The sequence below is a fragment of the Drosophila teissieri genome, chromosome X (assembly GCF_016746235.2).
Source record: "Drosophila teissieri strain GT53w chromosome X, Prin_Dtei_1.1, whole genome shotgun sequence".
Taxonomy (NCBI): domain Eukaryota; kingdom Metazoa; phylum Arthropoda; class Insecta; order Diptera; family Drosophilidae; genus Drosophila; species Drosophila teissieri.
The window spans coordinates 17,130,752-17,248,056 of NC_053034.1; the positions used below are offsets into that span (position 1 = coordinate 17,130,752).

The following is a 117,305-nucleotide window of genomic DNA, read 5'->3' on the forward strand; positions in this document are numbered from 1 at the left end:
GTAGCTAAGCAATCATCGCTCGAAGTTGTGAAATCTGCATATTAAAAGCCGATAGCAGGATATAGATACTTTACACTGCACAGTGGTTTCTGACTTTAAAAATGTGGTAAAAGCATTATTGTTACGATTTGAATTTGCATACCTTACAAGTTTCTATTGACCAAATGCTTTAATTCTTTTTAATCTTCAATCTTTAATTTTTCCAAAATTATGTTTAATGCGCATTTCGAACCACTGTTCGTTGGTTGGGCAACGGGGGTTGAGGGTGTTGTTGTGCACACTCATTAGAAAAAGGTCAGAAGTGGGTTCGGAAAAAATGAAACATTTGTGCCGTTGATGTTCCCGCAGGAATCGCCGCTATCTATAATGCGTTATGTCTATCTGCGATTGCCAATTGTGTGTATTGTATGTATTGTATGTATAATATATACTTGTGTTGCTCAAATACTTTAATGCTGCCAATCGACGGCATATGCAGGAGTCATAAATCTGCTGCGAAGTGCTGATGATGAGCTATGCGTTTTCCATGCAAATCGCAATCGCAATCGCAACGAGGCATCGCAGTTTAATTGAAATGCAAATGCAGGAGATTGGCAACTGGCGGCCATTGTGGTCAGAAGATCACGCTTTCAACAACAATTCCACAAAACCAAAAGCCAAAACCGAAAACCAAAAACCGAAAACCAAAAACCGAAAGCCAAAAGCCCAAAACAAATTTAAAACACGATCAAATGCTAACGAAATCCGAGATCGCTGACGTTGGTTCTATGTTCACTTTGTATCTACAATATATATCGCTCAGTAGCTGTATCTCTATCTCTGTATCTATCTGTATCTGTATCTGTATCTACAACTTGGAGCGCAGGCCTTCGCTTTTGTCTGTTTGCACAGCAATCCGCAATCCACAAGTCAGAAGTCACCAGTTTAGGTATATCGGTGTCCATTGGACGTAATTAGAACGAAAAGCTCGAAAAAGATGCAACGGAAATTTGGTGTGCGACTGAAATGCATCTGTCGGATTCTAATTCCAATTAAAGAGGCGCTTACCCAGGCGTTGAAGGATGTTTAGCAAAGCGTAATGCGATCTCATCTATCAGCGGCACTCGAAGAAAACAAATCTGAACAGTTTCGCATTAAATATATTAGAAATATACATGCAGGAAGTCAGGAAATTGAATTTTCTTTAAGTACTGCTTAAAGAAGTTGTTTGAAATAGATTGATTTGAAAGTAAATAACCTTTGAATGCATTAACACAATTTAACAGCTGGCATTAGATTAGCAATTTCCCAATTTATTAATGCAATTTTTGCTGCATTTTTTGATGCAACTTTTGATGCAGTGCAGCCGCGTGATCATTTCGATCGGCAGCAACGTTGCCGCTCTTCACGGCAATCGAAACTTGAGGCAGCTGGCATCTTCGCGGCACCCTGACACCCTAGACTCTAAACTCGCCACCCTCCCCCCTCCTGCCTCCTGCCCCCTGCCCCGCTTGATTATAATAATTTAAGCCGCATAAGAAGGAAACCGAACCGAAGAAGAAAGCGCCTTCAACAAAGGACAAGAAAGAAAAATTACTGCCTAGGAAGTGGAAGTGGAAGTGGGATGGTTTTAAAGGAGCTCCGAACTGCGCCTGCAATATGCAAATTAGCACGAGCCGTATCCAGATATATATACATATGTATATAAAAAAAATATCTATATATATTTGTAGGGAAATACAGCCGGCTGTAGGGCGGGCACCCTTTCGATTTTTATGAAAAGCGGACAAACCCTTGAATCGAAGCGAAGGTGAGTCCAAAGTTCCGAGTTCCGAGTTCCGAATTTCGAATTCCAAGTGAGGCGAGTAATGAGCAAAGGTGTTTAATTGTCGGTCCTGCCAGGACGAGGTAATTCATTTCTTCTCCTCTCTTCTCACTTCTTTTTTTGTATTTATTTTTGAATTTATTTTTGAAAAGCAGCTGGATAGCTGGATGGCAAAAGCTGCAGCAATTGCCCGGCGATGGCCAACTTTTCGCGTCGCAGTTTTCATTCCCATTGTTCGGCAATCATATCAATCGCAAGGGGTTAGATTGAATAAGGTGTTGAACGCTCTTCGATGGGCGCACTTTGATTGAAAGACAAGCATATGTTGCTTATATAATATATATGATATGATATGATTTTATATATGTTATATATGATAATATGATATGTAGAACAATATATGATATATATTATACGTATGAAAATATGTTATATAGATTAATATGATATATATGATAATATGATATATATGATAATATGTTATTTATGATAATATGTTATATATGATAAAATGTTATATATGTTATATATGATTATATATGATAATATGTTATACATGATAATATGATATATAGAATAATATATAATAATATGATATATATGATACATATGAAAATATGTTATATAGATTCATATGATATACATATATGATAATATGTTATGTATAATAATATGTTATATATGATAATATGTTATATATGATAATATGATTATATATGATATGAATATGTTACATATGCTAACTTCAGCAGACATTGCAATGCATTTCTTTTGCAAATGCCCCAAAATTACTCCATTAAAAGCGCGCTTTTCATGTATTTAGTAGCGCTCAATTGCGATTGATGCCCATCTTTCAACCTACCTCCCCCCATTAACCCTTTGAAATACCATTGAGTCCTGCATTAAATTTCACTCACATCGCTTTTCGCTTTTGGCCTGCGGCCGTGTAAACAGCAATTCGCGAATCATTTATCTATTACGCAATTACGGAGGGCGCAACAATTGCCGCCTGTTGCTCCTTTTACCCCCTTCGGTGAAATTGCCCAAACCCCCACCCCCCTACCTCTACCCCTTCTCCTGCCCCTTCTCCAGCTCCTTCGATCCTTGTGCTGCAAATTCGCATTGCTAAATTTGGTGTAATTTTTTTTTGTTTTTTTTTGCGCGCTGCTTTTCTTTTTTTGTTGTGTTTCGCAAACCACCAACAATGTGCAGGCGCGCAACAATGGCACGCACTGTGTTATTACCCCCCCGTCTTGAAGCCACCCCCCTCCAGCCCTGCAGCCCCTCAACCCATTTTGCCCATTTTCAGGTTCACCCCTTTTCAACCCCTTGCAGTTGCAACACCTTTGCGTACTCGCCACGCCGCACCACCCCCTTTCCATTTCCCATTTCCCTACCCCCCTCTCTCTCCTCTCGAACTCCTTTCTCCTCGTGTGTGCAATTATCGCGCATTTATTGCGAAACAATGCAAAATACACGGCCATCAACTGTTGCTCTTCAGCTCCGCATCTTCCATATGTTGCTCAAGCACATGGAAAATTTATTTGAGTGTATACAGAATAGTACAGAATAGCTAACTTATATTTAACAAATGCGGCAGCAGAGCAACTAAAGGTTTATTATTATTAAAGATAAATAAATAAAGTTGAAGGATTATAAAATAAAGTAACATAAATAAAATTAAAGGTTAATAAAGTAAAGATAGATAAAAAAAGTAAAGGTTAATAAAATAAAGATAAATAAATAAAGTTAAAGATTAATAAAATAAAGATTAATAAATAGAGTTAAAGATTAATAAAATAAAGATAGATAAATAAAGTTAAAGGTTAATAAAATAAAGATAAATAAATATAATTAAAGGTTAATAAAGTAAAGATAGATAAATAAAGTTAAAGGTTAATAAAATAAAGATAAATAAAATAATAAAATAAAGTTAAAGGTCAATAAAGTAAAGATAAATAAATAATTGCTGAGGCAAATCAATGGCAACATATTAAAAGATAAATACTAAAATAGGTGTATTTACATTTATGGTATTCGATAACTGCCCTTCTTTTCTCTCACTGCACATGTGTGTTATGCAATTTGCTATTCTTTTTTCTTCTCTGCTGTTTTTTTTTGTTTTTTGGCAAAAAGGTCAAAAGGCAGCCGATGTCCTGTGGCGCTGCTGACGCCGGCAGAGCTACTTCTGTAATTGCTGTCAATCTGTAGTTGTTGTTGCTGCTGCTGCTGTTGTTGTTGCTGCTGCTTTTTGGCAGCGAAAGGGAAAGCATTTTTTGTGAGATTTTCCATGTTTACGCCTAATTAACAGTAATTAACGCATTAAATGGGCGTGTGTGTGGGTTTTTCGACTATATGTTTGTGTGTGTGCAAGTGAAAGTGTTTAGCAGGCCCTTGAAAATGATGGAAATTGTAGAAAAGTGTGTGAAACTCAGCTGGCTGAAGTGCAAGTAAAAGAATTTTAAAGATCCTACCAAATTAAATTATGAAACAATTTCCGTGTCTAAAAATATATAAACAAAAGGTTATTAATCGTATATCGTATGATTTTAAAATGATAATAACAATCTAGCTACATAAAGTTGTATCTTTAATTGAATCGCCTAGCGTACACTGCTCAAAAACGAATTGATTCGTTTGTTGCCCAAGAAACCCGAAAAAAGTCAAAACAAATCAAATCAATTTGCGCCGCGCACACACACACATGCAAGCACATGTCGAATCAGCCAACCAAAAACAACGCTAATATGACACTTTAACAGTTAGGCCAACACACACGCACACACACACACACGCACACACACACGCACACACACACGCGCACAACTAATAATAAAAAATCATAATTTCAATCAGCGACAACAGCAACAGCAACAACGATGAACGCCAGCGAGCGAGAGGGAGTGCGAGATAGAGAGCAAGAGCATCATCGGCACCTGCATATCGCTCACTCCCTTGCACTCGTGCACTCACACACCGACGCAGTCGGCAGCGCAGTCGACGCAAAAAGAAATAAAACAAAAATAATAAAACTAAAGCAAGAGCCACAAAAAAATATCACTCAAAATCCAAAGGCGGCGAGAGAGCGCCTGCGCGCACCGACAGAGAATGAGTGCGAAAATGAGTGCGAGAGAGAGAGTGTGTGGAGGGAGAGTGAGTTTCTAGAGCGCGCGCGAGAGTGAGAGGGCGCGAGCGAGTGTGCGAGCGAGAGGCCAGAAAGTAAACTTGAAAGCCGAAGAAAAATCAAAGCCAAAAGCTGTTCGAAAAAAAGTAAAAAAAAAACACAAAAAAAAGAAAACAGAAATATAAAGAAGAGACATTCAATGGCGTTTGGTGCGAGCGAGACACAACGAGGCAATTGTTGTTTCTCTCTCCCTTTTCATCCTCGCTCCTCTTTGATTTCTTACCATTAGTATTACCTGAACTTTTACCTCAAAAGGTTGCATGTAATGTCATAAAAAATATATTAAAACTTGCTAAGCTCTGGCTTAAATATTTTTTGAGCTGATTTCTGTATTAAATGTTTAATCACATTCGTATTCTTATTAAATTTTTCAATTACAATGAATTTATGTTTACTCACTTTTTAATGCGAAGAAATAAATTGAAAACAATCTGAATTTTGTTCCCTAAATCTTTATATTAATGTAAATGAATTACTTATCATAGTTATTTGATTTATTTAACATTTAGCTTTCCAGTATATAAACTATTTCTTTTAGTTAAAGGTAACGTAATATATAAATATTTATTTATTAAATATCGATATTAAATTGATCGTTAAATACAATTTGTGAATTTATTATAATAATCATTAATCTAGACTTTTTAATATTTACAATTTGAAGTATGAAACATTATTTGCAGTTCCTTTGGTTTTTTAATAAAAAAGTGTTTTAAATTTGATAATTTTTTGGTATTATTGATTTTTGCAAGCAAAGTCCACTTTAATTCTATAAATTGAATTATAAATATATATATATCGCTATTTTTTGTTGATTTGTAAACAAACAAATATCAATAGAGTTATTCTTATATTTTTCTTAATATTATATTTAATATTTCCTTAAAAATGTCATCATTTCTTATTGATGTTTTTAAGTTTTGGCGAGAGCAACAGATATTGGATGTCCCGCTGCTGCTGCGCAGGTGGCAGTGACGTCGACGTCGGCAGAGCCGCACACAGTCGCACACGTGTGACATACATGAGTGTGTGTCCGTGTGTGTGTGTTGTCCATTGACGTTGTCGTCGTCTGCTTTTCTGTTTTTTGCTTTTCTTTTTGCTCGCCAATCAAATGGGGCGGGGCTTAAATCGTTTGCTTCGCTTTTTTCTTCTTTTTTTGTCAGTCTCTTGCCCTCTGCCACTGCCGCTGCCGCAGTCGGCCGCGCTGCCGCTGCGTTTCTTCTTCGACTTTTTATGTGACACTTGGCAATGTGTGTGCCCGCGTGTGTGTGTGTGTGCGATTTGGTTTTTATTATGCGAATTATCGAAAATTGAGAGCGGCTGTCTTTATGAGCGCTTTTTGCGGCTTGAGTGAGATAGTTTTAGTTTATTTTTTTAATAGATGGGACTAGTTGTACTTAATTGTTTTAATTAAATTTATGTTTAATAAGCGGTCTTCGCAGTCTTTTTCTTGTACTAAATTTGAAAATTTTAAACAAAAATAGTTCCTTTTTAGATAAATAACCAAAAAACACTATAACTTTTAGGCTCAAAAAATATAATAAAAAATATGCATAAAATACAAAAACTATTATTCTTATTAATAATAATCTAGCAGCCTTTTTTATAATAATCAAACTGATTGCTTTGCAGCAGCGCTTACTTAAATCAATTTTGTTTAATTCTAAAAAAGTACAGTATTTGTAGAAATTCTAATCAATAAAATAAAAAAGCAATAAGAATTTAAGCAACTTAATAAATAGAGATAGAACAGGTAAGGGAATCCACTTTTATTAAAATGCATGTCTTCAAGCAAGTTCGAAAATGTTTCGAAAACGAGTTCGAACCCCTTGCACTTTTGGCTCAAAGACAAGTGAGCGAGTGAGTGAGTAAGTGAGTGAGTGAGTTAGTGAGTGAGTGTCTTGCGAGCATTCGGATTGAGTGGTTTCTTGAATTCCGGCGATTTTAATCCAGTTGGAATTCTGCTGGTTGGCGGAGACACTTGTTTTTTTATGCGCGATTTGCAGTGTATTTCGAATGCACTTACTTAATTTGTAATAGAAAATAGTGGTGCATTTTTAAATGTTGCTAACTTTAAGCATTCTCACAACTTTACTAACAACTTAATAATTTTGATAAAATTGAACGCTGATTTTGTGCTTGATTTTTGAACAAGTAATGATCATTTTTTTTAAATAAGTTAGTACTTTTTATGGTTTTATATTATATTATATTATATTGCACTTTATTTAAGAAATCATATGAAAACATCCCATTGGTTTGCCCAATAATATGTGGCTAAATGCGCTTACCTTTGTGGGTGGTGGGGGGTATGTTAGGGAGGGGGTAGTGGGTGGTGGGGGTGAAACTAGGAGCAATAAAATGAAATGAGTACTTTTTTTGCGGGGTGAGTACATTTTTCGACGCCGACGGCGGAAGCAAGCATCGTTTTTTGTCTTCGTGTAGTTGGCGCTGCCCTTTCTCTCGGCTCTCCCGTTATTTTCGTTATTTTTCGTTATTTCGCCAGCCGACGACGAAGTCCCCGAGCAGCTCCAACCCCACCCCCTTTACCCCCCCTCCTCACCATTTACCGACCCCCATTTTCCCACCCAAATCCCTGCCGCCTTTCAAGCGCTTTTCCTCTCAGACTGCAGCCAACGCATCTGCGACTGCGACTTGGATTCTCGGTCTCAGTCTCAGTCTCAGTTTAGGTGTAAGCCATAACCCCTTGGAAAATGCCCCCCTCCCTCTCCCCTCCCCCCTACAAATGATGGGGTGAGAAAAAACCAGAGGGGGCGGGGGCTGTCTGCATTGCACTTGCCGCTTCGATACAATTTGAACTTTTCTTTATGCGAAAATCCCGCAATGGGACGCCGAATTCCAGGGGCATGCTGCAAAAGCAAAAAAAAAACATAAAAACCAAAAAAAAACAACAAAATACCAGAAGGCTGAGATGGAGATGGGGATTACTCGCCAATTTAATATTCCATGGATTTTTGAAGAGCCGAAACACAGACAGGCAGCCAAGGGAATCCAGTTGGGATTGCACTTTAAGGTGCAACATAAAGTTGCATTTATGTACTTACCTCTAAAAACAACACGAAAAACTTTAATTAAAACATTACTGTTGGTAGTATTAACTTTTGTCTTTTTTAATCTTCCTATTTACTCTTTTAATTAATATTTTTATTTCATAGTTTACTCTTTTGATTAATATTATTAAGCCGTAGTTTACTCTTTCTATTAATATTATTAAAACATAGTTTACTGTTTTGATTAATATTATTAAGCCATAGTTTACTCTTTTTATTAATATTATTATTCCTAGTTTATTCTCTTTATAAATATTATTAAACATCATAACATCATCATATTCATCATACACTCGATGAATCTAAGCAGCTGCTTTTTAGTAAAATTAGTAAAATAATCCTCTATTTTCTATAACTTACATCACCCTGCAACTTAAGTTCCTAAAAAAAATTCATTTCAATTTCAAAATAATACTTGTTACGAATTTCAGGTAAATTCCAAAGCCAAAAAAAAATTACAAGTTCCGAAATATCAATCTCAATCTCCATCCCTCCGCCGGCGTCGCAGTCGGCGTTGCACTCAATCCTGCGCTCAATAGGCAACAACAACAAGAAGAGGAAGGCGCAGTGGAGAGAGGCGAGCGCCTGGCTCTTTCGTTTCCAATAAGAACGGCGATGTACGAGCGGGAGGGCACTAGCCAAAGTGTCTGTGAATGAATGAATTTCAATACATGCAACTGACATGCGACGGCGCAGAAAAATGCTCAAAACATAAGAGTAAAAACAGAAAAAAAGAAGCGCACAAGGAAAGCACGACAAAAACAAAAAACAAAAACGAAATATGTGAGAAAATCAAAAAGCTATTGAAAGAAATCAAAAGCAGTGCACGCAAATTGAGTGAGATTCTCTCGCGCGCGTGAGAGAGCGAGCGAGTGAGCGAGAGAGCGCGCTCAAGTCGTAGAACGGAGCGCAAGCGAGAGCGTTGCGCTGCATGAGTGTGCTTGTGGCGCCTCTGTCGCTGGCGACGTCGCTGTCGGCGCTCTCTGCGGCAGAGGGTTGTCGGCGCTTCGTTAACGTTCGATTTGTTCAGTCATCAACAGCATTCGTGACTGGCAACGTCGTTTCGTTCGTCCGTCGCCGAAAGAAATCGAGAATTTCAGAAGATTTTTGGATTCTACTGCCCCACAAGGCAGTGCAGCTTCTTCTCTTCTTCTTCTTAGCCGCGGCGCGGGTGTGCGGTGTGTGCGTGTGTGCCCCCATCTCTCTCTGTCACTGTGTGTGTACGTCGTGTGTGTGTGAGTGCGTGTGTGCCGAAGAATCCCCTCCCCCTCCACCCACTTCATACAACAAGAAGAAATTCATCAACAAAAATCAAAGAAATTCAATGCAAAAGAATGAATCTCGCTTGCCAAGAAGAAGAAACGTATTGATCATATTTATAAACAAAACAGCACACAGCCAAATCACAAGTCACAAGTCACAGATCACAAAACAACAAGGACTAAACGAACGTTGAATATAATATAACTGTTTATTATTTTTTTCAAGTGCATTTTGGTTCGCTAAAATACAATGTGCGCGCGTATGAGTGTCAAGTGTAAACAACAACAACAACAGCAACAACAACGACAGCAAACATGTGCAAAATAAGTCACAGCCAGAAAGCAACAACAGCAACAACAACTACGAATACAACTACTGCAACAACGGCAACATAATTATAATGGCTTGAAAGAAATCACACACACAACAACAACAACATCAACAACTCAACAACAGGCAACAACCAAAACAACAACATCATACCCTCACCATTCAACAACGACAACAATTACAACTACAACAACAAAATCCCCCACACAACAACAACAGCAGCAAGAAGAAGAACCAACCGCCTTCCAAAAAATCCAAAAGATTCTTTTTCCGGAAACTAAAGTGAACAAATTAAGAAACACATAACACATAACCAACAATCAATCAACCATAAGCATAATAATAATAATAATAACACACCGAAATTGGCTTATTTATGCATTTTTTTGAGCACGTAACAAGAAACATAATACTTAAGGTGTAAATGTGATGACTAAAAACGACAAACAACCAATTTATAACAACAACCAACTAACAAACTAAATCGAAACGACAAACAGAAAAGCTGAACTGCAAACAGCATAGAACATAACTATAATGCCAGGCCTTATAGCCTTATTAGCCCCAAAATTGGTAGAATCCAAAAACTGAAAAAGCAACAAACAACAAACAAACAAACAAACAAAACAAAAAAGCATAAGCACAAAAGAACTGACTGAGAATTATTGAATTAACCCAAGAAAGCCCACGAATGCAGCCAACATTGCCACAAGCCGCTGGGACAGCCGATATGGATCTGACGGCTGTTCAATCAATCAACGATTGGTTTTTCAAAAAGGAGCAAATTTATTTATTGGCACAGTTTTGGCAACAGGTAAGTTTTCCCACTTTCCACCAACAAATTGTTGTTAAACATTAAACAGCAAAAGCTGAAAGTTTCGTGTTTCAATTAGAGACTCTAATGAATATAAATCAGTTTTTAGTTGGTGGTTTTCAAAGATGTTTGCTGCAAAAGTGTTTGCTTTTATTTCCTTTTTTTTTGTTTTTTTTATTATCTCATGCAAAGTGTATCTTATTTTTGTCAACAAAAAGCTGAAATTACACCTGTGTTTTTGTCTTAGCTGGCTTACAATTTGATACTCTTACTTTGTATGAATGAAATAAATGAAATGAACGCGAGTCATGCCAAATTGTGAATGCAAAGTGAAAAGTGGGCTCAACTTTAAACAAACAAAAAACATAGAGTATTATAGTGAGAGTATTAGAATTAAAGCAAAAAATGCCAGACATCGATTAAACTCAAACTAGGGAGTCACATACAAATGTGCAATTATCAACGTGAATAAACAGTGAATAGTTTTCGAGTTCTGTGTTATTCTGTGTTGTTGTTCGTTGCATTTCACTGCAAACTCCCACAACTGACAACAATAACCCTACAGTGCCCAGCCGCCCAACCGCCCAACCGGCCACCTTAACCCCACACAGCCCCCATATGGCATATTTTTAGGCCCCGCCAACTGCTTAACTTAACTTAAGTTAACTAATTGAGTTTGCGTGTCTAAGGCAAATGTGTTTTTATTGTTGCTGCGCCCCCTCCCCCGCCCCCGTCTGTCTAATTTCTTGCTGTAAATTTATTTATTTTTTGCCGCTATTATTGATTTCCGAACAACATTTGTTTGCACAAAACAAAGGCAATAATGCAAAGTGCAACAAGCAAGTAATAAGCGAACAGTTTGCTGCTTGAATAACTTTATTCCATAGTTTTTCTGATTTCTACTCTACCAGTGAACCGAAAAAGATAAAGCCCCAAGCCAGACAAGATCGGCCAGACGGCAGGGACTATATGGGGTACTGGGGGGGAGGGTTTGGTGTATAAGGGGGCGTGGAAAATCGGGAGGCGGGGGCCAGACGACGCTGAGAATTACGCTGGCCAAATGCCAGACTCCGAAACAAATAAGGCGGCAAAATAACATTAGAGGCCAAAAATGGGGGGAAAAAGAGGAAAATCTGCCAGACCGGCCAGACATGGAAATATCAACTGCTCTCCATACATATATAGTATGTATGTGCATATGTATTTATGTATATTTTTGCATATTTCTATATTTGAAAACACTCTCTATATGGCTTTGGCAAGTTAATTAGGTTGCGTCGACAGTCGGGAACAGTTTTTAATTGGAGTTTTTTCTTCGATTGATCGTGAAATGCCAGCGAATTTCACAGACTGAATTTTCACGTCTGAAATTCGCGGAAAGGGGAAAATGTAGAAATCTAGAAATCTAGAAATTTGCCGTCGGTGAATGGCGTTTTTTCCACCGCTCAACAAATATTTTGCTTCACGTTCTGGCAACGCAAACTGCAATCAATAAAACTTAAATAAGCAAAACCAAAGGCATTACTATCCTTAGTCTATTGACTTTTCTCCCGAGAACCGCAACAAAGACAAAAAGTTGAGAAGCCGCAGAACTCGTTGGGATTATACTTCAAGTCAGTGGTGTACGCAGGATTTTATGAATGGGGCTTTGGCAACCGGTTTTTGGTTTTAATTAAATGCAGTTGCTTGTTATATTATAAAAATTAGATGTAGACATGTAAAAAAATGGCTAAAAAACCCCATTTGAGAAACGCCCCTGTTTTGGATTCTTTGCTTTGCTAACGATCATTTGATGGCTTTCAAAAGCTGCGAGTCTCGCAGAACTTGGAAGAACCCTCTCGGCCAATGATCGATTGTAATCAATGAATCAATATTTGAAAGGTTCCGTCATGCCCTCGCCTGCTGATCAACCGAACAGAAAACCAAATTAGAACTTGATCCATAAATAAAATACCATTTCTCTCGGCGAAAAAAAAGGGGGGAGGAAAAAAAAGGTTATTCAAACATAATTAAATTTGTCGACCAAAAATAGAAGTTTATTAAATAAATTCAACCAGCCGCAGACAGACGTCTACAGCTGTCCAAATGAGTTGCTGCAAAACTTTTTATAGTATTTCACTTATTTATTTATTTATTATTTATTTACATTTCAAGAACAGAGCGCGCGCGAAAAAATTGACACAAATCGAATCGAAATTCGAAAAGGCAACAATAAAATTGTGCTTGATTAACACAAAGTTTTGTCATTAAATATATAGAACGGTGGCGATCACAAAAAAGTTATTAACCAAAAAAAACCAAAACAAGAGCAAGAACAAAAACAAAAGGCAAATAAGGCAAAGAAGCCAACGAAGAAGCAAAAGTTAAAAAGAGCAAAATTAATTTCCGTAATGCAATCTATAAACTTGACCCATTAACATCGAACAGAGTTTTTTTTTGTGATAGCTTCTACAATTACCGAAATCCGTAAAACCAAAAACTGAAAACCGAAAACCGAAAACTAGACGAAAGATGAGGTTTTTGTCATTGATTTGTGCTGATTCAAACTAGAAAAAAAATAATAATAATGCAAATGGAAATGGAAATGGAAATGAAAAGACAACAAAACCGAACTAATTGCCAAATGCATTTGCTGACTTAAAAAATATTAAAAAAAAAAAAAAGGGCAAAATTAAATTGAAAAGATGAGAGAAAATCGAGTTTGGGTGCCGTTTTAATCGAATTGAAACCGGTTTACAGGGTAGTCACCACCACCAACAACCAACATCAGCGACATCAGCAACATCACAGATGCAGATACGGATATGAAATACGAAATGGAATACGGAATACGGAATACTGGGGACGAGCATTGATAGTTTATAATGTTTAATTTTCAAAGATGGCGTCCCGGCATTTGCATATGCCGAAAATGAGCAGCCAAGGGTTGTCCCTTAAGCCCTTTGCCCAGCTATCCACACCAATCCATGCCATACCATACCATGCCATATACCATACCATACCATAGATAGCATATTACCAGATACTGTATACAGATAGAGATCACACGGCGGCGTGTGTCGTATAATTTTTAGCGTTTTAAGTGCAATTTACTCGCTCTCCGCCAGAGAAGCCAGCTAATGAGTCACAGAAACCGAAAAACCGAAAAAAGGGGTTAAGCACAAGAATCACAGACCGAATTCAACCACCCACACAGCACACAGCTGCATACATATACATATAAATACATATATACGTATAAAAATATATGAAAATATTTGAGTCAATTCAATCGTTCGATCGCTGGAAAGATATGTTAATATAATTAAATTAATTTGTCAGCACGGAAATTAAAACAGCAGCGGCAAAAACAGAAACCGAAATGCTCATCACATCGCTGTATCTATAGTATCTATAACCAACTGCGACGAGCGAACGAATCGAATCGAAACGATACTATATTATACTATACCATACCATACCATACCATACCATACCATACCATACCATACCATACCATACTATACTATACCATACCATGCGATACGAAACGAAACGAGACGAATCGAAATGAAAATCGAACAATTAAAAGCTTGTGGTGGGTGGATGGATGGATATGTCGATTTGAACCCGAGAACTCGAACTCGAACTCGATCTGAATTACCACGCAACTAATAATGTGAAATAAAAAATCATTTGGAAATTATTATTAAAAATTGAGTTCATGAACTATGTGTGTCCATCTATACTCGTGCATATGTATCTGTGTGTGTGTGCTCGATCAATTTTTATTATGATTATTTGCTGTTTGCCTCTCTTTCCGGTTTATGGCATTAATTATGAATAGCCATTGAAGCTAATTGAAGCCGGCCGAGTGGCGTAGCGTGGAGTGTCCTCAAGTAACTTGGGAACTAACTAACCATCAAACGCACTTCAAACTTGTGCTTTCCCATATGAAACTACTGTAATTAGCTGATTTTCAATCAAGTAACTCAGCTGGCAGTCATCTCAATCAATTGAAATTTGTTCTATTCTTCTTTTTTAAGTATGTGGGCATTGTGTATTTGTGCATTGTGGTTATCAAATCTTATAGTTGCCACTAAAATCAGAAGTCTTTTTGCAACCAAACTCATGCAACTTTGTCGGCTGCCATCAAATCAAACCCAAACTTCACACTCTCATATAAGTGGGAAAATGGAAAAATGGGAAAACTGGAGATTGGGGAATGGATCTCGGGCTAAATGGCCACACGGCAAACAGCGACACTAATTGAGCATAAATATCATAAATTTCATAAATGCTAAATGCTAAATGCGCCTTGCGTGGCGTGCATCAATTGTCATTGCATCATTAATTCCGCATCAAACCGAACTGAATCCCCTTACAAAAGCTGGCGATGCCAAAAATGAAGAAGCGGCAGTGGCAAAGAAAAGATTCGACGGCTTTTGTGTACAACTTAATAACAACTAATTGTCTTTTTATATGCATATATACATCTATGTATGTACATACATATGCACATTGGAGGGACATAGGAAAACAAAAGCCAAGCCAAACCAAAAACCTGGATTGTGGAGCGGAAAAAGAGGGGAAAGGATGGCAAACCTGTCTTGAAAATCTTTGCTTTTGTGGTACTTTTTTTTTTTACTTTACTTTTTTGTGTGTGCGCTGATGCTTCTTTCATCTTTCAGTTGTCAGTAATTTGTGCAGCTCAATATATCAGTCGATATCTTATGAGTTTTTAATTTCAGGTTTCTCATGTGTGTGTCTCTCCATCAATTTGATTTCCTACATGGCGAGTTTTTCTTTTTCTCTCTTGCTTGAAAAGGACAAATCGTTAAAACGAAGAAATAGCCTACTGATGTTGAGGATATTGAATAAAATATCATTTCGTGCACGCCCACTTTTCGAGAGGAAAACGAAGAGGAGAACTCCTCGCCGCAGAACCAAAACCAAAGCGAACTGATGATGATGAGTTTCTTGTGAGCTTCGCCACTCGCGAGAAAAATACCCTTTTGGTATTGGCAACATTTTGTGTGATCGATACGTTCACGTTCCCCGAATGCAAAAAACCAAGTAAAATAAGACTCACAGTCAGAGTCAGTTGAATATAAAATATAAATATAAATATAGAAGGAAATGTAGCAGTTTAGTGGAATAGTAGTAAGTCGACTGACGACGAGTCCCCTTTGCGAAAAGTTCGTTTCTTGAGTAATGACCAACGCCCGAGGAGTGCACATTAAAAAGGAATCATCATTATTGGCAGGGGGGATCAAGGATTTTATTGGCGGGTTCGCTTCATTAAGACAAAAAAAAACAAGGAAAAAAAAAATCACAATAAACGCACATCTCTTGATCTTTTTGCATTTTTCTTCTTTTATTTTTTGCATTTTTTGGTTTTTAGTGAACCGAATTTTTGCACACAAATTTACAACGCTGTCCTCGTGGCGTTTTTCAGATGTTTTTACAATTTTTTATTGATGCTTTAATTAAGTTGTTGGTTTTTGCACGCCTAACACGCCCACGCCAGACGACCCCCCTCACCGCCCCCCTTGCCAACGCCCCTGCAATATATACATACATATGTACATATGCATTTCGTCGTCTGCGCGGCACTCTTTTTATTATTTTTGGCACGACATGAAAATTAGTTTAGAATTTAATTCGCTTTGACTTTTGAGTGCTTGTTACCATTTGCAATCCATTGGCTCTTCCACGGCTCTCTGCCGTATGCACAAAGCAGTTTTATGTTTAATTTCATGTTATTGTAAATAACTTTAGCTGTTTACCTTATGTATGTATTTCATATTGCTTTTTCATCAGAATCGACACGACGCACGATTGAGCTTTATAGTTGCACAAATGTAACGGCAGCTTGGCGAAATGTTTATATAATTAATTATGTGAAATTTTCCCCCAAGATTCCATATCGCATCGTATCGTATCGTATCGTTCTTGTGGTTTTGCATTATGATTCGCAGCCAGTTGTGTGTGCTGTTTGCTGATTATTTTTATAGGAAATTTGGAATTTCCTCCTGAGGGAGCTCGTCGGAATTTTCGGTTGCTTTTTGCTTTGCGATAAGAGTGGAAGTTTGGAGTAACGTTTACTTGAAACTGAAGGGTTTCACTTTAAAAATGATGCACACACCAAATATTGGAATCCAGCCTTGGATTTCTTACCAAATCTTTGGGATGCAAAAATTGATTTGGATTTCTTACAAAATCTTTAGGATACCAAACTTGTTTTGGATTTCTTACAAAATCTTTGGGATACAAAACTTGATATACTTATGTTTTCCTTTCTTTACTATCAATTACTATTAACTGACTGTACTGCCTTCGTTTTTTATGAGGATTCCGTGTGATATTCGCTTTTCCGGACATAATCCCACGGGAAGAACTCGTTTGCAGTTGGGATCTTGTCATCGTTCGATTAATTCCATTCCATTCCCGCCGAGAAGTTGGACCTTGGCAAAGGGGTTTCCCCCTGCTCTTCTGCTGTTTGACCCTTTCACATGGGTGGTTGCTCTTTTCCGCCCAGAAGGGTTGGCCATTGGGGTTGGGATTGGCTTCGGTTTTCCGTTTTCCATTCCTCGTTTTTCGACCAGACCTGGGCCAGTTTGTCAATTGTCGGGCCTGTTTCGCTATAATTTATCAGTTGGTATGCAAATGAGTTTGATTTATTCAATGAGCTGCGCACAATTCCAAATTTTTTAATTCGTGCGCTTCTCCTGCGGCACCAAAAAAAATAAAATAAAATCAAACGAAAATAATATATTCCTATGTTTTTTTTTATGGACAGCTGGGATAAAATTCTCGATTTTTTTTGTGATATTTTTCGGTGTTTTTTTTGTTTTTTGCATTTTTTCTAGCTATGCTGCTGCAGCTTGCCACAAAATGTTGCGCCTCATTGCAAGGCAACAGACGTAAAAAAAGAGCAAGGGAGTTGAAGGGGCGAAGAAATAAGAAAAACACATATATATATATACACATATATCTGTGGCATATGCGGCATGAATAGCGGGGTTGCCGCTTGAGGAGGGGATTCCGATGCCGCGTAAAATAAAAACACATTTATGCATTTTATCTGAGAGTAGTGAGTAGTGAGTATGTGTGCCCCACTCAATCATAAAGCATTGGCAGGCGTAAATCAAATCAAGAAGTAGCAACGGTTGCAGTTGCAGTTGCAGATGGATGTGCATGTGGATGTGGATGTGGAGTGGAAGATGCTGCATGTTGCACGCACACCAGCAGCAGCAGCAGCAGCAGCACAAAGACAATGATTAAGTAGGCAAAATACACTTACTTCTTCAGATTCTCCGCATCTCCAGATCCACAGATCTCCAGATCTTCGGTTTTTAGTTTTTGGGGGCTACCCTTTGCCGGTTTTCCCGCTCCACTCGTTTCCTTTTATTTTGTTCTTTTTTATGTTTTTAATTATTGCCGCACGGTGGCTGACAAAAGTCTGCGACCAAACAACAGTGACAAACAATGCGCACATGTTGGCCTCCCTTCCCCTTCCTATATTTAGATTTGTCTTTTTCCCGCTTAGCTTGATTTCCCTATTGATCACACGGTTTTGTTTTTTTGTTTTTTCATTTTTTTTACTCTATATGTACATATGTATGTATGTTTGTATGTTTGTGCGCTTTGGCCACATATCGTTTTCATCGTTCGCCTGAAATGCAACTTCAACGATTGATAGAACTCAAGAACTTCATAACACGAGAACTCAAGAGTTCGATTTTCAGATCTATGAATCTCGATACGCCTACGTGCAAGTGGCAAGTTGGGAAAAATTCTCACACTAATGCCCCATGTAGCTACTGTAGTTGTGGAAGAAGCTTCTGCTGCTCAAAAACATACTCTGCATTCAATTGAAGACCGAAGACCGAAGACCGAAGACCGAAGACCGAAGACCGAAGACCGAAGACCCCTCATCATTCAGATAGATTTCTACTTCTGCTGACGACGCGGCTTTTTCAAGTTTCCTTCCATTGTGTGGATCATCATCATCATCATCCGTTGCTGTTGTTGTGCCCAAATAATGCTTAAACATATGAATTACTATATAGATCAACTGCAAATGTACAGCGACAACGAGCAGACAGATCAGCAGGACACTGCGAGAAAAACTCTGCACTACAGAACACTATATAGATGAAGAATGTATTTGGTTTGTGAGTTGCCTTTGGAACTCTGGCAGATGGTGGAATATAATTGAAATTTGCAGGCATGTCATTTGGGTATGCCAAGTATGTGGTAGTTTTCATCAGTGTTTCAGCAGCGACAGCTACTCGAGATATTTGTTGGTGCTCGTGTTTTACTAAATACTTTGTCTGTTTATCTGTTTAGATATACAGACGGCACACACAACTGCCAGCCACTGCCAGCGATCAATGTGATCAATCGCGCTTCAATTTTTCTTCTTTTCAAAGAGCCAAGAGATTTTGTTCCATTTTTTGTCAGCGGAAATCTTTTGTGCCACTCTATATACTACTATGCTGTGAGCTCTGATGTGGTGGCCTCAAGTGGCCGCTTGTTGTTGTATTATTAGCTAGTTTCGGTTTTTTTTCTTTTTTTTTATATTTCGGTTTTCCTTTTTTTTGTTGTTTGTTTGATGGAAATGGGGGTGTCGGTCTCCAACAAGTGGCAGTTGAACGGTTGCTAAGTAGCTCAGATAATGGCATAGCGTAATGCTCCACTCCACTCCCCATTCCATATGAAGCAACATGGGGAAAATAAAACATATAGTAGACACAACAACACAACACCCCCACTCTCGAATAATTGAGTGTCAATTATACACACACACACACATGGGCCATGAGCCTCTTGAGTTTTGGGTGTTGCTCGATGTCAGCTGTTGAAAATATTAGAGAAAATTATGGACGTAAATATTGTGCATTTCATTGATGGTCTGCTGTTTTCCTTTTTCCGCTTGCGGGGGTAAATATACACAAAATGGGGGGGAAAACAGTTTTTTAATGTGCGGCGGAAAATATCTTTATTTATTAATTTATGGATCTGGATAATGTGTGTGTGTGGAAACTGGGAAATTCGGGGAAATTCGGGGAAAGCATTAAAGTAGTCTACATAGGGCGTTCTTCTTTTGGCAAATTGATGATCTCAGTTGATTTTTGTGGTGCATCTGCAACTGCAACTGCAACTGCCACTGCAGCAAAGCAGCACAACTTTACCGACTCTCGAAATTCTCGAAAGAACAAGGAAACACAATTTCCATACATATATACATACATATATATATATAAACATATATACATATGTACATATATAGAGATGCATAAAATCAAATTGCACTTGTTGGCAGCCATCGTCACTGGGGAAGAGGCTAATAAAAAATTTTCGCTGCTGCCATATCGAACGACATAAAAACTGATCGACAACGACAAATATAACTCGTTGCGGCGTTGGCTTCGTTTTGTTTTTCGGCTTTCGAGTACCCTGTAAAATGCGCTGGGTATATTCAATTCGATTTGTAATAGAGTGGCAACTTTACAAGCTAAGCGATTCGCGTTCATGGAACAGTAAAGTTAACTTCTCCTTTGGGTATGCAACATGTCTAGTTACGTAGGTACGGGGTATCTGCTAGTCGTTTGCTAATGTTACTTGTTGTTTTGTTCGCAAGGCATGAACAAATAATGCCTATGGCAGAACCGATGGTTGCCTTTTCTGGGATCGGAATCAGAATCGGGACTGCGACTGGTACTGGGACTATGGTCTCTGGTCTCTGGTCGCTGGTGTTGTTGTAAATTTTAATGATCTGTCATTTCGATTTATTTTATTTTCAACCGAAAACGCTTCGAAAGAGATAGCAACAGATACAGATACAGCCATACAGATACAGATACAGATACAGATACGACGAATGGCCAACAGAGAGACAAAAGCGAACTGACTGACTGATCGCACGGCGATCGTAGAGCGCACGTCAGCTGCATATTAAATTAAAAGGTATTATATTGTACTAAATATATATATATATACAGATATACACTCGTGCGAAAGAAGGAGGGGGGAAAGGGGGGGCTGTGTGGCGCTCTTCCTCTTTGTTGTTCATGTGACATGACGAAGTGATCAGCTCCGGTCTCGACTCGACTTCGATAAAAATATCCACACATCGATAGAATTTGAATTTGAATTTGAATTTGACTTTTCTCTTGTTCAATTCAGTTGAGTTTCGGTTTCAGGGCCCATACCCCCCAGCTCCCCCCTTGCCACACGACCTCCTCCCTGCCCCTTCCCCTTGCCCCAATTTGGCATAGTTTTCGTGGCCCATTGTTGGGGCACTAATTCTTGCCGCCGTATATTTGATGCGATGGGAACTAGAGCGCATTGTACGCTTTGTTCTGCTGCCTCTTCTAGTTCACATGTCGCTACGTTATAATTTTTCCTTTTTGTTTCTATTTTTTTTTTGATTTTTTTTATTTGCTCGCTGTATTTTTCTTTTAATTTATTTGTTTTTTGATTTCACAATATTTCGATCGAGCCAGGCAAATAAATTTTCAACCAGAATATACGCATAATACTTTTCGACCAAAAAACAACAAAAAAAAAGCAGAAAATTTATTGAAAATCCAAGAGGCGCAGACAAAGAAACCGAAGGCACAACAAAGGAAAGCAAAGTTTGTCATAAAATTTTATAACTTTTCCCGCCGCGCCACATCTGCAGATATAGTATATCTATATGCTATAGTATAACCTATAGTATGGGCTATAGTATTATAGTATATATGTATAGTTATAGTATGGGCTATGGTCTAGGATATCAGTTGTGACAATTTATGGTGATTGCCAATACTTTTGCGTGTGTGGGCGATGGACCATTGTTATGTTGCGGGGATTAGTTTGCCACTGTTAATTTGTTAAAATTTATTTCAAATGGGCTCTGTTTCTTCTGTGGTGTTTTCTTTCCCCAATTTTTTTGTTGCAGGGGGAGGGGAAGGGGGGTTTTTATGGTGTGTGTGTGTCCATGATAGTTGCTCATTTGGCTGGCTCATTTGGTATCGGGGCATCATAAATATTTAAGAGGTCATAAAAGCGAGGGCGGGACCATGCCCCCCTCCCTCATAATTGGCAAGCACTGATAAGCACACATACATATATGTATATGTATATGTATATGCCCTTTAATTATGATATAATGTTTGGGCCAAAGTTTTCCCTTCGCATAATTGCCAAACATTTTTCGGGGGGGTTTTCGAGGGTTTTCTGCTAAATTTCTATTGAATTCTCTGCTGCTCTCTCTGTGTGTGTGTTTTTGGTAGTTCGAGTAAACCGTTTATGAAGTCATAATTTCTGTCATATCATGCTCTTGGCCCAGATCGGTGGCTTATGATAAGCCCTGCTTCAATAAAACTAACGAAAACAACAAGGGTCAACTGATGAATCTTAAGTGGCCTGTGCCGAAGGGTCTCGAGTGTTTAATTTGATTTCAAGCGAATCAATGTCGGCACTGTGTTTGCTGTTTGCATAGCTTGACTTACATATGCTAGTGTGGCCAACACACACACACACGCACACGCACTCACTTTAAAGCCAGTGTGGCCAGCCTGCAGTGTCATTAACCCACCCACACACACGCACACACACGCACAGGAGCATGGGAGTTTAGAGAGCATTAACTGCTTTGCCTTGTGTTGCGCTGCCAGCCAAAAACTATGCCAAAAACTTTCAAGGACACATGCAATGCACGCAGCAGCAGCAATTGGGCGGTGGGTGGTGTTTGGTTTAGGTGTGGGGTGGCATCATGCGTTTGCCGCACTTTCCGAGACGCGCACATGCAACCAAATAGCACCCATCTCACTCCCTCTCCCCCAAACTGTCTGTCTGTCCCTCTCTCGCCTGTCGCCACCGCAAAACGTGCGTAATTAAAAGTGAGCCAGTGTGCGTGAGTGTTTACACTTAAAACGTGGCAAGTCTTTAAAGTCCCATTTTTAACTCATTCTTTTGAGTTTTGCCAACTGAATACAGCAAGTTTCAAGTTTTTGCAGTTATTAGTGTGACCGCGTCAACGAATTTCCATACTAAAGTGAACAGCTTCATTCAAGAATTCGCCTGCAATGCCATAAACTCAAATACACACAGTTAATGAGCCTTAAAGAAGTCGAAATTATGAAGTGGCTTACAACTTTGCCTCGCTTTAAACTGTTGCACGCTTTAAAGTTTAGACGTAGGCTCAACAGCTCCTGCACACACACACACACACACACATAGCCTGGCATATTGAAGCTCAAGGACGTGGTCTAAGTTTAAGACAGCACAAAAACAACAACAGCTAGAGCAACAACAAAAAACACACTCACAAACAAGCAGCAACACTAACACAAAGCCAAAAGTGCCTTGTCTTTCTCCGGCTGCGAAGCCCCATTCTCCATAAACACACACACACACACAGAGACACAGACACACACATACGTATGTAGTGCTCCCTATTTGCTACCCCCTTTTTTAGACCACGTCTTCGTCCTTTCGCTCGGCTCCTTTTGATACTAATTTTGCTACTTTGCCTGCCAGCCAGCCGACGAAAGAGACGGCGCTAGACGGTGGAGTGAACGAGTGAAAGAGTGAGAGAGAGCGGGCTAGCGTTTAATTTACTTGAGGGCGCCTTACACTAGGCAAGCTTTTCCTGCCTTTTTTCGGAAGTATGTTGTAGTAGTATTAGTGGTAGTAGTAGTAGTACTCCCCCCCTCTCCCCGCCGCCCTTGGGTTTTCCTTTAAATTTAATTTCTTTTGCTAGTTTTTTGCGGGGCCAGCTGACGACGTCGTTGTCGGCTTGCTTAGAATTTTCGTTATTGTTTTGTTGTCTGAGGTTAGTTTTCACTGCCGACGTAGTCGTCGTCGTCATCAACATCATCATCAGCAACATCATCATCATCGTCATCATCATCATCGTTGCCTCTTGGCACATTTTCCGTCTTTTCCCGTCTGCCACTGTGTGTGTGTGTGTGTGTGTGTGTGTGAATGTTTGTGCCTTTTACTGTTGGCTTTAATTAGAACATTTCACTCTTTTTCGGGGTGGCAACAGTTGGGCGACTTTAAGCCAAAAACTCCGTTCAAGGCCCCCATTTAATCGCACTGAAACAACACAGTAGATACTTCTGCTTTATAAAGATATAAATGTATCTGCATACTTGTTATTTAAGATACATTTCAAACTTGTCTAAATGCCATGTCTTTCTATTTCTTCTTTTTGCAGGTATGTGTACCACTGAACAGTTCGTAGTGTTAAAAACCATATTATGTATGTAAGTATGTAGAAATATATTTTTTGTGCAACGGCGGCAGGAAGTGAATCAGTGATAAGGGAATTTACTGCTTAACATTTCTTTTTTTTTTTTCTGGTTGGTAATCCTAAGAATTTGATTTTTGTGCCACGGAAATTTTTATGAGAAATATCATGAAAGCAGGAAGCTGACTAAAAGATTAAATAATTACTGTGTTTGCAATCGTGGTTGTTTTTGTTTATAATTTATATGGATATATGGATATGCTAAATAGTTTTTTCCCAAAAAGTCGACACTATTTTCTTTATTACACCCCAATAATAGCCCCCTAGTTATGGTTTTTGTTGCACTTATCGCACATCTGTTGGACATAACACTTCATAGCTCCTTGGTTCCCATCTCCATATCCCATATCCCACATCCCATATCTCCATATCTTCATATTCCCCTCCTTGATCCCGAGCGCATCTCATTGAATTCGTCGCACATCCCATACTATACCATCCTATACTATACCATACCATACTATACTATACCACACATATATGATATATGGGCAGCTTCTGAGGAGCACACCTTTTACAGCTAGAGGGAGACTCGACGCGACTCGAGGTCTGTAATTCCTTGAGGAAGCCAAAAATAGACAGCCAAGCGCAGCCTTTAATTGGGAGGAAGTCATTGAATCACATATTTCATTGTTGGAGAAACATAAGTCCGCATTTTGATTTATATGCACGCCCGCGCATTTAATGCTCATCTTATATAAGTATTTTTCCTCTGTTCTTTTTTTTTGATCTTTTGTTTTGTGATCTGCTGTTGCAAGTTGATGTTCGATTGCCACGACTTCATCTGAGGAGCTGAATAGAGGTTGCGTTCTGTTCTTATGCAAATCGCACACATTTCGAACCAAAAACTGAAATGCAACTGAAACTGAAACTGGTACTGGTACTGAAACTGGTAATGGTAGTGGTAATGGTACTGGTAGTGGTAGTGGAAGTGGAGAAATCAAATTAAAGGCGGGCGAAACGCATCATTGTCAGATGCACTCACGCTCCCTTGTGGCATTCAATTTTTAATTTGAATTTCCGTTGAGCATAAAAAGTTGGGAACTCTGTGAGCTCGAGTCTCGAATCTCTGGAAATAAGGAGAGCAGAGGGTCTGCCGCCTAATAAATCTATAAAGTGGCAAACGCAAGTACACGCATTATTACTTTGATTTTTTATGATGAACACAGGAAGCAGCCTACAAACACACACACAAACACACACATGGCTGTGGCTATGGATATGGATATGGATGTGGATATGGATGTGGAACAATAAAATGTTGGCCCCGCTTCTGTTTCGACTTTTGTTTCAACTGAACTGCTGATTGCCTTTGATTTTCGGGCTATTTATGCTGTGAGCTCAGCTTTGCTTTTGCTTTTGCTTTTGCTTTTGCTGCTGCTTCTGCTTCTGCTTTTGCTGCTGCTTCAGCTTTGCTTTCAATTTATTTTGGAGCGACTTCCGTTTGTTCTACATTGACATGCCAAAGTCGGACCCGCTCACTTACTACTGGTAGTCGGTAGTCCGTCCATTTGTCCATCCATCCATCCATCCATCCATCCATCCAGTCAGTCGTCAAATCGAATTCAATTAAGTGTCTTTCCGCCGCCAACGTCCGGCGCTGGCACTCATACATATCTGAGATACGAACTCGGCCGGTAGTCGAACTGATTTACCAGTTAAACGCAACACTTTTTCTGCCCGCTGCCCGGCCAATTGATCATACTAATGATTATTATCTGGCCGCCGGACGAGACAATCCCAAACCCCAACCCAAACCCCAAATAAAATGAAGAAGAAAACACATACAACCAAAACCGAATCCGAATCCGAATCCAAACTGAGTCTGATAATTGAAGTCAACTTAGCCGAGCTTAGGCTCATTGTAAGATTGTTTAACTACCGGATGTTTTAAGCTGCGCGATCGCCATAAATGCGGCTTCGCTTTTGTTTATATTTTTTTGTTTTGTGGCATTTCTTTGATTTTTATACATTTTCGGGTTTCCAATCAATGTGGAAATCGTGCACAGTCTTTGATCATTAAAGTCGAGCTACTTGCGTTGCTTACGCCTAAGGGCAAAACATGTAGGTGGATTTTTAGTTTGTTTTACTCCGAATTAGGTTGAATCAGGTGAAACGGATCAATGAGCTCTGATCATTAGCATTTAATTAAATGTATACATATTAATACAGCAATTTGTGTATGCCAACTTTGTTGCTATCACGTGTTTGCATGTTGGCATTTAATTAACCAACATACTCACATATGTGTTGGTTCATTCTCCAGCAAGTTACTTGCTACCAATTCAATAGAGTTCTTGAAATCGCTTGCAGCCGGAAACTACTTGCTACTTGCTACTTCCTGCTGTCCAAAAAGCGTCGAAATCTGAAAAGATTTTCAGCTATTATTGATGGAGCTGGCGGGGGGTCTTAAGCCCAAGTCAAGAGCAAGAGTGCCAGCTTCATAGCCACTCAAGTAAGCGAGTTACGTGAGTTTGCCTCCAAAGGGGGGGCAGCAAAAAAAAAAGGGAAGGAAAGGGGGCCAGGATATGGGGAAGTGAGGATGGGGAGCATAAAAATCATCAAATAGCGCTGGCAGAGGGCAATTTATTGCCATGTACACGGCCAAAGCTATTCAGAAAAGTGCTCCAGCCATTCTAGATTGTATATATAGCATGCACACAAATATCTATAGCCATATCTGTACATATATATCTATATATATATATGTGCATTGCTATGTATGGATTGCTGGCCATGTATATACATGTATATGTATAGAAAATGGCAAAAATCCTGCGCGCGCTCGAAAAGAAATAAATTCCCTTATTTTCCTTCATTTTTTTCTTCTTTTTTTTATTTCTTATATGCCGCGATTGCTTTTTCTTCTTCTCCAACTTCGTTTTTCTTTCATTTTTCCTCGTATTTTTTTGTTGTATTTTTTTTTGTATATATATTTTTCCTCCCGATTTTCATTTCTGCTAACGCGCGCAATCAAGAACAGGAGCCGCACACACACACAGGCACACACACACACATAGAACGAGAAAGAGAGCGAGTCGAACTCCTAGGACCTCCCAAGGACCCCATAGCCCCTACCCAATTTCCTCCCATTTTTCCTGTCTTTTCTTTCGCTTCGAGCTTCGAGCTTCTCTTTATTTTATTTTATTTCATTTCATTTCAGTTTTTTTTTTTGTATGCTTTTTGCTTTTTGCTCCTCTGGCGGCAGCTCGTTGCTCCCTGCTCTTCTTCTTATGCCACATATCGGGAAATATCCTTGAATCGGAATGTACGGCTCCTCCTCCTGTCAACCCCCAATATCCAGCACATCCACATCCACATCCAGCACATCCAGCGTATCCTGCATATCCATCGTATCCATCGTATCCATCCACCCCCCGAAAGCTGGCAATCATCCCTACCGAACAAAAATCTATACACGTCAGAAAGAAAGAAAGAAAACGAAACCCGAAAGTGAAGATGAAATGAAATAAAGCAGCAGCCAAAAGGGGAGGCGGTAGGGGGTGTAGGGTAGGGTAGGGGGGTGTAGGGTGGCAGTGGGTGGTGCTGGGTGGATATAAAAAAAAAAAGATGTAGGGAGCGCATAAAAATTGGCAGCAGTTTGGGGCAGACAGCATCGCAGACAAGTAAACTTTTTATGCCACCGCCACCACCTCACAAACACACACACACACACACACACACACACACACACTTACAGAGTCAGTCCCTCCGCACACAGACGCAGGCACACCAATACACAGACAGCGAAAGAGACAGCAGCGAACTGTGGGGCTAAAGCTGAAGCCATCGTCTCGGCCAAAACGACAAATGTGAAAGGACATTGTCGTCGTCGTCGTCGTCGTCGTCGTCCTCGTCGTCATCATCATCGTTTGTGTAGTCCTCGGCAGGACCCAGTGCTTCCTCTTCTCATCCTTTTCACTTCCTCTTCCCCCCTCTTTGGTGTCCTCCTACTTCGCCCTCCCCCCGTTTCCCCACAACTCGTTATTACGACGAGTACGAAGGACGACGCCTGCACTGGGTATCCTCTTTTCTCTGCTCCGGCTGTCCATGTCCGTTCTGTTCCGTTCCGTTCAGTTCAGTTCAGTTCAGTTCTGAGTGCGTCGACACTGACTCCCCGAAGGACCCTACCCCCCCGCCACCCCATCCGCTTGGTCCTTCAGCATACCCATCTCCTCGCAATCGGAATCCCTCCTTCCAAGGACCTTGCGGGTCTGTGCCTCTGCAGTCTGTGGATGGGTCTCTCAGTACAACGCCTTCTTTTTGTATTGGCAGACTTCGTTTATGGCCATGGGGATAAAAGAGGGATTTGTCCTTCTTATGTGTGTGTGAATATGTGTATGTGTGGGTAAGGGAACTCTTGGGTAATCGGAAACCAATCGGAATCGGTAATCGGAAATCTTAGGAGGAAGCGAAAATCCCTGGCAAACTGAAGCAAAGTGCAAGCCGTGAAAATGCATAAAATTCAACCATGTTAAAGCCAGAATTTACAGCTTTGGCCAAACTTCTTTTAAAGATTGGTAATAGCAAATAACTAGAAGCATTAAACTTAGGGCTAAATTTTCAGGGAATGACTACTTCAAGTGGCACTTCAAAAAGTCCAGTGTATTTGCAGCAACCAAATCGACACCCAACTAACAACAACAAGTGGTGAACACATATGTACTTACATGCATGTATGTACAACTATAAAGGACAAACGAAGCGAGTCCTTTCTCATTTTTTACTTGTCCCCTCAACTGTATGTGTGTGTGTGTGTGTGTGTGTGTGTGTGAGCTGGGAGGGATCTATGTACGAGGCCAGCCCCTTTGAGCCCTCTTCCCGCTTACTAGCCATTTTCGTAGGTTTCGTTTCGAATCGTTTTACTCGGTATTTATCGACCAATGATATTGGAAATATGTCAGAGATGCGCACAAGGAGCCGGCATTTGCTGCGCTTGGACCTTCTGTTGGATTTTTCTGTGGCACTCTCAAGTGTGTGTGGCACTCACTGGCAGTGTGGGGAATGGGCGTGATTACTGCAGTAGGTGAAGGTACTTTCCACTGTCCCCCAGTGTCCATCCATGCATATAGCTGACAAGTGCTAGCCCAAAAAAGAGTGGCTTTAGTGAGGCTGCACTTCATTTGAAGTGTGGCTGCACCTTTGCATTTCCATTTCCGCCGCAGTCGCTGACAGTTTGTGTGTTCATTGTGTGCCATTTTGATTGGAAAATCGTACGCAATCGGAAATTTTTGCCATTGGCCAAGAGTTCAATACACACCAACACACAGGCGTGCACACACAGACACACACACACACGTGAGCGAGGGCAGCGCTGCCGCTGCCGCTGCCGCCGTCGACGTCACTGCCTGGGGTTGGATATTATGGAAAATCAATCAGTGAAAAACAGAAATAAACAAAAAATCCACGAGAGAGCGGAGGAGCAGAAGAGCCGAGAAAATGTAACGAAGAGAGTGCTCTCACGCTCTCTCTCGATTGCAACCAAGAAACTGCAATTACTTATTTTGTGTTTTTATTTGATTTTAGCTTGGTTTTTTTCGTTTGCCGAGACCGAGTGAGTGAGAGAGAGCACTCAAAATAAGGCTCAATACGCAGCGAATCATTGAGTGAAACTGCCACACTGTGTGTGAGTGTGAGAGAGAGAGGGAGGAAGAGAGAGAGAGAGAGAGAGATGGGGCGAAAAGGCCCGCTCGTACGAGTGAGGCAGATGGCGATAAGCAGAGCGAAAGAGAGAGGGTGCGAGGGACAGAGAGCGCGAGAGCGAGAGGAGGCGAGCAGTTGCAGCTGATAAGACACACACACACGCACACACACACACACCGGCACTCGGTTCAATGTGTGTTCGATAACCCAGAGCAAATGAATGAAAGAGCAGAGAAGAGGCAGCGGGGTGGCGGGTGAAGGGTGGTGGGTGGTGGGTTGGCGGGTTGAAGGGTGGCGGGTGTTTGCCTGCAGTTGAGTCCGTTTTCGTCGAGCGGGGTCTCTCTCGCTTTCTCGCTCTTCCTCACCCACTCTCTCTCTCTCTCGCTCGCTCTCGCTGCTCAACGTGTGTGTGTGCGGACATCGACTGCGTCGCCGTCATCATGAACATCATATATAGATAGATTTTTAACAAACCTGATTGGACGTTATTGACTGGCGCACACACACACAAGCACACGGCCGATGATTCGTTCGCTTTGCCTGACTGGTTTCAAAATCCACACATGCCTGTCCGTGTTTCTGTGTGTCTGTGCATCTGTGTGTTTGTATCAGCTATCGACAGGCGAACCGAAAACCGAAAACCGAAAAAGGTGGAGGGGCCAATGGACGAGCGGTTCGAACCACATACGATATATATCCACACATATGCACTTACATACATACCTACATACATATGTATATCTTTCCGATTCCGAACCGAATCCCATGCCGTACGATTGCCCCAAGATCTCTTACGTGCCTGGCCTGTGATTCACGATCGATAACTGGTTCATTCGCAGCTCGAACGCGATAAGCACTAATCCCCTGTGATTCATTAATTTGGCGCATTTCTCGTACTTACTATGGACCAAAGTGCTTTGGGGTTTGCCTTAATAGCTCACAGTTCACAGCTCATGGGTTTTAGGGCCCTTGCGGTCCTATCTTAACTTTGACTAATGCAATTTCGCTGGTTTTCCCAAAACAAATAAAAAACGAAAAACAAATCAAAATGTACTATACTAAATATAATTATTATAATCAAAAATCTTTGAAATGATTAGTTACTTTGGTTGCCAGTCATAACCATTTTCTCAAATATGTGAGTGCTGAGTAGTAAAGTGACTAATTAAATATACCATTTTTTTCAGAGATTTATACATTTGATTAGAACGAAAATCAGCGATAGATTAATGCATAAAATGATTACATTTTGGTCTTGGTGAAATGTACAATATATTACTGAAATCTCATAAGAAAGCTTCCAATCAGAGGTCCAGTTCCTTGGACTTGGCCAGGACTGACATCGTTTTAATCGCCGCCCAATGGGCGCAGCTGCTTGCATTGTTCAGATTCAGCACTGAATGGCTAAAGTCAGGCACTGCCAAAGTTTCATCTGGTTAGCTCGAGCAGAAGCCAAGTTACTTGGGGTCAACTACTGTGGGCATACATCAGCTACCCCTGCCGCCCTATATACACCTCACGTATATGTGTGTCTGTGTGCCTGTGTGTGTGCCTGTGCCTCTGCCTGTGCGGTGAAAACCAATCACAAGTGGGGCCCGAAAGGCGTTGCCGATATGTATTGAAAGCAATCCATATATACATATATACGGTGGGTATCTCACTCTGTGCCTCTGTGTGTGTGTGTGTTTATGTGCGAAAGGTTAACAGCTTTTCGTTGTCGCTGACTGCGCTGCCAGCAGCGCTGCCCTTTTTTCCGTTCTTTCTTTCGCTCCCTACACACACACACACACACACACAATCACACACACACGCACACAAATCCACTCGTGCGTTTCTGGATTCGTCCAATCGAATTCAATTGACGCACAAATTTTTATGTGGAGAAAAAAAGGAAAGCGAGGGAGCAAACCAAAAAAAAACGAAGAGGAGAGAAGAGGAAAATGTTGTGCTCCTTCTCAGTCATCCATCCAGTCATCCAGCCATCCAGTCACCCAGTCACCCTCCCCTAGATGCCAATACACGACATCCATCCAATCGCCCAACAACCAACCCCCCTCGCCAAAGTTCCACACCCACACCCACTTTTTGCCCCCATAAACCGAACCGAACCGAAACTGAAACCAATCCAATTTGGTATTGCCCGTATGGGTTCCTTTTTTTCAAGCACAACCCCCACCCCCCCCCCCCGCCCCCCCCCCCTAGTTCCTTGCTGTGGGCAAGGACCTCCTCTCTGGCTCAGCACTTGCTGTCCCTTTCTATCTTGGCACCCGAACTCGAAAACCGAAGCTTTAGCGCCATAAAAAAAGGAAAAGAAAGAAAAAGAAGGAATAATAATATAACAAGAACGTAAAAATGAGTGGAAAAAAATGAAGCACACAAAAAACCAATGAACGGGGTGGTGGGGGAAGGGGGGGGATTCCAGGGGAATCTTACTACCAGACATCCATAAAACACAAGGAAAAACCAGCAATGGGTGCTGCGGAGGGGGGTGAAGAAAAAAGGAAAAATTTACAAGGCGCCACTTTCACTCGACTCAATGCCGAACATCGTTGAAGCCTTAAAGCTGCCACCCAAGGAATATTGTCAACCAGGACTCAGCCAAAAAAAAAAAAAAGGGGGAGAGAGAGAAAGACAGAGAGCGAGAGAGGGAGCGAGAGAGAGAGACAGAGAGAGATAGCGAGTGAAACGAGTGAAATTTCTATTTTAGGGTGGTTAGGTTAACAAAAAACAACAAAAAAAAGAAGTAAAAATGCAAAAAGTAACCGAGAAAAAGGAGCGAAATACATACGAACATCGATTTCGATTGGGAAGCCATCAACAGCCAAGGCCCTCAAATGTGAGGCTGCCACCCAGCACCACCCAGCAGCAGCACCCAGAGTTTTCCACCCAGAGTTTTCCACCCAGTTTTCCACCGCCGCAGCGCCTTCCCTCTTTGGGGAGCTACGATTTTTCGAGAGGAGCTCTTCGCACGCTTCGTTTTTCGGCTCGTGTTCGTTTTTCCTGTCGATGGCGATGTCGCTCTCTCTCAGCGCCCTTTAAGCTTCGGTTTTGGTTTCTGCTTTTTTTTGCTTTCTTTATTATTATTATTTTTTCCAACCCCCCCATGCAACCCCTACTATCGGGGGGCTTCTCTTCTTCTCCTTTTTTTTTTTTCTTTTTTCTCGTGCGTTTTGGGGCATTGAATTGGGGTGGGGATTGGCTTTTCGGGGGTTTGGGTTGACAAGTTCCCAAGTTTCAAAGGCGCCCAACCAGCGTTGAGGGGTGGGGGTTTAACGTCAATACATATACACACACACACACACACACACACATATAATATACATGTGTAGGGAGCCAAAGGAAAAGAAAAAAAATAAATAAAACGAACGAGGGGGGGATAAAGAGAAGAAGAGCAGAAGAGCAGAAATGTAATCAAGTGCACACACACAGATACAGCTGGGCATGCATGGGTGTTGGTGGGAATCCTTGTTGTTCTTGCTGTTGGTGTTCTTGCTGTGGTTGTAGTTGTTGCTGTTGTTGAGTGGCGAGTGAAAAAATAGTAGCATGCTTTTAGGTGCTAAGAAGCGTACTCAACGAGCGGCAAGGAAGAAAAGCAGGTGTAAAGCAGGAGGTTGTCCTTTGCCTGAGTGTGTGTGTGAGTGTGCGTGTGAGTGTGTGTGGGAGTGTGCGTGTGGCTGTGTGTTATTTATGTCATTATTGAATATGCGTTCGAGGCGCAGCCAACCCAAATCCAGCCCGCTTAGACATGGAGTGTATGGAGTGTATCTTATGGATACAGCATCGCATCGCATCGCATCGCATCGCATCGGCTTATGTACTCAGGACACACGCACACATGCTCGTCTCTGTATCCTTATGGCATGCGTTTTTATGCTTATTCGATTTTATTCGAGTGCTGGCAACTACAGAAACAGCTACGTATAGGTGTACACACACATATAAATATATATATATACATATATAGTCGTACGTGCACACAGCGACAGAGACAGATACAAATACAGACACAGATACAGATACAGCTACAGATACAGATGGAGCATCAGGATTTGCTGGCTGCTGAGGCTTCCTTCCACCTCCATTTTCCAACCTCCCCCCACCCCCTCCCATTTCACCATTTCCATTCGCATTTCCACTGCCATTCGAGCTTCAGCTGGCTCCGATTTCTTTTCACTTGGCAGATTTTTCTTCTTTTGCTTTACCATTTCCCATTTCCCATTCCTCGTTTCCTTCATTTCTTTTCGTTTCGATATTTTTTTGCCACTTGTGCTCCGCCCCGTTTTATTGTAGGGATTTCGCTTGATACATATAGATAGATATATAGATGGGCAACGCACATACATACATATATCAGTTCGCTCGTTTATATATTCGCCGATTGTGTGCACAGATAGAAGCGATATATACCCCCTACCCCCTCCCCCCGCTCGTATATCATTGCATGTCATTTGGGTTTGCTTTTTCATTAATTTCGTATACTTTCAAACATATATAGAGCTGCAGAAAAGCCATTACAATAGTTTTTTATATCATAATACCGAAATCAAATGAAATTATAGTATATGGATATGGATTAGTTGTTGAGATCAGTTTCGGTCTAGCGGTGTTGTATCCAAAAAACCTCCAGACGTCAAGAGCAAATACTCCAAGTAGCTCAAGGTTTCCAGTTTTTCACACTTAACTAACCAACTGACGGCATTGCCTAATCACAGTGCCACATAGTCACATCGCTTAATATATATATATATGTATATATACATGTGTATGTATATATCTGGCCGATTTCTTACAAATCACTATATGATGGCCGTATAGCCCTACCATAAATCTTTCAACATGTTTAGCCAACAACTAAACAATTTATGACGATTGTCTCCGCCATGCGGGCGAATCTTTCTGCGAGTGTGTGCATGTGTGTTTATGAGTGTGTATGTGTGTGTGTGTGTGTGCGAGTATATGGCCCACCGATTAACTGATATCTCGGCTATATCTATGGCCATATTTCGTACTGTATGACTGCCACTTCTTGACTTCTTATCTCTGCTGGCACCCTCGTCTCGTCTCGTCTCGTCTCGCTTTTTGTTGTAATTCGCTTTTATTTATACGCGTATTTGTTTGTCCACTAAGCAGGCGAGGATATATACTATACTATATCTACTATATATATACTATACTATATATATGTGTTTTTTATATAGGCGCATACATCAGGGGCAGATAAGGCGCGCAGATCTTATCGCTATAGCGGTATATGGGGCGGTACAGAGTATCACTCTGTAGCTGTATCTTTAAATGTAGCTGTATCTGTATCCGTAACTGTATCTGTATCTCTATCCGTATCTGTACCTTTGGCCAATAGACGAAGCTCCACTTCTGACTGACTTGATTACGTCTCCATATAAATATGGCAGCTATTTTGTCTAGATATCTTAAGCACACATTCGACTTGAATTTTATCTGTTGCCCACATACTTGTACATACATACATATATCTCTGACTCTCGGTATCTTTAGCAATACTTAAACATTGCTACACAAAATGTATGGCCTTTATAACACCTGATCCCCTCCTGATCCCCCCCTGATCCCCCCCCGATCCCCGGCTCCTCGGCGCGGCCACAAATAAAATTGATAAAAAACAAGCGGCAGCAGGAGTTTCATTTTATAATTATGATGATGATGATGTATTTGTTTAGAAATTGTTGCTCTTCTTTAGCTTTATCCAACTAATGCCACACACACACACACACACACACACACGCACACACACAAAGGCAGTTTCAGTAGCTGTGCCTTGTGATTATTTTATTTCATTCTGGTATTCACTTTATTTTTTTCTGCTGCTTTTTCTCTTTTTTTTTTGTTGTTTTTTTGGGAGCTTTAGATTTGATTTTATTTTGTCGTTTATCACAAAATGCTGCGGCCATTTCCACACACAGTCACATGTGTATTTATATGGATTTGATATACATATGTATGTGTGTGGATATTTGTGTGTATTTGTCGGTATGTCTCGGTGGGTTCAAGTTTTTTCGCGCTCAGAATATTTTGTCCAGCAAATTATCTACATCAGTTGTTAATTGCTATTTGACGCGTTATATCGGCTACCGACGTATTCCCACCGACTTCTTGGCCGTAACTTTGCGCCATACTTTCCACCAAGTTTTGCGGTTTTTTCCAATTGATTGGTGGGTATACAGTGTTAGATATTAAATCGGTTTGGTTAACGTATGCCAAAGGTGATCTAAGCGGAAATTGCTTTTTCCTACGGTTCTCGCAGCGGAAACTCAAAGTGATTCACTAGCACATGAGAAGATGTCTTTGTAGATTTTACTTTTGTTAAGTGAGCTTACCCAACCTTGATCGCAGTTTGATACAAATATGTGTATAACAGCGATTTTAACGTGATTCACCACTAGTTATTCACTGTTCACGGTTTTCAGCAAACCGATAAAGTCGGAAGCCAAAGAAGTGATTAATCGAACAAAGAATGAGTTTCAGGCATAATTCAACATTAGTGGTATACTTAAAATAGGTTTCTTTTGTAAACCATAAACTTTACTAAACTATAAAGTATGCTAAATTATGATAAACTATTCTATATACTATGCTATAAACTGTACTATAAACTATAGCATGAATTATACTATAAACTATACTATGAACTATGCTATGAACTATACTATGAACTATACTCTGAACTATACCATGAACTATACTATGAACTATACCATGAACTATACTATAAAATAGACAATAAAATATACTATTAACTCTACTATAATCTATACTTATCAAATGAATAACTATTTTCCCCTTCTCATTGCAGGTAATACACCCATTTCATTGCTCTCATTCGGAACTCGTAAGTTTTTCACCAGACACTGTGCTCCACTTAAGGTGCTGAGCAACTAATGATGTTTGTCGCGACTGGCATTATAATGATAACTACACACACACACACACGTGTGATTGGGGGTCCTGTTTGCAGATTTCTCTTTCCCTCGTGTTTTTTTTTTTTTGTTCTGCATACATATTTTTCACTTTTTTGCGTTTTTTGTTTGTGTGCCTGTGTTTGCTGCCTTCGAGCCGCATTTCATTCATTTGCGTTTCATTCATGTCGCTGCTGTTGTTGTTGTTGCTGTCCTCTCCATCCTCCTGCAACAAAATATGTCAAAACTTGTCTCGTCTGTCTGCCATTAGCAGCAGCAGCAGCAGCAGCATCAGCAGCAGCAGCAACAACTTGGCAACAACAGACACACAACAGCAACATCTCGCCCACACAAAGTGGGCGCAACGGCAACGGCAACAGCAACATCATCATGCTCATTACCAGATGATCATCAATTTGCGGACCAGTTTTTGGGCTTTAGGGTTTCCCTCTTTTTTATTCATATTTTTCAAGGTAAAGAGGGGCGGCGGGAGGGGGTGGTTACTTCACCTTAAATGTAATTTATGTTTGCAGTTTACAATAGACTGATCCTGGGACCGCAAAGAGTTGGCACACGACTTGATTGCAGCTACTGTGCATGAAACGCTTCATTCATGAAAAAGACTAAATTAAGAAAAAAAAAAAAAAAAGACCCCCCCCTACATTTCCCCCCCCCCCCCTGTTTCCCCCTGCATTGAACGCCCCCAGTGTGTGTCGCCTTCATTATATGCAAATTTCAATTATTTGCACAAATCAGACGCTCAAGATCTGCCAGATCCAGCCACGACCAGGCATTATTATCAATCCCTCGCAAAAAAAAAATATAAAAAAATTATAAAAAAAAGAAAAAAGAAAAGAAAAAAAGGCTAAAGCCAAAGCTACAGCTAAAGCGCAAAGAAGAGAGCGAAAAATATTGTTCAATTTCGTTCTTCGCTCGCTGGTTGTTTTCTTTTTCTCATTTTATTATTTATCGGAGCAAACAGGAAGAGCCATAATATAATTTATTGTATTAATGCTGTCCCGCATAACGTCAGCATCATCATCACCATCATCATCATCACCATCATCATCATCATCATTATCAGCAGCAGCAGCAGCGACATCATTATCGCCATCAGAGTTCGTTCAATGGGCAGCATTTCATTGATACCCTTCTTGTATTATAAATACTTATTTACACATATATATATATATATACATATATGTAGATATATATTTGTAGTTGTATGTGCCCTGCTCTCTTGTATTATTATTAATTTAAACATAAACATGGATTTCCTGTTTGCCCTTGTCGATATGCAAAACCCCACGACAAAAAACCAAAAAAACGAAAAATTACTTCAGCTTTTGAGCGATTCTTTGTTGGGCTTTTTGTTTTTTCGCCACACAAAATGCCTTCGATCGAATTTCACATTTTTGTCTGGAGGAAATTAAATTAAGCGTTCGTCGTCTTTCTTTCTTTTTTTTTCTTTTTTTTTTTCATTGTTGGATACGATCATCATTAAGCATTCATCCATTGAATGCGTGGGAGCATTCGATTTTAATTTTGATTTTGATTTCGCATTGAAGGTCACGCCACTCAGCGTCGTCGGCGCAAAGAAAACGAAGGAAATACATAAATGATTGCAATTCGCAGAATGCCAACTTCAGGCGAAACTAGATATGCAAGTTGGGTGGAATTTATTGAGGGGCTGCTAATCTTATCTACTTGAAACTTGAACCAAATTAGCAGTGCGAAACAAAGTTGATACAGTTACAGATACAGATGCAAAGAAATAAATCAACGCTCCCGTTTATTGTGCCGATTAAACTCAGTTTGAGTTTGACATTGAAATGTCATAGGCCTCTTGTGTTTCCCTCACCCCAAAAAAACTGCGAGTTGGGAAATTGCACCCGCCCCACTTTTTGTGAAAATTCGCGCAACCTGCGCATGCTGTTGACATTGCGTTGAGTGTGGACAATGTGTGTGTGTGTGTTGGGTGTGTGAAAAGTGGGTGGCTGGCGACATCTCGCACAGTGGCCACTGCAATTGACACAATTTCGCAGGGAGACAAGGCCGGCAGTCAGTCGGCTGGCAGTTGGCTGCCATTGACCAAAAGGCACTCGCAATCGCCATCGGAATCGCAGTCCAGCACAGCACACAGCACGTGGCCAGTTTGTCAGCGTATGGGTGTAGTATCTGTGTGCAGACTGCAGACAGTGTGTGTGTGTGTGATGTGCAAATGATACACTCACTCACACACACACACGGAGGCAGAGACGCACAGTCACCGCAGCATACACATGCAATTGATTTGTACTTTGGGGTCAGAAGCATACCAAACATGCCAACGCAAAATGCCGAGCAACAGTTTGTCTCAGCCCCTCTCTTTCGCTCGCACGCAAAATACCCAGTCAATGTTGTGCGTAAAAACCGCAACATTTGCAGACTCTGGAAACCAGCCAACCACCCAACCACCCACTCATATCCATTTCCATTTCCATGTCCCCCATTTCACTGCAGCCTCTCACTCTCACGCGTTGAAGCTCTATGCTCTTCTCCTTTGTTTATCCGCGAATTTTTTCGAGGGGTTTTCATTTCATTTTTTTTTGTGTTTTTGTGCGTTTTTGTGCTTTTGCCTTAAGTGGCTTAAAGTCGGCTAAACAGGCTCGAAATCAGGTCAAAAGTAAGCCCAGGATTGGGAGCATTTGGAAAGAAAAATTTGGTGGCAAGAGTAGAAGATGCGTAGAATGCAAGCAAATCGCACTAATTCACCAGTAGTATACAAATTAAAATTCTATTAAGAAACCGTATTGATGGCATCTACGTAATCACGCCCAATGACAGCCACAATTCTCAAACTGCCACAATTCTCAAACTGCCACAATTCTCATACTGCCACAATTCTCAAACTGCCACAATTCTCAGTCAGCCGCAATTCTCGAATTCAGTTGCGTTTCAATTCTTCGCGCTTTGTCTCTGCGCCGTCTGCTCTTGTTCTTCTTGTCAATTAGTGGAAATCGAATTAATATTGTAATACTTTAATGAAATAATGCCGTGCATCGAGCCAGACAGAGCAGGCAAGCAGATAGCGATAGAGATGGAGATAGAAATATAGATAGAGATGGAGATGGAGATAGAGATGGAGATAGAAGTAGAGAGAAGGCGACAGTTATTTATGCGGAACAACAAGATGAATCTGCATCTGCAGCTGAATCTGAATCTGAATTTGAATCTGAAACTGTGAGATGTCTCTCCATTTCTATATTCCCCCCTTCGCTCCCACTCTTCCCCCTCTCCCTCTCTCTCCTGCACACCTCGCCTTCTCTTTCTGTGTCTGCCACACATAATAAGCGCAAAAAAGCCCAAAAACTAAAGTTGATAAAAATAAACGAGAGCCGCACATCACAGACGTGAACATATGAACATGAACGCCGCAGTAGAAAGGGGCATTAGTGGCAAGGGGCAGCGAGGGAAGGGGGGGGCATCAAAAGGAGTGCGATGTCTCGTCTCTTTTTCCCCCCCAATATCCCCGTCTCTCTCGCTCTCTGCCTTTGTGCAACTTTGTCAATTGTTAGGGCGGTGACACTTGAATTTCTGCGGGGGTTGGGGCAACGTGGCGGGGTAAGTGGTAAGGGGTGAAGGGGTGAGTTGTAAGGGGAGGTGTACTAAATGGCAAGGTGTGGAATGCGTGTATGACAAGAATTGATATAAAATATGCTAATTGCCTTCCAGAGCGAAGGATGAACTGTCGCCGCAGTGAATGAAATCCACGAACTAACTTATCGGCTGGATATATATATATATACGCATATATATTGTATGTATATATTTATGTACTTTAAATGCACAAATTTGGGTCACTTGGCAACTTCAATTTGTTATGCGCAAAAGAAAAACGATTAAAATGCCACCGGGTTAATTAGAAGCAAGTGTTAGATGCATAATTAGCATGCCATTGACTTCATTAATTGGCTAGCCAGCGAAATCATTAACTCACCTGTGCATATCTATTGTGAACTGCACACATTGCCTGGCATTAACCCATCATATCATATCATATCATATCATATGATATCAAGTGAATGGCATTGCAATGCAAATACTCCATTCCCTGCTGCATTCCTGCTTATCCAATTAAAATCGCCCATTAAAATAGCAATGCCCCTTTTTTTTTGTTGTTGCATGCTGCATTTCATGTTGCAACTAAGTTGCAGTGTGTCCGTCTTTCGTCTCCTTGAAAAACATGTAGCAAACAATTGCAAATGTCTTTTGTGGGACGGACGGCAGATTTCGTTCGCCATTTATGTGAATTATTGGCAAAAATGCATAACGGCAAACAATTGAGAATGCAATCAAGTGTTGGCCAAAATGCCTCATCAGTCTGCTTCTATCTCGCTCTCGCTCTCTATCTCTCTCACTCACGACGGCGGCAGCATTTGCATGCCCCAACAACTACAACAACAGCAACAACTACAACAACAGCAATAGCAGCAACAACAACGTTGCCAATTAATCAAGAAATTCTTAAATAATTATTTGCCTATTTTTATAGAAGAGTCGAGGGATATGAAGACAGACACATGCGAGTACATATACATACACACATAGGTACATATAAATGAGCGCGTATATATCAACCGATATGGGGAATATGGCACAAGGGGGTGCAGGGGGTGTGGCGGAGGGGGGGCGGTACTGCATTATAGACAGCCGCTGTGGCTGACTGAGTGACTGGCACGACGACATCGTCTGTTGGAGTGTAAATTTGTTGTTGCCCCAACTCTCGGCTACAAAGTATATACTATAGTGTGTTGATATACATATACAGACGCAGCTATAGCGATGCACCGTGCAAAAATATGGAACATTTCCGAATAAATCTGCAAATAATAGTCGCAATTGAAAGTGATCTTTAGTAGCTGCGCTTTAGATTGCAAATGTATGAATATATATACATATGTATGATATATATATGAATATGATTGTTACCTGTCGATGACCTACATATTTTCTTTATCTGTATTAAAAGAAATATATGCAAATATATTTGTGTCTGTTCACTTGCCTGATATTACACACATATATGGGCGAAGCATGCACTTTTCGATTTTCATTTCTGTGATTTGTGCTCCCCCTCTCCCTCTCTCTCCATCCATCTCACTTGCTCATTGTTGTTGTAAAAATAAGTTGCCCGCCAGCCAGACCCGCCCCTCTCCCCCCGTTAACCCCCACCAGCCCCCTTAACCCCATAATGCTCCCTTTTCCGATACGTTCCTCCGGCCATACAAACAAATTTCTATGAAGCATTGCAGTTAGATGAGCCGTTTAGTGACAGTCAAGTCGTTGAGGGGGGTAAAAAACACAACAACAAAAATCACAGACAGCAGAGGGGTGTTTAGGGGGGTGGTGGTGAGGGGGAGGGGGGCAGTGCAGGCAGTGCGAATCAGTGGCATGCATTTTTATGCAGATATAAAAGCACATTCATATATATAAATCGAGTGTTGGCTGGCCGAGTGCATTGCCATCGCCATTTGCGGGTCGACTAATAATAATAAATATTTGTGCAGAAATTAATTAACAACAACAATGGCCAACAAAGTGTTAAAAGAAGCCAGAATTATATATTACTATATATATGAAAAGAATAGATTTCTCTGATTTCCGAAACTTTAAATTGTTGCCCCAAAATAAAACCACTGAAAACCGGGTGAACAAAGCTTTTGCCTGCGAATTCTCCTCCTTGGGCAATTACTCAAATTCAAATTAAGTGGCGGGGCACGCACACTCACACACACACAGGCATACCTACACTTAAACACGAGTATGTATGTATGTATGTATACTCCAGCTCCTTTTGGAAAATTCCGAAATGCCGCAACTTGTCTCGTTTTGTAAATAACAAATCAGGCATTTATAAATGATGTGAGCATAAAATTTTGGCGCCACCACCCCCAGAAGTTCACCCTAAACACCCCAAAAGTACACCCACCTACCCCCGCCTACCCCCCCCCCCGCCTCCCCCCGCCACAAGCCATCGAAATTTAACCCACTAAGCTCCGCTGGCAGCACTTGAAACAAAAGCAACTCTTTGGCAGCTGACACGCGCTGTTGTTCCATTTTGCCGGCAACAAAACTGTCGTCCTTTTCCCGATTCCCCCCCTTGATTTTCCCCCCTTCCCCCAGCCCTTCATTTGCCAAAGGACAACGTCTTGGTTCGTCGTCGTCGTCGTCGTCGTCTTCTTCATACGTCTCTAATAAGACATGATTGTAATTAATTAAATTAATTCGTTTCGGTTTTAATACACGAAATGTTTTTCGATTTTGCCCAGGACACAAGCAACCCCAAAATTTCCCCCCAACTTCACCCCACTCCACTTCACTCGTAGATTTTCCCCACTCACAAAAGGATTGCCAAATGAAAGCGAAAGATTTCTGATTTACGTTCTCAAATATTTGTTTGTCACACACTCTGCGGGCTGAGCCATCGCCCCAAAGGTAAGAGGACCTCATCGCTATAGAGAAACAGAGAAACAGGGGGCGCTTCTCTTGAGAAAGACCACTCCCCCTCCCCCCCCCCCCCCCCAACCCCCGCAAACTATAAAATGTTGTCGATTTTGATTAGGCAAAACTTGACAGGCAACTTTTGGGCTTCGCTCCCATCGTTGTTGGCGTGGCTTTTCATTAAAAATGCCAACTGAGTTTTGTCTTCGGGGTTGCTTTAGTAGCACAATTTTACAATTTTACAATTTTAACCAACCAACCCATCAACCCACCAACCCCAACCATCGCATTTTGGTTGCCTTGGTTTTTGAAGAGATGGAGCAAGTCGGCATAATGAATTGACATTGATTGGAAATTTTGATTGAAAAAGGGTCTCGTCTCGACTTTGCTCTAAAGCGCAAATAATAAATTGCTTCATTTTCGGTTTAATTAAGAGATATTTCGACATCGCCAGCTTTGCTTAGCTAGCAAAGAAAATAGAATTATTGATTCTCTAGTCTGCGGCGGCTTAGTATTAAGCATTAATACGTTCGTTTATATTAATGCTTTGGTCTAAATGAGGGCCAGAAAGGATTCACAACTCGTACTACTATTTAATTAGGCATTCACACATACACTCACATGCACATGCTTATGCTTATGCTTATGCTTTTGTGCACAACTGTACCCAGCAGCAATGGGGAGGAGAAGGAGGAAAGTGAAATCATTAATTTCGTTTAGATTTTAAAATGTCAAATTTAAGGTAATGGACAACCCTTCGGCTTTGCTTTCCTTTCCTTTTTTATCCCCACTGAAAGCATTTTGAGGCCCGCATAAAAATGTCAAAAATTACAAGGGTTTCGGGGGCGGGGCTTTCTAATCATTATTTGTATGGCCACACACACCCACACACACGCACACCCTTTAACCCACACAATGCCCACATATGAGTTATATTTATTTGTATTTGTCTGGGCCTGTTTTCTGCCTTGACTTGACCATTCCCCCCCCTTTGCTTTGTGCTATTTGGTCAGTGTAATGCTTAATTATTTACTTTTCACAAAAAAAAAGAAGAGAAAAATCCTGGCCGAAAAAGGCCTACCGGAAAACTGTGGGTGGGGTGCGGGGGCAGACAGAACAATGGGCTCACACACCCAGCCACCCATCCACCACCCACTGGATCACAAAAAAGGGTCATCTAATACACACACACACACACACACACACACACCCATGTACAATGTCCAGCGTTCATTTTTGATGTACGATTGGTCCCGTTATTTTGGGCCGCACACAAAAAAAGGTATGCATACGTTATGTAATAATAAGGATAAGCCAAAAAATTATTATTACTTTTGGTCACTGAAAAGCGGGGGGGAGGGGAAGTGGTCACTCCGAAAAGGGTTGTTTAGAAACCGAAGGGGGATTTGCAATGCCTCTCGTTAATCACGAATGGCAATGGCACTTGCCTTCGTGGTATTTGTACAAGGGAATTAACATATTTAGTTATTATTCAATGCAGGTTGGGTGCTGGAAAATAAAAGTATACACGATCTTCGAGCTAATTTGAAACTTGCTTCAGTTTACTTCTATATCCCCTTTCTACGCCCATGGCAATTACAAATCCTCTAATTTGATGCCCACGCACACACACTCGCAAGCCTTTGGTATTATGAATACACACACACACACACTCTTTGAGACTGAAAATCAGAAAAAACAAAACCCGTTGGAACTTGAGTTTCCTCTTTCCGTGGAAAACTCTCCTTCGCTGTCATGTGACGCATTGAAAATCGAAAAAAGCCCACACTGTGAATTTTGGCCAAGTGTCGTCTTCTTCTTCTCGCTTTGGCGCACGCATTAATCCTTTTTTCCAGCATCTTTTCACACGCAACAGACACATATGCAGGGCACGCGTGTATATAATCCTTTTTTACAGGACCCCATCCTTTCCCCCCCACCCCCATCCATTCTCATCTTCGTCAGCAGCTTCGCATATCAAAGCTAATTTATATTTTGTATAGCATACATTTGGGCGTGCACGCAGTTTTCAGTTACCAACAACCCCCCTCCCCTTCTCCACCCACCCCCTCTACCTTCGGAACAGAAAAAAGCATAAAACAAAGTAAAATAAAAACAGCAACCCCTTCTCAATGCCTTTTGCCTGATTTTTGATAAGTAAATAGAAAATGTTATAAATTTACATACGTATGTATGTCTCTGTGTGTATGTGTGTGTGTGTGTGTGTGTGGAGTGGGTTTCTGTGTGTGCGGCAATAAAAAAGAAACAGAATTTTAAATTAGAAAATATTAGTTAGCCAAACGAAGGGGGGGGGCGCTCCAATCTCCAACGGTATCTCAACGAATGTACAGTTATGTATTTGCACACACAGCCATATCGTACGCTATCTCTCTCTCTCTCTCTCTCGCTGTCTCTGTCTCTTTTTCTGTGTGTCTCTCTCTTTCTTTTCTTGTTCTTCTTCTCCTGCTTGTCTTGTGTGTGCGAGTGTTTTTTATTTGTGTGTGCAGACAGGATCCCCATCGCAGGATATCATCGCCCCCTCTCTTTCAGCATCAATACATCATTTTCGTCTTTTCTCTTCCTCTGCATGTGTGTGTGTTTCCTCTGTGTGTGTGTGTGTTCGTGTGTGTGTTGTTTCCTCTGTGTGTGTTGATTTTATGCCACTCTTTCCATTTTGCTTCTTTTTTTCGGTTTTTGTTGCAGTTTTATTTTTTGTATTTCCTTTTTTGCGAGGTGGGGCTTCAACTCGTTCCTTCTGCGTGTGTGTGTGTGTGTTTTGGGGATTTTTTGTTTAATATTTAAATAAATAATTAGCAAAAAGGGATCTATATATGTTGCTTGGTGCACATGTGTGTGTGCGTGTGTGTGTGTACTTCCCACAACCCCTTTCACAGCCTCCGCTCTGTGTGCGTTGCTAATGATGTTTGAAATTGTAAAGCAAATGCAAAGGCATGCCCCCAAATCTGAAGAATACTTTTTAAGGGGGCGTGGCGGGGGGCAACAAAATGTGGGGGAAGGGGGGGGGGGCTTCATGCGGGAGTTCCTGAAGTATTAAGTTGAAAAGCAGACCGAGCAATTAATGGATAAGAGTTGAGCTACTTAAATGCGCTTTGGACTATGAAGAGGGATTATTAAGTCGCGTTTGCAGGGAAAGGGTTCTATTTTCAAAGGCGCAGCAAGAGTTTAATCGCTAGTTGTGTTTTATGCTTCTTATTTTATACAACTTCTTCGATTTCTCAAAAATTGGTTAAACATATAGTAGTATATGATCCAATTTTCAAGTTTATACATATATGTACTTATTCTGGCATTTGTGGCTGTCAAAGCGAAAGCTTAATCTACATTTTCCTGTTTTTCTTTGTCTGCTACAATAATTTTTCGCTCTCATTAGACAGGCACACACATACACATGCATATCTATGCTTAACCCCTTGCAGCCATCTTCTGCTTTATCTTTAGCTTGTGCTTAATGTGTGTGTAATTGTAAGAAAAAAAAAACGCTTCTCGTTTTTTATGGGCGATTGGGGGCACAGCTTCTTCGCCTTGCTTCTTATGTCATGCCTGTCATGTCATGTAGGCGTTCAAGTGGCAGTCATGGGTTAAGGGAGGGACTTTCACGAGTCCTTCGACTTTGCGCGGCTAACTAGGCAGCTACTGGCATCAAAGAGTCACAGCAGTAACGGCGTGTGCCACCTTAACCCCCTGAAGACCCCATTCCTGCACTCGCCGTCCGTTGCTGTTGCATTGATTTGCTTTGATTTATTGTCCACAAAACCGCACAATGCAGCCTCGCGTGTTAACCCATCCCATACCATTTCCCCATCGATGTTGCTAACCCTTGCGGGCAACAGGGGGTTGAATGTGCCCCCTTTTTGTATGTGGAAAAGCAGGAGATGAAGATGAAGGCACTCGAGCTTAAGTTGAAGCACAATTCATAACATTGCCTTCGTACTAATTACAAAAAGTGCTCTCGCCCAACCTCCCTGCTGCAAAAAAATCGAGAAAAGTGCGGGAATCGTGAAATCCAGAAATTCTGAAATTCAGGAATTCAGAAACGCAGAAACTCAGAAGCTCAGAAGCTCAGAAATCCTGAGGTCCTGACAGCAGCTGCTTGCTCCTTGCTGCTTGGCGAAGAGAGAGAGAATTCCCCGTTCGCGGGTCTTGAGGCAAGCTCACTTCAGACAAACAGCTTGAGACAATGCCGCATGCTGCAACTTCAGAGGGTGTGCAAAATGGGCGGGGTGGCAGTGGCACGGGGCAAGGGGCAGCAAGAAGGGGCACGGGGCTTTTGGCGAATGAGTTGACATGTGCCAAGCACACGACAATTGCGAGCAAACAACTCAAACACACACACGGCCACGGGGACACACACAAAACATTATAAAGAAAAGAAAAAATCAAATAAAATAAAATACAGCATCTGAATCTGAATCAGAAACAGAAACAGAAACCGAAACAGGCGTTCAAAATGGGATAAGCACTTTCAAGTTGCGCTTGCCGATAGTTGATACAATTGCAGTCTGCGAGCGAAACAAATGAGCCATAGAAATGCCAGTTGAACTTAATCCACTCAAAACCAGTAATAATATATATATATATAATTAATTTAGCCATCCCAATTGCAATTCAATTTGTAGTATGACTGGAATTTTAAGAGACCCTCAGACGAGCGGCTAACATTTCACTTAACATTTTTGCTTCGCGCGCGAGACTTTTTACCCGTTTTTCCATGCGATATATATATATATCATTTCTTTTTTTTGGAAAGCTCCTTTGAAGTGGCAACCGGCAAAATATTAAATGAAACCCAAAAATAAACGCGGCAGCTGGGGGCAGCTGCTAAAAGGGTGCTCAATACGAAAAGCCTCGCCTCGCCATAAGCTGACCACACACACGGGCCAAAAGGACGGCGAACGCGAGCCCTTGAAGTGGGCAGAGTTACGAAAAAAAACCCAAAAAAAAGAAATAAAATAAATACAACATAGGAAAACCCGCTCCAAACGGAAAACAGAAAAAAAAAACAGAAAATGCCGAGCAAAGCCACCCGCATTTTAGTTAATTAACTCATTTGGTTGCCAACTGCTGCTAAGCCCTACTCAAAGTGGGCCAGAATCCAGAATCTTTGGACTGACTGGCATTAATTGATTTGCCCAGCAGACTGCGTTTCAAAGAATTATTTCGAATTTCGAAGAAACTATTTCTGCGAGGTGGCAAAAAGCTGGACGGCGCACAAGTGCTGCCTTTCCCACGTGGATTGCTTCTCAGTTTGATCGATTTTGGTGGTTCTGCTTTCTGTTGGTCCAGCAAAAAGTCAGCGAAAGAAATGGAAACCGGGCATCAGCATCAGCCACATCAACATCGAAATGAAAATGAAAACGGAAAAGTATCCTTCGGCAAGCCGCTCGCTTTTGGCCATTATGAAAACAATTTTCAAGCTTAAGCAGCTCACGGGCAACGACAAGCGGCAACAACAAGACTGTGGCAGCAACAGCAGCCGCCAAGCGAGGTCTTAAAACAGAGCAACCACTGAGCCACCAGGCTGGAGAGAAAGAGAAAGAGATAGAGAGAAAGAGAGTGGGGTAAACCACCCAAGCCCACCCACTTTCCAGCTGTCTGCCAGTGTGTCTGGCATTCGAAAGGACGTCGGCCGAAGGACGAAGGACACAACTGCACCCAACCACTTGTCTGTTGTTTGTACTTAAGAGCTTTTAAATATCATAAATATATATCTATGCGAGACTCCCCACTCCCCTTCCCCTCGATTTGCTCGTAATGAGGATGATGATGTTGACAAATATGCCTGGCAGCAGGGCAAGGGACTTTCCATTTGCCATTCGCTTTTCCCAGGGATATTGTCATTAAGCGCACTCCAAATCCATCGAATGTCGAACGATTTGTGGCTTGGGTTTTTCAGGAGAAGAAGTTCAATAAGGGAAAATGTATATTTGCTGCTTTTTAAAGCCGCACAACTGACCATTTTTCTTAAGTAAGTTTTAAGTTTTAGCGCTGAAATATCAGAAGTCACAGCACACGAAAACCCAACTATCTAACAGCCTTTGCCCATTTCTGCAGTCGGTGTAACGACTTCCTGCTTAACTTTATTCGGCAAATCGGAGGGCAGCAGGACCTTCATCGATATCAAGTGGAACAATTTGGCCAAGAACCAACAGCAAAGGCAACAGCAACAGCAAAGGCTTAAAACTCACACCAAATAGTTTTGGCAGCAGCAGCAACAGCAATTGCCCACCGACTAATTTCCAAAGTTCTTTATTGCCTGCAACGCCCACCGAAGTCCTGGTTTTTTGCAAGCTTCCGGTATTTATACAAATAAAATTGCACAAAAAACCCCAAACCATATCAAAACCCAACCAAACTGAGCAAATCAACGGAAAATCGAAGCAAAAGTCATTGCCATTTGCTGCTTGGGCTTTGGCTTTGGCTTTGGACTTTGCAGCTTGGAACTTGGAGCTTAGGCGAAATGGCATGGAAATGGAATTGGAAGCCTTAAAACTTCGGGGGCAGATCCTGATTCTGGTATCCTGGTCTGGGTTCTGGGTTCTGGGTTCTGGGTTCTGGGTTTCGGGTTCTGGGTTCCAGACTAATTTGCCAAAAAAGTTTGCACCGCATATTTTTGTAACCTTCTTTGGCAGTTTCTCTTCTCCTTTCTTTATTTCTTTTTTTGGTTTTTTGGTGTTTTGCAATGCTTTCTATTTTGTTGTTTTAATTTCACATTTTGGCATTTGAATTTGGAGCAGGAGAGGGAGAATGAGAAACATCGAAGGTCAGGTCACTAATAGCAGGGAGTAGCATTTTCAAGTTGGGCTTATCGATACCGACGATAAACTATAAATTTGTTCTTCGTCCTGGCTCTATATCCTTTTTGCTGTTGCTGTTGTTGTTGCTGTTGCTTTGGTTGCTAATGCAGACGGAAATAGCCCGGAATGTTTTTTAAGCCTTCCGTCTGACTCCTTTTGGCCTATTTGGCGTGTGACTGTGTGTGTGTGTGTGTGTTTGGTGCTGGCAAAAGTTTTTGCAACGTATTAATTTGGCTAAATTTAACCCGTAATGACTTTAAAAGTAAAATTAATGAGGGTCGATAGTTGGCAAAGTCTGAATGAGGCAGCAGTGTTATAGTGCGAGGGGTGGTGTTGTAAACTTTTAGCTTTTGGTTCGTGTGCAAAGCAACATATGCGCCTAATGTCCGTCGTTTTTTGCATAAATATTTATAATATATTATATATAATATATATTAATCAAATCCTTATTTTTTATTATTTGTTTTGCAGCGCGCAACCCTTGCCGAAAAGGAAGTGAACACACTCAAAGAGCAGCTATCCACCGGCAATCCCGACAGCAATCTCAACAGCGAGAATAGCGATACAGCAGCAGCGGCAGCAACAGCAGCAGCAGCAGTTGCAGCAGTTGTTGCAGGCGCAACAGCGACCACCAACGAGCACATCGAGGACGAGCAACAGTTGCAACAACAGTTGCAGCAAACGGACAGCGAGAAGCTGCTGAACAGCTCCATTGTTGCAGCGGCCATAACGCTGCAACAGCAGAACGGCAGCAATCTGCTGGCAAACACAAACACGCCGTCGCCCTCGCCGCCGTTGCTCAGCGCCGAGCAGCAGCAGCAGTTGCATAGCACATTGCAACAGAGCGGCGGTGTTGGCGGTGTTGGCGGCGCTTGCCTCAATCCCAAACTCTTCTTCAATCACGCCCAGCAGATGATGATGATGGAGGCGGCAGCCGCGGCAGCAGCGGCGGCCTTGCAACAGCAGCAGCAGCAGCAACAGCAATCGCCCCTCCACTCGCCGGCGAACGAAGTTGCCATTCCCACAGAACAGCCAGCGGCAACAGTTGCAACTGGAGCAGCAGCAGCAGCAGCAGCAGCAGCAACCACGCTTGCCACTGGCAACATGAAGAGCGGCAACACCGGCAGCAACGTCAATCACAACAACAGTCACCAGGACGAGGAGGAGCTGGACGACGAAGCGGAGGAGGAGGACGAGGACGAGGAGGAGGCGGAGGCGGAGGCGGAGCCGGAAGAGGCGGAAGAGGAGGATGAGGAAGAGGATGATGAGGAGGAGAATGCCTCGATGCAATCGAATGCTGATGACATGGAGCTGGATGCACAGCAAGAAACCAGAACTGAGCCAAGTGCAACAACGACACAACAGCAGCAGGATGCAGATGCAGATGCAGAGGATCTTGCGGCGAAGAAGGAGGATGCGGGGGAGGCTAGTTTAAATGTTAGCAATAATCACAATACAAGCGATAGCAATAATAGTTGTAGTCGAAAGAACAACACTGGCAGTGGCGGCAATGGCAGTGGCAACGAGAGTAACATGCAACATGTGGCCAGTTCGGCGGAGGACGATGATTGCGCCAACAACAATACGAATACCAGCAATAACAACAATACCAGCAACACGGCCACCAGCAACACCAACGCGAACAACAACAACAATAATAATAATAATAACAACAACAGCACCAACAACAACAATAACAACAACAACAATCACAGCAGCAGCGGCAACAGCGAGAAGCGCAAGAAGAAGAACAATAACAACAACAATGGCCAGCCTGCTGTGCTACTAGCTGCCAAAGACAAAGAGGTAAGTCCCAGCTAACTAACTAACCGGAGGTTAAGTGGCTATAACCGCTACACTAGAGTTATTAGTTTACACGATAGTTTACAAATAGTTTACACGAACCAACAAAAAGATATGCCAAAAGTAAAGCATTAGTTAAATTTATTCAAGCATATGCTGTTAAGCAGAGGGATTAAATGAATATATTGATATATATTGTGTTAAGCAGAAGTTATATGAATATATTGAAGGATATACTGTTAACCAGAAGTTAAATGAATATATTGAAGTATATACTGTTAACCAGAAGTTAAATGAATATATTGAAGTATATACTGTTAACCAGAGGTTAAATCTCTTGGCCAAGCTAACTGCTTCTAAGGGAAAGTCCATCTCTTAAGCCCTCGTTACCAGGTAGTCCCAGTACTAGGGATTAAACGCAACCCTATGAACATAAAAAAGCAGCAACTTTAAGTGACTTTTTAATTTAATAAACTGTAAACTGTAGCGGACTAAGGTCGAATATCCTTGAAATAGCCACCCAAACCAGCGGCGGACAATTACCCGGCGCAATGAAATGTAAAACCGTTAAGATTAGACAAACGTCGCCGCCCACACCGGAATTTCGGAATGTGCAAGTGTGTTTTTTAACAGGGGGGAAAAGTGGGGGAAAAGCGGGGGAAAAGCGGGGGAAAAGCGGGCGAAAAGCGGTTGGGAAAAGCGGCTGGGCAAAGCGTTGGGGAAAGGATGCCGTGGGCTGGCAAAAGGAGTGAAGGAAGCGTAAAAAAGTTAACCAGAGCACCAAGGATAGGAATTTCAACCGCAGACGACGACGCACGACTGACCGACCCCCTCCCACCCCTCCCAACCCCTCCGACCCCTCAAACCAGTACGCACAATTGAGAAAACACTTGCACAAATAAACAAAACACCCCCCTCTCAACCGCCACCCACCCGCACACTTTTCCAACCACTCGGCCACTTTTCTTGTAATTTTCTAGCCAAACAGAAAAAATGTTGCCCGAGTACGACGAAACCGAAACCGGGAAAAATAGAAAACAACAAAAAAATGTATATTTATATATATGTATGTATATACAAGGCAAACAAATGAGCGGCGGGACTTTTGACTTCTTCTTTACACGCCCAAGAACAAGAAGAAGCGGCCAAAAGGGACAAACTGGCTAAAATACAAAAAAAAAACAGAAAGAAAGTCAAAAAAATAGGCGAATAAAAAAAGCGAACATACAGTCAGGGATTTTGAGCCTTTTTCCCTGGGAAAGCCCTGGATGAAGCCAAGGGAAAAAGTTAGAAGGAAACTTTTGCGACAGGCAAATAAGGACGACGTTTGGGGCCCAAGCGACAAGGACGACGACGAGGACGAGGACAGGGACAAGGACCCTGCAAAAACCAGGGGGTGTAAAGTGATATCATTAAAATATTGACAAGACAATTTTTACGCCTACAAATTTGTTGAATGCCTTTGTTTGTTTACCCAATGGGTACTGAAAGGAAGATGTAGCTTGTGGCAATGGGTGTGAGATGGATAAAACACCAATGACTACTTGACATTACGGGCTTGAGCTGCCAAGTATGGCAGATATTAATGTCAATATTCGCAAATCAAACAGGGATCTCAATATTCGCAAATCAAACAGTGACTTCGTTCTATAAAGAATCTCAATATTCGCAAATCAAACAGCGACTTCGTTCTATAAGCAATCTCAATACTCGCAAATCAAACAGCGACTTCTTTCTGTAAAGCATCTCAATATTCATAAATTAAACAGTAATTCGTTCTATAAAGAATCTCCATATTCGTAATTCAAACAGCGACTTCTTTCTATATAGAATCTCAATATTCGCAAATCAAACAGCGACTTCGTTCTATAAAGTATCTCAATATTCACAAATCAAACAGCGACTTCTTTCTGTAAAGCATCTCAGTATTCATAAATGAAACAGCGACTTCCTTCTATAAAAACTCTCAATATTCCCAAATCAAAAAGCGACTTCGTTCTATAAGAAATCTCAATATTCACAAATCAAACAGCGACTTCGTTCTATAAAAAATCTCAATATACCCATTAGAAGTCCCCAGAAAGCGACCAATTTGCCTAATGCAAAAATAAGACACAATCCATACCCTTTCCCTTACAGTCGTTTTCCCTTTGCATTGTCTTTTTGCAATGAATGCACCGCATTGAATGATTGCTTATCCAGAAAAACCACCCGTGAAAGTGAAAAGCTTGGAGTTGAAGTGTTTCGTGCGGCTTTTTGTGGCGATTCGAAGATGTGCACTCGGCGGGAGTGCTGCACATTGCATTTTAGCATCAATCATTATCATTTGCCATTAAGTGCAACAGCAACAACAGCAACGACTTCGCTTCCATTAGCAACCCCTAGGTGTTGCTGGATAAGAAGAGGAGCAAAAAAATACAAGGAGCAGCGCATTTCTTTAATGTTTTATCACTTCACTTGGCCAGACACCCCACCACCCACACAGTGGCGCGCAGGGGGACTTAAAAAACTCAGTGTTACAAAAAAAAAAATTTTAATAAATTCTTTGAGCATATATTGATTTCGAAATGGTAGAAATCCCCACTTTACCTTTTAATTTCAATCGAAATGTATAAATAAACCCCTCTGCGCGCCACTGACATGCTGCGCGGCTTTGGCTTTTAGCCTGCGTTTTCCGCGCGTTTTGTGCGCGTTTTCTTATTTGAAATCCATTTAAAGCTATTTTTGCCGCCTGGTGGTGGGCCCAAGCTCATTAGTTTGATTACTGGCGCCCGGACGACACCTCTCCAAGCCCCCCCCTAACCCCCTGAAACCTCCCCCCTTTAATCCCCAGTGAAACCGCCGTCCATGCACAGCTGTGATAAATGCACTCGACTGACAACTAAATCACTTATGAGCGCCGCTGTGTGCGTAGATTCAGATTTATCTGTTACACATGTTCATAAATATGCGACAATATTTTTGTGTCCTCGAAACGGCGGCAGCCAAAGATGATCGACAGGCATATGAGCGCAGAGGCCCTGGGATATACGATCCACAGTTGCGGGCAAAATACTAGTTCTATTGCATGCAAAATGGCAAAATTACACAGGGTAATTATACAAGAAAAGAACTAGCTAGTTTATTGCATTTTAGACTTCATTCCATTGTTTATATTCAGTTCATTTTGGAAATGCATTTAGTTAGCTTCGACCACTATTATTTTGCACACATTTGTATGGGGCGAGTTTTTGCGCGTTTTTGTGCGTTTTTGTGCGTTTTTGCCCAGAAACGATGTTAAATGGAATTGCAACAGTTGTTTGTTGTTAGAGTCGAAGTGCAGCAGCTCCGCAGCTTGCAGCGCGTTTGTTTTGGCTATGAGGCATGTGTTTATTTTTTCGCAGAAGTGCATTTTCGCATTTTTATAGACAAAGTGCTTTTGGGCCCCGCGACTCGCTTCCAAAAATAAAACGCATCGAAAAAATGAGAAAATATTATCAAAAAACAAAAAAGCTAGCCAACAAAAAAAGTAGAAAAAAAGAGAAGAAAAATGAAATGAAATGAAATGCTTCTTGACAGAGCAAACAAATAATGAACAACAAATTAGCAGCCAACGCAGCAGCTTCCGCTTCGATTTTTGTTCTCTTATTTTTTTTTAACAATACTAAGCACATAATAATTTCAAACAAAAACGACACGTACGGTGGCAGTTTGTTATAAATTTTTATCACACGCCGCAAACAAAAACAAACAGCATATGCGGAAAAAACCAGCGGAATACAAGAAATGTATATTTACTAAATAACGTTCACGATTTCGGTTTTTTGTTGGTTTTTATCTGCCCTACAAATACATACATATATATATGTATATGATTTTTAGAAGTTTTTTATCAACAATTTTCGACATCCACTTGTTTTTATGCACAATAAAAACAGCGAGTGAAAAAACCGAAATCAATGTTGTATCTACTGTGTTTTGCGGCTAGATTTAGTTGTTTATCCTAACACCAGAAATGAAAATAAAACGAAAATATATCTGATTAGCAACCAAATATGTTGAAAACCACAGGCATTTCTGAACAATGGTTGGGTTATTTTCATACGAATTCATTGATAAGGTTTGAGGTTTTTCAATGCGGTTATGCGAAGAGCTACCAAGCAGCAAGTAACGAGTATATTTCAAATCAAAGCATTTAAGCGGCTATTTTGGGAAATATTTCAAACATATTTGACTGATAACCAACGCGATTATTGAGCACATATAGTATAAGTAGTTTTGTGTCCCGCATCTCGTTGACCAGCATAATGCGGACATCTGCGACGTGATAGATAATCGGTTTGGAAATAATAATAGAAATAATCATAATTTTTCATGCACAAATTCGATTTGTGCTTATCATCATCATCATCGTCATCAGCATCGCGTGACTGCGACGATGCCCATTTAATTCGATCCCACGATGGGCGCTCAAAAATAATATAATTCTAATTCTAATTCTCGCATTGACGGATGGCTTTTTTCCACGCCTAATTGGAATTGGAGTATACAGATATACATAGATGTATGTATATATGTATATGGAATAGTTATTTGCCCAGACCGCCCACGTCAGAGGCAAAACCCCGAAAGGGTTGTCTCAAATATATGTATGTATGTATATGTACATATATGATATATTTGTGCCACAGAGCCAAATATTTGGGTACACGCTCCAGGCGAAAGACAATGCCGTTGTGTTATTTTTAAATGCAAATCGAGCGGAAAATCCATCAAATGTCTAACGCAAATGGTCTAAAATTAAACTCAGCCGGCGAAGGCAAACCAGATCAACTGTTTAAACAACTCATCGGAATCGATGCGATGATCTGCCTGAGAAATGCTGTTTTTTATTATTTTTATTTTGTCACACTCGCAGTCTCTCTTTTTCTAATCAAACAACAAATAATTCAAAATTCGTAATCTTTGATTCCAAGGCAAGTGCTCAATTATTTTAGATTTTGTTTGTTTTGTTTTTGTTTATTAATTTGATTCTCATTATATTAGAGCTTGTTGTTGCTGCGTTTTGCACATGTCAAATGCTCAAGAATCGAAACGAAGCAAACCAAATTATTGGCGACTATTCGAATTTAGTATGAATTATTATGCCAATCGAAGCAAAAGTTTAACTACAATATATACATAAATTATATATATTTTTGGTGCGCTGCTCACGAGGGGAAATTATGAAACGGGTGAGGAGGGCAGCATTGGATTAGTGGTTTAGTTATTGAAATTGAAATTGAAATGGTCGTCTCCATCCATCTCGACATGTCATTAGTCTCAATTCGAGCACAAAAACGAACTGAAAATGTACAAAAAGACATACATAATAATAATAATGCAAATACAAATACAAATACAAATACAAGTCGCACAATTGCAATTATTCAATTCAAATCAATCAGCACACAAATACCAAAGCACATGGATTACTGGAGACATTGAGCTTAGTTTAGGACTATGTACTACTACTGCCTGCAATCATTGCTGTATGTTGATGTTGCTGTTGTGTGTTGTGTGTTGCTGCTGTTGTGTGTTGTTGCTGTTGTGTGTTGCTGCTGTTGCTGTTGTGTGTTGCTGTTGTTGTGTGTTGCTGCTGTTGCTGTTGTGTGTTGTTGCTGTTGTGTGTTGCTGTTGCGTTTATCGTGGCTGTGGTTGCTGTTTGTATTTGCTGATTAAAGTGAAAAACAGTCATTATCGTACTATATGTGCAGTGGCGTAGGCAAAAGTACGCAGTTTCGATAGCTAAAAGCTTCTTGCCACATTTAGTGGCATCTTTGAGGTTCGGCGTTATTTGATCCCCTTTGCAGTGCGCCCCTGATGGCAAACGACTCACAGACATATCGCACTTGGTAGCCTATGGACAGCAACCCCCTGGCACTTTCGACCAATTGCGGATAAATTCAATTTATTTATCGCATATGGATTCTGATCAGTGAGTGTGTCTGAGCAGTCCGGCCATATGGATAGTTCCCTCTCTCCCTCTCTCCCTCTCTCCCCCTCTCTCTCTCACTCTCTCGCCCTCTCTTTCGCCCGCTGTGTGTCGCTCTCTGTCGCACATTGACTGATTGCAATGAATGTATGGTGGCATAGTAGTAGTACTTAGTATAGTTTTGTGGCGGGCAAATGTGTGATTTTGATTTTTTTAAATTGATTATTTCCTTATTTTCGTTCGCTTGGGCTTTTGTTGTTGCGTGAGCTAGTTCAGTTCAATTTGGAATTTAAAAAAATTATTCTTGCTGCTGCTGCGGCAATTCAGCATTTTAGCATTTCAGCATTATTGTTGGATTTTCAACTTTCCCGCGCACACACCTCATTAAAGGGAAAATCTTTTCAATTTTTTATGGTTTTTTATTTGTTTGTTTATCGCTTTTTTTCTTGCCACTTTATAAATTTAGAAACATGCACACACGGCTCTGCCTCTGCCTCTAATTGGAGGCCATTAAAACGGTGACAAGTCGCAAATGCAATTGGCCAAAAGGAAAAGCCGAATTCGCTGCACGTGATTTATGGCCAACAAATAATCGAGTGAAGAAGGTGGCGGTGGGTGGCTGGGTTTTGCTCAAATGAAAAATCTGCCAAGTCTTGGCCCAAAGTCTTGTAGCCATTAATATTTGTTGGTATGTATGTATGTATGTATGTATGTATGCATCACTGGCACACTGGCAAATTTCTGGGCAATCTGTAAAATTGTCAATTTCGATTGCACATCGCACCTCTGGGCCACCAAGTCAATTACAGGCATGAACGGAAATTTAGCATTTCAATTAGCAAAAGACGACGACACTTCTGCATCTCCAACTCCAACTCCATCTTCATGTTGCCCTGTCGATAAATCAAATTTCATTTCTTTTTATTAATTTACCATTAAATTGAGTTTGCTAGGCAGTCGTCGTCGTTGGTGAAATACATAGGTAGCTAGGTAGATAGGTAGCAGCAACATGTTGCTCTTTTGCTGATCCCACGGCAAATAGCAAACTCGGCAATTAATTAACTTTGCATTTGAATTTATTATCTTGAAGATACATGGTGGCAAAAAGCATGCAGATATATTCAAGCAGTCATGGTTAAAGTTGCTGTTGCTTTTGCTGTTTCTGTTGCTCTTGCTTTTGCTTTGCTGCCTGATGTTGCTTTTGCTTTTGCTGCCTGATGTTGCTTTTGCTTTGCTGCCTGATGTTGCTTTTGCTTTTGCTTTGCTGCATGATGTTGCTTTTGCTTTTGCTTTGCTGCCTGATGTTGCTGATGTGTTTGATTAGCCTCCGTTGGCGTTTTTGTTTGCCAACCTTCGGCGCTGTGTGTACGTGTGACAGTCCAAAACGATTATTATGATAGATAGCCAAGTGCAAAAAACAAGACCAAGAATTCATACAATTGCCAAGTGGTAGTGGTAAGTAGCACGCGATTAAATGTGGCACAAAGAAAACAAATTTATATAAAGACCAGACACATATGATTATCACATATTTCTGCTTGATGTGCGGAAAAGAAAATAGACGAAGCTTAGCCATTAACTACACAATTGATTTCCAAATGAAAAAATGTATAAAAACACCCAGATGAAAGCCATTTCATTTCATTTCATTACATAGAACGTGAAATATGTCATTATAGCGCCTTATGCCTGCTGCTCTGCATTTTAGTTCCTTTTTTTTTTGGGTTGTTGGAGGTGGAAGGCCATCAAACGCAGTGCCCAGAGCAATTCAACGAAATTCGAACAATTAAAAAAGGCTAAGCATAAAAATCATTCAATTTGGGGCGGTAAATGCCCGGTCTTTAATTAGTTTGCTATGCTGTCGCTTCAATTTTGATGCAAGTTAACCGCGACATCGTCGCCGTCCCCATTCCCATTCCCATCCTCAATTCCCCATCTTCAATTCCCAATCTTCATCGCCAGTCTTCAACTCAGCTGAACTCATCGCATCGCATGGCATCTAAACTCATCTCATCTCATCTCGTCTTGCTCGTCATCAGCCGCATCCGAGAAATCTCCAACTCAACGCAAATTAAGCGTCGTCAAAATAATTGCCGTGGCTCGGTCAAAATGCGACCGCAGACCCAGACGGCGCACAGTGGGCGTTGTGGGGTTAATTTAAAAATAGTAACACTTGATTTTATTCTTGTTCTCTCGCTTGCTCGATTTCTCGCTCTCTTGTTTGTTTTGTTTCGGTTTTTTGGAAAGGAAACCTAGTGTTGCAGTTGCATATGTATATCCTGCTAACCAAAATGAGTAACCATCATTTTAACCCACCGTTGCTTAGCCAAAAACTCAACCAATTTCACTGCCATTTCCGCTTTAACCCCAGTTCTCTTGGTCGAAACAAGGCGGGCAATTAAAATAAGCTGGCCATATCTATTTTTCTTCTTTTTCGACTTCTTTTCCCGCTGCTTTTTATGCATTTCCACTGGCATTTAGCCCTCCAACTGCCGGCCGTCTAATAGGAATGAAATTGTCATCAAACGAAGATTGAGTTTAGCAGGAGACGCAGGCGAGTTAATCGATGCACAGACAGCGACGAGGGGCTGGAATTCAATTAGAACTTGACGCTGCTGCTCAAATCAAATTAGTGTCCCGTCATAGTGCCGCCCCTCGGCCTGCCACGCCCCCAAAACGGGGGGGGGGGAAACCGTGACTTTCTTTGCATCGATATACATTTTGTATTTGCTTAGCGGCTATTTCGATTTCATCGATATCTTACTTGCATTTTTTGTCGCCTTTATTGCGGCTGTCGTTTGGCTTGTGACTTTAACCTCTCGATGGGCCAGCGTGCTGCCTTTGACCCCTTAAGTAGCTTTGTGTGTTGCAGCTGCAGACACCTGCTTAACCTCCAGTTTTTCACGAATTTCACTTGAAACACACACACACACACACACACACACGTGAAAAGCTGGCAAAAAGGACAACTGCAAGCGGAAGGAAGTTGAAACCATTAGAAACTGACAAACCCCCCATTTGGAATTTTATACCCATCCGTCCGCTGCTCATATTTTCATATATCCATTGAGGGCTAACACACGACAAAAAAAATAACCAAAAAATCAAAAAAAAAAAAAGTGGAAAAAATGTAAAAGCACACACAGAAAACAATGACTGCGACCAGGAGCAGCAGGATCATCAGCAGACAGGATGAAGAGGACTTGCGGCTCGAGCCTTACGACTGTTTGCTCGAGAGATGTTGATTGGCATTCGAGGGTTAAGTGGGAGAAGGGGTTAGGAGGCTTTCCTCTATGCGGGCAAAGGACCAAAAACAGGACCAAACAAAAACCGAGGACCGAGAGATGAGCAATGTGCCGTGCTCATAAATTATTGTCTAGACTATGATTTTAACGTTTTTTGATTATGAAAGACCTCTCAAACCCCCAACCAAAAACCAGAAACAGCAACAGCAACAGCAACAGAAACAGAAACAACAAAAGTGGAAAAAACCTATATAATAAAATTTCGCTGGCATACACAACCTTTTTCGGATTTCCCCTTTTTTCGTTTTTTTTTTGTTTTTTTGTTTTTTTTGGTTTTGCGTGTGCAGATATCATATCAATAAGCAAAAGGATTAGACATCTGACTGGGCCCCGAAAACCGAATAACCCATGGAACACCCAAGCCACCCACCACCACCCACCACCCATCTCACTTCGAGTGCTTATCGACACAAAAAATATATAAAAACCTGATTCTACATTTTTTTGGCAAATATGAATAAAAGTCAAGAGGCTTTTCTATTTTTTTTGTATGTGCCAGCCAGACAATTATTAAGCAAAAGTTTAACGAATTAGAAACAAAAGTTGGCGCCCAGTTTGGGTTAAAGGTGGGCAGCTTTGATTAAAAATATACATATGTAAGCACGTTGGGCGAGGGGGGGTTAAGGCGCCCACTCAAGGGTTAAACATGGGCAAGGGCAATGGCACAAATCCTTGTCTTCCCATTCTCACGCACAAAATGGCAGACAATAAAATCGAAACATAAATCGAAAATTGTAAAATTGTGAAATTGTGAAATTCTAATAAGTAAATGCGCGGCAAGGAAGAAGATTTTCAGAATGATAAGGGGGGGCAAAAAGGGGGGGTGGGGGGTGCCTGGGAATTGTAAAGCTGTCAAATTTTAATTACAAAACTTTATAATCCAAAAAATACAACAACAACATCAAGGGAAGAAAGGCGAAAGACGAACGAGTTGCGAATTGCGTGTGCCCCCAAGGGGGAGCTTCACTTGCCACCCCAACCCCCCTGGAAAATCAACCCCCCACCCGCACTCGGGAAAACCCCCTTCAAATCAATTCAATAACTGCGAAACTGTGTGCGTGTACGCGCAAATAAGCGAGTGAACGAGTGAACGAATGAACGAATGACTGACTGACTGAATGACTATTTGACTGACTAACTGACAATCCCCCCTCTTTAGCCACCAAAACGCACGTTTTCGTGCCAACTTCAACTTGCAAAATGTTTGATTTATGCCTTTGAATTGTTGTAAATTGCCAGAGCTGCCCCCCCCACTCCACCCCCCTTTGAATTCGTAAACCCCCCACCGCCCCTGGAATTTTGAAAACCCCCCGGGGCAATTGACAAATAATGCAAAAATTCTGGCAAAATTACCTGCGATTTGAGGTCTTTAAGCTGATGAATTGTCTGTCAGTGGGAATGAATGAATAAGTGAATGAATTAGGCGATTGAATCGAATCAGTGAATCAAAATCAAAAGCAATCAAAGGCACGTTCCAAATATTCAATTGAATATCTGTTGTTTAATGGGGTTTAATGGGTGATGATGCCCACCTTGGATTTTTTCCAATAATATGCACATTTTGCCACAGAATTTCGAAGTGGAAGTGGAGGTAAACAGAAAGTACCCTCATGAATAGCATAAATACAGAAATCTTCCAGATGAATCATTTTCGATAGGATAAAAGTTGAAGCTGCATGGGAGGCTGGGTGAAAGGGGGTGAAAGGGGGTTAGGGGGGTGGTGTTTTACTTACTATAGGGACTCCTCCATATGTGACCTCTTTCGGGGTCTTTGTTTCTGCTCTGTATTTATATGTTTGCTTTTCTCCGCTTTTATTTTCTTCGCTTTTCACTCGCTTCTTTTCTTTTATTATTTTTCCTTCTTTTTTTTCTGCTTTTTTTTCTCTTTTTGGTTTCTGTTTGCGCTCTCGGTCGTCATATTCTTTGTTATCTTTTGTTGCAAATTGCCAACTTGGGCATTGCCAGTTGCAAAAATGCAACATCCACAGTCACAGCCACAGCGATACAAGCAGGCAAACAAACAAAAGCCTTGGCGTCAAAGCTCTGGGGTGCACTTGGCAGACTTTTAAGCTTCCTCCTCATCGGCCCCCCTCCCCCTGGAAAATTTCCTCTTTTTTCTCTTATTTTTCTCTCGATTTTTTATCACTCGAAGGCCCCGCACAGTACGTCCATTCCCCATGCTCCATGCTACATACTTCATACTCCTTTGGCAACACTTGAAACAATCAAAAATCAATGACAAGCTGCACGGCAAAGAACGCTCACTGCGAGAAATGCGTGCGCCTTTTATTCGCTTTTTAAGTGCCTGTTAGCTGTCTTTTCTCTCTGTGTGGCACATCAAATTCAGCAAGGAGCAAAAAAAACAGTTGACGACATTGAGACGCAGCTTCTTCCCCGGCTGTTGCCTTTTACTCATTTGTCTTTTGGCTTTTTGGAAATTAACAACAGAGTCAACCCCCAAGCACCACCCCCCTAACCACCCCCCAACCCCCCTCCCCCGGCCACCTGATGTTGATGCCACTGGCAAAAGTTACCCCTTTTTTATACATGCGCTATCTCTATCCATCACTCCACTTTCGCTGCCACTGCCGCTGCCAGTCATATATATATTTTAAAATTTTTATGCCCGAATGAATTTTAATTCCTTTGACGGTTTTTGCCTTTGCCATTGGCAGCTGACGGCCTAAAAGTTAAAAAAAATATATATATATATATACAAACATACATATATATGTGGAACAAAAGTACAGAGGAGAATTATTTTATAAGCAAGCCCTGAAGAGCTTCCTTCGTATGTGTGTGTGTGTGTGTCTTTGATTGCTTATTGTTAATTTGTATTTGTAGATTGGTGTCTTTGTGTGCAAGTGTGTCTGTGTGTCTGTGTGTCTGTGTGTGTGTGTGTGAGATGCTGCTGCTCGCTGATTAAACCCTTTTTTTACACCCCCACCACCGCCCACTCTACTTGCTGCAAAACCCTTGCCTCATGTGGCATAAATACATATATATGTGTGTGTGTGTGTGCAGAGACAGCAGACTGAGGCATAACCTTAATTCCTTTTGGCATTTTATGCTTCCTTCCGTCGCACTGAGCAAAAATTGGTGTTCATTTGAAAACGCAACCTATAACTTACTCCACTTATAACTTCTCACCATCGATCGCTGCGATCGAAAATCATTTGAATGAACTTTGAATTCGTAGTGGCTCATTGCTATACGCACTTGAAGATTTTTCCCTGTGTAGGCGCAACTCCTGCTGCCAATTGTGCGACGTTTCTCGTCTTTTGCCTTCGAGTGTTTGTTATTGTTGTTTCCAACAGCCCAACCTCCGCCCCCGCAAAAAAAACCTCGTATGTATATTGACTGCTTTGTCAATTGTTATGCAAAAGGGTAAAATGCGAAATGCTTTTCGGCTTTTCGGCTGCTTGGCAATTTTGTTAATTACAAATCGTTTGCTTTGCGCTCGCTGCTAATGTTCCACCTACCCGTTCCCATCAATTTCCCACATTTGTAGCCAGAAATTATGGCCCAAACTAAGGGAAATCCAGCAACAGCAACAGCAACTCCAGTCCTGTCCAGTTCTTTTGTCCAGCTTTTGCTTGGTGGGTCGGGAAAAATGTAAATTTTCATAATTTTCACAGTCAATACAGGAGGCAAAAACCAACACAGGCGTCCTTCAATAGCCCACCTACTCCTGCCCCCCCAAAAAGTATTTGTTATAGTTTGTTTGATTGCTGTTGGATGTTACAAATATATACACATATATATATATATATATTCATATATATATATAGCAGTTTGCAGCCTCATCAACCACAGAAGGAGTTGCAGAAAGTTTGTGCTCAAGGGTTGAAAATGATTTCTGCTGTCTGTGCTGTGTGCTGAAAATCCAAAAAGTTGATTTATCGTTTTCATATTTTTCATTTGCCCGCTCGCTTTTCGAACATTTCTGGTTGCTACTCGTAATGCCAAAAATCGAAATGACAGTTTCGCCCCCCACAGAAATTTCTGGCTTATACAATTTGCATGCAAATGACAAACTTCGTTGTCATTTATGTGCACTAATTAAGTTTTTCACTTAGTGTAGCAGTGTGCATTAAAGGTGCCCTCAAGAATCGCACCATTGAATATGCACACATGATCCTCATACAGTGAGTACAGTTGGTACAGTGAGTACAGTGGGTACAGTGGGTACAGTGGTTACAGTTGGTACAGTTGGTATAGTGGGTACAGTGGTTACAGTGTGTACAGTTGGTACAGTTGCTACAGTTGGTACAGTTGCCTCATGTGTGACTACTACTCATTCGCAGGCTGCCAAGTTAAATGAGTAAGATGAAGAAAATCCACGCGACTTTCGCTAATTACGTTTATTTAAGAAAGCTGCAAAATTTCCTTCTCCCCGAAAACCAAAAAAAAAAAGAAAAGAAGGGGCTGTGAGCTTCGCTTGTCTGCCAAGCAGTTGGCAATTAGAAGAGCCACCCCCTCAGGAGCTGGGGAAAGCAACCTCCTGGCTTACCGCACCCATAGGATTTTTATGCAATTAATTTGAGTCGTTTGTCGTCTTGTCATGTCTCCTCTGTTCGAAAGGGTGGCTCGTTCGGCAAGTTCGCTGTATTCGCTGTATTCCACGTATCCCGTATGCTAATGAAAAATCGAACACGCATGCCAACATTTTCATACAACCCAACCCAAATACACACACATACAAAGAACCCATACTCATACCCATATCCTTACCCATTCCCATACCCATAGCCATAGCCAAACTCCTTCACATGTCCTGGATCCTTTGATTGATAATAGAATTAACCGGCTGGCGGCTGTTTTGCATTTTTCGGCATGCCACATGCCACATGGCAATACACGCATGTTCTTGATGCTTTTTTAATGCCAATTATGTGCTATGCTCCTGGCCCATTGTTTATGGCCAATAATCGCCCATCCACAAATATTGATAAAATAGACACATGAAGTGGTAGCTTGGTGTTCCCATGTTGATGAAATTATTGTTTATGCCCATGTTCGACACAAATCACGCAGTGACACGCAAGTTCGCAGTTGGAGTTATGTTGATGCCACAACTTATTTATTTGCATATGGGGTAAAGTTCCCTCATTCCTTTTTCCTTAGCCAAGTTATAGTTTCCGCAAAGCATTAGGCCAAATATGCTGCGATTAATTTGCTAATCAATTTCAATAAAGTCACCTGGTTACAAAGTTCAGACACACGAGATCGATACTCGTACATTCCAATTTCAGCGTAGATTCTAGCGGGCAAAGTTTGGCTTCGGGCCCCGTGGCAGATGCGTCAATTAAAAACCGCGCAGTAAAATTAATTTTAATCACATAATAACAAATACACACACACACACTCACACACACGCCCACCTGGCTGACATTAAAAATTTCGTTGCATACCACACGGCGCTGTCGAAAAACTTTATCTTGTCAACTTTCGGCAAGAAAAGGGGCGTTTTTAAGAGTGTGTGTGTGAGGCACGAAAATCAAGAAGGGATGAGAGTGTGTGTGTGTATGTTGTCGACGCACTTAAGAAAAATTCCCTTGTCAAATTTGCCAATTATCATATTTTCATCAAACAAACAAAGTTCCAAACAAAGCCCACATCGGCAAAGCTGGGGGCGGAATCCCCGTCTGCTGGGCTGGGGCTTCACTGTACCTGGCGGCATTTGGCGGTTGGGTGGTTGGGTGGTTGGGCGGTTTGTGCCACCACCACCACCATCTTCACCAGCACCACCACCCTGGCAATCACCGACGAGCGACATTGACGTCGTTGTTAATTTTATTAAAAATTATTTTATAACTCTCGAGAACTTTTCACGCACACACACACGTTCGTACATACATACATATGCTCATGTGAGGAAAATGTGTGTATTTCCCCGAAGGTAAACGCTGAAAACACAAGACACAACAGCCATCGATGGGAAATGGCAATAGCATAGGAGATAAGGACTTTAGCTTAGCTGCAAGAGCTTAAGCTGTCATATATAATATATATATATTGTTTAAATAAAAATAACTAAACTGAATCTCTACTTCTTGATTTTTTTGCAGATTAAAGCACTGCTGGACGAGCTGCAACGCTTGAGGGCCCAGGAGCAGACGCACCTGGTGCAGATCCAGCGACTGGAGGAGCACCTGGAGGTCAAGCGCCAGCACATCATCCGCCTGGAGGCGCGTCTGGACAAGCAGCAGATCAACGAGGCGCTGGCCGAGGCCACCGCCCTGGCAGCTGCCGCCGCCACCAACAACAACAACAATAGCCAGAGCAGCGACAACAACAAGAAGCTGAATGCCGCCGAAAGAGCACTGGATGCCGATCTGCCGGAGTCCACAAAGGCGCCACTGGCAACGGCGAACGAGGATGAGGATGAGGATCAGGCCATGCTGGTGGACACCGAGGAAGCGGAGGAGAAGCCAGAGGAGTCGCATCATCACGATGAGGACGACGAGGAGGAGGAGGGCGAGGATCGGGAGGCGGTCAATGCCAACACCACCACCAACACCAACTCCATCGACAGCAACGAGCTCAAAATCAAAAAGGAACAGCAGTACGTATGCAAAAGGGTTACACTGGGGGAAAAAACATTTAAAAACCATTTAAAAACAATTTAAACATTGCAATTTAACACTACTAATGCACTTTACACTTGCACTTGCAGCAGTCCGCTGGATCTGAATGTGCTCAGTCCGAACTCGGCGATCGCCGCTGCCGCCGCGGCCGCCGCTGCCGCCGCCTGCGCCAACGACCCCAACAAATTCCAGGCACTGCTCATCGAGCGGACCAAGGCCCTGGCCGCCGAGGCGCTCAAGAACGGCGCCAGCGACGCCCTCAGCGAAGGTAAGTGCTCCACTCCCGCGAGGTGGACTCAGTGCTCAGGGTGGAGTCGGGGAGCAGGATGAAATCTGGGAGTAGTGTGGGATTAAGGAGCAGGTGGGAGTCAAGGAGCAGGGTGGAATCAATTCTCTGCGGGGATTTAAGAAGCAGGTTGGGTTCTAGGAGTGGTGAGGAGTCAAGGAGCAGTTTAGATTCCAGGAGTAATTTGAATTCTAGGAGCAGTTTTGATACCAGGAGCAGTTTAGATTCAAGCAGCAGTTTGTATTCAAGGAGTAGTGTGGATTCAAGGAGCAGTTTGGTTTCTAGGAGCAGTTTGGATTCAAGGAGCAGTTTGGCTTCTAGGAGCAGTTTAGATACAAGGAGTAGCTGTTTAGCTTCAAGGAGCAGTTTAGATTCAAGCAGCAGTTTAGATACCGGAAGCAGGCTGTATCGAAAGGAAAAATTCCAAAAATTCCCAAAAAAAATATAAAATTTCAAATAGTTTGACAGCGAGTTAGCATAGCTACTTGCTGCAGAAACATCATTCCTTGATCTTGATTCTTAATTCGCATTGCAAGTCGTCTTGCAATCACTTAACCACCGCAGTGCGTACTGTACTTCCGGTTTGTGTGTGTGGCCTGCACCGCTTGCTTCCTGCCACCATTCCATGCTTGTCCATGCTCCGCTTGTCCGATATTGCTTGGTTTTATCAATCGCTTTGATTTCGAACCGACGACTCTACGTCTGTAGGCTGTATTGCTTGATTTATTTTATTTTTTTTTTTTATGGTTTATTTGAGCGCTTATCGCCGGCGGAGGATAAACCGTCCGCAGAAGAATTATATGATGGGAAAGGGAGGGGTGCGCTGGAAGGGGGGAAGTGGGGGTTGAGGAAGGGACTTCCATAAAGCCAGAGACGGCGCCAGATTTTATGGGCCAAAAAGGCAAACAGCAAACAGCTTTTTCTCCTTCTCACTTGAGAAACTCGCCTTTCATTTCCACCTCTGGCAAAATATTTGCATCGGGCGATTGTTGCTCTTCTTGTTCTTTTGCTCATATCAATTGTTATCATTGTTGTTGTTGTTGATGTTGATATTGATATTGTTGTTGTTGATCTTATTGTTGTTGTTAATCAAGTCGATGTTGTTGCTGTTGAGTTCTGCATGCTTATCGATAGCAGAACGACACACACACACCATCTCTCTTAATCGCTAATTTCAATCATAAATCGTTTTAATATGCCACATTCATCATATACGATTATATACAAGTATATTTATACACAAATACTGCAACACGGCGAAGATTCTTTGTTATTTTGTTGCACTCTGGCAATTTGGCAATTGGCAAGCGAAAGAAAAAAAACCGAGAAAATAACATTGGTAAATGGAATGACAAAATTGTGGCTGTGAAACAAAACAAAGAACTGGCTGGCAAACAAGAATTTTGATTCATTTTTGGCGTTATGTTCCATGGATGTTGTTGACCAAAACAAAAACAAAAACCAAAACAAAAAACAAAAAACCCAAAAACCAAAAATATACAATAAGAACACATATGCTCTTGCTTTCCGAAAGCGGCAACAACAAATAGCCCAATTTGTTTGTTGTCATCCCCAGAAACCAACCGAAATCGTGCAGCAGAAGAAGAAGACGCAGTGTCGCCAGCAGCAAGTGCAACTGCAAGTGCCACACTAGCAACACTTGCAGCACTTGCAACACCTGCAACACTAGCCACAACTGCAACACTGGCCACAACTGCAGCACTTGCAACAACTGCAGCACTTGCAACAACTGCAGCACTTACCAAAACTGCAACACTAGCCACCACTGCAACTCTGGCCACCACTGCAGCACTGGCCACAACTGCAACACTTGCAACAACTGCAGCACTTGCAACACGTGCCACACCTGCAGCACCTGCAACAGTGGCAAGCTCCATTGAAACCCTCGGCCAGTGCGAGTCGCAGGCAAAAGCCGTGCATGACATGGCGGCGCCCAAGCAGGAAATCGAAGAAGTGGACGACGACGACGATGAGGAGGTGGAGGAGGAGGATGCCACCGATGAGCAGCAACTGGTCAACGACTATTGGCGCCGCGGCTTTGTCGCCGATTCGGCAATGCCACGGAGCAAAACGCCAACAATTTATCAAAATTTTAAGCTCGAGCAGCAGCAGCAGCAGCAGCAGGCACAGTTGCTGCCACCGCCGCCGCCGCCGCCGCCACCAGCAACAACAGCACCACCCCTTTCGCAGCAACAACATCTACACTTTTCACAGCAACAACAGCAACAGCAACAACAACAACATTTACAACACCAGCAGCAGCAGCAGCAACATGGACCATCGTCCACCGCGCTGCTTAGTCAACTGGTTAACTCAACATTTTCCAACTCTTCAAACTCTTCCCGCCTAGATGCCCACCACCACCACCAGCAGCAGCAGCACCACCACCAGCACCACCAGCAGCAGCAGCAGCACCACCACCAGCAGCAGCAGCACCACCAGCAGCAGCAACACCTCCACCAGCAACACCACCATCACCTGCAACAGCAGCAGCCGAACAGCGGCAGCAGCAACAGCAATGCGGCAAGCAACGACCATCATCATGGTCACCACTTGCATGGCCATGGTCATGGCGGTCTGCTGCATCCGTCGGCGGCGCACCATCTGCACCACCAGGCGAACGAATCGAACTCCAATTCGAGCACACCCACCGCGGTGGGTGGCAATGCCAGCGGTAGCGGTGGCAACAGTGCGAGTGGCAACAGCAGCAACGCCAACAGCAATGCCGCCCAATTGGCGGCCAGTTTGGCCAGCACGCTGAATGGCGGCAAGTCGCTGTTGCAGGATGCCGATGCCAGCAATGGCCTGGCCACCGCTGCCGCCATGGCCGCACATGCCCAGCATGCGGCGGCTACCCTGGGACCGGGCTTTCTGCCCGGCCTGCCGCCGGCGTTTCAATTTGCCGCCGCCGCCCAAGTGGCCGCCGGTGGCGATGGGCGTGGCCATTACCGTTTCGCCGACTCGGAACTGCAATTGCCACCGGGCGCCTCGATGGCCGGCCGTCTGGGCGAATCGCTAATACCCAAAGGTGATCCCATGGAGGCCAAGCTGCAGGAGATGCTGCGCTACAACATGGACAAGTACGCCAATCAGGCGCTGGATACCCTGCACATCTCGCGACGCGTACGCGAACTGCTCTCGGTGCACAACATTGGCCAGCGACTCTTCGCCAAGTACATACTGGGCCTGTCGCAGGGCACCGTCTCCGAGCTGCTGAGCAAACCCAAGCCCTGGGACAAGCTGACGGAGAAGGGACGCGACAGCTACCGCAAGATGCACGCCTGGGCCTGTGACGACAACGCCGTCATGCTGCTCAAGTCGCTGATACCCAAGAAAGGTGAGTGGCCTAGCCTGTAAGCGGGGTGGCATGCTATCTGTTATGGGTTACAGGTTGCAACCAAAAGTTGCATTCCCCTTTAGCTCAGTTTATCGCAGTTCACTGCACTAGTTGGCAAACCTTGGGTATCCTTCAACTCGCTTCAAACTTCAAACGATGTCCTCGATGTCCTCACTCCTTTTTAGCAGCTTTCTGATTTCTGATTTCAGCTCTCTGATTCCTTCGTTTTTTCCTGCGGCTTTTGGCGTTTCTCATTTCGTTTGGCCGCCGGCCAAAACATTAAATTGTGAAATTTTAATTATTTTTGATTTTTGCGTATAATCAACGTGCCAACAGCAGCCACGCCACACAGCACCAAAAGCAGCAGCAGCAGCAGCAGCGACAACAAACTTGACGACGCCATTTTTGGCGAGAGGGGGGGAGTGGCGGCCAAAAAGGGGGTGGGGGGGCGTGGCATGGCGTGGCGGACCAAAAAGAGAGACATTTGCGGTGCAGTTGGAGCGGCCATTTGGCTGTCGCCATAAATTTCGGCAAATTCGCACATTAGGCGTGAAAATGAACAGGAATTCGTTTCAGTTTGTTGTCTCGTTTTTCGATCTAATATGTTTTCTTATTTAGCTTTTTCTTCTTTTTTTTTAATTTTTCTTTTTGTTGTGAATTTTTGTTGAATTTTGTTGTAGTTTTCGTTTTTCATTCACGCCAATTTGCGCGACAGACACACGCACAACATTTTGGCTGAAAGTAACCGCATTTCCTCGACTATTTTCCACAATTTTCGTAGCCTATTGACTTCGACTATTTTCCACAATTTTCGTAGCCTATTTTCCACAATTTTTCGTACTCTTAGTTGGTATCAGTTGGCCCAATAGTTGCTCTTGTTAGCTAGTTGTCTTGGTTTCCCGCTCCCTTATTGATTAGTCATCAGTTTGTCATCAGTGCGCGAAAGTTGCTGGCGGCGCAAAAAGCGAAAATATGTCAATGCAAAAGTATGTGCATATGTATGTTGCAAGTGCTAGCACGCATTCAAAACCCCCCCCTTGCCCCACTCCTCACCTGCCGCAAAGTTAATCAAATGTGCGTGTGTATGAGTGAGTGTGTGTGTGTTGGTCTAAGTGCATGCAAATGTTGACAATTAATTTATGACGATTACTCATGGCAGCTAAACTAACTGCGACTGTTTATAGAGAAGCGTCGCTGATGGCCGATGCGGCGGCGGCGGGGGGTTAAAGTTGGCGAGCAGAGGGTTAAGAGTGCGCTGGGTGCGGTGGGGGGTGAGGGGTGCAAAGTGCAACCGAGGTTATGCCACTTCTTTCTTTTCTGGAATAACCATTGCTAATTATAGGCAAACATATACAATCATTCGTTTGCTAACTACAATTTATTAATGAGCATTAACTGGCTTTCAACTTTGATCGACGCTTTTTTTTCTGAGTGCATTCTCTACCCAACTGGGCGGGCTTCTAAGCACCCCCCTTGCAACAGGGGCGCCCCTGTCAACTCTGCTGGCTAACAATACTTTGAATACTTTGAAGTCATTGTGGCAAAAGTTAACCCAGGATGCGCGTCAATGAATTTTGAATTGTAATTGTTTAAAGCGCGTTATGAACGAAACCGCTGAAATGGGCGGGGTTTTTGGGGGAGTGGTTGGTAAAAGGGGGGCTATAAAAATAAGGGGGGGGTTCGACGCGACGACTGTCGTGACAATTGGTCTGTGAAAGGCTTAAAACAAAAAGCAACAGAAAAAAATGCTAAAAAAATGTATACATATAGCGAACAACGTGAAGTTGAATTAAATGTAAACAACAACCAGCGATGACGACAACAACAACCATAACAGCAACAGCCACAACAACAATAGTAATAATAACAACAACTGCAACAACAACAAATACCAACTGCAACAACAACAGCAACAGCAACAAATAGCAACTGCAACTGACTTCAACGAGGCATGCAAAACGTTGACGTGCCGAGCGTTTGAAGTCGTCTTTGTGGCTGGCCAAAAAGAGGGTGGTGCTGGGTGGTTTAGGGTGGTCTAGGGTGGTCTAGGGTGGTTGTAGGTGGTTATAGGTGGTCTAGGGTGGTGCTGGGTGCTCGTGGGTGGTTTAGGGTGGTGCTTGTTCTGGGTGGCATGCCACTGCAGGGTATGCATAGCACCACTAGCTGCAAGCAAAAGTTTTTGCGTTTTCGGTTTGTTTTCCACTCTGTTTTCCTTCTTTTTACTGGCTTCTATTTGTTGTTGCCACTGCTTTTCCACATTTAACGACAATTGTTGCATATTAAACTGCCAGCGAAGGGTTAACGTTTTGGGGCGCACGAGTTCAACTATCGATGAAGGGTTAAAGTTTAGCAAATCGAATATACATATGAATCTTGGGCTGCTTTTATTTAAAATTTCACATCGATAAGTGCCAAACTGTTTGATTTATGGCGCTGCTGCCAGGTCAATTCCCCTTTATTTTCCACTTCCTAAACTTTGCTTAAACCACAAAAAAAAGGAAAAACTAAACTGTGGACAGGACTTTTGATAGGGAAGCGAAAAGTGGGAAAATAGGAAAGAGCAGGGGCAGATTTAAGTGCTCAATTGAAACTCGTTTAGCATGGCGCTCAAAGCCAAGGCAAATACAGCGCCATAAACAAAGTAAAAAAAAGGAAAAAAATAAAAGAAATTACGCGGCGTATACGTAATGTCAAAAGTGGAGAGAGAGAGTGGAGTTGAGGGGAGTTGAGGGGTGGCAGGCGGCAAACGGAGCCATTATAGCAGCTAATAATACGAGCATATTAACACATAATTTTCAGCAGGCACCGCCGTTGTCATTTATTTGCTTTTAGCCAGGCCAACTCGGGCCAAGACAAGATACAAAAAAAACAAAAAAAAGAGAAGAAAACTAGAAAAAAAAACTAGAAAAAAAGTAGAAAAAAACTAGAAAAAAGAGTGCGAGTGCGAGTGCGAGTGCCTAAGAATAGAAGCAAAAAACACAACGCACACGGCAGTCGACAAAACAAAAGCATTCCAAACGCCCAAAGATGCGGCTGAGTAAAAGCAAAAAGGAAATATACAAAATACAAAATAACAAATAAAAAGAAAAATAGAAAAAAATGAAAAAAATTGAAAAAAGAAAAAAGCTAGGCAGACTGCCACACATTTATTTGCGGCCGCTTCACAAATTATTTGTCACAAGCCATAAAGCGGGCTAAAAGTGTGTGTGTGCGAGTGTGTGTGTGTGTGTTGCTGCCACACGAAGAAATTAAAGAAAATATATGCTGACTAAGTGACCAACGGGGCGTATCAATTCCTGTTGCCCCACTCGATTGTTTCCATTTCTATTTCATTTGATTTTATTTATACACATTAAAGACATTCGCGTAAAGACAGGTACAGTGCGGCATATGTGTATAATGTGATATAGGGATAGCATATAGAGATGCAGCAACACTTGGCCAACACTTTGTCACTTTGGCCATTAAAATATGCTTCATTGAGTGGCATCGCCGCTTAAGTGTGGCGACTCATTGCGGTAACAAAGGCAGACAGATGAGGTGGTTTTCTCTTTTTTCTTGTTTTTTCATTTAGGGGAGGGGGGTGAAAGATTTTTGAGTGCGTGGGCCGGCCAAACAATATGCATAAATTAGCATAAAGCTCGCTCAACAATTTTCATAAATCTGACGATCGCCAGCAACACAAAAAAAAAGCAAACAACCAAGAAAGCGTAGCTAAAATTTATTTCATTTTGAATTTCTTTGATATGTTCTGTGATGAACGAAATGAGGCAATCAGCAATGAAAGAATGAAGGAATGAAAGTGCCACCACACGGCCACAAGAGTAATGGCCTCCGATCAGGGAGTGCTAATAATTTGATGAGGACTAACCGAAAAATACTGTAATAAAAAGATAAATAAAACCAACAGAAATAAGCAGACAAAATGGGAAACTTTTTAAGCCACACAGAGGCACACACACACACACAGATAAATGAATGTTGCACATGTCGTGTTCGTGCTGGATTTTTGTGCTTTTTATTTTGCATATAAGGCAGCTAATTACTTTGTAATGAACTTTGACAACAGCAGCGAAGGATGGTGGCCAGAGGAGTGGGGGGGGGGTGGGAAATGGGTGGTTGGGGGTTGGGGGGTTTGAAAGGTGGAAGAACAAAGCGAAATCATGACGAAAACAAATTAAAATGCAAGACAAAGTTGCTGCACGTTACCCATTCCAATTTGCAGCCATACCATACCATACTTATACCATCTATACATCGAATTCTCCTGGCTGCTGTCTCCGTCTCCGTCTCTTTCCCCTGTTGCCCTCTCTCTCGCACCGCCCTTAGTGCCATCTCTTTCTCGCATATTCTCTGCCTAATTGCAAGACAAACAATGAGTGCGAAGGTGCCATTCGTTCTTTATTTATTATTATTATTATTTCCTTTTCTTTTCTGATAACAGCTGATGAGTCGCTGCAGTGCAGAATATGAGCCCATTTTCCCCTTTTCCCTTTGGCTTTTTCCCATGCTGTCGAAACTCTTCAATTCGCCATGCTACGTTTGCTTTCTGCTCAGCTAGAAGAAGAAGCCTCCAGTTTGGCTTCCAATTCCATTTGAAGGCAGCCCACCCACCCACTTGCAACCACCCACTTGGCCTTGTCTTTCGTTTCTTTTTTTTTTTAATTGACACTTCTGCTAATACACAGAAACAACTGACAAAATGGGAGGGGGGGTATACAAAAAAAGGGGGGAGCCCAAAGGAGTCGGTGAGCCAGTGAGTCGCGGGAAAAGGAAAAGGAAAAACAAATGACTGGCATTTTAATTAGAAAATTTTTCTTGCAATTAATGCAAATTGCGTGCGTGTGCCAATTTCAATGTGCCGTTCAATTCCGTCCTCCCATATTTTTACCCCTCACAAACATATACTCATATATACAAACATACATATATACATATGTTTATATATATATAGATACATAACCCTTTCAGATCGACGCGACATGTTGAAGTATGATTACATATTTGTGCGCTGGCAAATATTTATTGTATTAGAATAAAAAAGAGAAACACAAACGAATCGAGCAACCCCAAGGCTCCAATACCCCTGAACCCCAAGACCTTCGGCAGCTGAAGCAGCCACTTCACTCCACTCCACTCCACTGTCTGGGCTCCTCCTTCTCCTTCCTGGGCTTCTTGGTCCTCTGATTTGTTATAAAAGGCAAATATTCATCAAGCAAATTGCGAGCAAAGGGAAAGATGGGCTAGATTGTCATATAAAAATATGCGATATATATATGTAGGTATATCTATATATTTGGTATTTGCCAGACAAATATGATAGCTCATATCTGGTCCGAAATCCCTTTGAATGACAATTTGGTCAACATGTTCCTCTCTAATAAATTACAAAACAAAAAATCCAAACGCGGATGCTCCGCGCGGTGTGGGTTACACAACAAACAACAAGCAACACACAACGGGAAAAAATAATGCAAATCGCAGACAAAAAAGTGGCCAACGGTAACGACAAATATATTTGTATGTATCCAACTACCAAAAAAAACCACGCTATCTATATCTCTCTCTCTATATATATATATATAAATATATATATATATATATATATATGTGTGTGTAGTAAAAAGTTGAATGATGGCCATAAAGGATGGCAGCGAAAGTTGGGCCAAAAAACTGCGGGCAACTGCGGGGGAAAGTCCTTTTGGAACATGGTACATGGTACCATGGCTGCTTTGGCTGCTTTGTCTGCCCAGCAAACGAAATGCGCCACGTGAGACTCTTAAATTTGTGGCCAAATTTATAGAAATGAACGCTACAAATTACAAATTGAAATGGAAATTGCGTAGCAAATGCTTCGGCATTTGAATGTTTGCTTTGGCTAAAAGAACTCGCTTAAGTTCAGCTAAAAGAAGCAAATAGTTCAACTAAAAGAACTCGCTTAAGTTCGCGGATTGAAGCAAATAGTTCAGCTTAAAGCCAACTGGATGCCACACATCCTCTAACTCTAAACTCATCCAGCTGGCCACAATCATCCACTAAGACCGCTTAAGCTGTCTGTGTCTGTGTCTGACCAAACCCAACCCAACCAAACCCAACCAAACCCAACGCCATAGCTATTGACCAAATTGCCAGCCATGGGGCTGTGGGGTCATATTCCAGGTCCAGGTGTCATCAATGTCATCTTCGACTTTATAACACAAAAACACTTTGTAATCCCCAAATGAAGCGACGACAAGGATGTCTCCCGCATATAAAAAACCAACAAAAATTCCCACAAAATCGTTTTTCCAATTTTTATGCCAAAGCCAAAAAAAAACAAAATGCGAGTGGAGTAGCTATTGTACTATAGTTGGCCATTTGATCGCCTTTATCCATCTACTCTCGTATCTGGGGAGTTCAGCAGTTCGAGCTCATACTATGCACCCTATCATCCCAACATCCTATCATCCTATCACCCTAGATTTTTCAAATCTCTCGCTTCAATGGCTGTCAGCCAGGATGTTGAGAGATGGAAAGAGGAAACGTTGCCCGGTGCCTGGACATTTGTCATTCATGTGTTGATTTCCGTTTCCGCTTGCGTCCGCTTCTTGCACTTTTATTTGCGGCCAAGTGTTTGCTGCCTGCTCCTTTGGGCATCGATTATGCTTGGCAATTGTAAAGCGATTTTCAGTTATTTCATTTCGCAACCCATTCCCATTCCCATTAGCTGCAGATTCATAGATTCAGATTCATAGATTCACATTCATGGCGTTCCATTCCGCTGAACGTGTGCGGCTGATTGATGTTTTTTGGCTGTGGCAGCCACAAAAACATGCCGCAGGACATCACACAGGAAATTCAATGGTCCCTGTTCGGGCGCCACGCCACGCCAAGTGTATGTGTATGAGTGTATGTGTATGTGTGTGGGTGGATGGGTGGGTGGCTCGGAACCACTTGTGTGATTATTTTGCAATTTACCACTCGATTCGCTGTCACGAGAAGCAAAAAGTCAAAAAGCAAAACGCTTCTCCAGTTCGTTTTTCAATTGAATTTCAGCCAAACAATTTTCAGTTTTACATTTTTTCAAAGACCCCCGCTCTCTCACTCTTGCATTTTTTTGTACTTTCTGCATTTCCTCCAACCGCTCTCAATTGCAATTGAATTCATTCATTTATTCATTTCGTCTCGTTTCGTTTCGTTTCGTTTATTCAACTCCTGGACGCGCGCTTCGATGAGCATTTCCATGGGTTTGGGTTTGGGAAGCGAGGCGCGTGCCAAATTAGCGCAACGCTTTTGCATCGAACAACTATTTGAGGTCCGGCGAAAACTCAGGTTTGGGGATGTACGAAAAAATGCAAAAAAAATAAAAAAAAAATAAAAAAAAACCAAATAAACAACAAACAAAAATAACACGAATTTACACAAACATTTTTTTGCGCACACCATTCATGAGCTGCGTTTGTGTTCGTTGGGTTTGCTGTTTTGTGTTTATAATTGAGCTGCCCCCTTGGGGCATAGGGAATTTCTGCCAGTGCATTGGATGGATAGGCGGCCGGGCAGGAGGCGTGGCATTTGGTGGACACTTGGCGGGACCCTTTCAACTGCAGCGCCGCTTTATGGCCGCAAATTCGCTTTGGCTTTTTGAACGCTTTATGGCTTAATTGGTTTCGGTCTGGTTTGGGTTTCAGGTTCCCACATCCACTGCCACTTCCACTTCCCCGTCGATATCCATGGCCAGGTCCATGTCCATGTCCATGACCATGTCCATGTCCTGCCAATCGAGCGCGCATAGCCCATATAAATGATCCGGCTGGGCATAAATTTTTACAGCATTTAATGGGCTTTACGATCAGCTTCGCTGCAGCAAACCAGCAACTAATCGGGAATATATCTTGTCATCGTCTTGCAGATTCTGGACTGCCGCAGTATGCGGGTCGCGGTGCCGGCGGCGCTGGCGGCGATGATTCCATGTCCGAGGACCGCATTGCCCACATCCTCAGCGAGGCCTCCTCGCTGATGAAGCAGAGCAGCGTGGCCCAGCATCGCAGCCACGGCGGCGAGGACTCGCACAGCAACGAGGACAGCAAGTCGCCGCCGCAGAGCTGCACCTCGCCCTTCTTCAAGGTGGAGCAGCAGCTGAAGCAGCAGCACCAGCACCTCAATCCCGAGCAGGCCGCCGCCGCCCAGCAGCGGGAGCGGGAGCGCGAGCAGCGGGAGCGGGAGCGGGAGCAGCAGCAGCGACTGCGGCACGAGGATCTGGCCCAGGACAAGATGGCGCGTCTCTACCAGGAGCTGATTGCACGCACGCCACGCGAGACGGCTTTTCCAAGGTAAGTTTACTCATGATTGCATTGATTGCATTGGAGCAAAACGTTTAACTGACCCATCATCATCATCATCTGCTGTCTCGTCTCGTCCGCAGCTTTCTCTTCTCACCCTCGCTGTTTGGAGGAGCCGCCGGCATGCCGGGCGCAGCCAGCAACGCCTTTCCCGCCATGGCCGACGAGAACATGCGCCACGTCTTCGAGCGCGAGATTGCCAAGCTGCAGCAGCACCAGCAGCAGCAGCAGGCGGCACAGGCTCAGGCCCAGGCCCAGTTCCCGAACTTCTCCAGCCTGATGGCGCTGCAGCAGCAGGTGCTGAACGGCGCCCAGGATCTCTCGCTGGCCGCCGCCGCCGCCAAGGACATCAAGCTGAACGGCCAGCGCTCCTCGCTGGAGCACAGCGCCGGCAGCAGCAGCTGCTCCAAGGATGGCGAACGCGATGACGCCTACCCCAGCTCGCTGCATGGTCGCAAGTCCGAGGGTGGCGGCACACCCGCACCACCTGCCCCACCATCGGGCGGGCCAGGAGCCGTTGCCGGAGCCGGTGTGCCCAGCGGTGCAGCCGCACCAGCAGCCGGCGGTGCGAGCAGCAATTCGGCTGCGCCCAGTCCGCTGAGCAACTCCATCCTGCCGCCGGCACTGAGCAGCCAGGGCGAGGAGTTCGCGGCGACGGCCAGTCCGCTGCAGCGCATGGCCTCGATCACCAACTCGCTGATCACCCAGCCGCCGGTGACGCCGCACCACAGCACACCGCAGCGACCCACCAAGGCGGTGCTGCCGCCCATCACCCAGCAGCAGTTCGACATGTTCAACAACCTCAACACCGAGGACATCGTGCGGCGCGTGAAGGAGGCGCTGTCGCAGTACTCCATCTCGCAGCGCTTGTTTGGCGAATCCGTGCTGGGTTTGTCGCAGGGATCGGTGTCCGATCTGCTGGCCAGGCCCAAGCCGTGGCACATGCTCACGCAGAAGGGACGGGAGCCGTTCATACGCATGAAGATGTTCCTGGAGGACGAGAATGCGGTGCACAAGCTGGTGGCCAGCCAGTACAAGATCGCGCCCGAGAAGCTGATGCGCACGGGCAGCTACAGCGGCAGTCCGCAGATGCCGCAGGGACTGGCCAGCAAGATGCAGGCCGCCTCGCTGCCCATGCAGAAGATGATGAGCGAACTGAAGCTGCAGGAGCCGGCACAGGCGCAGCACCTCATGCAGCAAATGCAGGCGGCGGCCATGTCCGCAGCCATGCAGCAGCAGCAGCAGCAGGTGGCACAGGCGCAGCAGCAGGCGCAGCAGCAAGCGCAACAGCAGGCCCAGCAGCATCTGCAGCAGCAGGCGCAACAGCACCTGCAACAGCAGCAGCATCTCGCCCAGCAGCAACACCCCCATCAGCAGCACCACCAAGCGGCCGCCGCCGCCGCCGCCTTGCACCACCAGAGCATGTTGCTCACCTCGCCGGGCCTGCCACCCCAGCACGCCATCAGTCTGCCCCCCTCGGCGGTGGGTGGCGCCCAGCCAGGCGGTCCCGGTGGCAACCAGGGCGGCTCCAGTCAAGCGAACAGCGACAAGAAGCCGATGCTGATGCCGGTGCACGGCACCAATGCCATGCGCAGCCTGCACCAGCACATGTCGCCCACCGTGTACGAGATGGCCGCCTTGACCCAGGACCTGGACACGCACGACATCACCACCAAGATCAAGGAGGCGCTGCTGGCCAACAATATTGGCCAGAAGATATTCGGCGAAGCCGTTCTGGGACTCTCTCAGGGATCCGTGTCCGAGCTGCTGAGCAAACCCAAGCCCTGGCACATGCTCTCCATCAAGGGCAGGGAACCATTCATCCGGATGCAGTTGTGGCTCAGCGATGCCAACAACGTGGAGCGATTGCAGCTGCTGAAGAACGAGCGACGGGAGGCCAGCAAGCGGCGCAGGAGCACGGGCCCCAATCAGCAGGACAACAGCAGCGACACCTCCAGCAACGACACCAATGACTTCTACACCAGCAGTCCGGGCCCGGGATCCGTGGGCTCCGGCGTCGGCGGTGCTCCGCCGAGCAAAAAGCAGCGCGTCCTCTTCTCCGAGGAGCAGAAGGAGGCACTGCGCCTGGCATTCGCCCTGGATCCGTATCCCAATGTGGGCACCATCGAGTTCCTGGCCAACGAGCTGGGCCTGGCCACGCGCACCATCACCAACTGGTTCCACAATCATCGCATGCGCTTGAAGCAACAGGTGCCGCACGGCCCGGCCGGCCAGGATAATCCGATACCGAGTCGCGAGAGCACCAGTGCCACGCCCTTCGATCCCGTCCAATTCCGCATCCTGCTGCAGCAGCGCCTGCTGGAGCTGCACAAGGAGCGCATGGGCATGAGCGGTGCCCCCATTCCCTATCCGCCCTACTTCGCTGCCGCCGCCATCTTGGGCCGCAGTCTGGCGGGGATTCCCGGTGCCGCAGCGGCCGCTGGCGCAGCTGCAGCAGCCGCCGCCGTTGGCGCCTCCGGCGGCGATGAGTTGCAGGCATTGAATCAGGCATTCAAGGAGCAGATGAGCGGCCTGGATCTGTCGATGCCCACACTGAAGCGGGAGCGCAGCGACGACTATCAGGATGACCTGGAGCTGGAGGGCGGCGGTCACAATCTGAGTGACAACGAGTCGCTGGAGGGCCAGGACCAGGAGCAGGACAAGACCACCGACTACGAGAAGGTGCTGCACAAATCCGCACTGGCCGCCGCCGCCGCCTACATGTCCAATGCCGTGCGCAGTTCGCGACGCAAGCCCGCTGCCCCCCAGTGGGTCAATCCCGCCGGTGCGGTGACCAATCCCAGTGCCGTGGTGGCAGCCGTTGCTGCCGCCGCCGCTGCAGCGGCGGACAATGAGCGCATCATCAACGGTGTGTGCGTGATGCAGGCATCCGAGTACGGACGTGATACGGATGCGGATGGCCAGAAGACCACGGATGGCGGCAACGATTCCGATCACGAGCACGCCCAGCTGGAGATCGATCAGCGTTTCATGGAGCCGGAGGTGCACATCAAGCAGGAAGAGGACGACGACGATGAGCCATCGGCAGCGATGCCACTCGACGGCGAGGACACGGCGAGCAGTGAGCAGCAGAAGCTGAAGGTGATCAACGAGGAGAAGCTGCGCATGGTGCGAGTTCGCCGACTGAGCAGCACTGGCGCCGCCTCCTCCGACGAGATGCCAGCTCCCCTGGCGCCACCACCACCACCTCCATCAGCGGCAGCCACCGCCTCCTCCGCCACCAGCGGGGACAGCTCCACCACCAGCAGCAGCACCACCAGCAGCAGCAGCAGCAGCAGCAACAGCGGCAGCAGCAGCACAGCAGCGGTGACCACTGCGGCAGCCGCTTGGAATTACTAAAGTAATTAACAGAATTAACAGAATTAACCGAATTAATCGAACTAAATATGAATTCAGTGCAATGTGTAGAGAGCGGAGAGCGAAGAGCGGAGATGGAAACGCGTTTACTTGTGATTAAGTTTGAATGTTTAAACGATGTGAGGACCCAGGAGACATACATACATACATACATACATACATGCATACATACATACATATAAATAGCACTTAGGCACTAGAAAACTATATACTTTTTTTTGTTTTTTTTTTATTAAACATTAACTACTAAATATAGGCGTTAGTTGTAGCCGTTAAGGTAGCCTTAGGTTGAGGAGTTGTAATAGTTGTAGCTAAAAGTTTAGAGACGCTATGCGAAGATGATGAAAATGATCATAAATATGTTCATAATAATGAATGATGATGATAAGGATGATTAGGATGAGCAGCGCAAAAGTATTAATGAGAAAATAAACCCCATTTAAGAACCCCGACTTGCCGAAGAACTTTAACCAAAATGTCGAGATGCGATTGATAGTGAAAGATTTGATCTTGCAAAGATGTTCGATTTCGATTTCGATTTTTCGATTTGTTTCTACTTGAAGACTGCAAGCAAAGGCGGTAGGATTGATAACTACACACGTAATTCTATTCTATACATACATAGATATCTTTTTTTTTGACAAACTATTATATGATTATTAGCAGTTTAGCTGGTTAAGTGTAAATAAATAATTAAATGAATGACGATGATTGACGATTGACAATTGACGATTGACAATTGACGATTGACGGTGTACATAGATTTCTCGCGAGGCATGATCTTGCTGTCGTTCTTCCTAAACAAAAATCCTACCTTCTACCACCACCCTCAGCAACCGACTTGTTTAACTATCTTTTGATCTCAAGCAAAAAAAAACAAAACAAAACAAAACAAAAACGAAAACGATAACGAAAAGGAAACAAAGCAAAGTAAAGCAGAAATTGATAGGGGAAATGTGGAAGGAAGGGAATGAAAATCCAAAGTAAAAGATAGTTAAAAGCAGAAAAGTTTTCCCTCATTTTGTTGCCCAAAACTAAAAATATAAATAATATTAACATGTCGATGAGGAACGGAAAGGCAAATCGAGAACAAAAAATATATAACAATAAACTTTGTAAATTCTGAATTTACATAAAAAATCCCACACACACACACATATATAATACGCCTACACACACACAAAACACAAACACAAATTGAGTAATTCATAATTATAGCAAAAATAAACATGCAAAATGCACTAAATTATTTATAATCTAATTATTCTATACATAATTATATATAATTATACATATTGCATATAAAGTGCGAAAAGTGAAAAGTTTATCAACGTAGCCTAACGGTAATTTAAATTTGCATTAAACCCTAGCATAAATAACAACAATTTTTTTCTGTGAATCTAAAATATTTAATGATAAAAATAAAAAAAAAACACAAACCGCATATCGTACTAAAGAAATTACACAAAAGAAAAATATAAAAAAAATTCAAAACAAAAACAGTAATCTAAGACAGCCAATTTTTTTTTTGCCTAGCTCTTAAGTTTACAACGTAATCGTAATCTTAAATAAATTATAAAATAAACAAACAAAAAAATAAAAAAAAAAACACAAAAAAGAATCTGTTTTCCTATATGAACAAGAGACAACATAGAAAACCAAGAAGAGCAAAAAAACAAATTTTAAGAAATATTTAAACCTTTTTTTTCCTAGGCTAAATGTTTAAGCTAAACAAAAAACAGATTTCTCAAACCAAAAAAAAAAGCTAAATAAATTAAAATTACACGAAACCATTTTTGCATAGGCCCAAAATTTGCCGCGTTATTATTATTATTATTACATACATATATATGAGACGAGTAATAAAGAGAAACAAATTACCAACATATACCAAACACATTTCAAAAACCTTTAAAAAACAAAAAAACGAAATACAATTTGCGAAATTTATACAAGAAACAAAACACGAAAGAACTAAGAAAAATATTTTTAAAAAATATGCAAACAATTTTTGCCCGCTGTCAGCGAAATTTGTTACGAAACTTCTTGAAAATTATAATTTGTTTCTTTTCCTCCTGTTTGCGTTTAAGTTATCGAGTTAAATACTTTGCATTTTCATACGCTTTAGCTAATGAATAAATTACATCTATATGGATATGAGATAAACGAGTAATAAATAAAATATATATAAAATATATACAAAATATGGATAAAGAAAGTTGAGCTGAGGCAAGAAAAACCGACACGACACGTTGAAATGGTTCGCAACTTTTAGTTTTAATTATTTCTTAAATCCAATTTTTTTGTCTTCGTATTTTTATTATTACTATTATTATTATTATTATTATTATTATTATTGTAATTATAATATAAATATTATATATATATATATATATATACATTAAAAGAAGGAAAAAAGCGAATACACAAGCGACAACATACCAATAATACATGAACATGATCGAAACTTTATCAAATAAAAATGTTTTCTTAAACGAAAAAAAACCCATCGATATCCTTTTTTATTTTCCTACAACAAAAAACCACCAAAATCGAAGAAATCGAAGAAATCGCAGAAAATGCCGCTGAGGAACGAAAGTACTCGCAATCTCTTGTAATCCCCTCAATCCATGACCTATAACCCTTGACCCCGGAAGCCCAAAACTCCCTCCCAAGCAAGAAAAAGTAAAAAGATCAGACACAGAAACACTCTGCAAATGTATAGCATACTTTTGGGAGTTTCCCTCGCCACCCAGCCGATAGCCGATTTAAGCCTATATAGGACGTAGTTATATATATATATATATGCATGATCAGCATTTTTATACACACCATTTAATAGTTATATTTACTAACAATATGCGGTGCTAGCCAAGTAAAGTAACACGTACAGATATTAATGATGATGATGATCCACATAACAAACATACATACATACATATATATGTATATGTATATGCATATGTATATGTAATGTAGGCAGTGGACATTTTTTGCATAGATCCGTGCTGCTGCAATAAGAAAAAGACATACGTAATTAATTTTAAACAAAGCAATTGAAACGGAAACGTTTATTGATTCAAATCAAAAGAGTTGAGCTGTAAATACGATATATATGAAATTATCCTTCCAATTCGAAACACACACACTCACACATTTTTATACCGACTAAGAAATGATTTGTTTTTTTTTTAGACAGAGATATCTGAATAAACGTGAATATAAGTGAATTTAAGCCCATGGTGATATGCGCACACACTCCACTCACTTTGCCAATTGTCCTACATTTTCCCCTTTTTCCTCTTTTTCCTCTTTTTTTTACCCACTACACATTAGCTGTACATAAGAAGTTGAGAGACCGAATCTTAGAGGAAACCACCCAAATTTATGGATCAGAAAGAAAACATGAAAACATGAGAAAACAAAAACCAGACCATATCAATATTATGTTAAAAGCATACAAGCATAAGGAGTAAGAAGTCGATGGGATATAGCAAGTTATTTTAGCAGATCCAAAAAGTATATCCAAAGTAAAGAGTAAAGAGTAAACACAAAACAGACTTGAAATAACCATATAGTGTTAACCAGCAGATATGCATATATACAAAAGTCTCTATATAACATAATAGCGTTTATGCAAAATGATTATGAATGACGATGATGAGATACAGAGCAAGAAAAACCAGATAAAGATAAAGATAATGATTAAAATAACGATAAAGAGCCGTAGTTAACACATAGAACAGATCTATATTGAACCGATACCAAACCGATTCCCTTAGTTTTCAACCGACAATGATCTTGAGATGAGGACAGCCAGCTCCGTTTTTCAGTTTCAAATCCGCCCAAAAATGCAATGAACATAACAGATAACAAAAAAAACAAAATAAAACCAGAACAAAATAATAATGCAAAATGCAGCGAGGAGAGTAACAAAAACGAAGGAGACTCTTAAGCAAATTAGCAAAATGTGCCCAAAGAAACAATTGAAAAAGAAAAAGCAGCAAAAATATCAAAAATATACATATAAACAAAAGTAAATAGAAAAACCAAAACAAAAACAAAAACAAAAACCATATATAGTTATATATATATATTATACATAGATATTAAACTTAAGCACATACAATTTTTGGCAACCTCGAAATCATTTTCTAAGACCTAAGCGAAAGCAAAAACTTACAAAAATTAACCAAAATAAACTTAAAACAAAAAACCAAAACAAAAACCAAAACCAAAACAAAAGCAAACATTTTTTTGTAGCATTTCTTGTATAAATGCACACGAGCATAAAATTAACAAGCGAAAACAAAATAAATTAAAAGGTAATGAATATTTTTTTTTAATTAAGCTAAACTGTAATTGTGTTTTTGATTTCACACTCATTGAGAACGATTTTCCAGCAAGCGGTTTGCAAAGAACAAAAAAAACCAAAGCGCATTCAAGAAATCAAACGAGAAAAAGGAAACAGCCACGAAAACAATTATCAAAATATGACAAAAAAAAAACAAAATAAAAAGACGAAAAGGCGAGAAATGAGAAACACGAGATAATGCGAATATAAATAATAATAATATGATTAATAAACTAGTTTATATAGCATGTAAAACTGAACAGAAAAATCAAATTCAATAAAGACGAATCTACTGTATTCCAATACGAACGTTATATTTCATTTTGGGCAAGCGAACGAAACTGAAATACAAGTTTTATTCTAACTTTTATTTGAATTTAGGCGGTTGTTTTACAAATTAAAGCTGCTTGCTACAAAACTATGTTGAGCCGCATAGATGGCGCTTTCCACCTAGATGGAAAAGGTGTCTCCGCTACGTGGGATGGTGTATTCGCTACATGGGATGGTGTAAAAAACATTTACATGGTAAAAGTAAAGAAGCTTAATAAATAACGGTTTTATAACCAATATAAAAAGAATTTAACAAACAAAAATGTTGTTCTTTTATTGACTGTGGTTAAAGGATCCATTGAAATGTTCATGGATACAAATATATTAAAATCGAAGGCATTTACACTTGAAACAAACGTTTTTAGAGGCATGACATCTTTTTAAAAGAGTTTTAGTGCACAACTAACCAACTCTGAAAAGTAAGTATTATAGATAATGAAATTAGATATTACCAAAAATGAAAGAGTTAGAGGGTTTTGCTCGATATCAACAGATAGGTGGAGAGTAATTTATTTATTGTATGTTCATACACAATTCGCTTATACACAAAGATACAGGCCCAAAGATCAGTCCCAAATCGGTTTCCCATTTCGCATTTCGCACTTGGTTTGCTCGTCTTGTTCCGTGTGATTTCTATAAATTAGCAACAAATTGAAATGATACATTTTACCTTTCATATGCATACGTTTTTTACAATCTTTTCTTGGAGTTTTTTGTTCCGTTTTTGTTGTTTGTCTTTGAGTTTTACATCGTCCAAAAAGTAGAAAAATGTTATGTCTAAAAAAATACAGGGTAACATTTCCATCCTAATCATTTTTGTTTTTGGTTTTCTTTGTCTCTGCTTTCATACATATGTATGTACATATGTACACATGTATATATATAAATAGAATTTATGTTTGATTTGCTTAAGTGTTGCTTGGTATTTCTTAAGTATCTTAATTGATTTACTTTGCTTTTGTATATGTGTTTATATATATTTTGAATGCAATTTCTTTTTTTCGTTTGCTTGGTTTGGTACAGAGGTGTTAAAGACATAAAAACAGGCGCTAGTTGAAACCTTGGAGGGCAAACAGATTGATCATCCTATTCATCAGTGAGATATATGTCTTTATGTATCTGTATGTACCTGCATGTATCTGCATGTATCTGCATGTATCTGCATGTATCTGCATGTATCTGCATGTATCTGCATGTATCTGCGAGTGGGCAAATGCATCTTAATCCCTTTGGTTTGTCGAGTTCGAGATGTTTTGGATACCCTGTAGTCTGTAGTCTGTACATTGTGTGTTTTGTGAGTTCCCTATCGTTGTTTTAATACATATATTTTCAGGCTAAAGCAAGGCGGGGCTTAAGGATCTTTAAGGTTCTTGTAGCTTCAAGCTAACATTTCAACAAACGAATCTATGAGAATTGGCAACAGTGCGTCGTCTAATCAAAGCTCTACTCTGGATTTGGCCCAGGGTTTTAAATTGAATTTCTTATTCTTTTATTTTTAACATCATCTTGGGAGGAGGCAGGCACTTAATATAGTTCAACAGAATCCGATCTCTCTATATAAACCCTATATACTCATTTATGTACAACTACAAGCTATATTCACATCGCTGTCGAATAGTAAAATAGAAATAAAATCAATAAAATAACAACCCACAAAATGATAAAATGTTGTAGGATCAAATCGAACCGAAGTAAAACACATAGTTGGTAAAGAAAGTAGTTCACATTTTGATTGGTGTGTATTTGGTACGCAAAAAAAGTTGTATAATCATATATGTAAGTATATATACCATGAATATATATGGCAATAATAATAATAATAATAATAATGATGCGATATAATAATTAAAATAGAAGAAAAACACGGTAACAAAACTGCTTAGCTCATCGATTGTTTTTTTTTTGTTTTGTTTTTGGGAGATATAAGGTGTATATGGGATATGGGATATAGAAGCTGTGGGATCGGGCAGATAGTTTTCTCCACCTTATCTCCGCTAAAGCTTAAGGTTGCATAACAATATCTATCGTATATGTACTTTGCTATTGCTGTGTGTGTGTGTGTGTGTGTGTGAGTGTAGTTTATATATATTACTCGTAGGTGTCTATAGCTACATAGAATTTGTTTAAACTTTAAACTTAAGCGACAACGACGACGACAACAACACGGGCGGCGATTGTCTTTCACTGTGTGTCGTGCGTAGGTTTCTATGAAAAAGGTGTGTATTTTGGTTTTGGTTTTTTTTTCTTGCTTGTTTTTTAGGACCTTAAGTTAAAGCTAGGTATACAATTATTTTGTTGCTCTCGCTTCTGGTATTTTAGTCACATTCCTTTCCCCAAAAATATGCATCAAGGCAATATTCTTACGCAATAGAACTAAAGAAAAAACAAAAACCATAATCGTAATCGTAATTGTAATCGTAATAATAAGTGTTTGAGGAAACAAAATAGTTTTAACATTGTTTTTCGGTTTTTCTGTTTTTTTTTGTTTTGTTTTTGTTTTCGTTTCTTTTGTGGTTTGTAACAACTAGCAAATTGGTTTCTCTTTGACATCAACATTTAGTTTAGTTTCGTAATTGGTAGTTTAAATATATGTATATAATTTTAATGCGATCTTTGCTTTTGCGTTTTGTTTGCTTTTTTGCTAAAAAGGTACATGAAGTGTATACACTTAGGGCGTTCTTTGTCAAGTTCTTCCATTCGCTTATTTAATTGTTAATAAGTATTTCTTGGTTTCCACAGTATGCCTATGTAAAGATGTGCAGCATCAATTCAACAGCTAAATCCATTCTGTATATACACCTGGGTTGGGAATTTCGCAGGAGGTTCATTCAACTAAAATCGGCTAGCTTACGGTTTGATTCTTGTTAACAAATGTTTAGCATTTCAACTACGTAACCATCTAAATGAAGCTTACAAATAACTCCCTGGCTTAACAACTAAATATCTTTGATTTAACATTTGCTTGAGTGTCGCGAGGGGTGGGGGGAGGGGAGGGATTACTGGGCGGGTCAAAATAGGGAGGGGCCTTAACTATACATAGATATATAGATATATATATATATATATGTACTCATGCATTCGTATAACAAAGCAGTTCAAACAATTCAACAGATCTCTCTTTCGTTTTAGCTAAGGACTCAATATATAAGGCGCTAAATGTGTGTTTCTTTGTGGGTTTCTTGCTTGGCTTATCTTAAGTTTCTCTATATAACTCTCCTTCTATATGTATATGTATATATTTTTATATCGCTTGTTTTTAGATCATGTAAGTAGGGTGTTTTTTTTGGATCTTATAAGTGTAGGAAAAACATTTTCTTGCGGCACAAAAACCGAAATAAAAAAGAATCTTAATTCTGGTTGCTCTTTGTACAAACGTTGCGTTTGTTTTCTACATTTTTTCCGTTTTCTTGCGCTTTTTACAATTTTTTTTTGTTTCGTTATTTCGTTTCGTGTTTTCTTTTACTTAGCTACTTTCCTACTTAGCTCAATTTGTTGGTGTTTTATGTGTTGTTTTCCTTTGATATAAACCTTGTCACTGATACGCTGGAAAAGTTCACTTCGTTTGTGTCCCTCGTGTCGCGAGTTAAAACAAATAAACTACAGTTTTGTATGTACTAAAAACTAACAACAAATTGTGGGCCCTAAAAAAAAACCAGATACATTTCCATAATTACTCTGGTTTCGATTTCAAATGGTTGGCATTAAAAGTAATTTCGTTTTGCGATTGGTCTGTAAAATATTTGCACAATTTAAAATTACAAGCTAAAATATTAGAAGTCACTTAACACCTAGGAGTTGTAAGAAATTGCAGCTAGGATGGCTTATAAATCATATAGTATTAGTTAATCAAGTAATAATTAAATGGCCAACAATCAATTGCGGGGCACAGTAAAGTCACAGAAAAAAAAACCTAAAACATTAGCGCTAAAGTTTAAAAATAATAATCAAAAAAAAAAAAAAATTGGTAGTCAAAAAAAAACTTGTATAACAAAAACGGAAACACACAAGAAATTGTAAAAGGTAGAGCAATAAAAAAAAAAAATCAGAAAATATGGGCTTTCTAAGATTACGAAATTTAGTCTAAATGCTCTGTGATTTGAACAATTTTTGCTTTAGAAAGAGACAACAACAGATCGCAGGGGCGGGAGGGCGTATTAGGGGCGGGGTTAGGATGGCGATCTTTGGGTGGCTGTACTAGGTCCATTTGCCGCCAGCCTGTCGCCATATTCACCGCATCCAGGCGGACTTTCGCTTAAACTTGGTGCGTAATCCTCGCAGTGGTTTCACCTTATTTTTACTTGCCACCGTCGCAGCACTCAAATGCTGTGGCAACAGGCCCGCTGCCACGCCCACCGAGCCTACACCGCCTCCACCGGGCAGACAGTGATTGTTCAGTCCGCCCAGATACATACTGGCATTGTGTCCGGCCGTCGAGGAGTACAAATCCTGGTGAATCTGCTGCTGCTGCTGCTGTTGGGCGAGTGCCACATTGGCGGCAGCACTGCTCAATAATGCCATCTTGCTGCCACTGCCGTTGGTGTAGACCGCTTGATTGCTGCCAAACTGCTGGTGGTGATGTTGCTGCTGAAGATGCTGCTGCTGCTGTTGCAGCTGCTGTTCCCTGTGCTGCTGCTGGTGCTCCTCCTCCAAACTGTGACTCGAGGCTCGCTTGTGCGGGGATCCATGGCTGCTGCCGCTGCTGCCGTTGCTGTGATAATGGGTGGTGGCCACCGAACCGCACTCCACTATCGAGGAGCCGGATAGCGAGAGCAGGGCGTCCACGCCGTCGCGATGTCGCTGCCGATCGGCCATCTCTTCGGGTGTGATGTTGTGACTGATGAGATAACGATACAAAAGCCATTAGTTAGAAACATTAATTATACAGCAAATGCTCTGTATAAACTCACTTCTCCTCACTGCTATCGTAGGCAGCATCTGAGCTAGCGCAGTTGCTATCGGATCCAGCTCCTCCTTGGTTATTCTGACCCTGAGCGACTGCATGCGCCACGCTGGCCAACGCATTGCCATTGGTCAGTGGCGTGGAGGAACCACTGTCCGCATTGCTGTTGCCACCCGCCGAATAAGTGTGATCCTCGCTGGGCGAACTCGTTATCACCGGTGCACTCCTGTAGGGCGTGAATAACAAATGCTTAGATAACAAGGATCGACTAGAAGGTTTATGGCCATTATTTACCCATTCTGGAAGGGCTCACTAAAGGCCTTTGGTCCGTGTTTGAGGTAGAGCATCGCCGCCGCCGCATGTACATCGTCCATGCTGTCCGCTCCGCAATCGCGGGCCAATCGCGCGAAATTTATGCCATCGGAAGCTCCATTTGCGGTGGAACCAGTACCTCCTCCGCTGCCATTCAAACCCACGAAATTGTACTTGCTGCCACTGTTATTGTTATTGTTATTGTGATAATCGCCGGACAGTTCGTCATCGAGGGCATCTTGCAACAGTGGCTGACCGACCGTATCCTCGCGTATATTCCGAAAAGCTTTGGACAGATTGGGGAATAGCTTGGGATCGAAGCGAGCGTGACTGCCACTGCCACCACCATTGGGGCTATGCGGCCTGGCCGCGTTTGTGGCCTGACTAGCACCATTGGCCAGCACCAGACCGTTGCTTTTGGTGGGCGTGGACAGGGCCACGGCTGCGGCAGCTGAAACACCAGCACCCGCAGCCACTGGCTGAATCGAGGAAATCGCAACACTGCCGCCATCGAGGCTATCGTATGCGGATCCACCACTGGGACTTTTAAGCGAGGGACTGATCTTATCCACCGCCGAGTTGGGAAAGAAGGGCGAACGATTCAGCGCCTGGATGAGATTCTGGCGCTGCTGTGGCTCCACACGCCACAACGATCCCTTGCCCATGTTGGGCGCCTTCTCCACCTTGACGAAGCTCTTGTTCAGCGAGAGATTGTGGCGCACGCTATTCTTCCAGCCATTGGGAGCCGTCTTGAAGTACGGAAAGTGCTGCACAATCCACGCATAGATCTCTTTAACGGGCAGTGCCTTCTCATTCGAACCCTCAATGGCCATGAAGATCAAGGAACTGCAATTGGTTGATAACATTTAAATATAACTCAATTATCTCATTTTTCGTGTATATAATCACCTAAAGCTATATGGCGGCTTATTATTGGTATGCACTAGCGGATCGTATGGCACGTTATTGGGATGTTTTTGCTTTTGCGGCGTATTGGCACCAGCTCCGCCGCCATTCACATTGCCGCCGCCGCTACCATAACCGTTGGCTCCATTTTTGGACACCGAATATTGCGGCGTGCTTGTGTGCATGCGTGAGCTGACCACCAGATCGAATTCCTTTAGCGAATCCTCGTTGTCGTAGCTGGCGTAACTATTGGGACTGCGCAGGTTGGCTCCTCCACCTCCGGATCCTCCTCCTCCTCCTCCTCCTCCTCCTAGTGATCCATTGTGCACTTGACTCGTTGGCGTCAAATTTGGCGGCGGTGGCGAGACGGATAACTGCAGACTACGCGGCTGCAAAGTGGTTGTGGTTGTGCCCGCTGATGTGGTGCTTGTGGCATAATATGTTCCTGGCAACAAAGCCGCTCCGGGTGGCGTCTCCGGGGAGGCAACGTGCGCTGGTGTGGAACTGAAAGAGAAGGCGTTAGTTATTGGTTTCTTCAACAGATGCGAGGATCAACTCACAGCACATGCGGCGTGCTGGCCACGTGATTGACGAAGCTATAGCCCGGCGGCAGGGATCCGGCACTGATCAAAGTCGTTGTGGTTACCACAGCCGGTGGCTCCTGGCCATGGAGTATGGCTTGACTGTTGGGTGTGCTGTTGTTGCTGCTGCTGTTGCTGCTGCTGGCAGCCGATGTGGCATAGTTGACCGCCTCGAATACGGTGCTAAAGCTACTGGCCTTGGGCACTGGGCTATTGCCACCATTCACAGCCGCTGTCGAGGATCCCGAACCGGATACAGAGCCAGTGTTGGAGCTGCTAATCGAGGAATTGTTCGAGGAGGCCGGCGAACTGACCACCGTAACAGTTGAGGCCACGTGACTACTGTGATCCATTTGGACGTGCATCTTTTCGCGCAAATACTTCTTGTGCGGATGGTGGGTGGTGGTGTTGCTACTGCTGCTGCTGCTGGTGGTTGGCGAGCTAAGTGCCTGGCTGGCTGCCTTGTAGATGGTTCCGCCGCTGGCTGTTGTACTACCATTGCTGGTCACATAGATCTGTTGCTGTAGCTGCTGTTTGGCGGGCGAGAGTATGGGTTGGCTGGCACTGCTCACCACCACCGGCATGTAGCCGTGACCCACCATGGTGGTTCTTGTCGGCGTTGGCAAATAGGTCGTCTGTTGTTGCTGCTGCTGCTGCTGCTGTTGCGGCTGTTGCTGCTGTTGACTGGCTTTGCTGGCCTTGTACTCCACCACGGTGGTGGTGCCACTGGCTCCTTTGTGCACCGTTGTGGTGCTGTACACAGTCGATGCTGCTGGTGACCCACTGGCTGCTCCTCCGGCCGCCTCCTGTTCACTGGTTTCGCTCAGATTAGTGGGTAGCTCCTCTATCAAATCGCTGACTATACACAGATTGCCATTGGGTGCACCGGTTGCCACCGTTCCTGTTGCCCCGGCCGTCGCCTTGATAGCCACCGTCGCACCACGTTTTCCCGCCTGTCCGGCTGTTGTGGTCACAATGCCCTTAATTAGATTGGTATCGCTGAGCCAGGACAGCGAGCGCAACTCGCCATCATCTTCAGCCGTTCGCACATTGACCAAAGCCTCGCCGGTACTCGCATCCAGTGGCGCGGCAGCCAGGAGCACTATATTGCCACCGGTGGCACCCACAGTTCCGGTGCTGCCCGTCGCTGTTGTGGTTGCTGAGCCGTCGTATGCCGTAAAACCACCGTTGTGATTGTGTTGCAGAAATACATATTTTGAGGCACTTGCCGGCATGTTGCTATTGCTTGTGGATATAACTGGTGGTATTACAGGTGGTTGAGCTGATGCTGCTGCTGTTGCAGATGTTGCTGTGTTGCTGGTGGTGCTGGTGCTGTTGCTGTTGCTACTGTTACTGCTGCTGTTGGCGGGTTGTTGGGGTTGTGCAATGGTGCGGTATCCATGGGCGGCAGCCACTGTTGCTGCTGCTGCCACCACAGAAGTGGGCGTGGAGGCCACCGCTACAGTGCCGGATTGCAGATGTCCACGCAGTTGGCTCAAATCACGGGTGGTCAGCAACTGTGTGGGATTATCTGTGGACATGCTGCAAGTGAAAAGTAAACAGGAGATGTTTATTTCCATGTCAGAGAGAGTACACCCCCCTTAGACCAAAGTTCTGGTAATTATCATAAGCCCAACTGCTTTCTAAAGAAAAGTCATTGTGCAACATCTAGTTTAATTTGCATGATTTATCAAACCACAGTTATTGTTTATTACATCATCGGACAAGGCTTGTTCACTTCTTTGACTCTGAGTCAGAGTTTGCAATTCGTCCAGTTTTACTTTAGGTTAGCCAATCCAAAAATCGTAATTATAATCTGAACTTACATCACAAAAAGATATCGCATATGGTAATACCTATTGCGTTGGTACAAGAAACGATTGTGATATTGGGATCGTGACCCGTTGGTATGACATCAATTACATTCAGACATTTTAGAATGCGATCATCGAGCATTATGAGTGGCTAAACATCTCAGTTGATTGCCTCATCATTAGGTATGAAATTCCTTTTTGAAATTCCGGCTATTTAAAGCCAAGTTTATATTTTTAGCCCAACCAGCTAGCTGATGATCTAATGATTGTTTGAGGAAATGATCAATTCACTGCACTTTGTACGTACGGTCATCAAATTGACTTTTCGTGAAGTGCGATTGGTGACGAGATATGCAATTATTTATCAGTTTGTTTTTATTGTTATTAAACGTCCTTCGCCATTTTTATTGCATACTTTACTGGGTATTTTCCCGGGGCACCCGTTCTATAATAATAATATTGCCTTTCCTAAAATTTACGCAATCGAAGACATTTTTTTTTTATTCTTTTTTGTTGTTACTTCTAATTTACGCGTGTTTGCTTTTTGTGGCATTTTTATGACGCCAACGGGGTTGGCACTTCACCTGCTCTCTTTCTCAAATAATCAGCCTGTCTCTCTCTGTTCTCGTAGCCCCCTCTCTTTCTAAATATGTGTGGAGATTATCTTATCAGTATTTCTGTATGCGGGCGCATATTCCCTTATAGTTTCCACCTATTTTCTTCAGCTTAAAGTTCCCAGTGATTCGAATTAGAATCAATGAGAGTCCAAAGATCAACGATCGATGACCAATCAAAAAACGAAAGTAATCGAATATTTAGTTTGCCATCAGTGAAAATATGTTTATTATATTCCCAAAGATATCAGTGTCATTGGGAGTGCAAATCGCATTAAAGTTCAGAGGTCAAAATATGTTTTTTGTGAATAATTCTAGGATCCATGATCGATCGATAGCCAAAGTAATCGAGTAATGTATACATCATTTATTCATCCAGTCAGCCAGTTGCTCATCACATGCTATTACATCAAAGGCAATTAACTTAAATATTCATTTTGCCCGAGGGGCAAATATATTTGCCGTTGGGCATCGCCAACCGAAAGTGCGAATGAGAGGGCGAGTAGAGTAGAGGGCGAGGTTAAACAGAGAGGGGGCGAGCGGTAAGGGGGAGTGGGGCAGCCAACAAAGTGTATTATTATTTATTGATTTTCATTTGGGGCAGGCACAACTAGAATAACTACGGAAACTAACGAAAACTCGACAATAGAAATGTCCAAGAAGCAAATTTACTTTTACTAGCTAATACGGTGGGACCGCGATAAAACGAACATATCAACTTGCGATACTTTCAGTAAGAGGGAAATGCTTGAAAGCGATGCTATCGACTTGTTGTTATATCTAATTTCTTAATCATATCGAAGTTCCTCTGTTCGAGTGCACACTGTATTTCCTTTTTCTTCTTCTTCTTGCGCTAACCTACCTGATTATTACCCATTGTTTTGCATGTGCAAAACGTATGGCAAGAGGGAGGGCAAAGAGACAACGAGGGGCAGGGGGAGGGAAAGAGCACGAGAACGAGGAGAGGCAGAAAAGTGCGCGCCACAACAAAACCGTAACCGTAAATGCGAAAAACACAACAAACGCGACGAGAACGAAACGCACGGGCAACAAAAACAATAAAAACACAGCTCCGCTGACCTCCAACGTCGGCAGCGCAGTCGACGTCGCCGTCATTACACTGACCGCCCAAACAAATAGTACAGCCTGGAATGTGTTTATTTTTGTACACGGAAAACAAATGCTTGGAATTGGTGTTCGTAAAGATGCGTTCATCAGTTACAGAAAAAAATGCTTTAATACCACAGCAATACACAATTGTTTTAAATCAATTATAAAATTGATTAAGTAAGAGTAATTTAAATCTAAATTTAATCATTTCCTGTCAAATTGCATAAATATTTGTTACTGTGCATAGTCTGGAATTCGTTTATTGTAGCAAAAACGACGCAATTTTTGTTTTCTTTTTTCGAAAGTCTACTCGTTGTCTTGGCAACTTTTTATTTTGTCTTTTTTGTATTGTTTTGTATTTTCTTTTTTTTGAGCAACAACAAAATAATAACAAGACGCTTACGAATATTTTATTTTGCAGCGTCGCAAGAGAGCGGCAACAAATAGAGCGAGAGCAAAACAGCGTGTTTGAGATTAGAAGAGAAACCGAGGTGGAGGTGGTGCGTTATTGCCTTTGACATAATTAATTAGCAAATATGGCCGCATGGCGACAACAACAATGAACAAGAACATTAAGAATAAGAATAAGAGAAGCAACAGCAGTTTTTGGCCAATGCAACACTGGAAAAACTCCATCGCAAAATGCCGATACATATGTTTCCTCTCTCTCTTGTTCTCTCTGGCCGGTGAAAGGCTCTCTTTTCCGCTGCTCTCAGTTGGAATTTGTTTATCTCAGCTTTATTGTTGTGTTCGAAAGAGAACAAAAAAGAGAGAAAGCTACGCATTTGATTTTGAGCCGCAGCTACGGTTTGTTATTACAGTGGAACTTTCCTAAAGCGAACAGGCTAAACTCGTTTATGAATTTGTATTTCAATTTGATTACTTCGGGACTCAGTTTGTAACAGAAATAAACTTAATTTACTTTGAAATCACTTATGGCTTTGTCCTTTCATATTTTAGAGCGTGCACTGTAAAAGTTGCGAGATTAGTACTGTGTTCTAGAAACGTCAACGTCACCGTCACCGTCAACGAAATGGCTCTCTCGTTGGCTTTTTAGCTTTTAGGCTGTGACCTGAAGACCTTTCTCCAGCATGGAGCCGTTTTAAATGTCAACTGAAAAACCCCCCAAATTCATCCACCCACCGACAAAAAAAAATAGGAAACGGAAAGAAAGAGAACAGGAGAGAGTGCAAGTCTTGCATTTGGGTCTTTTCTTCTGCCAGCCAATTAACAGCAAAAGCCAAAAACAAAATAATCAGTGGTAACTGTACCTGGGCAAACTGCTTGCTAAAAAAACAAAAGCCAAAAAAAAAAGAAAAAAAAAGGAATAGAAAATAGTATAGAAGCAGCAGCCACGCTAATGAAACGCCATGAAACTACTGAGGAGAACATGATGATGATGACGATGATGATTACGATAATGATGGTGATGATGATGATGATGGAGGATGAATCATCCAGATATATGATATATGTGTAGCAAAGTGTGCACAAATGCGGCACACGGATGCTTATGAGCGTGTCAAAAAAATAATCGTAAGGGAGCCACTTAGCAGCGAATAAAACCACTGACTAGCAAGTGGAGTTAAGCCGCGACTCGATAGCGAGTCACAGCTCGTTGATACCCTATAAATTATGCAATTGCAAGAAATACTACGAAAATATGAATATATTCTATTCAAAATTCATAATGCAAATTTCTATGCAATGGTTCAATTACATTATCGCCCCCTTAGATTTTAACGAATGATCACCGTTTTTTCGCCTAATTTTCCTAACCCACTTTTTCGACTACATAAATCCGAATTGTTTACTCCAGTTTTATACGAGAAGCACCCATTGATACCCTGCAAACGGTTGAAAAATGGTTAAACCGCGTGGAATAATCAGCGTGCGACTGGTTCAATAATAATACACACAAACAAACAAATAATTGACAGCCAGCATGTTTTGTTTTTCTTGCTGTTGCTGTGAAAATTGTCGCCCAATTGAAATGCCAGTGGGGAAAATGGGGAAAAATCTATGGAAAAATGTTTAATGAGTTGTTTCCTCTTTTAATAAAAGTAATACGAAAAAGAAGAGCGTGAGATAACAAAAAAAATAATAATGGTGCATATATTAAAATACAAATATGTACGTTTGTCAGATGGCACAAAGAGAATGAGTTGCCGGCATTTTCCACTTTATGTACATTTACAATTATCGTTGAATAAAATGCAATGGCAATTGCCTTGATTTACAATGCTTTGTGTATATGTTTCATTTGTGTTTAATTATTTTGATTTGTCTTAAATAAAATATACAATAGGCAATAGGTAAAATTATGGCTACAGCTTTCAAAACATTTCACGTAACAAAGAGCGAGAAAGAGAAAAAGCTTTTGCATACTTCCGGCCATCAACAAGATAGCATACTGCTCGTAGAAGGCAAAAAGCTAAATGACAACAACAACAGAAAGTGTAATAAAAGCGAGAAACGGCGAAAAAGGAAAAGCAGCAGCAGCATTTTTTGAGAGAACTTCTCCCTCTCTCTTTCTTTGTGTTATTTGCGCCTCTCTTTCTCACTCTCTCATTTGATGAAATATAAACAAAAATTTCAGAAATTCATTCAAATAACAGAGAACAAAGGTGAATCAAAAATGTTTTTTAAACAATTACGTGGAGGAAATGTTTATAATATATGTTTGCGATTTCGATTTTTCGGTTGGGTTTGGGTTTTCCAACCGCCATAAGAATTTAAAACTCCAGTATCCAAGAAATTGTATAACTTGCTTCTTAGTTATTCGCATGTACGTCAAGTATCATAAGCACATAAAAAATATTTTTGTTAAACGCTTTAAAATGAATATGTTGTATTTGTGTTTTCCCACCAATTTTAAGGTCGACACTTTGCGCATATGTCTTACAAACAAGACGATTTACTTTTATCGTCAATATCGTAGAATTTTTCAGAATTTTCTCGATAGACGATGCCAGCAACAACAAAAGAAGGAAAAATATCAGAATAAATAAAATGAAAAGAAAATAAGAAATGCGATGGCGACAACCACGCGGCGTATACGTAATGCCTGACGTTGTGGCCGCCATGTCTGTGATTATGCACTGGTGTCGGTGAGTGTGCGTATGTGTGTGTGTAAGTCACTTCTCTTACGCGCTCTCTCCCTCTCGCGCTCTCACTCTTTCTTACGCTTCGCCTTGCACATTACGTATACGCCTGGGTCAAATCATCGAAAAGAATAATAAAACACCGACAGCAGGGCGTATGAGTTATGAAAAATATGAATTCGTAAGGGAAACTCATTGAAAAACTAATAGGGTGCATGAAATGTAGTGCATGAAAAGTAAAACTTTGAAACTCAGCGCAAGTATGCCGATTTGTATTATAATTTACGCAAATCCATCATCTATAAATACCTTCAAAGAATAAAATATGTATGTTTAGCATAAACTATTTACCAAAAACTAGGCAAACACAAAGTTCTTGAAAGAAAAATATTGAAACAATACAGTCAAGTGCTTGGAATAAATATAAATAAAAAAGCAACAAATCTGTACAAATTTGGCTAAGTTTTTCTATATACACGTCTGAATTGTATTTGTTTTTGGTTTTTGTATAAACTGAAAAACGCAACAAGGCCGCTAGAAAAGCGCTTTGGCGTTTATAATTGCTGTTGATCGCTTTTGTTGTTGTCTATTTATTGTTAGCTTATTCGCGTCGTTTTCATAAAACAAAAAAAAAAACAAAAACAATTGTCATTGCACGTGTGTGTGCGAGAAAGCGTAAAAGAGAGAAAGAGTGGGGACGATAAGAGCATATCTTTTTTTTTTTAGTGTGTCACCTAGTCTGCAGTGTACTACTCTTTACAAAAAATCTGGCTCCAAAACAAATTACTCATGAGTTTTAATATTATTATCAATTTCGGGAAAGTGCAGTAGTGTTTAGTTAAGCGTAATACATTTTCTATACATTAAAAATAGCGATTTTGGTTCAATTATGGAGCTTTTACTGTGGAAAAGCAGTTTTAACTGCTTTAAAGGCAGAAGAGAACCAAAAGAGAGTGCCAAAGAGAAAGGGCAGCCGGAGAAAGAGTGGGATATAAATGAAATTTCAACGTGGTTTTCGTTTCGTGGGCATTTTTTTTAGTTGTTGTTATTTTTATACATTTAGTGGCTAAGTTTAAGGCATGATTATGAAATCGGAGAATGTATAGAAAATTGGGCATTACGCAAAATAAATGAAATAGCTCAAATGGGGAATCGATGACAAAATGTCAAGTTGTACATTTGATTGGAAAAAAACCAATTTAAAATTCAAATTGTAATCTGCGATCCTCCGTCTCTCTTTAACACTCGCTCCTTCTTTTTCTCTCTTTCTCTCTCTATTTGTTTGCCATTCGTATTTCTTATTATTATTTTTGTTTTACTCACACACAAACACCAACCAACAACACACACACACTTTTTTGTTATATTTATTTTATTTTTATGGCCCGCTTTAAAATATTTTGTTTTCTTCTATAATGTATTTATATTTAATTTGTGTTGATTCAGTATCACATACCTCCATACAAGGCGTTCTCGCAGCTTCGTTGTCGTTTTATTGCACGCAAAAAAAAAATGAAGTGCTTAAATGTTTAGGAAATTGTTGAAGGCTTCGGCTTCTCCATTTAATGTGCCTATATATTTTGTTCGCAAAATTTGTTTATGAAACCAGTAGGTGATTTTTTGGTTTAAAGGTTTTTACAAGATTTTCTCGTTAATCTCGAACCGTAAAGCACGCGAGCAGGCAAACGAATGAAGCGAAGCGGCGGCAACAGCAATTGAAAAACCGACCCCCACCAGCCACACTCCCCAGCACACACACACACACCACCACACCCACACGCTCGCTCTCTCTCTGGCAAAAATCACACAAAGCTTTCATTGTGTACGAGAGCAAAGAAACGAGAGAGAGAGAGAGAGAGAGAGCCGGCAAAGCGAAAATAAATAAAAATAAATAAAAGCCAAAGCAAAGTCAAAGCGTCGTAAACAAGCTAGTGAGTAGGTACAGTAAAATATATAACTTTAAAGTGAATAATAAGTGCATAATAACTTAATTGTTAACTGTAGCTTTCAATTCATATTTGGGCATTTTAACCACACTGTAATTCCAATTTAGTCAAACTTCTAATAAGTCCACGTACTTCTAATAAAATATCGATTTCTATTGCCCATTTTCGAGTGCCTACTGTACACCTCTCTATATATCTGCGAGTGTGTTGTGCGTTCGCGCATGACATTGCCATTTATTGAAGTGAGCAGAAACAAATACAAATGCGACAAATAAATGCGAAATAAAACTATACTTTGCCAACAAAAACAAATACTTAAATTTGAGGCTTATGGAGGCCAGCTGGCTATCCGTCTCTTTCTGTCTGCAGCCCTTGCCGCTTTCTCCTTCTCCCCCTCTTTGCTTCTCCTTAACATAAACAACTTTTGGCAAGGATCTCGTGGCAACAACAAAAGCCACAGGCAAAAACAAAAACAAGGCACAACAAACAGCTGTTTGGGCTAGGCTTGAAAAATAACTCTGTCGCTCTTACTTCAATTAGCCCGCTCTCAAACTTCTCTTCGCTGCGCTCTTTGGTTAGCCAAAGTGACTCAGAAAGTCTGTATTTTTATGACAATTCTCTAAATATTTATAAATAAACAAAATGGCAACAGCTAAATGTGTGCTCAAATACGTCATTACTTCTGACTAAATAACTAATTTTATTTACAATTTACCAAACAAATTTGATGACCTAAGTGACCAAAAACCAAATCACGAGTTTAAAAATATATACGTAACAATCAAAAAAGATGTCATAACTTTCTTCAAATTTATACAATAAGAGAAATTGGATGCTTTAATGAAAAGTCATAGCGTTTTCAAATAACATGAGAACTATGAATTATGAAAATAAGCTCAAATGAAATAAAACAGTCTAGTCAAGTGCCTAATTAAATTAATTAGAAGTACACACATGTACATTAGCAACTAAAACAACACGTCATAATTAAAAGCCTCAAAAAACCCCGCAAACATTTGTTTAAAAACTAGCTCAATAGTTGGTTAAACGCATAATTAAATTAATTAATATTAACGCCAGCGATTTATCCGCTTGCCAAATTAAAAACAAAAAAAAATACACAATCTAAAGCGACACGTGCGACAAAAACTGGGCGAGAAGAGGGTGGGGGAGGAGGGGGAGAAGAGAGCAAAAGAGGTGAGCGATAAAGCAGGAAATACAAGAAGCCGAGACACAAACGCACACACACTAAATAAATTAAGCGAACGCAAATATTCCAATACCAACAACATATCGAATGCAGCAACGCACTGAAAAAAATTCAATACATTTTTAAACAAATTTAACCAATTTTTGTATGAAATCTATTAGAAAATCATTTTATTAGCGCTTTGCATATAAATATTTCAAAGCACGAGTTTTAATCTTTTTACATTCATTCATATGACTGAACAACATAAGCAAGTTTCTCGCAGTGCACGCGCTTTGTTTGAGTTGTTTTTAGTTTCGTATTTGTTGCTTTTCGGTGTTGCCGTTTAACCATATTTAATTTTAGCAATAGCTGCGGAAAATTGAACAACGACGACCGCTTATGTATCATCCTATATTTGTTGAAAATATAAATAAATTTATACAACTTTTTCCCCATTCCACGGCGCACGCACAACAACGAAATTGAAAATGAAAACGCCAAGAAAAATAAAAAAAAAACAAAGCCAAAATGAAGAAGAAGACGAAAAAGAGAAAATCACAGAGCGCGAGCGTATTTCAAAGAGCATTAAGCGCCAGGCGAAGAAAAGAGCGTAAATAAAAATGAAGTTTGCCGGCTTTTTGGGCACGCCAAAAAAAAAAAAAGACGGACACACAAAAAGCTAAAAAGAAACCAAAGGAATGGGCAGCAGAAGACGGTGAAAACTGCAGCAGGAGAGACAACAAAAGAAAGAACTAAATATAAATGTATGCACGTAAGCCAAGTATGTATTCAGATGTACAATAAATAGATGTACATACATACACATGTATGTGTGTGCATGCATCTATGTATCTACAAGTCTGCACACAATTGCGGTTATGGTACTGGCTACTTAACCATATTTAATCAGTACTTTGTTAACTATTTGTAACTTTGTACCTAATACTTATAATCTAACAAACTTTAAGAACCGCATAAAGTTCATTTAAAACAAAAATATATTGCACGTACATAGTGATGCCATATTTAAATAAAATATGAATATAAATATTTCTTTTACTTTAAGTTAAGTGCTAAATTTTGGATTTTTCTTTATAATGTAAATAACCCTATTTAAAACATAGATGTAAAATCTATTACTCAATGACCTTCTTATATGGTTAATATTTGTTTATTGTTAATAATAGTTCGATTTAAGTGGTGCAGTATCGAAAGTATTTACAATGTCTTTACATCTATGTACATACATATGTACATAGATTTATGCAGGCATGTTGCTAGTACATTTTGTTTGCTGTTTTGTCGCTTTGGCATTTACATACATAGGTCTTTTTCGCTGTTGCCAGGCCAACTTACAGTCCCCGATAATCCCCACAAATACAGCAACAAATACAGCAAGAAAACCAAAAAAAAAAATAAATAAAATAAAAACAAAAAACAACAACCTCGATCATCTGAGACGACGAATTACGAACGCTACCTTTTCGACTGACAATTTCGATTTTATTCAGCTCGATTTTACTCGACTTCTTTTGGCCGACGAAAAATTTCAATTTCAATTGATTTCGTCTTCGTCGCTCAACCAAAATAAACCCATCATGTGTTCTTTTTGGCTTTTCCTCGTGCACATCTGCATTTCACCGTCTGCTGTGATGTGTGTTGTGCGCTGTGTGTTGTTTAGTTGAGTTTATTTTTACTAGTTTTCTATAATTTGCTTTTTTGTATTCTTTGTTTTTGCTCGAAGCAATTACACAAGGCGTCGCCTGTGCAAGAACAACAAATTGGGTCAACCGCAATTAATACAACTAAATATAGCCAAAGCGCACATTTCCCTCGCGAAAACCAAAACCAACAACAAAAATAAAAAAGAAAAAGCACAAATATAATAATAAAATGAAAAGCAATATGTGTGCGCATACAACAAAACAAAAGGAGGCAAAAATAATAATGAATAATGAGTGTGTTCAGTGTTGACAGAGCAAAAGTTGTTTACCCTTTTGTGGGCAGCAGGCGAAAACGTTCTCACATAAAAAAGCAAAATACAAAAAACAAAAAACGAAAAAACAATAAAAAAAAAATAGAAGAAAAACCAGCAATTGCTGATAACAGCGAGAACGTTGTGCATCGGTGGCGTATACGTGATGTGGCTTAATAAGGGAGCATTCTTGTGTCCACTAACTAAAATCTGAATCTGAATGCCACAAATGCATTTCACACAGCCCACCAAAGTGTCGCCAGCCATGTATAACACATACATATGTATATCGGCAAATGGTCGAAAATTGATTGAAATTCACATTTCTAAGCATCACAAACTACAGTGACCTCTCCATAACACGGCCCACGGCCCCGTTTCCAAGTGCATGCTTTGTAACAGCAAACTATCAGCATCATTCAACATCATTATTTGGCACTCGACCTAGCATCGTTTCGTTTCAAACGAGTGCTCACTGTAAGCGATCAGTGCGTGCTGGCAAATGGTTAGCAATGGGATGAAAACTTTTGACAAACACTGCGCTCGTTTGTTTGTTTGTTTGGCACGCTCGTACAGTGGGCATCAGGCACATGCACAGGCACAGTCACGGGCACAGGCACAGTGGGATGCCCTTCAATCAACCAACTTAAACCAATTGACACAGACTCGTACGTTAAACGTTTCCCACTAATTAGCACATTCGTTGATGTTGAAGAGTTGGCGAGCAGCAACAAATACATACAATAAGGAAAAAAGAAAACTAATATGGAGTACGAACGAAGCCACGTTATTTTTTCGTTAAACATTTGGTTAAATAGATGGATTGATAATTGGATGGAAATAGGAGCAAGTTGGAGCGGCAAGTTGGCATTACGTATTCGTACTGTTGGCTAACGATTATTAAAGTTGTATTATTTTCTCCTATACATATTAATTTGCATACTGCATTTGCTCAGCATTGAGTGAAAAACGAACATGTGAACATGTGCTAACAGCTGGGAAAACATTCCATATAAGTCTGAATGGGCGGAGAGTGGGAAACAGGTGTATTCTAAACAATTACAAATGGAAAATATGCATGCTCCCTCGAGTTGAAAATGAAAACGAAAAATATATGATGTATGTAGTATATCGCTGCAAAGTGAAATCTAAAAACCAATTATGAGTTATTCATCCTAAAAATATGCCCATAGTGGTTGCTTCAGGAATTTGACTTCTAACATGAGTTATAACATTATATGCTCGACCTCTGTATAATTTACATTTAATTTCTCAAAATCTGCTAATTTCCTGCAAGTCCTTGTTAATAATAACCATTGATACATTTCAATAAATTAATGTTAATAATAACTATTGATACATGTTTTTAAATTATCGCGTTGCTAACGTGCTTTTGACCTGCTATTTCCGCTGCTTCTATTTTAAATCCGATTGTAATTGCAATTCGAATTCCAATTCTAATTTGGATGCAGATGCGTTGCTCTATTTTCTCCGCCTTGGCTGTTGTATAACAAACGACGACGAAACAACAAAGTTGCCGTCTCCTGTTGCTACTTTTAAGTGTTTTAGTTTATTTTTTGTTTGCATTTTGCGCACTATTGCCGCCGTTTAGTTGTTGTTTTTTTAATAGTCGCTATATCTTATCGCGCTAGCAACTTGCTTGTGAGTGTGTTGGCACAGCTCTCGTGGCACGTGTGTGCGTTTTAGTTGAATTCACCGCACACACACACACACACACTCTCCCACACACACACACACACACTGTACGTACATAATTATTTTCATTTTTTATGTAATCAACAAACAGAAAAAGCAACGCCTCAGCCTCAGCCTCAGTTTGCCTTCTATGCTGAGGTTCTCAAAAAAAGCACACCACACGCCTTTACAGCAGCGGTCAGGTGCATAGCTCGCAAGCAGCTCAACTATATCATCTTATTCAAATCTCTTATTTATATTAATTTAGTGCAAATACACTTTACAAAACCATTTCATTTACTAGTCCTACAAGTGCTAAGAAGTTGCTCGTGGTTGTCACACTAACAAGAAATGTTTATTATTTTGAAAAGCTTATTTAAATTGTTAAACAAGGAACAAATTAAATTTTTGTAATACCTTTGCCTTAATTATCTTAAAAAACTGTAAGTTACATATGAGTAGAACAGAAATACACGAGGTGAAATCAAAAGAGAAGGAGCCACTATGGCAGCACGAGTTCTTTCGGCTTTATTGTTGTTTTTGGGTGGTGCGCGTCTTGCGTGCCGACGACAACCACCCACAAGAACCACCCACTTGCCGCCCCCGAAACGTCGGAAATGTTACGGCCGATATTCAATTAGTTTTTAATCCCGCCCAGCGTCAAGGAATTTCAATTTCCAATTGGTTTTTAAGTCGGAAATTGCCGCTACACGCATACACGCAACCAAAAAAAACCAAAGAAAAAACTACAACAATTGGTAGGAAAAACAATAAACAATACACCATACTACACACACACACAGAACGCCAAGAGCTTTGAAAGTCTGAAGTATTCATTGGATTTTCTTGAATGCTCGTTGCATAATCGCCCTGCAATTAGCACAGCGTGCCTATGAACCCCAAATCCAAACTTAAAGCTACGATTTCCACGTGATCTTCGCAATCTGCATAAGTGCCTGCCAAGTTTTTCGTCACTCCTCTCTATCGATGACATACAACTGAATTTTACAAACTATAGAAGACGGTTAACTATCAGGGGGAAAAAAATGAAAATGAAAATGGAAAAAAAGAAGGCAGGCAATGGCGAGGTCGCTTTATCAAGACACGACGCTATATGCTATATATGCTATATAGCACCACTAGCAACAACAAATTAGCGTCTCGGTCAGATAGAGAAAGGCAGCGAGACAGAGAGAGAAGCAGGCAGGCAGGCAGGGAGAGAGAAAGAGAGTGAGTGAGTGAATGGCGGAGAGAGAGCGGGCAGAAGAGGAGAGCGAAGAGCAGCAACAAATCACACGATCGCTAACTCACACATGAAATATGCAAGAGCAATAACAACAACGACGCCAAAATAAAACCAGTAACGAGTATTGTCAATCAAACGGAGCATACCCTGCATAGAAACCAATCGCGATCATCATCGCGATAAAACTTCCAAATTCGTGCTAGCATATTATGTAAACAAACGACTACCAATCGCTATGGAACATTTGAACATCTTTGTATTTGAATTGGATGTATGCAAATTACAAGGGAACATCGCGATATCTGCCCAATATACCCACATGGGCCATCAAATACAGGGCATAATCAACGACAAAGCGTTGTCGATATTCTGCGCCTCGTTTCTCTGCCAGAACATTTTCTTGCTGACGCAGCGGCGACGCACACCCCCTCCCCTACCCGCCCATTACCCCAACCCCCTCTCCACACACACTCACACACCACGCTCGTGTGTAGATTTGTGTGTGCATGTAAGGGTAACAGGCCAACGCGAAACCGAGAAAAAAGTGACAACAAACCAAAGTGGATTACAGTGGAAAATCATTAAAGCCTCAAAAAACGTGTTATTCAAATAACAAAGAGATAACACCAAACACTTCTTAAAGTATATACAAATCTTAAATCAGTGATTCCAAAAGCTCTTCACAAGAGATCTTACAAAACTGAACTTTTAAGTTCATCATAATTCATCATAGTTAGGTCCACCAGTAGCTGGTGTAAATTGTAAAGCGCAAACATTCACTTTTCGGGGTAGAATGGGCTTAGGTAAAAGGGTGTCAAACATTCGGCATGGGATTTGCATTAGAATTGAAGTCGAAGAGGGGAAAATAACCCAGATTTTGATTGATATGCGTTCTTTGCGTGAGTGTGCGTATGTGTGTTCTTATATAAAAGGCCAACAGGTGGCGACGATTTAATTTCCAAATGATTGATAGAGACGATCTCAAAGACTCGAAATTTGCGGCTTAACTAGAGTTTACATTATTTTCAATTCCTGAACATTCCAATTAGAAATGGAAAGTTTTTTTTCAAAGTTGCAGTGACATTTTGAAAAGCATCGTTTTGACATTTCAATTCAGCTATTTGGTCTAAAAATAATATCAAATTGAATTTGTTTTCCTTCTGTGTGTGCAGTAGTTTGAAAAATATTGTGTGTAACTAACGATTGTGGTTTGGATTAGTTTAATTTTTCATGCGGGTGCCCCGCCCCCTTTTTTCAGTAGAAACGCCCCTATCCTTTTTTGTTTTGAGGGATCATTGATAATTTCGCTTGCTTCCAGTTTCCAATTTTCCCGTTTTCCAAGCGGGGGGCGTGAAAAGAAGTGGAAATAACAGAAGCAGCCGCAGCAGCAACAACAACAACATAGCGGGGGACACACACGCACATTTGGTGACACACAAACACACACGCACACTGCTCACACACATACGATGGGCAGCACTAAAAATATTCCTACAACATTTGCTGTTTTACCACGTTGTTTGAGCTTTTTGTTGTTTTAGTTTTGCTTTATGTGTTGTTGCTGCTTTCCCTGTTATTTTTCTGTTATTTTTTTGGCACTCACTGTTTTTTTTTGTTGGCTTTGCAGCGCACTCTCTGTCTTTTTCTTTTTGCGAATCTCTGTTTCTTTTTTTTTACTGGCGGCACTTGCAATTTTTGTATTGGATTATGGTATTAACTATCACAAATTAATTAAACACAAATACACTTGTAAAAAAAAAATGTTTGGCATACCTACTGAATTATTTTTAGTTCATCAACGGCTTTGCTTGCTTTGTTTTGGAGTCTTTACTTTTCCCTTTTTTTTTTTGCTGATGTTTACTTATTGCAGCTTATTGTTTAAGGGGGTTTCTTCTTTTTTGTAAATACATTTACGTTTCTACGTCCGCTGCGCTGAAAGGCAAAAAAATGAATGCGGCGGCGAACGCGAGAACGTCAACCAGACAAGCAGCGCAGTCGGCGGTGCCGTCAGCTGAGGCAGAACAACAACAACATTGAAAAGCGTAAAAAAAAAAACAAATAAAACAAAAACACACACAGTTGTTCGATTACTTTTCAGTCGAAAAATATTTCGTGTGGAAAACTTAAATCTGGCATTGCTGATATTCGAGCTGCCGTATTAACATAAGGCTCAAACGGCTAATTGATTGAAATGGTTGCAATTTGTTGATTTTGATTTGTTTCTGAAACTCAGCAATGGAACGGAAAACACATGGCATCGAAGAGAGCGGTGCTCTCTTACGCTCTGTGTAAGGCAAAGAGCGCAATGAGCGCGTGGCAAACACATGGTTTTTGTTGTTGCCAAAACGTAGAAGTAGCAAAAGAAGAAGACGCAGCGCTTACAGTTACCTCGCGTTGTTGTTCTTGCACAGTGGAACATATTAAGAAAAGAAAGGCGAGAATGATTCAACAAAATAACATACTTAGTTTCAATAATACAATTAAAAAATATTACAACATAATATCACTACAAATATAAAACTTAACATTTTTCTGAATTGTCTTGTTTAAGTTAACAGAATAAGTTAAAGGCAAATGTAAATGTTATTATAATTGCCAGTGACTTAGAGACATGGTACATGTTAGCCATAATGATACAACCTAATTATGTGCGAATTAGTATTACAAGCTGAAAAGAGCAATATGATGACACACTGTGCCTTGGTGTTTTTAGTATCGGCAAAAGGTATTCATCGCATTTACATAAATGCTACACACTGTATTAAACTGCTTCTGTGTGGGTGAACATATGTCACACGCAGCGGCGAAAAAGTCAATCACATCAATACACTCGCGTTTTCTCTCTCTTTATCTCTCTGAATTTGTTGTTATTGTTTTTATCGGTACCCACCCGCGCGCAAATAACAAAAATACAATGTATCGGCATTTATTAGGTGAGAACGAGTGAGAGAGAGATGCCGTTATTGTTTTTACGCTGCGTGCGTATTTGTTTTGTATTTTAATATCGCTCTAGTTTTGGTAACTCTCTTCGCTTTTTGTTCTATTAATGAAAAATGTAATGCGAACGTGTTAATTAGAGAATGAAAAACGGCAAAAGAGCTGAAAGAAACAAACAAGGCAAGCTAAGGAAAGTCAGAATGACGATAAGCAACAAAAAGAAAAAAGGCAAGTTCTTATCGTTTCGTTTGTCATCCAAAAGAAATATACAAAATTTTGATGATTGCCCAGAAAAACACAAGCGCACAGAGAATAAGAGAGAGAGAGAAAAGATCTCGCGGAACTCCAATAGGAATTGTTTTCCCAATTTTCCGGCCGGTTTTTCGCCTCCAACAAACCGTTTTATCCAACAACGTGGCTTTGGCCAAAAATACGCGAAAGAGAGAGATAGAGAGAAGAGCGAAATTAACGAAAACGAAAAACGTGTGTGTTGGAAAATAGAACACTCGCACACAGAAAAACAAAGCTGAAGCTCATGTAGAAGCAGCTGAAAAATAGGGTTGTCATTCAATGAACATACATAAATGGGATGGGTGTTTTTAATATTGGTTTTATAATCATATATGGAAAATAATATTCGATGCTAATCAATTAAGCACTTATGTATTTATGTACTAATTGCTATCCAAAGTCCTTTTGTAAAATTGAAAATACCTACATATGAAGATTTTCGAGTACTTTCTATAAACACATGTATGGTCTCGAAATATATTTGTATAAAGAATATACATATATATCAATGGCTTAGTTTTGTTGACATATGACAACCCTGGAGAAAAACTAACAAACAAAAATTATGTGGGACAAACGGCGCATAAACAAACTCTCTCGCAAAGATGTGAATCGAGAGACGCTAGAGAGCGGCCCCAATTGTTTACACACAACTTTTTTACGCGACGCCACTGTGTTTGTGTCGCTCTCTTTGGCTCTCCCATTCGTTTTGCCATGCGGTTATCGTTGTGGTACAGTGGAAACTTCTTTAATTGGCATCAAATGAATTTAGAATTATGTAATAATTATGACATATATAAATCGAGGCTTACTAAGTTATAAGACTATGTATAATGAAACATTTAACGCAATCAACGTTTAATTTTAAAGCCACAAAACGATTCGTAATTGTAAAGTAAAGTAATTGCTGCTTTGGAGGCCGCACTGTAGTTGTTGTCGCCTGGTCTATATACACGATCTCACATAAATAGTTATACAACTCGCTCTGGGGGCCAAATACCAATGGGCAAGTGAAATTGCAGTGCGAAGGAATTTCGAAAAACCAGTTAGAACCATGGCAACGTTAAAAGGGGGGCTTACATTACCAGCCCGCCCCTGCGCACCCACAAAACAACGCTTAAAACGGCGAAAAAACAAAAACAGTTAAACAGGTGCAAAAAAAGCACAACAAGACGGAGTCAAAAGAGAGCGAAAAGAGAGCGCAAAAGCTTAGAAAGAGCATGTTTCAGAGTGACCAAAGCTCCCAAATTCGTCGGACCAAACAACAACACGTGATTTAACAATACAATCGTATCACACATTCCGTACCCTATAAAATGTGTAAATTCAACATAACCTTTAGTCTCGAACACTTATAATTAATTCAAGTTTGGATTTTAATTTTTCTTTGTAATCATTCAAAATGAGAACTGTACGCTATAGCTGAATCTGAAATGCATAGAATGCCTTATTATTTTATCAGCGATTCAGTCGAATGATAAGCGCTTGTATAATGGGGAATAGCTGTAGAAGAGCATTAATTGATCGACATCATTAGCACTACTTTGGAATTCTTAATATTTGCAGATAACAAAAGAATGAAGGTAAACTTTGACGTCACTATGTATGTGGTTGCTGTGCAGAGCAAACGACGACGACAGCGACAAATGTGGAGATCAACAGATCAGTCACTCAAAAAGCGAAACTAAAAAGTAACCAAATAAAAAGAAATAAAACAAAACAAAAAGAACGTTTCGAAAAAGACATTTTCCACCGAACAAACACACACACGCACACACACACATACAGGCCGCAGGTATACATATCTGTATCTGAGTGTGGAGTATGTTTGTATAATCATGTGATACCAAAATAAAGAAAAATGTGAAAATCAAATAGCAGCGACAGCGGCCAGGGCACTAAAAGTCACAAGCAAAAGTGGAGCAATAAAGCAAACAAACCCGACAAATTTTCTGTTGCCATGTACAACCCCAGACCACAACAGCACCATCGCCATCGCCATCCCCATCCCTATCACGCATACGCATCCGCACTCCCACGAAACCATCCCATCAAAACCGAACCATCAAACCATCAAACCATCTTCATCATCGCCACTATCACCATCAACCCGTCCAATGTCGCATGTAGTTTCGAATTGGACTCGAATATATGCAAATGCCGAGTACCGAAATTGAATGCAATTAAAAGACACGCACAATATCACACACAGTTCACATAGGAATCGGATTGAAGATATCATATACAGTATCTGTGTGCGTAGAAAGAGAACTTCCTATAAGGGGGGTAAACTGTTTGAAACCGAGACGCGTTATCTTTACCTTATAATCTCCATTTTCTACCTTGTAGAACGTCTATAACTTATGGTTGGATAAGTCTTTAAGATAATTCTGACCTTGAGTGGGAAAATCCCAAACTCTAGTTTGTAATTACCCTAAAAGGGACTAACTTTCGTAATACAAATTAACGGTTAACATCTGGTAATGATATAATTAGAATAAAACATTTTCCCAATAAGGGCGTAATTATAAAACCAATAGTTATGATTATTTCTGCCGCAATGTTCCGATCCTGTGAATGGTGCCGGTAGATGTATTAAATTTCAATGAAGTGAAAACAAAACGATCATCAAAAGCGGCACTGCATAGAGAAAAACACACAAGTAAAGATACAGAAAAGCGAAAATCCAAAGGCATTAACAAAAACATTTTTAGCAGCCAGAGGTGTAGAGATGTGGATCCGAATCGGTGGCTATATAGCCCCAAAAAAGTTGTTGATGGGACGCCAACGAGATATGTAGCTCATGCTCATGGTGCACAGTGTCGCAAGGTTTGCAAAATATGGCATATAAATGTGGGTGCCCTCCACACGTTCGAAATAATGTTATGTATCTGGTTTATAGATAGACTCTCCTAGATCTGTAGATTATAGCAATGCGCATTAAATATATATTCAATTGGCATATTTAGCCTACCTGAGGACGACCATCCAATGTAATCTGCGGTATTCTGGATGTTGTATACGTATTTTGGATAATTAGAATTTCAAATTTGTGTACCAGTCCCATTCGCATTCGCATATCCACTGTATCCATAGATTGATCGGCAAGCATATGTATGTATGCACATTGGTAATTGCTTTATCCCATTGCCATTTGCATTTACGTTCCACGGTGCCTCTTCGTCGTCTTCTTCTGCCGCTTCTTCTCTTCCTTCTGTTTGCCTTATTGTCTAGCTGTGCGGCAGGGGGGAGAGGGGCGGAGGGACAGTGGGTGGCGGGCGGTTGAACGCATTTAGCCATGTTTAATATTTTTTTTGCATTAAGCACGCTCTTCCTCTCCCTCACCCGCTCTCTGTCTCTCTCTCTCTCGCCTTTCTTCGCATAAAGAGCGTGTAAAAATAGGCGGAAAATTGCATAGAAGTCAACGATTTCCCCCATCCACGCTTGTTCGTTAATCTTTGTTTATTTTTATGGCATTTTTCTTAGACGCTTTTTGGTGCTGACTTGTCGTTTTCTTTTCATCATTTAGTTTTATTCACCTTGTCGGTTTTATTTTGGTTGTAATTGTGCATTGGATATTGTGCATGTTGTCGTTAAGTTTATTTTCTAATTGTTGATTTCAAAGCGTCATTTCCTATTGTATCATTTTTAAGTTTTCTAAAAATGTTTTGCTGCAAAGTTCTTGGTTTATTGTTGTTGTTTTGGATGGATAGACTAATGTTTTTTGTTAATACTTTTATATGTTTTGATTGGGAACATTTTATTATTCTTATTATTGTTTCTTAAAAATGTCAAGCAAATGACTATTTCTTTCTCGTTTGCTCGCACTCTCCCTGCATTTGTTGTTTTAGTTTCTTGTTATTGTTGCTCTTGATAAATGTCAAACAAATAACGGCGGCTCTTCTTCTTTTTCGCTCTCTTTGCTCTTTTACGCTCTTACGAGTGGCGTTCTCTCTCATCTTTTGTCGCTTCTTCTCCCTCTTGCCACGCTTGCCATGTATAGCGCCATCCCACTCGCACCTAGCCTCACTTTGTTTTGACGCAAAATGATCCCGTTTACATTACATTTGCCTTTGATTTTGCGTCTTCGTTTTTGCCTATCTTCTTTTTCTTGTGTTCTTTACTTTACTTTGAACCCTCCCCTGTTATTGTTGTTGGGATTTTGTTGATCAAATACGCATTTAAAAAATAAGTGTAGAAAAAATGTTATACAAAAACTATTTTACTTTTCATGAAAGCTATTTGATCGTCTTATTTTTAATAAGCGTGCTGCCGCAATTAGTAACTTTTAGCAAAGCAACTAAACTAAATAAATAACAAAAACAACAATTGAAAAAAATCACATAGCTATCTGGAAAATTTTCTCATAAATATGTATGAGCAAATGCAGCGCGTTCCCCTCTTAATATAATCAGCATTTTGAGCTCATTTACAAGCATGAATTTAATACAACAGCAAAGTCAAAAAGTGGAAAAAAGACAACAAAAGCAGAACAAATAGACAAAAAATCCGAGCACTCACAATAACATGATAATTTGCCGAAGGCCAAATAAAAGTCTTTTGGTGGTAAATGCAAGACTGCCTTAAGTTAGTCTGATTTAATTTTGTTTGCCAAGTTCGGACCTAGTTTGTAGTTGCTCGAATTTACTTATGTATTTAGTGTCTAGAAATTAAAACGAACAAATGAAAATTGATAGAAGCAGACATTTTGAAATGCGCGCCAATTCAGTGCGGCCCATGCCTGCGAAACGACGTATGGGCAGCACTGGCGTACTGCTTGATGTAACGGTTTTCTATGTGGCATCTTAAGCCATAGATGGCGCCACATGCTGCGGTTTTGGTTCATTTTTGAATTACAAAATCTAAATTGATAATATTACAAAATATTTATAATTTATATTAATAGATAATAAAATATACGAATTTTTTTTGACCATAAATGGGTTCCCATATCTTTTTAAATTAAGCTGATTTTTAATTCTGATTTCTTAAAATAAATTAAGTTGTTGCATGTAAAAGATACATTACTTTGGGCAACGTTTTATAAAATACCATATCTGTGAACATTAAAAAAAGAAATTAATATACTTTTGAAATCCCATTCCAGCATAAACAATAACTCTTTGCCACATCTTCTTTAATTTCCTCGCGTTTAGACAAACAAATCTATCAATTAAGGGAAAAGCTTTAAGCTGTCAACACGCCCAAGTACTTGGGTCCCCTTGGGATAAGCTGCATTCATTGTTTGTTAAAAAGGAAACTCCAACCCATCTTCTTCCCAAAGGATTTTCATCGCTTCTTCTGCTTTCTGCCTTGAAGCATTTGCCTGTGTTTTTTTTCCATTTTTTTGTTGTGTTTTGGTTACCAGTTAGCCCGA

General features: G+C 41.4%; 2 protein-coding genes across 7 annotated transcripts; one reads left to right on the top strand and one right to left on the bottom strand.

Annotated features, from left to right (window-relative positions):
* Window positions 1-9,104: 9,104 nt before the first annotated feature.
* On the top strand, window positions 9,105-83,817 carry LOC122623468 (homeobox protein cut). Of its 4 annotated transcripts, none has more exons than XM_043802654.1 (8): window positions 9,105-10,466; window positions 50,102-51,436; window positions 66,763-67,259; window positions 67,371-67,549; window positions 69,144-70,925; window positions 78,814-79,234; window positions 79,327-82,604; window positions 82,661-83,817. In XM_043802654.1, exons 1-7 carry the CDS (start codon window positions 10,344-10,346, stop codon window positions 82,601-82,603), a joined length of 7,614 nt encoding a protein of 2,537 aa, XP_043658589.1. In that variant the 5' UTR covers window positions 9,105-10,343; the 3' UTR covers window position 82,604; window positions 82,661-83,817. The 4 variants fall into 4 exon arrangements, with proteins under 4 accessions (XP_043658589.1, XP_043658591.1, XP_043658588.1 ...); XM_043802653.1 differs by having other exon boundaries at window positions 9,106-9,237; window positions 9,548-10,466; window positions 79,327-83,817; XM_043802655.1 differs by having other exon boundaries at window positions 9,218-9,241; window positions 10,153-10,466; window positions 79,327-83,817.
* A 5,233-nt stretch (window positions 83,818-89,050) lies between these two features.
* Window positions 89,051-110,631, bottom strand: LOC122623723 (mucin-19). 3 transcript variants are annotated; one of them, XM_043803037.1, is made up of 6 exons: window positions 110,478-110,631; window positions 93,984-95,546; window positions 93,427-93,927; window positions 92,500-93,363; window positions 92,213-92,431; window positions 89,051-92,139 (listed from the first exon to the last, which is right to left on the bottom strand). In XM_043803037.1, exons 2-6 carry the CDS (start codon window positions 95,543-95,545, stop codon window positions 91,533-91,535), a joined length of 3,753 nt encoding a protein of 1,250 aa, XP_043658972.1. In that variant the 5' UTR covers window position 95,546; window positions 110,478-110,631; the 3' UTR covers window positions 89,051-91,532. The 3 variants fall into 3 exon arrangements, with proteins under 3 accessions (XP_043658972.1, XP_043658970.1, XP_043658971.1); XM_043803035.1 differs by having other exon boundaries at window positions 110,474-110,631; XM_043803036.1 differs by lacking the exon at window positions 110,478-110,631 and adding an exon at window positions 102,103-102,320.
* Between the last annotated feature and the right edge of the window lie 6,674 nt (window positions 110,632-117,305).

Excerpts from the sequence above, each read along its gene's own strand:
- LOC122623468 (XM_043802654.1), top strand. The coding sequence starts at position 10,344 with ATGCAGCCAACATTGCCACAAGCCGCTGGGACAGCCGATATGGATCTG. Across the intron at positions 10,467-50,101 it reads TGGCACAGTTTTGGCAACAG|CGCGCAACCCTTGCCGAAAA; the intron begins GTAAGTTTTCCC and ends TTTGTTTTGCAG. Across the intron at positions 51,437-66,762 it reads TAGCTGCCAAAGACAAAGAG|ATTAAAGCACTGCTGGACGA; the intron begins GTAAGTCCCAGC and ends ATTTTTTTGCAG.
- LOC122623723 (XM_043803037.1), bottom strand. The coding sequence starts at position 95,545 with ATGTCCACAGATAATCCCACACAGTTGCTGACCACCCGTGATTTGAGC. Across the intron at positions 93,364-93,426 it reads AAGCCGCCATATAGCTTTAG|TTCCTTGATCTTCATGGCCA; the intron begins GTGATTATATAC and ends AACCAATTGCAG. Across the intron at positions 92,140-92,212 it reads TACGATAGCAGTGAGGAGAA|TCACAACATCACACCCGAAG; the intron begins GTGAGTTTATAC and ends TTATCTCATCAG.